Genomic DNA, 142,660 nt, shown 5'->3' with positions numbered 1-142,660 from the left:
TCCCCTGATCAAATTGAGAGCATGGGAAGAAGGGGGGAGGGAGTTACAAGAATGAGAAGGGAAGAAGAGGAAGGATGCAGAGGTCATGAGGGAGCAGAAAGGCTGAGTCAGGGGAAGAATAGAAGAAAGGATATGTGATAGGTAGGGTTTTAGTTGGGGGGGTGGTAGGGGAGGACAGGAGGGAGAAGGGAACTGGGATTGTCATGTAAATCAATCTTTTTTCTAATTCAAATAAAAAATGATTAAAAAAAAAAAAGAGTTGCTATGGTCATGGTGTCTCTTCACAGCAATAGAAACCCTAACTATGATACATGGGCTGGAGTCCTGGGCTGAATAAAAAGAGCAAGTTCTTGGCAATGGGTGCAATGTGACCAGCTGCCTCAACTTTCTTCCATCATGATTTCTCTGCCATGATGGAATATACCCTCAAAATATGAGCCAAAATAAAACCTTCCTTCTTAAATAACTTTTATCAGGCATTTGGTCATAACAACAAGAAAAGTAAATAATATAACCCTCAAGGCTCATCCCGAAGATTCCAGGATCTCCCCAAACACACCGCCAGCGGGGGACCAAAAGTTCTAACACATAAGTATACAGGGACATTTCACATTCAAGCCATAGATAGCACTTCCCTTTGTCCTTAATGGTTTAACCAGTGACTTTGCAATTCAAATGATATGGAAATGACAGGGAAACCAAGCAAATAGGGTATCCGGTCATCTCATGAATGGTACTGATCCTAGCCAGTTCCAGATGGTCCAAGCTGTAATACAGTTTTGCAGATACATGACATAACAGTGCGTAGAGAGAGGTCAGAGAGAGGATAACTTGAGATGTCTATCCTCACCTTACTCATGGTTTGATTCATTGCCTCTCTCATTTTTTTTTCTGCTACATTCTTCAGGCTGGCCCCGTGAGCTTCAGAAGCCTCCTATTTCTGCCTCCCATCTCACATTAGGAGTGCCTGGATTCTAGGAGTGTGTTTCTGTGCCAGATTTGCATAGGTTTTAGAATCTAAACTCAGGTCTTCATGCTTGTGTGCAAGTGCCTTATCCACAGAGCCACCTCCACAGCCATTTCAAACTAAGTCTCTCAATGGCCTGGAACTCGTCAATTAGACTAGACTGGCCAGCCAGCAAACTTTGGGGTCTTCCCATCTCTGTCTTCCCAGTGCTGGGATTACCAATGTACACCATCATGTTTAGTTGTTTGTTTTTAATGTGTATGAGTGTTTATCTGGGTGATGTATATAAACTATGAGAATCCAGTATCCATGGGAGTCAGAAGAAGATCCCTTGGAACTGTAATTATAGACAGTTATGAGCTGCCATGTGGGTACTGGGAACTGACACCAGTTCACCTGGAAGAATGCTCTCCAACCCCAATACTCAGCTTTGTACATGGAACCTGGGGATTGAACTCAAGTCTTCATGTTTACATGGAAAACACTTATGGAACCAAACATATTAAACAGCACAGATGAAGGACTCAGAACTCAACTAACTTCCAAGTAAAGTGGCCAACCATCACACCATGGGAATCAGAACATTCTATCCTGGAAAGAGGTGGGAGGCTCTTAAGACTCGGGAAGTTCAGGATGCTGACCATGAGCATAAAACTCGGAAGGCTCCCTAACTCCTGGGCTCACAACTCTACCCAAGATTATATATGATCTCAGTAACTGCTGAGGAGGAGAGATGCCTCAGTGGAGCTGCCCGCAGCTTGTGCTCTGGGAAGCAGGCTTTAGACTAAGTCGGTTCACCAAGCTAGTCTTGGGTGGAAATGGATTCTCTGATCTGCCCTTGATGCCTTATCTACAATGGACAAATGTTTTTTGTTCATGTCTCCTCAGAAAAAGTCACAACAGGGCAGGCGGACAGCCCCCACAGAAGTGGGTGGATCTGGCTGTAATTCATGCAGTGTGGATGTCAGAAACCCTTGGAAAGATTACTGATAACATAGATTGAAGAGTGACTGTCTTCATCAGTTGATTGTGGGGGAAAGATGTCCACAATTAACTGTGTCCTATGACTCTGGCTCCATGGGAGAGGACATTAGGGACAGGATGGGGAGTAAGGATCCCAGTCCTGGAGTTCCTCCAGCCACCCCCTAGAACAACCTGCTTTTGACGTTGAGGGCCTCAGAGAATGCTTGCTTCTGCAGGATACCACAGTGTTGAGCCCGCCTCTGTCAAGGCTCCCTCCTCCCATCCTGCACCCATCATTGTCCCCTCGCCTTCTCTGGGCAGTGTTCCTAAATAGAGGGAGGAGGAGCCCCTGTTCAGAAATCAGAAATCATGGTCCTGCCTGCAGAAACCAAGCCGGGGGCCTCCAGCGCCACCTGCCGGCTGAGGTGAGTGAGCCCCTCAAAGAGCCCGCAAAGGAGGGAAGGAGTCGAAGCCCAAGCTGGGCAGCAGGATGTGTGTTTTCCAGCTCTTGAGGCTCCCAGCCACCTACCCTCACCTTTTCGATTTTTCTGTTTCTGTCTCCCTGTCTCTGTGTCTATCTTCGACATTAGGTCTCTCAGTTCACCTCCGGCCTCCTTTTAAAAATGCCTTCTATTGATCTGTCTCTCTTTTCCCTGCCCTGGCCTCACTCCCACAGCAAAGACAGCCCCGTTCCTGCTCTTCACTGGCACCCTGGCTCCACTTGTTTAGTCCTGAGGCTCCATTTTCAGGATCTAGAAGTTGTCCACGAGGCCAGAGCGTCTCCAGAGCTTAGAGTCTCCCAGTGACTGCTGGCTGTGTGGCCTACAGGGTAGCATCAGACTGCAATGGACAGCCTTCAGAATGGTGGCTGTTTGCAGCTTCTCATGCACAGACAGTAACTGTCCTTTTTTTCAGTCTCTGGGAATTAATGCACAGAGACAGAATAGCTCCTCAGAGGACAAAGCTGACCACCTGGACCCTGGACCCTGCTCCTATCAACACCAGCCCTTCAAACCACAACTCTATTCCTAGGGTACCATCAAGTGTCCACAAGGATCTGGTATCTCAGGACCTGGGGGACAAGGCCAGAACAGAGAGGAGAGCCAGGCCATGTGGGAGTGAACAATAGAGTGTTCACACTCTATTGTTTGTTGCGTGTGTGAGATACTTGAGGTGTCCTCCACATGCCTGTGTGCAGCTGTGGTACATGGTTAGTCCTCATGTATTGTGTAGGTATTGCACACAAAGGGGCCATGTATGCATGCATGTGTGCATTTCATGTACATGTATGAGTATGTATATAGGCACAAGAGTATGAGGTGTAGATATAGACAAGTTTGGTGGGATGTGGATGTTCAGTTGTACATATGCATGTGGGGTGTGTATGTGGCTATGTAACACATGTAATGTCTGTTTTATGTGTGCATACATGAATATGTACTGGGCATATGTGGGCATATAGGTATGCAGTTATCAGAGTGTATGGGCATGTGTGCATTGTGTAGGTAGGTGTAAGGGCACATGAGTGCATGAGGAGCTTTCTGATTCAGTGTATGGGACCCTTCTTGTTTCTGAGGGGACCTTGGCTAATGACAGCCACCTTTCAAGAGACAGATAGACACTGCACCCACGTGCTAAGACGACTCAAAAGTCAATAATACACCAACTGTGTATGTGTGTGTTGGCACCACACCATGACTGTCTAAAGCGCTGTGTGAGTGATTATTCCTCGGGAATGGCTGGCCCACCTGGATAGACCACAGGAGGTCACTTCTGATGCTGATAGAAATACATTTTTGATGCACAAAGATGTGAAGTGTAGGTACAAGAAAATAGATATAGGACATAAAACTTACAACCCTGAAAAGTGGAACAAAGAAAGTTCAGTTGATACAGTGAGGGCTAATGTCTTAGTTATTTTTCTGTTGTTATGATAAAACACCATGACCAAGGCAACTTACAAAAGAAAGTATTTAATTTGGCCTACAGTTTCAGATGGTTAGAGTCCATTATGGTGGAGTGAAGAAGTAGCTGGGAGCTCACATCTTGATCCACAACCATGAGGCAGAGAGGACCGAGTCTTTTGAAAACTCAAAGCCTGCTCTGAGAGACACATCGCCAATACAGCCACACTTCCTAATTCTTCCCAAACTGTTCCACCAACTGGGAATTAAGTATCTAAATATATGAGTCTGTAGGGGCCATTCTAATTCAAATCACCACAGCTGGAGAAAGAAAAAGACCAGCTCAGGGGACAGGAAGTTGTAGGGGGTAAAAGCAGATGCCAAGTCCTTGGGAATGACAGAAAAGGGCCCAGGCCTCAATTTTTACTGAAAGTCTTCCAGATTTGAGAGTGTTGGGAAAGGGGACCAGGGCCAATATGCCATTTACAATAGACACAGTAGAAAATGAACAGCATAACAGGAAGGAGAAAACAGAGGTTAGGCAACCAGCCACGAAGCAAAACAGAAAACAACTGTGTGTGTGGGCTCAGTGGTTCAGAGCACTGGTGGCTCTTCCAGAGGACCTGGGTTCAGTTTCCAGCACCCACACCATCTGTAGCTCCAGTTCCAGGAGATCTGATGTCCTCTTGTAACCTCTGTGGGCAACAGACACAGTCACATACATTCAGAAAAAAATATCCAAACACATCAAATAAAACATATATATTTTTTATAATGTCAGGTGTGGGCTAGCTCACAGCTACAGGTTGCTTATGAGGTAAAGAAGCTTGCTGCCAAGCCTGGCAACCTGAGTTTGATCCCTGGACCCACATGGTAGAATGAGAGAATTGATTCTTGCAGATTGTCCTTTGGATGCATGCATGCATGCATGTTCTCCTCTCTCTCTCTCTCTCTCTCTCTCTCTCTCACTCACTCTCTCTCTCTCTCTCTCTCTCTCACACACACACACACAATGTAATAACAAATGTATTTAATACATTTTTCTAAAATATTAAGACAGAAGTGGTAGTGCATATCAGTAACCCTGGTTGAAGGGGCAGAATTGTGAATTCAAGACCAGCCTGGACTTTATCATGAGCTCTGTCTCAACAAAACTAAACAAACAGGGACCCACATCCACACACAAAAATCATAAGCAAACCAGGGAAAGGGTGAACATTATATACATTTTACTGCTTATGACTATAAATTTGCAGCTCTTGAAACAGATAATTTGTAAGGCTATTTGGTCAGAACAGGTTCATTCACTAAATCTATTACCATATATTCTGTGGGACCATCTGAGGAGCCAGGCTAACTAGAGCTGGGACAGATAGTAGATAAACACGGACCCCTGTCCTTTAGGCTCCAACTTTCTAATAGGATCCAGAAGGCAGAAAACCAGGATGAACACAACCAGGAGAGGGGTAGGTAATGACTTTGCCTGACACTGACACTGTGGGTACCTGACAATAGGCTCAGAGAATATCCAAGTAGTATTGTTTGTCTAAATGTAAACAGAGTGTCCCTAAAACTGCGGACAGCTTCCTGGGTCCTGGCTCCTGCACAGAGAAGTACAGACAGACATACACATAGACAAATACACAGACAGTTCACATGTCATACACCCATACACAAACAGACATACACATAGATACACAGACAGCCCACATGCCACACACACAGATAGACCTAGACAACATTCACACAGCTCAGTCTCACACAGAGACCCAGAGAAACACACACGGACACATATACATAGACATGCATACAGACAATCCACATGTCACACATCTATACACATGTGCTCAAGCGCACGCATGTGTACACACACACACACACACACACACACACACACACACACACACACACACACACGAAAGAAATATACCAGAAGAGAAAAACACAGAAAATACCTCAGAGGAGGTGGACACAAAAACTCCAAGGAGGTCCACTCTGCAGTTTATGTTAGTCCATGTGCCACAAACGCAGAAGATGCCCCCCCCCCCACGACTGTCTCCTATGGCCTGTCCCCACCCCTCTCAAGATAAATGGTTTTCTGGGCTTGGAACTGTGGGTTCTTCACACTTGTGGAAGTGCACAGAGCTGCCTTTGTGCTTCCTAAATAAGACAGTAGGAACGGGACCCAGCGGAGGATGAAAATAGCAGCTAGTCGTGGTGGGAAGCAGGTTATCTCAGCGCGAGGGCGGCAACGTTAGGAAGTCTATTATTGCACCCAGGCCCGCGCACAGAGCTGAGAAGTTTGTCAGGAATAGAAATCTCAGCCTTAGCAGCCCAGAATGTGGCTCAGAGACCCCCCACCCAGCCACCCACCCAGCCATGGCCCCTGACTTCTGCGTCAGATGGACAGAACCATTCCTTCTGTCTGAAATGAAGCACAAAGGAGAATTTACGGATATTCAACATGCTCAGCTCCAAGTTTTGGACCCATAACAGAGATGTTTTTCCTCTGTTTTTAGTTATGAATTGAATTCTCTCAGCCTGTCATCATTTTTGTACAGTTCTCACATGTCTCTTGCTGGATTTACTCACAGGTGTTTGATATTTGGAGGGTATCATGAACATTGTCTCCACTTACCAGGGGTTTGATGCCACCATGAGAGAAACTGGGTTTTGTTTTGTTCTAGCTTGGTTTGAGTTTAGTTTTTGTTGTCGTTGTCGTGGTGGTGGTTTGTTTGTTTGTTTTGGACATAGTCTAACGCAATTGGAGATACCCTTTAATTCCTGATCTTCCTGCCTCTAGTGCTCAAGTGTTGAGGGTATCTGCATGCATCACCCTACCTGGCTCACAACTGATTTCTTGCACTATTTTTCCTTTTTCTTTAATAGTTTCATGTATATGTGTATATCTGAATGTGTGCTGGTGTTTGTGTGTTCGAGTGTGTGTCCATGAGTGTATGAGTGCATGTGAAGGCCCAAAATTGGTGTCAGGAGTCTTCCTCAAGCGCTCTGCCTTTTATTTGTGCTCTTGGATTTGGATTGTCTCCTCACTAGCTGGCTTGCTCCAGGAATCCCTGTCTCTGCCTTTCAAGGCTGTAATTATAGGTGGGCCACTGCACCCCCTTGGCACTTACTAGGTTCTGGGGACCCAAACTCCAGTCCTCTCATTTGCATGGAAAGCGCTTTATCTGCTGAGCCCTCTTCTCAATGTTACATTAAATTTTTAGTGGAGCAAAATACAAATGTTCCATCTAAACCATTGTAAGTGCACAGCTCAGCAGCAATAGGCACCTTCACAGTGTTGCGTGGCCATCCATTTCCAGATTTTCTACTCCCCAAACTAAAACTTCTCCCTCTATATTGATTTTGCAGCTTGCTTCAGCCAATGTCCCAAGGAGCCATGGGTCCAGGGCTTGAACACAAATTCATTTTCTCATAGTCTTAAAGACTGGAAATCAGAGATTAGAGTGTCAAAGGGCTGACTCCCCCAAGGCCTCTCTCTTTGGTTTGAGACAGTTTCTTCTGTTTTCGCATGGTCCTTCTCTTGCTGTCTGTGCCCTGAAATGCTCTTGTGTGTGTGTGTGTGTGTGTGTGTGTGTGTGTGTGTGTGTTGGTGCAGTCATGTATGTGGAGATCAGAGGACAACCTTGACTTTTGTTCCTTACCGCAGATGGTAGGCTGGCTGGCTGGCTGACTGGCCAGCCTGCAGTCTTCCATGGTATTCTGTGTCACTTCCTCCCATCTGGCCATGGAGCATTGGGATTGCAGATGCGTGCTCCCACACCAGCTTTATGTAGCTTCTGGGGATTCAAACTCAGGTCCTTACGTCTGTGTGTCAAGTGCTTTACCCACAGAGTCATCTCCCTAGCCTCTTCTTTTTAAATGTGTTTTATTAGCATAGAGTAATTATTCATGAGATTGATTTCATTATGGCATTTCATGCATGTATATAATTTAGTTTGATCATATCCATCCCCTCATTATTGTCTGTTGTCCCCTCCTACTCCCTACTGACTTCCTTCCTTTTCACAACTAATACCTCTTCCACTTTCATGCCTTTATGCTTTTTTCTGGTGACCCAATGAGTTTCATTAGGGTGGCTTTATAGGAGCATGAGCGCCCTAAAATCCTTTTCTTCTAAGGACTCCAGTTGTACGGGTCAGGGCCAACCCTGGTAACCTCCTTATGACTTCATTACCTCTGACCTGGGCCCATCATAGGACCACAGTGTACAATACTAGGGTTAGAGGCTGGATTTTCCATTGTCACATGTGAGAGCAACGCTGTTTTTTCTGTGTGTTCTCTAGAGCTCAGGATTGAAGGTAGGTTCGTCACAAGCCTCAGCTCCATTCATAACGTCAGGGATGGCTTATGTGACTCACCAGGGTGCTTGAAGAAGTTTCCTCTATTACTAGTTTTTTTTTTTAATTATGAATGAATGTTAGCTTTTATTGAAAGCATTACCATCATCTATTGAGAAGAACCAACAATTCCTCCCTTCCCTCTGTTCACACACGGGCTTTGCTGAAGTCTCCAAGGGTCCTTTGTCCCTGGCATCCTGTGTACTGTAAATTCCAGGCACACATCCCTTTGTTCTCGGAAGCTAATCTGCCCTACACAATCATCACTTCAGTTCAGCTGAAGTGATGGGCATCAAGGTCCCCTTTAGGACACAGGCAAGGTTGGGATCTCTCCCATGGGTACAGGGATGTGTAGAGAAAGCATGGGGGCTAGGGATGGGTCTCCAGGAAGTTCTTAAGTGACAGGGTTAGAACAGCAACATGGGTTCCTGTCACTTAAAATCTCTCTGGGATGACAGTGGCAGCTGTCATGAGCCATGCTGGTGCTCCAAGACCTTTAGATGCCTGATAGATATACAAATCACCTGAATGAATGAAGAAGTATCCCCTTCTTGTGTACAGAAGGACTAAGTCCCATGTTGATGTCAGCTCTTTTCATATTAATTTACAAATTCTGTACAATTTCTGGTGATGATTCAGGACCCAAGTAGTGGAATCAGACACATTGACCCTAAGGTTCTGGCAAAGAACCCAAAACACTCGTATCTGAACAGCCAGGGTAGAAAACTTGTGAGGGAGTTTGGACAAAATGCCTCAGCAGGTAAAGGCACCTTTTGCCAAGGCTAATGACCTGTGTTCAACCCCTGGGACCATGTGGTAGAAGGAAGAACAGATTTCCATAAGTTATTCTTTGACTTCCACATCCATGCCATGCCATGCACGAATACATGTACTTACAAATAAAATAAAATGCAACAATTAAGAGAAAGGAAACTTGTAAGGGAATCAGATGGCCCAGACTTAGAAACTCTCTGCAAACTTCTTGGAAAGATGCAGACCAGGTATAATAAAGGGATAATACTAGTCATGAACAGAGATATGTTGAAATAATACACAGCATTTGCAAGAGAGTGCAGACCTGATCCAAGATATGCTGGGCTGTGTGGGACAGGCAGGGCCCTCAGGAGCAGATGCTCTGCACACTGTGACATTGAAAGGTTCTGGAAAGAGAAGGGACACCTTGAATCTGAGCCAGACTCTTCCAAGAACAGGACAAGGCAGGGAAAGCACTATTTTTAAGTGGATACTTGAGCGGGTCAGGCACCCCTGGTTCTACCAACCTCTCTCATGTTGTCCTGTTGAACCAGCTGTTACAAATATCTGTTTATTTGTTTATTTATTCACATTATGTATCTATATGAGTTTATGTGGACCACTTGCATGTAGGTACCCATGGAGGCCATAGAGAGTGTCAGATCCCCTGGAACTAGAATTATATGAGGTTATAAACCACCCTTGGGTGCTGGAAACTGAACTCAGATCGCCTGCAAGACCAGTAAGTGTTCTTAACTGCTGAGCCATCTCTCCATCCTCTAAATAAATCTTTTCTATTGAGAAAAATGAGTTTCCAGAGGAGACTGAGCCCAAGACCAGTGAAGATAACAACTCTGCCCTATGGATAAAATAACTTAATGCTCACATAGAACCTATGTAATTCTCTTGTGTACCTAAGCTCTGCTCTCAAGACACCTAAAACTGAAAACCCACACAAATAGCTGTGGACTGTTTGTTTGTTTGTTTGTTTTCGAGACAGGGTTTCTCTGTGTAGCTTTGTAGACCAGGCTAGCCTTGAACTCACAGAAATCTACCTGCCTCTCTAGTGCTGAGAGTAAAGGCCACCACTGCCTGGCTTATTGTGGGTTGTTTTTTTTTTTTTGACAGTACTCCTCTCTCTCTCTCTCTCTCTCTCTCTCTCTCTCTCTCTCTCTCTCTGTCTTACACACACACACACACACACACACACACACACGCGCACGCACACACATATGAGATCATACAAATGTACCAAATTACATATTGGTCTCCAATGTGTAATCCCCCTGTCTCAGCTTCTTCGTATTGGGACCACAGACATAGGCTATCATACCAGGCTTTAATAGTTGGATACTGTGTGGTGGTGGTGGGGTGAATCACCCATGCTTAGCACAGACAAAATTGCTTTCCTGTGCTTTGTTGAATTCTGAATTCATGGTATGGCTACAGAGGTAGATCACAGTCAAGTGTGCCTTCTTGACTCTGGTGTTCTAGATGTTTCCATTTATTTAAAATGTCAGGTATAGTTCTTAGGTCATGAAATTATGCTCCAGGCTAACTAAAAATAATCATTACTGGGCAAGCAAGATAAGTCCGGTACTTGTCACCAAGCCTGATGGCCTGAGAGAGACCTCCAGAACTCACATGGTGAAAAGAGAGAACCAGCTCCTACACACGCTTGTGGAAGTCCTCTGACTTCCACAAGTGCACCACAGCAAGCGCGCGCACACACACAAACACCCAAGCATGCACACTATAAATAAATAAATGTAACTTTTAAACTCTAAAAAGATAATTTTTTAATGTACTCAAGGTGTGGAGGTGCACACCTTTAATTCTAGCACTTGGCAGAAGTAGGTGGAGCTCTATACAAAGTTTGAGGCCAGCCTGATTTACATAGCGAGATCCAGGGTCACAGTAAAGAAACCCTGTCTCAAACAAACACACACTGCTGCCAGGGGCAGGACAGGCGTGTAACTGTCCTGAAAACATTAGCTGTTATAGCTGTTGCCAGTTTTATGACAGTTACCAAAAAGTGCCATTAACCACCATCCCACCCCACCCCATCCGGTGCATTCTCTGTCTCTGATTTCTAACAGGGCTCAGCACACACTCTGGAGCCTTGCAGTGGACCCTGTACCTTTCTTAGCAGAAATACAGCTAGGAACTGTAGTCAGTGGGTCTTACTTCACTCTCAACAGCTTTGCTGGGGGCCCAGCATGGGGCTTGACCCAGATTCTGCCTTTCTGCCTGGTGGTGAATTAATGTCCCTTTGGAATAAGATTGCAGACATTTCCACAGTCTTTGGAGATCTCTCCTGCAAACCCCACCCCCTTCACATCACTCTCCACAGCATCTCAAACTCATCCTGCTTCTCCTGCTTCAGAGGTTCAAAACCTAGGCCTGGATCCTTCATGTCTGTGCACTTCATGTCTGAGTAAGGTGCAGATGAGTGGTCCTGTTGGGGTCCCAGTGAGTGTCAGGTGGTAACATCCCCAGTTGATGCATAGGCAAGGCCCGGTGTGGGATACTGCACCCATCTGGGAAGGTGCAACTATTATGCCTTATACACAAGGACAGATGATAGCAGAGAAAATTTTTTTATCTGATACAGTAGAGTACCAGAAGAACTCAGTCATCACCAAGCATGATGATGGGTTGGGCAGTGTCCAGGAAGGCCTCTCTGAAATCAGGCAGGGGCAGTTTGCAGCTCCTTCTGTGGCAGGTGGTACAATTTGAGTAGATCTCCAGGAAAGCCATGAGCACTCACCCTTCTGTTCTCTCACTGCCTAGCCCTGTGGGGCCCTGGGATCCTGGCTGGTGGATCAGCTGCTCTGTGTAGTTCCCACCCTCTTTCTCATTAGAATGCAGATGAGGGACCTTCAGGTTGATGATGGATGATGTATGTCAGGCCCCAGGCTGACAGCACAAAGCCCCAGTCCTGGTGGTGGCCTGCACCTGCTCCATCTGGTCTGACACTGGGAGATAGGCTGCCTGCTGTGGGGGTAGGCTCAGTGGCCAGCTGCTAGCCAGCCTTCTCTTTGTCTCTCATTCACCAGACTGTGGGATTCCACTTCTCAATGGAAGGGTCTGGCCAGGATGATGGGGTCTGATCAAGAACTGGGTAGCAAGGCTTTTCCAGTAGAGACACCTGCCTCTGGTCTTCATGACCTGTCTGTCCTGTAGGGGCCTCTATCCCCTTTGGGCTGAGAGTTTTGGTTTCTGCCATCTTCTGCCCTGTACTTTGTCTCCCTATTGGTCTGTGAGCTCCCAAGACATTCTGAGATCCTGGCAGGCCAGTCTGTCACTCACACCCAGGGTAAAACTGACCATCTGCTTGCCTATTGCACTGACCCATAACCTCAGGAGGGTGAGGTGCTGTCCCAAGAGGCCAATAACTTCAGGCAGTTTCAGGATGATCATATTAGGATTGTTACACTCACTTGGAGACAGGATACAGGAAGGTGGAAGAGCCAGCTCCTCATAACCCCTGGGCCTATGGGAGAAGATCTCACTCTTAGGCCTCAGTCTGCAGCCATGGAGGGCTTCAGAGCCATCTCTGCCCTGGCTGCTATGGATCCTCTTCCTTGATAGAAGGTGGGTATGGTGTCACTCAGGAAGGGTCCAACCCAAGCCTTCACCTGGAGGTAGCAGATCTAGTTGGAGCATGTGCTGCCTAGACTAGCTCTTTCATAACCAGTGACACCCAGGTTGATGCTCGTGTCACATGCTGCTGGTTTCTGGAAAGTTTCATGGCTTGGGTGCTCCTGAGCATAGGGCTTCCAGGACAATGTTTTTCTAGCCCACATTTGATATCCTGGACCTGGCCCCATCCTCCACTCCTTGGGGATGGGCCACTGTCCCACAGGTATAACAAGTTTGGGCCCCCACCCAGGGGTCTGGGTCCCTCGTGTGTATAATAAGTACCCTGTTCAACATTGTAGGGTTGTAGAGTTGTAGTGAGATATATGGAGCCCCAGAGATCCACCTATGTCCAGTCCTCAGCATCTAAGAGGGCATCTGTATGACAAAAGGACTTTCATAGATGTAACCAAGTGAAGGAGCTCAAGATGACACTGTCCTGGGTTAGGGTGGCCCTGTACAATGCGCTAATAAAAGAGCTAAAAGAAGAATGGAGAAAGGAATGGGCCATGAGAACACAAAAGCAGAGGCTGGAGTGATACAGATCAGGGAACATAAAGAGGAGGCAGGAAAGACATTGCCCAGGCTTGGCCACACATTTCATGGCTCTGGCCCCAGGCCTGGGAGCAGTTGAGCAATTGGAGCAACTTCTCAAAGTCCCTCCCTCCCCCATCTATATGTCTGTGTTGGCAAGTGTGCTTTCTGTGTGTGTGCACATGTACATACACTCATGAGTATTACTGTTCATCTGTAAGTGCACACGTGTGTGCACGTATGCTTGAAGGCCAGAAGTTAACGTTGAGTGTTTTTCCTCAGACACTGTGTGTCTTAATTTTTGAGACATGGTAGCTTACTCGGCTCAAAAGTCACCAATCAGGCCGGGTGGTCTAGCCAGTGAGCATGGGGATCTTCCTGTCTCTATATTCCCAGTGCAAGCACTTTGATTGCTCACACATTTTTTTGTGTTGGTTTTGGAGATGGTGCCCTGGTCTTCCTCATGCTTGTGTGGCAAGCATTTTACTGACTGAGCCATTCTCCAGCTGTATTAGTTAACTTTCTGTCACTGTGATAAAGCACCATGGCCAACAGTAACTTATAGAGGAGTTTATTTTGAGTTTCCAGTCTAGAGGGAAAGTGCATAATGGCAGAGGAGGCTTGGCAGCAGGAGGCTGAGAGATCCATCTTCAACCACATGCAAAAAGCTGAGAAAGTGAACTGCAAGTGGGAGTGAGGCTCTAAAGTCTCAAAGCCCACCTCCAGTGACATACTTCTTCTGGCAAGAGTCCACCTCCCAAAGGTTCCATAGCCTCCCCCAAAACAACATCACAAACCGCGAATGAGTTTTTCAAATATTGAGCCTATGGAGGACTTTTCTCACTCTAACCCCCACACCAGCTTGGGTTGCTCCTGTCTCATTTTGAGTCCCTATCCTAGAAGCATAATACAATGAAGCTCAGGAAGCATTACAGAAAGCCTGGACCACTTTCACCCTTGCACAAGGCTCTTCTCCAGCAATGACACTGGTGTTTCTGGGATTCCTCCGATGGGGTTCAGAAGGATGCTGCCTTAGGCCAGCTGGTGACCAAATGGTACAAGAGATCTAAGCAGTTGTCCAGTCCCTCCTGTGTTCTGATGAGATGGTCCAACCATATCACAGGTGAAATATGATCAGGCTTACAGAGCCAGGACACTCGACACATGTTACAGCATACATGGACTCTTGGGACAGGCACAACAAAATAAGCCAGACACAAAAGACTACGCACTGCAAGAATCCACTCATGAGATGTCTGCAAAATCATCAGCTACCCAGAGGCAGAAAGTAGGATGGGGTGCTAGAGTTTGGGGAGGGGTTGAAGGAAATGTCTCAAGGGAACAGAATTTCACTTGGAGGTTCTGGAGGTGGGTGGTAAGGGAGCTTCACCCTGCTAAATTGTGTACTTAAAAGTGACTAAGATGGGAAATTTTGTATGTATTTGACCACCATTTTATTTTTAAATTTAAATTTTATTCATTTTTATTTTATTTATGTGTATAACATGAGTGTCTGGGGCCTGTGGGACCAGAAGAGAGCATAGTATCAGATCCTGACCTGCTATGTGCATTCTGGGAACTGAACCAAGGTCCTTTGCAAAAAAAAAAAAAAAAAAACCAAAAAACAAAAAAAACCAAAGTTATCTTAACTACTGAACTCCAGCCTCTATTTTAATTAATTAATTAATTAATTAATTAATTTTATGTCTGTGTATATGTGTGAGGCGAAAGCCACAGGGAACATGTGGAAGTCAGAAGACAACTTGTGAGAGCTGGATCACTCCTTCCACCATGTGGGTCCCAGGGACTGAACTCAGGTTGTCAAGGTTGGTGGCAGGTACCTTTATCCCATGAATCATCTTACCAGCTCCTAAGGGAACTTTTGATATGATATCCAGGATATTCTTCAACTCCTCTGGGGTGAGGCATTGGCATGTGGGTGTGTGCTGCCAAAACTCACGACATCACCTTTATTGAACTGGCATTCCACTGGATGTGATGGTTCATTCTCATTTTAACAACAGCCAGGGATCGAGGTATGGTGTCACATGCCTATAATCCCAGCACTTGGGAAGCAGAGCTAGGAGGATTATGAGTTCAAGGTCATCCTCTGCTATTTAGTGAATTGGAGGCAAGCCAGGGCTATATAAAGTTTTGCCTCCTCCCAAAGAAAGAAGGAAGAGAGGGAGGGAGGGAGGGGGAAGGAGGGAAGAAGGAAGGAAGGAAGGAAAGAAAGGAAGAAAGAGAAGGAAGAGGGGGAGAAAAAGAAAAGGAAAACCAATGTACTAGATGGAAAAGGCAGGGAACCTCCGTTTGTTACTGGGGCCCTCTTCCTTCAGTAAACAATGACAGGTGATGCAAAAAGAAGCCAGCACAGTAACCCTGCTAGAGTGTGAATCCGCCACAAATGTACTTGTTCCCAGCAATTCCGCCCTCGAGGCCTCTTTTCAGGCATTAAGTGGATTGTTCACTTAATACCCAGTGCTGAGGTGCACACAGCAAGCATCAGTGGGACAGGGAGGGCTGGCATCTGGCAGTGTCATCAGTACAGTGAGTGAATGAGCACTGCAGCCCAGGAATCAGGGCATGACCAGGAAACATGACACACACACACTCTCTCCCCAGCTGTCTAGATGTGTCCTAAAGCCCTTCTCCTTTGCCCCCAAGGCTGCATCAGGCCCTGTTGTCCACCTGACCCAGCTTCCTGGAACCTCCTCCACTCTATCAGAAAGTGCCTTGAGGGGTGAGGTGGAGGATTGTGTCACTGCAGATCCACCTGCCTGAGAGATCTTTCCTTTGGCTTTCAGACAAGTTCCTAGGTCCCTTTAGGTCAGCACTCCCCTCCTCAGTAAGCGATTTGGTCCTGAACATATATTACTAGCCCCATCACTCTCTCACCTATGCCTTTGGGATAAAAGGACATCTTGCAGGACTATTTGTTGAGTGAGGCAATACAAGTAAACCTGTTTGAGGAAATTCAGGGATCTGTTTATAGCATCAGTGGTATCCCAGGTTTCCTGCTGGGGCTAGGGGAGACAAAGGGACATGCTCAAATCAATTTAACGGATGACAGATGGTGTAACTACAGAGTGTACAGAGAGGGCTCTGGAGACTTGGGTAGAGTTCACTGAGAAACTACTTTTCCACAGGGTCCTGATCCCCTGCTGGGAGCCTGTGGCTTCAGGCTCAGCCCAGGAGCCCCTGCTCAGAGGGTACAGACCCAGCCCAAGACTCCTTTTCTGGGATTGGCTGAAAGAAGGCACCTGTGAGAATCAGAACCGAGTGGGAAGGCAGTCAAATATCTAGTGGAGCCAGGTTGGGATGGGACAGGGTTTCTCAGTGTGCATCAGGACAGGAAGAAGCTGGAGGCCCTCAGAATATAAGGGCCGGGAGGTCAGCAACAAGGAGAGGGGCATGCTCAGATAGCCCTTGTAGAAGGGGTGAGAGTGCTTCATGACCAGCCTGTAGCTGGTGTTGCACACTGCACAGTCCAAGAATGGCTACAATGCTACTCCTAGTTCCAGTGTTCTCCTGAACTCTGGACTGCTCATCAGGAGGTGGTAGTTGCTACCTTTGAGAAACATGTGAGAAAATTGTAAATCCAATGACAGCCACATCTACTAGAGTCAGAGTGGGGTAGATGAAATGATTCAACGTTTGGTTAAGAGTGAATTGTTAAATATAGTTAAATCACTGTTGGTGTTGATGTTAGGCCATTGTAAACGCTCTTTTTAATATAGTTTACCTTTGAATAAGGTAAGATGTAAGGGGGCTGGGTGATTTGACTTCCCAGTTGTTAGACCCTTCCTGGAGATCCTAGTTCCTTTGAGCAGAAACTATCAACAAAATAGCTAGCTGGACTGCTCTTAGGATAGCCTGGCTGCTTTGAAACTCCATAGCAACCACAGCTGCTTGCTGCTGAAACACAACTCAGGCTCCATCAGACACTATCCCAGCCATGGACAAGACTTGCTTATTTTAGACTTTTCCCATTACAAATCTCAGTGAACTCTAGGCTCCATTTTCACCAAGGCCAAGGAGGAGCACTTCTCCTAACTCAGTAAGAAGGCCTTTGATTATTGGAAACACAATCCTTTATTTGCAGGAAGGATTGTTCTATGATTGGCACAAAGATCCTTCTGTCTATATAGAAGCAAGATGTTTGGTTCACTTCTCTAGTCTGATAGGAGACAACCTATTGCTGCCTCATATTTTTGCAACATTAGGCACTGCCGTAGTTTGCATTCTATTGCTGTGATAGAAACATGACCAAAAGTAGCCTGGGGGAGGAAAGGATTTATTTCACTTTTCTGGTTACATTCCCTCATTGAGCGAATCAGGGAAGGAACTCAAGGCAGAATTCTGGAGGCAGGAACTAAAGCAGAGGCCAAGGAGGAATGCTGCTGACTGACTTTCTCCATAGTTTGCTTGGCTTGCTTTTGTTTACAACCCAGCATCACTTGTCCAAGAGTGGCACCGTCTGCAATGGTCTGGGCCTTACCACATTGTTCATTAACCAGGAAATGTTCCCACAGACTTCCCTAATCTGGCAATCTGATGGAGGCAATTCTTCAATTGATGTTAGCTCTTCCTAAAATCTAGGACCTAGATGACCCTAGCTTATGTCAAATGGGCAAAAGCTAACTGGCACAGACATAATATAATGTGTTGTTGGAGATGACTTTTCTTGCTGACTTTTGGTCTTTATCATTGGTAGAGTTGGATATTCTGGTAACATGAGGATAAAATGGCATTGCCACTTGAAATGGTGGCAGCAGGGCAGTAGCAAAGGTGAAGGTGACAGCAGTCATCCTGGCAGTGGGAGTGATGTTGGTGACAATAGAAATGAGAAGGTAGCCTATGAGTTCCAAAAAGTGGCTGCAGAACTATTGATGGGGGGGGTAGAGACAGCAAAGATGAGGCATGGTAGAAGTGGAGGGGGGAAAGTGAGGGGAAAAGGTAGGGAGGAAGGGAGGGAGTGAACGAGGGAGGGAGGGAGAGAGAGAGAGAGAGAGAGAGAGAGAGAGAGAGAGAGAGAGAGAGAGAGCACAGTGAGCACAGAAAGCACAGAAAAACAGAGTTGGTTCAGCCAGTAAAGGTGCTTGCTTCCAAACTTAACAACCTGAGTTTGATCCTTGGGACCAACTCCTAAGAGCTGTCTTCTGACTTCCAGATGCATGCTGTGATACATACACTCTAGCATGTTCGTACACAAAAACGTAAAAATATTTAAAGGTTTATCTTCTTTCCTTCCTTCCTTCCTTCCTTCCTTCCTTCCTTCCTTCCTTCCTTCCTTTGTTTTTCTCTGTGTAACATCTCTGGCTGTCCTGGAACTCACTTTGTAGATCAGGCTGGCCTCAAACTCTCAGAAATCTGCCTGTTCTGCCTCCTGAGTACTGGGATTAAAGGCTAAATGTTTATCTTATTATTTTATGTATATATGTGCATGCTTGAGTGTATGTTTGTGCCCAGTGTTCATTCAGCAGGATCCCATGGAGGCCAGAAGAGTGCATCAGGTCCCCTAGAATGGAAGTTACAGGCAGCTATGCACTGCCCAATGTAGGTGCTGGGAACTGAACCCAGGTCCTCTGCAAAAGCAGTAAGTACTCTTAACTGCTGAGTCATCTATTTAGCTCCTAAAATTTATTTTTAAAGAAAGGTAGGTTGTGGTGGTGTATGCCTTTAATCCCAGCACTCTGGAGGCACAGACAAGCAGAGCTCTGTGAGTTTGAGGTCAGTATGGTCTACCAAGAGAGTTCTGGGACAGCAAGGCTACACAGAGAAACCCTTTCTTGGAAAACAAATGAACAAAACAAGAAGAAAGGACGGGAGAGAGGAAGGGTAAATGCTAAAGATGAGTAACTACAGCTTTGCTAGAAAAAAAAGTCCCAAGGAGCTGCTAAGCTTTTGGGACCAAGGGCTAAAAGCTGTAACTCCAGCTGCTACCAAGGGTGAAGGATTTGACATTTTAGAACTGACATCTGTAACACTAGCCACTGTAACAGCTTGGGGTTACCTGCAGGCCATTTGGGAAGGTTGACAGCAGGCCTGCTTCTGCCTTCTGCGGCCCACTGCTGCCACTCATTACTGTAGGAAGCTGGGGATTGCATAGCTGTCAAGTGCTGGGCCACTGAAGGTTAACGTGCAGAGTAATAGGGCTGTGTATAGAGAACCATAAGTCTCTGGTTTCTAAAGCTCAGAACAGTACACTCTCTGATCTCAGCGCTTTAGTTGTAAGCTTGGGTTTATTGCCAGCCCACCCTTGGTCTTGGGCACTCAGGAGCCGGGACTTTGCACTGGAAGAGCTTTTCCTTACCTGCCCACCGATTTCCATCCATAAGGATGCCAGCCAAATGATTTAAAAAGAGAGAAGAGAGAGAGAGAAAGAGAGAGGAGGAAAAAAGAAAGAAAGAAAGAAAGAAAGAAAGAAAGAAAGAAAGAAAGAAGGAAGGGAAGGAAGGAAGGAAGGAAGGAAGGAAGGAAGGAAGGAAGGAAGAAAGAAAGCTTGAAGATTCCAGACCTAGACTTTTGTCTCCCAGCTTGGACCCGCTGGACTGAATTTTCACACCCCTGAGTGTCGTAAACAGTTGTTTTGTGCCTCTGTTTGGGAGATCTGTTTCACAGGATGGCCTACTAGGTGTTGAGGACACCCACTCACAAACAGCTATTGGCCACTTCCTGTCACAATGTCCTCCACAACACCTCACTCAGGGTCCCCTGTGTGTCTAGCCAGTTAGGACCAAGGCCCTGAATCACACTTCATCCTGATCATGGGGACTGTTTTGCTGTCTGGGAAACTAGATTCTGACTTTAGGAGAAATTGTTTTTTAAGCTCAGGGATGGGGCAGGAGAGTCATTGTGTGTGTGTGTGTGTGTGTGTGTGTGTGTGTGTGTGTGTGTGTGTGTGTGTGGTTGCTTTGGGATCTTCTTGAATGAGAACAATTGACTAGCTCACATTCTACATCCTTGCCTTGGCACTACATACTCCCCAGGCTTGAGGAATCTTGTAAAGAATTAGCCTATTTTATGGAAACTGGGATACCAATAGGCATGAGGGACCAAGCCTCATAGCCAAAGGAGAACAGGAGTTAAATGGCTGCTACCTCTAGATCCAGCCTCCCCAACAGCCAACAGGCTTTTTTTTTTCTTCCTTGCCAGGAGACAGATGTGCAGGGTGAGGAGATGGGATGGCAGTAACATCTGTCTCCTGGGATTCTGCCATGAGCTCAGGAATCCTGCAGTTCCAGGAGCCCATGGCTATAGTCACCTGATGGGCAGCTCTGGTCCTCTCTTCCCATGCCTGGAGTCCTGGAGTCCTCTGACCAGTCACTGACTGCATTATATGCAGCAGTGTCTGTAGCTCAACTATGGGTGGATAGCTAGCTATTCAGAAATCTACAGTCAAGTCACAGCATCAGTCAATCAGTCACAGGTGGGGGCGGGGGGGATGCACGCCCCAAACCCTAGGCTATGCTAGCTTCACAGGAAAATGGAGCAGCCTCTGAAAGTGTCATCTCCCAGGAACTTCCGAGAGCTCTCAACCAATAGTGGGTTGATCCCTGCCTGCCTCCACACACAGCAGACGTCAGCAGAGATGCCCTGGCTTCAAGCCCAGTGCTGCGATTAGGAAAACACAATTCTTAGTATCCGATATGTTTTAATGAAAATGAAATGCTCTCAATTTTCCGTCTGGTCTGCTGTTTGTCTTGTCATGGGGAGGTCAGATGCTTTCTGCTGCTTCTAAACACGGGGGCTGAAAGACCTGTTGGGAGGGAAAATGGTCAGCGCTACCAAGGAGCACCGGGTGCTTGTGTGAACTGTGGCCTGAGGTCACCAGACTGGGGTAGAAGGGGTGGCAGGAACGCTAGTCTGTCACCAGAGACAAAGTGTGTAACAGCCAACAACAACCCCAGGCCTGGCAGTGTGCAGTGTAAGCATGTATGCATGCTGTCAAAGCAGGTGTGCAGGGCAGTTAGGCCGTGGCTAGTGTACTATGTCTCCACGGTGTAGCTTACATTCCCTCTGCTCCTGTGCCACACCTGGAGAAGCCACCTGAGGCCCCTTACAGCCACGACAGAAGCACGAAGGTCTGTCAGGTGCAAGTTTGCGGTCACTCTGTGTACACTGCACTAGCCAGGCAGGTCTGTTGGTCATGTCCAGCACTGGTGTCTGTCTCTCCAGAGGAGGTGGTACTGGTTCTATGAAAGGGCCTCAAGGAATCCAGGGAACAGCATTCCTCCTGTGGTCCTGGGCCTGGGCCCTAGCTTTGTGAGGACCTAGACACAAAGGCTCGGGAGGTGTTCAGGGTGTGTTTGGCATTCACCCTAACTAGTATATGTCAGGGGAAGGCTCAGAGAGTAGGGGGCTCAGAGTGAGATGGGGAGAGATCAAGTCATGATTATGGGATATACAGGGATAGGGAACTGTGAATACAAGGAGGCACTATGCAGGTCCAGGCTTCCCAGAGGGTCAGGGCTAAGGGTGACAAGGAGGGATGATGACCTCAACAATGAGCAAGTCCCTGGCCTCTGCTCTCAAGGTGGGGGAGGGGGACCTTCAGCTGTGTTGCTCTTGCCATCATACCTGAATGATACCACTCAGGAAGTGAGGGACAATGACTACTGAGCAGAGGGTGGACAAGGGTGGAGAGGAAACTCCAAGCCTAGAGAACTGCAGGGTTATCAATGCCCTCCCCCTGAGTATGAGCACAGTTGCCCTTTGAAAGGGGGAACCTCTAAGACCAGCAGTCGTCGTCGTTCTCTTCTTCTTCTTCTTCTTCTTCTTCTTCTTCTTCTTCTTCTTCTTCTTCTTCTTCTTCCTCCTCCTCCTCCTCCTCTTCCTCCTCCTCCTCCTCCCTCCTCTTCTTCTCCTCCTCCTCTCCTCCTCCTCCTCCTCTCCTCCTCCTCCTCCTAAGACATGGTTTCTCTGTGTAGCTTTGGAGCCTATCCTGGCACTCGCTCTGGATCCGCCTGCCTCTGCCTCCCAAGTGCTGGGATTAAAGGTGTGCGCCACCACCTCCCAGTGAACAGCACTCTTATAATCACCTAGACTACAGTCTCCCTGAAGAGGTCCTTAACTGAGAGGAAAGACTGTGGATTTCTACATGAGACCCACAACTATACCCACCCATAAAAGGCTTGATATCTGAGGTACATCTAGCTTCAGGGCAGCTGTGGGGCTACAGTTCACAGCCCAAGTTTGTTCCCACCCTGGACCCTCAGGAGGGGGATCAGGGCAGGGCTCTGGGGCTTCTGCCCAGAAGGAGTTGGAGGTCCAAGGATCACACTGCTGGGGTTAATAGGATTCACATTACTCTATGTATGAGCAAATATGGGGCAGTACAATGCATACTCAGTAGCCATAATAACCATATGCAGCTCCTTACCCTCCTGCATCACTTGCAAAACAGTCAGATCAGGACCAAAAGAGGACCATGGCATTGGAGGTTCCTGAGAAAGGCAGGAAAGCAACCTTTATTAAATGTAAATTTCATGAGAGATGTTTGCTTTGCAAAAAAAGGAAACTCGCCAGCTATGTGGGTATGGAGAAGTGACATATGGGGTTACCTGGTGTTGAAAAAAAAAAAAAACTTTCAAAGAAATTGACTCAATGTGCTGAGATGTTGACTTTAATTATCCATGTTCACTGTGACTGTGATACTCTTCCCTGACAGCTGAGGAACACTTTGGAGGCATGTGAGGCAGGAGAAAGAAGCCTTGGGTGTACATCTCTAAACTCTGAAAAGCAAACAGCAATAATAATAAAAACTAAATTGAAACCATAAATAGTCTCATTGCAAACAAGAGCAGGTGGGATGAGAATGCTAGGCAGGGCACCTCTCCTGGCTCAAAGCAGGTCTGTGGCTGGGTCCTCACCTTTGCCTCAGAAGCCATCTCATTAAATGAGTCCATACAAGGAGGTCTGAGCTAAAAATCCCCAGTGGATGAAGGTACAGCTTACCATTCTGTCTTGATTCAGCTGTTACCAGTGGGCTAGGAAGATTCCATATAGACAATGTTTGCTAAACTGCCTTGGACAGTTTCTCTTTGCATCAATTCTTTGTAGCTTGCTATGGGAGTGGATGGAAGAGAAAATAATACATGCTCCTAGCAACTGCAGTACTTGCATTTACTGCATCTGTTTAATACCACCACTGCAAACCTCCTTCCTCTTTCCTCCTTCCAGGGTGTGGGTGCATATTCCCAGCCTGCCCTCCACTCTGGTTGCCTAACTGTATGTTCAAGACAGTAAGGAGCCAGGATGAGGGCCCCCTGGTGCTGTCTCCTAGGGAATGCATTCTGGGGCCTGGGCTGTTTCCCAGGAAATGGATTAATACTCTGAACGGATCCAAGAGGCCTTGGAAACAATGTCTCCTTTCCTTGCTCCCCATAATCCTGCATCTGGCTCTGGCTTCCCCAGCCCTGGTTGGTGGGGCCCCCAGATGCCACACAACAATATCCCATGTGCCAGAAAGTAAAGGAGGAAAGGAACAAAAGCACCAATTTTAAAATGTGACTCTCCAGCCTGCTTTCAATTTTTCAAAGCGTGGGAAAATGCACACAGCCAAAAGCATCTGTGGTCCTTTTCAGATGTATCTACACGCCAGTCTCTTATCCGCATTCGGAGTGCTGTGCAACCCTTCCCAAGGCCAGTGCTGTGTTTTCTTAGCCTCATTTCCTTTTTGGACAAATGTGAATGGAATAATAGGCAGGGCGGAGGAACAAGTGAAGATAAGTGGAGGTACACCTTCCCAACCGCACCCCGCATGTGCCTGAAGCTTGGCCACCTGCCGTCCTTAAGCCCCTCCCAAATATATCAACCCCCTCCCAAGTCCAGGCCCCATAGCTGAATTACAATTACTATAAAAGCAGTTCCAAAGTAGTGACCTCTACCTTGGGACTTATATTCCTTGGTCTTGGATTATCTAGTCCCATCTCTTTCTCTAGGTTAGCACAGGCTAACTAGAAGCAGGCCTAGTCTGCAGGAATTCTGAACCTCTCCTGGCTTTTTGGTCTCCCTCGTGACTGTCCCCCCAAATGCTCTGTAGCCTCTCTCCCTGGACAGGCAGAAGCAGGCATGGCAATACCTTCCTGAAATCCCAACACTTGAGAGGCTGAGAAGGAGGATCACAGCAAACTTGAGGCCAGCCTGGAGTTCACAGAGAGAGCTGTCTCAAAACCAAACCAAAAAGAAACAGGCAGAAAAGGCAGAGGAATTTCACCAAGACCCTGTCTGACACTAGGTGAGGCAATGGGAAACATTTTTTTTTTTTTATGATTCTGTATTATGTTTTTTTTCTGGCCTCATGGCCTAATCTATTAAAATTAGTTTGAAACATTATTAATTGGGCATTCCTAGACAAAAGCCCTACAGGTTCACATGAATTCCTCTCATGTATGTCTGTAATCAATTTGCTGATACTCTGTTACTAGGTCCTTGGAAGTAGTGGGCTCTACTTCTTTTTATTGACCTGTCTTTATCTGGTGTTGGTCCTGAGTTGTGTTAAATAATTCTGGAAGTACTGGTGTAGTGGGAGGTTCTTCTGTCAGAGAGGCCTCTTGGTTTGGACAAAGGCCTCTTTTTCTAACATTGGACAGGTCAACTTGCTCAATAACACTGGATCCCTCACGGCTCCTTTCCCCACAACACAATGGAACAAGTGGGTTCCACTAGCCATGGCATCCACAGTCACAGGTGCCGCTTAGCTGACCATTACTTGGAATGTCCCTCAGTGTCAGATCTGCTAACTCTGCATGACAGCAGATTGGACAAAGAGTTTGTGTTGGTGATTTCACAAAGATGGGGGAAGGGGATGTGACATCTACTGTAAAGATGTAGAATTTGAGGATTTATGGAACAGTTTGGGTGGCCCTGTGCTCCGGGTGGTCCTGACAGTAGAGAGTGACTGGGCTTCAAGCCAGTAGGTACAGCAGGGACACAGCTTCTCCTGGTGGGCACATCCAAGGGAAGAGGCTCTACACCTGACCCTGGAGACCTGCAGATTGGTGTTGGCTAGATGCACACACAAAAATGAGCAGCTAGAGAGAGGGGAAGAGACCCAGAGACAGAGGGTAGACTGCAGTCTTGAAGATAAAAGTTGTGAGAATCAGATGAAGATAGTCACAGACCAAATGCTGCTGAGGCCACTGGAAAGGTGGGATTGTAGACAGGGAGGCCAGGTGACCAGAATGGCCCTTGTAGCTAGGGACCTGGCACCTCCTTTCCTTTATGTGATCATTGGCCCTCCTACTCTCCTCCTGTTCTACTTCTACTGATCACTTCTGGCTAAACTCTGTTGAATTCTTTACTCCAAGGTTCCAAATACTCTTTAAGTGTTGCTGAAAAACCACCACTGCCCCTAGTGGTGCCAGCATTTGGCTTGAGGCTCACCCTCTGTGATTACCTGTGTGTCCCCATTAGCAGGCCAGTAGGGCTCATTCCAGGACAACACTTAGTACCCAGGGACCCTAAATCTACCACCTCCAAAGATCAGACCAGGCCAGCTCTTTGGTGGGGAAACTGGTTCTTTCTTACATTGGCATTATGAACAAGCCACAATGTCCTCACTCTCCATTGGTCTTCCCTGGTAGTGCAAGAAAGAGTGGGGCCCTCCTTAAGTACACATGGTGAAACTTAGGGTGGGCAGGGACAAGCAGGTGGTTGAAGGCAAAGATGACATTTCATACCTAGGAACTTGTTGACCTGCACATTGTTGGCTAATGCAGCTTCCACTGAGGTGCACAGGAAGTATAACCCACGTCTGTAAAGTTCTGAGCCTCACCCCATCTCTCCTCTTGCACCACCTTCCACGGCACATCTTAAGGAAATACAAGGGTTTCATGAAAGAAAAGGAGGGTCCCTGTAGGTCTGACTGCCTCCACTGCTGGCCTAAGACCATTCACTTTTCAGAGGCTTCTCCAGATCTTAGGTACCATGAAACCCCTGGACTCACAGCTTACCTTAAATATAGAAAAGTCTGCAGCTAAGGTCTTCGAGGAACCAGGGGACCCTGTTGCGGAGTGCCAATGCTAGAGTTCATTGATCTTACTGTACTGGTGTCTACTGGCATACGACAAAAATGCCGTCCCCTTCTCATGGGAAAAGAAACAGCCGGTGGAGAACAACATCCAGGGCACTCTGGGTACTGCAGTGTACAGCTCGCTCGCTCTGCATGAAGCATTATGCCTCATATGCAGAACACTACCTGTGTTCAGAGCCCTAGCCTGCACATAGCACCCACGCTATATGCAGAACCCCAACCTAAAGGCAGCATCTCCACCCATTCTGCAGAACCCAGCCCGCATGCAGTATCCTTGCCAACGCTTAATATCCCCACCCTACAAGGAACACCTGTGCCTGGTGACCAGCACTCCAAAACCGCCCACAGAACCCTACCACGGTACAAAGGCCCAGTTTTATATACAAAACTCTCTCGAGGGGAGGAAAACTCCTTCCAAAACCCAGGGGTGCAGGGAGAAACCCCCAGATCAAGGCGGCCACATGGACGTTTCCCCGAGGCCTGCAGCCTGCACCGCCCCGGCATTCCTATTAATGGCAAGCCCCCCCCCCCCGCCCGGCAGCTAGAGCACGGTCCGGAGGCTCCTGGCCCTGGCGTGGCCTCCACTTCGCCCCCACCCCAACGACACCCCAATCTCGCCTTTCTCAACCCAGCGGCCCAGCGGGCTCTTGGAGACTGGCGGGGCGGTCCAGGCGGGCGGCGCTGATTGGGCCATACCGCTGATTGACAGCTGCAAGCACCACTTGTCATGGTAGCTGAGGCCGGCGGCGCTCGCTCGGGCTCGGCTGGGGCTCGGCGGCACTCGAAGCTGCTCGGGTGCTCGTCTGGGCTCGGCTGAGCGGCTCGGTTCGGTTGCTCGGCGGAGCTCGGCTGCACGGCCGCGGACGGGCGTGCGCTGGGGGGCGCGGGCGCGGGCCTCGGAGGTGGCGGCGGAAGCCTGGTGCCCCCGCCCGCCGGGTCCTCTCAGAGAGGCAGAGAGGCGTCGGGGTGCGGCGGGCGGCGGGGGGGCGGCGAGAGCGGCGCGGCCCGCCCGGGGGCCGCGCGGGCCGGGTCAGCGCGGACGGCGCTCGGCGGACTCGGACGCACGGCTGGCCGGCCCCTCCCTGCCCGCGCGCGCCGGGCGCCCACTCGCCGGCGCGGGGCCCGGGAGCGATGACATCGACGGGGAAGGACGGCGGCGGGGCGCAGCACGCGCAGTATGTGGGGCCCTACCGGCTGGAGAAGACGCTGGGCAAGGGGCAGACAGGTGCGTGCGCGCCGGCGGCTGGGGCGCGGGGCGGGGCCGGGTGGGGGGCGGGCGCGCGGCGCGGGGCCGGTGAGACCGTGCTGACCGCCCGGGCGGGGCCGAAGGAGGCCGCCTAGCAGGGATGCTGCAGGCCCGGCTCGGCGGCCGCGAACAATGGGCGGCGGTGCGCCGGCAGCCGTCGCACTCCTGGGTCCCGTGGTGGAGCCCCGCAGCCCACCGGTTGCGGGCGGGCGGGCGCAGCCCAAGGACACGCGGCACGGCCTGGGGCGCACGGCGACTAGGGCAGCGTGAGCCGGGCCTGGCGGCACCCGGCAATCCCGCTGCAGGTGCGCGGCCCGGGGCCCGCATTGTGCGCCCGAGCGAGCGCCCGGCCCATTGTGCCTCGGGAGGAGGGGGACGAGCGGGCGCCCATCTGCCGTCTGCCGCGCTAATAGGCATGCTGCCTGAGCAGCTGCGTCCCGGCCGCATGACCCCCACCTCCAGGCAGCGGCCACCGCCCGGCAGGTCCTGGCCTGGCTTTCCTAGCCCGGACCTCCGGCTCAGGTGGGGGTGACAGCGCAGGAACCTTAGGAAAGCTGGACAGCGCCTTCTTGTGCACCTAGTCTGAAGCCTGAGCGTCTGCGACATTGGGCTTCTTCCCTGGGGAGATAGAGGGTGACAGTTCCTGGGCTTGGGCCATACATCCCTGCCTGATGGATGGAACAGATCTGGGCCTACAGCAGAGACAAACCTTCCCAAGAGTGCTCACTGTCTTTCCTGGGAAGGTTCCATCTCTGCACAGCTTTTCTGTAGACCAGCAGAGAACCCAGCTACCTTGCATTTGGCCAGCTTTCTGGGGCAGGCTGGGTTTAGTCAGCCCCCTCATCTGGTCAGCCAGGCGCATTCACACAGTCGTCTTTGTGGGAGGCTGGGACTCAGCCATTTTCTTTCTTCTCCCAGGACTGGCCTGTCTTCCGGCTGCCCAAAGGTCCGACTGGCACTGCCCACATCTCCTTTCCGTTTGGAAAAGTTCCCCAGAGCCGGTGCAGGCTGGGGAGTGGAGGACAGCGGGAGGGTGCATTGTGGTTCAGGTGGGGGCTTGGGGACTCTCTAGAAGCATTCCAGGGCTTCAGGGAGGCAGTGGTAGAAGGTGATGTTTTGGAAGAAGGTGGGCCAAGCTGAGTTCCCTTGGAGGCCTGCAACTGTGATGTCACGGAGGCAAAGGCACATGGGTTTTTTGAGTGCCAGAAGATTCCAGATTCCACCCTGGAATCAACCCCTAAGCTAAGCAGTCAGCACCAAGGCACTGAGCAAGGGGCTCAGGACTTAGGGGAAGGCATAGGCAGCTGGTGTTCTATTGAGTTCCGGATATGCATGTTTCCTGGGATGAGCAACTGTAGTTTGTGAGGGAAGGGCCTGGAGCAGCAGAATGCAGGAGGCAGTGGAATAACCTAATTATCGTACCAATAAAATGTTGTTATAAGAAGCCCTGGGTACATGTAAGTGATGACAGCGGTGAATGATGCATGGTGCCTTGTGGACTCTGTGGGCAGGGGCTGGCCTCCCTATTTTCTCTGTGGCATTACATGGTTGTATAGTTGACACCATCATGACCAGTGATACAGAAGGACCCTAAGCAGTCTTGCTCCTGGGCCCTCTGGACACACCCTCTCTCCTGACTTCTATCAAAGTGTAAATGTGGAGCCAAGGAGACTGTTCATCATGTGTGCCTTTCCTCTCTACTATAGAAAGATCGTCCTGGTGGATATAGGTAGGTCCTGACTCTATTTGCTGGGCCTGGACACTTAGCACCACATGACAGCAGAATTGCTGTATTTCAACCTTATGTGTTATGTCTGGATCAGGCAGAGACAGACTTCTTGCCAGGAAAGCTTGATGGGGAGTGTAGGCCAGATCTTTGTCCGTGGTTGCCCTGTTTACATGCTGATCTGGGGGTTTCTCCTGGCATGACTGCATGTCATGGGAACCCACAGGCAGATGGCTCTCAGTTCCTACCCACCTGCTCATTTCAACACTAACCCTTGCCTCTTTCTGCTTGTGTCTGTCTATCCACATATAAGCTGTTTCTTAGGGCTGTGGATGGGGATAGTCTGGTGGCAGTGAGCCTTGTGGAGTAGTGTAAGCCCATACCTATAGGAAGATGGATGAAATATTGGCTCCATGGAGTTAGATTGGGGTAGAGGATATGTGGCTTCTGTATGCTCTGCCCCTTCTCTTGAACCACCCATTGGGCAGTGATTCAAGCTTGTGTGAGTAAGTGGCTTGGGCCCAGTGAGTTTCTCATCACTTTTGTTGGTGTTTGGCCTCTGCATCTGGCAGCTTTGACTGTGGTCATGCAGTCATCTCTTTTCCTGTTAAACTACCCTTGGAGTTCTTGAGTATGTCCTCTGATGATTTATCCACCCGAGTCCAGATGCTGGACATTGGAGTACTTGGAAGACTGGCCAACAGAGGCTTTCAGGAGTTGGGGGCACACCAGGGCCAAGTGTTTCTGGGCTGGGCCGGGAATCTACTGGCAAAGACTCTGCAGGACTTTCCCCTGATCTGAGATGTGTTTTTCTCAATTCCCTCCAGACTTGGAACAGTCCAGACTTGGAAAGATGGGAAACAGTCCCTACCTTTGAAGGCACCCCTAGAGACTGAATTGGGAGGAGGAATGGGAGATGTTTCAAGTCTAGGTGATATCAGGAACAGAAGGAGGGTTGCATAGGCTGTGTAGCCTCACTACTCTACCTGCTAGAGGCAGAACAGGGCACTTCTCTGCCCATGCTGGAGCTCCGCCTTCGTGGACTCAGCCCAGGAGGGCCTATAGGACCCTGTCTTTGTTAGGATTTCTATAGCTGTGCTAAAACACCATAACTAAAAGCAACTTGAACAGTAAAGGGTTCATTTCAGTGTACACAGCACAATCCATCATAGAAGGGAGTCATGGCAGGAACTTGAAGCAAGGCAGGAATCTGGAAGCAGGAACTAAATCAGAGGCCATGCAGGAATGCTGCTGCTCACTGGCTTGCTCCTCATGACTTGTTCTGCCTGCTTTCTTGTACAACCTCAGGATTACCTACCCAACCAAGAGTGGCATCACCCACAATGGAATGAGTGATGTCATATCAATCATTAATCAAGAAAATGCCCCATAGGCTTGTCTACAGGCTAATATGGTGGGGATATTTTTTTCTCAATTAATCTCTCTTTCCAAATCTAGTCTGTGTCAAGTTGATGTGAAAACTAGCCAGCACAGACCTACTATAGGAGGTGATGACAGGGCCCTCCACTCTGCAAGAAGTTGTCGGTCAGTCAGGCCAAGAGAAGGGGTTGAATGGGGGGTTTGCCTTCAAGCTTACCTGCCAGGGCTCACAGGTCAGTGGATGGTCATTTCACACTTCTGAGTGGCTGATAGAGGTTGGATGAGAGCTCTGATGACTGGCAGGCTGCAGGGGAATCTTAGGCTAGAAGAAGCTATGAGGGTGGGATGGGTGGGCCGAGGGGGAGGCAGGTAAGAAAGACAGGTGACAAGGGAGACAGGCGTAGAGAAACAGGCAAGATGGGTGTAGCAGAGCAGTAGCTGTCCCGGGACCAGGAATGTTGGTGTTCATGGGTGGAGGGCAACACAGTGAACAGAAACAGGAGTGAACGAGGCTTCAGGGACCAGGTCACTTTTTGAAAGTGAAGCAGGAGCGAGTGAGTGGCTGTTGTGTCAGGACCTGTAGATGGGCCAGACTGGTGAAGGGATAAGTGGGAAGCTGTGTGGGACCAAGTCCCAGAGCCCCTAAAGCTGGGTGTAAAAGGGCCCGGTGACTTCTACAGCAGTGAAGGTAGGTAGCAGGTCACATCTGGTGATCACCACTCCCCAGGTTCTCCTGGCCCCTGCTGTGAGTCCCTTATGGAATTACACAGCCTTCTTTCACATCTGGCTCTAGCCATCTGACCTAGTTGCATGATGAGGGTACTGTGGCTTCAGAACTAGCACTCTGTTAGAGTTCTACTTATTGGGAACAGAGAATGATTTATGTCCTGCCCAGGGCCTTGTTATGAGCCCAGATCAGGTGGCATGCAGGTCTGGGAGCTGCATGGATCATGCAGCTGTCCTGCCCCTCTTCTGCCCTGCTCAGCTCCTCTCTACTGCTAAGCCTGGGCACTGCCAGCCCTCCTCCCACAGTTCATACTTGCTTAGGAGTTCCCAGGCAGTGGGGTATGGAGGCCAGGGAAGAGGAGGTGTGCTTGAAGGGTAAGTGCTCTTGGTAGAGGTAGGGGAACCACAGGGGAACCATCCTGTCCTGGCCCACTGAGATGGTTCAGAGTGCATCTGTGTCCCTGTATATCCGGTCTCTGCCTTGTTACAGACAGCAATGAAGACCAGGAAAGCCCTTTCACATGAGCTTCCTGCCATGGAATGGGGCATGCTTGTACTGGAAAGGAAAGACACACAATGGGTGCTTACTCAAGATGTGCTATGTGCCTGCACAGATCCTCCCTTGGTGTGCTTATGGGCCTGCCTTAGATGGGCTTTGCCCAGCCCCGGTATAATAGGCCTATATAGGGTGGGCTTCTAGAGTGAGCCATGTCTAGGTCTCTGCCTTCCTGATGTCCAGGGGAGAACTGTGTGTGTCTAGAAGCAGTGGGGCCAGCTGTCCTGTGGAGCTGCACTGAAGTAGATGCAGGCCTAGCCCTTGTTGTGACTCCCGAAGCAGAATCCGCTCTTGCTGCCTCTCTCCAGGCTTTGTTTCTGATAGATCATCAGGCAGTCTCAGAGGTGAATGCCACTGTGGCCAGCTTAGCCACTACAGCAGTGGGTGGTGGGTGGGCTGGTGCTCTGGAGGCTCCAGATCCACCATATCCCTGCCTGCCTGAGGTAGTCAGAGGCCGTACTTACTCTGAGGGTAGATAGACATTGTCTGTCTCACTGGTGTGCAGACTCCCCTTAACTTGCCTTCTCTGTGACTAGTCACCTCAACAGTAAGTAGTATAAGGCTGGCAAGGCCTGTACCCCACCTGTTAGCAGCACTAGCCAGTCCTGGACACAGCCTGTCCAGTGTGTCCTGGTGACCATCTATCTGGTCTAGGTTCTTCTCTGGTATTTGTGGAGTGGGCCTGGGGAGAGCATATCACTTAAACCCCTTCCTACCTTGGTATCCTGCCTCTTCTATACCACACAATGGCCCTTCACCAGCTATCATTAAGGGTGGTTCAAGTCACTAGGAACCCCTATTGTCTGGGCTCTGGCAGAGTAGTGAGGACACCTCCACAGTTATCTAGTTGGGTATTTCTTTTAGAGAGTCCCTGAGGTAGGTTAACACCCAGTTGTATAGGCTGTCTTTTGTGGGCCAGGTCAGGGGGATCCTATGGTCACTTGGAACTTAGTGGAGGCAATTCTGTGCTGATCGTTTTGAGGACTATAGCAGAAGGGCTTTAGGCCTCAGCCCTCATTTACAAATGGGTTTGGGGATGGGGTTTCCTTGGAACTTTTCGAGACTCCAAAGCTGGATACAGTGTCTGGTAAGAGCAAGTAAGGGTGACTTACATGGCCCTTCTTGGGAATACTGTGGGAGATGAGGGTCTCTTTGGGCTTCCTTTGTTTGAAGGGGTCCCTTGTTTTGCCCTGTACTCTGTAGGAAGTTCGTGGGTCCATGGGTGGGCTTCCTTGGTTATAAGTAAGATCTGAGCTTACGTGCTTAGTTGCTAATATGTCCAGCAACTCAGGTCCCAGCCTAAAATGGTCAAACTGCCCACAGGCCTCTACAAGGCCTTGCTTAGAGATGCTGGCTGGGCCATGCTGCCCAGGGTTCTGAACAGGATGGAGGCTGGGCTTCAGTTTAGACTTCAGGGACAAAGCAAGGATTGTGTGAGAGTGGCCGCCACTCAGGGCCCATCCTGCTTAGTCCAGGCCTTGTTCTGTTGTTTCTGAAGAGCCAGTGTTCTGGATCCCAGCATCTGGGAGCCAGCCCCGCCTGCTGGACAGTATCCTGAAAGTCCATCTGTTTGATGAGAAACCTCCCCTATTTTGAGGGTGGATCTGGCATGCTGGTCACAGGCTGGGTCGAAGGTCTTGCTCCAGGCCTAGAGTTTGACAGCATCTTCTTGGCTGACTGATCAATCCACATAGAGTGAGATAGTGTCTTCACTTCCTCATTGTGTGGGAGGATGTAACTGCCTTCTTTGGGTAGCCACAGCATCCTTGTGAACCTGACCAGGGTTGAATGGATAATTTTGGGTCCTTGTGGTTCTGGGATGACTAGAATAGGGCCCAGAACTGGTCTTGGGCCATTGGGAGTCCTAAGTTCATTTGGAGGGTCTCTGGCACAGAAATTCTTTGGCCTTCTTGGGTATAGAAGTGCCTTAGACACATTCACCCTGCTGCTGCCCACTCTGGGTCCTGAAGAGCAGGACTGGCCATTCTGGCCCTTAGGCAGAGGCTTGAGGGCAGCTTGGACAGCTGCCTAAATGCTAGTGACGCAGGTGGGGGCGGCTATACGTCAGCTGAGGCTCAGAGCTGTGGGCGGTTTGCGCAGGGAGGCTGTGAATGTGGCTGTTGAGGGATGGCTGGGCCTGGAAGCCCCTGTTACCCCTGTTGGCCACAGCCCTTGCAAGGGTGAAAGTATCAGGATAAGAGCTGGGGTGGCAGTGCCTGGTGGGTCCTCAGTGCTCAAGGAATAGGGCTGCTGGGTTGAGTCACATGGCTGTGGATCCCTAAGAACCTGATCCAAGAGCCCATGACCAAGGTGAAGCCAACTTGGTAGGATTACTGCCACATGGGCTGGCTTGCTACAAGTTCTCCTGGGTTCCTGGGCTCTGGATACTGGTTTTCTCAACATGTGGCCTCTACCCTCAACTGAGCACTCTCTTGTCCTGACCACAAGTCCTCACCGAGGGAAAGACATTGTCCAGAGTGGTCACCTGGAGGAATTATTGGTGCTCGGGTAGGGGAGGTTGTCCCTGAGATGGAGTTCTTTATGCTCTGGACCTGGAGTCCATTGGACAGGTAAGGTTTTGTTCAGCTTCCTCTTGTTTAGCCAGGTTAAAGAGCGGCAAACCTCACCCTCAACCTCACTCTCATATACAGCCTCTGGCTTGTCTTAGTGTGATCAGTGGGCCCTTCAGAAGTAAACAAAGGCTTGGCATAGCCTGGGTGCTAAGGGTATATCTACTCAGTCAGTATAACCTGAATACCCAGAATGCCAACCCTTCTCATTTTAGACCATATTGAGGGGCACAGAATTTTGCTGGTTTTGGGAGCGGCAGTGTCCCTTTAGCCTAGTTGTTTCTGGATCTCATACATACCACCATCAAGTCAGGTTTCTAATCTTTGGAGTCACATTGTGCCACCTTCTTTCAGGGCCGATGGGGCTGCAGGCATGATCCTTCTGACCCCCCCCCCATGACCAAAGGCAAGTCCATCCCAGTAGGACCTGGGCAAGCCCCATACCTGCGGCAGCAAGTAGTGTTTGCAACTGTCTGGAAGCCCTGGGGTTATAACTTTGTATGCATAGTTTGTATGCCATGTCTCTGGGCAGATCTATCCTTAGGGCTTAGTTGAGAGACCAGAGACCAGGCTATAACAGGGAATTCCTTCTTCTCCGTGCCTCTGTCTGTACAGCAGTGGGTGTGTGACATTGATGCCAGGGGAACTGTCTTACATGGGACTGAGCAGTTCTGTGCCTCCTACTGTGCTCAGTGACAACCTCAGGGTCAGCCATGTGCAGGGTAAAGGACTTGAGACATGAGGAGAAACTAGATGGATGGACCCTTCTGCTTGCTTAGCCCTTCCACCGAGGGGATTTTCCTGGAGCTCTTGTTGGTGTAGCAGCAGGCAGAGAGAGGTGATGGGATTATTGCATCTCTCCCTAGCCAAGGGGATGCTGTCCAGACCCAGCCTCTTGAGGCACAGAATGGTACATACCTCTACCACCTTCACAGACTCTGGACTAGTGGGCTGATTGTCATGTGCCCATGGAGTCTCAAGCAAATCCCTGAATTCCTCCTGGATTGAGCTCATCTCACTCTGGCCCTGTCTCCAGCATGGTGGGAGTGGGAGAAGGGTGCCCTCCCAGACTTATCCCTGTGTGATTTCTGTGGATTGGGGCAGTTATGGAAACTGTGTGCCCCATGCTGGGTCTGTCCTGGATTACGGCATTTCCAGGTAGGATGTACAGGGATCTCTAAAACACAGTGTGCCCCTTCCTGACATTCCTAACTGCAGCCCCCAGCAGTGTGAATCTAGTTTTGCTTTAACCCTGTTTATTTAGAAACATATCCTACCTGGTAATGTTCCAGTGTGTGTATCAGAAAGACAGAGACTCTGAAGATCACAGAGCTGTTACCACCCCAGAAGTAACTCTGGCTTCTAAAGCAGCAGAAACTGGTCCAGCACTGGAATGAGAATAAAGAGCTTTCCTGGGCCTGAACCTCTTCCACTGGCTGCCTGCATTTGCTGATCTATTGCTCCAGAAATCCTGAGTGGGGTGGACCTCTCAAGGGAGAGTACATGAGTGGCCTTTTCTGGCCATTGGGGTTAGCTCTACCATCTGTCCTGAGCCTTTCAGCAGGTGAGGTCAGAGGTATGTGTAGAAGGGGATGGCATCCCAGCTCAGGCAAGGTCTCTCAAACTCCTGTGTAATTGAATGTCAGAGTTGCTGCTCATAGCCAGCCTTCATATGTTCCAGGCATGAGCAGCAGTGCCCCTTACCGCCCACTGGCTCCTGATACAGCTTTCATCTCCAGAGAGTGTGGTTTTGTGAACACCACTAGGGACACTACATTTCCAGCAGATGGGCAGTGGATGCAATAGGCATGGAGCTGAGTTAAGCAAACCAACCTGCCCAGGCCTATTGCTTCAGGCCTCACATCCTAGCACTTTTCTTCATGGAGCTCTTGTGCTAACACACTGACTTGTGGCCTCTATATGGCCCCAGGAGGCTGTGTCAGGAGCTGGGAGGCAGTGGGCAGTGACAAGCACGGCCATGTTGCCTAACAGCTAGCAGATGCTGGGAAACTGGCATGGGCATCCCTGGAAAATGTTTATTTTCTTTGGCATTGGAGCTGCTGTTGTAGCAGGCTAAGCTTAGAGCCTGAGAGTTGGGGTTCATGTCTAGAACAAAGGTATCTTGGGTATTTATGCAACTGTGGACTGTGACAATTTAGAAGAGTACACCTTTCTTCAAGCTGTTAGTCCATGTATATGGGAGGCGTTAGGGCTCAGGAGTCCCTGGAACTATTATCCTTTACCTGAGCAGCCCCAGACCCCTGCTTACCCTGTGCTGAGAGCCCCCCGCATCTAGTGACTCTTGCTCACCCTAATGTGCAGAGAAAAGCTTTTGGCAAGCCCAAGAGGTGCAGAGGCCTCAAGTCCCTGAATCCTTCTTGGGGGATAGCCTCAGGCCTTCTGCTCTACTGTGGAGATCCTTTTCTAAGTAGGGCCTTTGCTCCTGGCTAACTGGGAGCTGTCCAGCAAGACTGTGCAGCAGTCCACACTTCTGCCAGGTGCAGTTGGTGTAAGGTTCTTCTGATAGCCACTGGTTTTCATCCCCAGCTTCAGCTGTACCAAGCTATGTGAGGGACTCAGAGGTCTCCAGTGAATTTCCAGATTTGTCTCCCAGATGTGGCTTTGGGTTTTGTGATGGCCTTGGGCCACTGTTGGGACATGGCCCTGGCTATGGGCCAGTGGAAACTTACACATACTGGGCCTCGTGCTGCTGGTTCTGGCCTGGTCTGTGTGCTCAAGGGTGCTAGGTGCAGGCCTCCAACTGACTCTGAAGAACACTTCTTATTGGTACAGACTTTGACATTGACTTCTTGGTGAGACACCCTCCTGTGAGTCCTCTGACTGCAGGAGAATGAGGGCAGATCTCTTTGCTTGGGTATCTTGGAGTTGGGGCAGGTCTACCATTCATGTAGCCTTTCTCCTGCCCTCATTCCTGAGTATCCATTGTTTCACAGTTCTAAGGATGAAAGGCATGCAGGAAGGTGATGGCCTTGGGTAGCTGTTGGGGCATGAAGTGAGGAGAGGCTGGCTGTAGGTCAGGCTGATTCCTGCACCCTACCTCTGGGAGGGGAAGTGCATGGAGGTGAGAGGTTGCTCTCACCTCTGGCTGTTTCAGCCTGAGTCCTTCATTTCTTCAGGGCTTGATTCTAGGTCAGCCCTGCTGGTTCCTTTCACACAGTGTCCATATTTCCTATCACCCCCACCTCAGGCTACCTTGGAGATGGGGATGCCTGGAGACAGGTGACGTTTGCAATAAGGAGAGGCCTTAGGGGTCTCAGGAGGGGCTGCTGAGCCAAAAGATTCATGCAGAAAGAAGCAGGCTCATCTCAGATTGGAAGACTGTGGATACCAAATCCCAAATCCTGCAGCTAGTCATTAGTGTCACTGATACAGTAAATGCTACAGGGTGACAAGGTAGGTATAGCTGTGCCCAGTGAAAGGGCCCAAGCCCACTGTCCTGTCCTATCTTTGGAAGAACACCTTTTCAGGGCCATCCCACACTGCAAGTTGGAACACTACCCAGTAACATCAGAACCCAGTGTCTGTGGGGAAGGGGAATGCTATAGACTTGGGATAGGCACTCGGTAGTCCTATTGTCCCCCAGAGCTTGGCTTACTGTCCTAGGCACACTGACAAATGCAGGCAGGAGTGGGTTTACAGATGTACCTTTGCCCCAACCCTCTGGTGTCACACTGCTGCATACACACCTCTGGGACCTATACACTGCCTGCATGTACCCTAGCATCATCTGGAGAAGAGGGACACAGAGCCTTATTAGGTCACTTTGGGGTCAGAGGCAGTTGTTCTTAGGCCTAAAAAGACAGGATGATGGCTATACCTCTGGCTCCATTGTCTTTGGATCTTTTGTTGCAGTGCTGGGATAACAATCCCAACAGGGAGAATTCTTGTGGGTCCTGAGCTTATAGGGTCCACTTTCCATAGCACAGAACTACTGGTGGGGCATGTGCTGGTCTGATGCTCTTGAAGCTGGTCTCTTGCTGGTATATACCTGGCTAGGATGGGGTGGGGCATCTCCACAAGTAATTGCCAGCCTCCAGGTTCATTCTTGCTGCCAAGGCTGGGTGTGGCTGCCCAATGTGCTTTGACCCACTCTCTAGATGGAAGCTGCCGGAGCTAGTGCTTTCCCCACCCCTTCAGAAAGCACCTGCGTTTCCTACAGCATTTTCCTCCAGGCTTTGCTACTCTGGGAGGCTCGCCAGGGTCAGATGGTTTGTCTCCTGACCTGCAGCACCTCAGGGTTTTCAGGGCTTTGGGACCTGAGGTGCCAGGGTCAGCTCCTTCTAGCAGGCCTCACTTCTCTATTCCCACTCTTCTCCCTGCCAGCCTTGGCATCTCTGCTCCCATTCGCAATGCTGCACGCTTCCTGATCCTCCTCTGTCACAGCCTCTCCTTGGGGCTCCTCCCCCCCAGAGCTGTGAACTTCAGAGTGGGTGTATGAGGACAGAGCCAGCCAGATGACCCTGCCTAGTGCCCAGGAGGCAGACATGTTACCAGAGACCCCACTGCACAGAATCACACCTCTGACGTCAAGTTCTGGCATCCACTGGGGACTGGGATGAGGATAGGCAGAGCTCTTGGGACGGGCAGCCCCCAGCATGAGTGACAGCCTGGAGAGGAAGAGGTGGTTGAGGCAGACATAATGCTGGGTTTCTCAGTTGGGCACTAGCTCAATGATACTTGGGGACAGATGCTGCTGTTTGGAGGCACTAGTGTGTGGGCCGGCAAGTGCTGCCTCTCTCCTCTCCCTGTCCTTCCTGCCCGCTGCCCACTAAGCAGATTCTATTATTACCTTACTGCAGATTACTGGCCTCCTGCTTGAGGATGGACAGGCAGGCACTGCTGCGGGGGTGGAGCCAGTGTTTCTGTCCCTGACAGCAGGTGACTGCAGGGCTCAGTGTGACTCCCTCCCTTACTGTGGCCTCCCATTGGCATTGTAGGCTAGGCATGGGTCCATCTGTCCATCTCTCTGATTATCTGGGCAGCTTGTTCCCCTGGTCGGGGGAGAGGTCCCTGAACTGTGTTTGGTTCCTCCAGGGAGGTTGCTTCCCTGGACGTGAGAATAGTACTGGCAAGGCTGCCTACCCCTTTCTTGGCTATAAGGACACATAGGCAGCAGCTGGACTCTTCAGATTTCTCTTAGTTCATAGGTTCTGTCTTAGTTTACTTCTCTGTGGATTCTTGCAACACAGGGCTGGTACAGGGCAGGCCTGGGGTGAACATTGGCTAAGTGACATGGAGATAGTCAGAAGCAGGTGAGTCCCATCTGTATGGAGAGAATAGATTTGCCTATGTTGGTCCATAGCTGCCCATAGCTACCAATAGTTATGGGGCAGAAGTGTCCCTGAAAAGATGAGAGAAAACATGGAGCCCTTTTCTGCCCTTGAATTCCTCAAGGAGACACTAGGGTTCTGCTGGTGAAAAGGCCCAGAGTGACTTGCCAGGGCCTCATATACCTGTGGGAAATGCTGCTAAGGGACTCTTAATGGGTGATTGTGAAGAAGCTAGTGGGATAGGGACATCTCTGGGTCTTGCAAGTTGTCCTTAGTACTGGCTGTGTTTCTGGGAGAACATTTGGGTGGCCCATTCCTGGGATGTCAGAAGGCCTGAGTGAAAAGCCTACAGGATGCTCAGACAGGGAAACCTGGAGCCTTCTGCTTTGGGATGGGGTTTGAGGGTATGTGCAGATCTGTAGGCCTGTGTCAGAGTGAGTCTCTCTCTCTCTCTCTCTCTCTCTCTCTCTCTCTCTCTCTCTCTCTCTGTGTGTGTGTGTGTGTGTGTGTGTGTGTGTGTGTGTCCCTGCATGCTGTGTTTTGCAGGCTTGTGTACCTATGTACATGTAGGCCTGTATGAAGGTTTGTACAATGGTGTATGTGTGTGTGCACTTGTGTGTTTGTGTAGCGCTGGTATGTCTGTGAAGGTCTGAACTCTAATGTCTGCCTGTGTGTGGGATGACAGTCAGAGACTCCCTGGGGCTTCCCAAGGAAGGCATCCCCAACCTCATCACCATGGCAACCCCATTGCCCATCCCTTGGGTACTGGAGGGGTGGGGCCTAGCAGGTGCAAAGCAGGAGATAGCAGCTACAGGACTCAGAGCTCTGCCAACACATGGGAGCATGGGAATGGATGACTGTCTGGACTCCCACAGTCAGGCCTGCATGCTGTAGTGGCTCCTTCCAGGCCCCCACCTTCCCAGAGCATTGCAGACTGTACAGTGCAGGAACACTGTAATCCTGCCTGTCCCTCAAAAGATAGACAGCTGCTGGTCAGAACACTGCCACTAGCTGTGTGTCCTTTGCTACACCATGGTGTGCATTCAGAAGGTGGGAATCCGCCCCCACCCTCGTGGAGACCAGTGGGAGTTCCTAGTGTTGGATCCTCTAGTACGGGCATTAACCCCCCTTCACTCTGTTGGGTTCCACCTGGTCCCTGCTCGCCATTCTACCTTTACCCTAAACATGCCTTCCGGGAAAATGCTGCCCTCTCAGAACCTTCTCCTTCTGGGGTCTCTGGGCCTCTTAATTCTGAAAACAGCTCAGCCAGGAGCCTAACCACTTGCTTTCATTCCCTAAGTCCTGCACCTAGGGAGGGAGAAAGAGCAAGGCTTCCTTAACTAGGACACCAGCTTAGATGAACGGTCTGTGCAATTGAATTACTGAATAGATAAGGGATTCATCAAAAATACCTCATTGGGATAATTTTACAGTATTGAATTGCAGAGACCAGTTAATAGAAATGTAACGTGATCACCTGGCACTGCAGGGATTGGAGTGGGAGGTCCCCACCCACCTCTGGGGATGCGCCTCAGCAAGAAGGGAGTTCCCAGAACTGGCTAATGCTCCAGCATGGATGGTGGTAGTGGTGTACAGGGGGGTATCCTGCTAGATTCCTTGTGTGCCCTGAAATTTCCAGTTTCACAGCACTTGCAGCCACATATAAGGGAGCTAGGGGAAGGGTGCCCAACACGAGGGGACTGCAGAAGTTACCCATAGTGCTTCTTAGGAGGGACTGAGGCCTCTATATGGGGTCTTGGACAACCCTTCCTGCTGCTGGGCTTCTGGAGGTGTGTATGGAGGTTAACACCCTGCTATAAGTTCTTGACCCCTCTTCCTCCATGAATGGAAGATGTGGAACTGTCCCACATCCCTCACAGAGGGTATTAATGGTAGATCTTGAAGTGTTCCAGGAACCTAGACTATAGCTACAGAGTCCAGCTCTCAGAACACACTCCCAACATCCCCATAGCCTCTCAGATCCTCTCCTAGGACATACAACCTGTAGTCTGCTTATCGCTTCTTGCCAGCATGGAAGATTTGCGGTACCCTCTTCATGGCCTGGGAAGTATAGACCTAGCCTAGCTTCCCAAGAGCCTCCTCCACAGTGGGGCTTACATCTGCTATGGGGGTGCTTCCTCTGTTTAGTCCTTGCTCCCCATCATTACACATGTTTATTGTCCTACTTTTAGTGCCTTTGGGGAGGCTCACATGCCCATCCTGAATCCCAGCTTTAGGGAGTTGGAGTTCAATGGCTGGACCATATGTCACTGTTCACCCTAGGGCCCTGGAGCAGACCTTGGGGTAGAGCTATTGAAACAACTGTAAAGAACCCATGTCTTCCTCGTCCCTTAGCTTGAGTGCATCCTTCTTGCCAGCCCCCAGAGTGCTACAGTCAGTTGTCAGGCTTGGGTGTTGGGTGTCATGGGGAGACACCCACACCAATGTTGACTCTCAATCTACCTACAGACCTTAGCTATCTACAGAGTTAGGGCCAAGTCAAACTCTTTGCTTGCTTCTCATGCTGACTCCATGTTGGAAACAAGAGAGCGTTTGGGAGAGCTAGGCTGGTGACATGGCCCTTGGAGAGGTGGCTCTGCGTAGGCTACAGGTGTGGTACCTGGGTTTTCCTTATTCCTCTGTCCCTTTATGTCTTCCTTGACATAAGAATTTCCCCCTTCCCAGAAAGTCTGTCCCTTAGCTTGGGGGATAACCTGGTCTCGGAGCATTCTGAACTCTGTTTAGGCTCCTGTCCTAGATATATTGGCAGGTGAGGACAGTTTCTCCATGATGCTTCCTGGACAGGGCATGTGGAATCCCCTTAGCCCAGGTGTCCAGTCATCTATGTCTCATTGGAGAATCACCTGCCATAGTCTTAAGGGTGCGGGTGATGTGCTAGTGAACAACAGGCCTTGTGTCCCCATTCACACCAGCTTGTCACTCTGTGTTTGGATTGTAGAAACCACTTCAGGGTCCATGTGGTGTTCCAAGGGTAATGTGCCATGTGAACCAATTTGTGAGATTGCAGAAGGCAGATCATGGCAGTGATGGAAGTGGGCTATAGTTTCAAAGAACACAAGGACACTTTGGGGGGTGAAGGCTGTGTAGGCGGTCCTGATTGGCTGATGACTTACATATGAGTGCTGAATACAAGACCAAATGAGTGTTTGAAATTCTTGCAGTTGTTAAAAGTCAAGTCTATCAATAATGCTATAGAATGTAGGGGAGGTGGGAATTCTGGACATCAAGTTTCAGGGGGCACATCAACAGTTCAAAACAGAAGATAGGAACTGTGAAGACCCTAGGGATGTGTCCATATCCTTTTCCCACTTGCCACTTACTTGTCATGCAGCCTTTTTAGTTTCTGAGGCTCGGGTGTCTCATGGTAGGGATAGCCTAGTTTTCTGTGCTGTAGAGTGTGGAGAACCTCGGAGTGATGCTGGGCAGACTCCTATGTAGCCTGCTGGTGGACTGTTGGGCTGCTATGGGTCCTGGACAGTTCTGAGTCCCCAGTGTTAAGCACAGGCAAGCAGGTACTGGATGTCTCCTTGTACCCATGGAAGTTTGGTGGGTAGCAGACATAGAAAGAAGGAGACATATTCTCTGACTCAGGGGTTACCCACACAAGCATCATCCATGGACCCCAGATAGGATGTCTCTGGGCACCCCTTCTTTTGGCTGTCAGCAAGTGAGGGCACAGCAAGGGATCTGGTCAGTAGGTAGTTGAAACTCTGTTCACAGGATTTAGTGGCTAGGGAAGTGACTAGGGCATAGTGGGGGCCAGAACCTAGCCCCAACTAAAAGAGGCAGGAAGGAAAGGAGAGCCTTGGATACTCCTGCCTTATCTGCTCCTGTCACCATGGCAACAGATGGAGGTTTGGAAAAAGAGAAGGAGGACTCTATATGAGGTGCCTGGGATTTGGAGACAGGGATCCTTCAAGGATTATTCAAGAGGGAGGGCTATAACCTTGGGACCTTTTCCCAGGGACATTGACCCCCCCCAAGACTTATGAATGGAATTTGGAGTAGGGCTGATCCTCTGTTTAGGGCCTCTCAGCCTGATTCCTGGGACAGAATGGCAGATTGGGAAGGGGTTCATGCTCCCAGATAGATAGCTTCTGGGTTGCAGTGAATATCAGGGCAGAGAGCTTGACAGTGTTCGTAACTCTGTCTTTCACACCCTGAAGTCATGGAAAGGGTCTCCCTAGGACACCAACCTCACCCATCGATGGTTATGTCCCAGATGTCTCTGAGCCCTTTCTCCCCTCCTCCCCAGAGAGCTTCCTGGCCTGACCTGGCTGGTAGAACTAGGCTGTGGAGTATACCACCTGGCTACACTCTCAGGCTCAGCCTTCAGTACTCTGACCGATCCAAGGCTGGTCTAGGGATATGCATGCAGATTCAGACCAGCCCTGCATGGGACATTTATGATCTGTGAAAGTTCATACTGGTGCATGAGGAGATGAGAGAGGGAGTTTGCCTTCTCGGTAGGCCTAGGCAAATTCCTGACAAAACAGTGGGGATTTTTACCACGGGGAAGGAGAACAGCCCTAGCCAGCTGTTACATTCCCAAATACTGTGGGAGCTTGGCACTTGAGCTGAGGCCTTGGGCCTGGCACCACCCTCTGTGGGGGAGGGCATCACTGGCTATAAGCCTGGCCTTGGTACCCAGGAGCAACTTGTCAACCTGGTTTGGCTTTAGAAATCCCTACCTGACTTTCCCTCTGGAGAACAGCCTCTAGCCCCCCAGTACGTTTTCCCTGCTGCACCTTCCCTAACAAGTTAATGGACTGGGGTATGGGTTCCTTAGGTGAGGCCCAGTGGCAAGGAAGTAGGCATCTCAGGGAGAGGATAAAAAGGAAGGGGCTGGTGTCAGTGGGAAGACCTTTCCTCAACTGGAGACAGTGGTAAGGATCCTATAGTAGTTTCTGCCTCAGGTCAAACACTGCCCACCTGCCTTGTCTAGACCTTGGGACCCAGACTACACAGGGATATGATGTCTTACCATGTCTGTGGAGTCCAGGGCATTTGGCTGTCATTCTCCAGACTTGGGTATATGGCAGGATCTCCTTGGACCCCAAACAGAGCAAAGGATAGTATATAAGCTCATCTGGCAGCCACTGCATGATCCACCACTATATGCCCCTTCTTGCCTGCCACAAGCCTGGTTGGTGGTCTAGCCCAACCTCCCATGGAGGATGGTGGGGTGGGTATTTGTCTCAGCCATCCCAAATCACACTAAGGCTGGAACCAGTTGGCTGTACTGGCTATAAGCACCTCTGGTGGTCCTGTACTCCACTGTGCACAATGTTCTCTCCAATATTTAGTCTACTACCCTCAGATGACTTCACTAGAACATGGCTGAGGTAAGGACATGCTAAGCCCACAACCCTCCCTGTTAATACAGGGAATTTTACCTCCCCACTTCCTGGGTTCTGATCTGACCTCCAAGATCCCCACAGTAATGGTCCCTGTGAATGTGGTCTTCCCCATATGGGGCCTGAGGGTGCTGAGGGCAGATGGACCATTTCAAGAGGCTGTGAGTTCCTACAGGGCCATTACTGAAGGTCTTGGGTCCAGGTGGGTCCCTTTAGTTTTTGAGGGCCTCTGGCATTGGTGTTGGCAGGAAAGAGTGACCCTGTCCTCGGCTATGTTGGGAAATGAAGGGTGTCACCTGCTTCTATGAAAGGGTGCCAAGCATTTCCTCTCTGCCAGTACCCAGAGACAGGACCAAACAAAGGGGAGGGAGAGGCAGCCATGATATTAGCCCCTCTGGCAGTTCTAAGGTTGAGACCCCTCTAGCCCCAAGCCTTTGTCTCATGATTCACAGGTGCATAAAAGCACGGCCTTCCTCTCCTGGGCTGACAGTGGGATGTGGCACTGACTTGTCACAAAGGACATGTTTGGGCTGACAGGTTGGGTGCCTCATTGCTGTGGTGGGTGATCCCCTGTAAGTCCCCTGTCCACTTGCAGGGAAAACCTGCTTTCTTTGCCTGCTGTCAGGGTTGAGAGCACAGGGATGACATGGGCTGGCCTTAAAGCTCACTGAAGTCCCTGGCCTGATGTGGAGGTGAGCTGGGCTCCCTCTGCTGCCCAGTCTTGCCATTCTCTGATTGGAAAGGGATACATACATGGGGACCTGGGTCCTCTGGGCCCTGGTGTGAGAGTTCTCTGTTGGAAACATCCAACATGGGGCCCATTTGGAGAAGTGGAGTAGAGGCAAAGGGTTATCAAAAGGGGTTTCTTTGCCAGTTGGTGGAATGTTCCCATTAAATGGATCAATTTAACTTCACTGCTTTGTTATGGCTAGGAGGCAGGAGAATTGGGGCAGGTAGAGTGAGGGACAGGCATGGGCAGCCAGTGTGGAATCAGTGACCCACTGGAAGAACACTACTTGTGTGCTGAGACATGATTTTCATAGAGTTGAGAGGTCAGGGGCTGGAAGCCTGTTGAGTAAGTTTTTTGTTTTTTGTTTTGGTTTTGGTTTTTATCTGATACTATGAATGCTTTATATTCATGATATGGTCCATTTACATTTTTCCCATGTCTCTGAGTCCTTTGAGTTTCCTGGAGTTCTCATTTACCTTTATTTTATTATTTTTTCTTTTTGTGGAATTGTTTACCTATTATAAGTCTTATTTTATAAACTCCAGGTTTGTTTTCCTGCAAGCACTCCCCTGCCCCCCCCCCCGCACCATTGCCCGGGTTGGGAAGTCCTCTTAAAAGCAGTCTCCTTCCTCTAGCTTCACTATGTGGCCTCCTTATCCTTACCTAACTGTGGCCTGATAGGTAAAATGCCTCTGTGGCTATTCCTGGCCAAAACTGTCATTCTGTCCCACCTATTCAAAGCCTTTGCTAGCCTGTCCCTGGAGACCTGGGCACCCAGTATCTAAGCCCTCCAGGCTACCTTTGGGCAATGGGGATGGCTCCTTTTTGACCCCTGCCTGTGCCTCTTCCTTGGTGAGCTCCTATCCACCTTTCAGTGGGAGATGAGATGAGCAAGTGCAGAGTTGTTGGTGCTTCAAGTGTGGGGTCTTCACATTTGATGTCTACCACCAGGAAAGGATATCTGCATCAAGGCTGGAGGGACTCAGGTTCTGCCAGACCAAGTTATAGTGGAGCCAGGTTCCCAGCTCTCCTTGCCCAAACATGGGCTGGAGCAATGACTTCTCTGTCTGGGAAAGGACTTGGGATTCAGCAACAGCAAGGTCATGAGGCTGATGCTCCTCTCCCCTCCACATCCCTTCTCTTCCTGGGTCAGAGCCTCCTTTAGCGGGCACTGAACGGGGGGTACATTTTGCCTAAGAATACAAGGCCCCTGCCCCCTAGTTGGGTTATAGACAGGGGAGGGCAGGAGCACACAGAGGCAGCCAAAGGGCCTCTGGCATGTGAAATATTTCAGGGCTTAATTAATTTAATTTGAGAGATTCCTTTTCAGAGTGTGAACAGTTGTCTCCCCAGAGACGTGCGCCTTCCCTGGCGCACTGGTGGGCGTCCTCGGGAATCTGTGTGGAGGAGCTTTGCCTGCACCCTGTCTCCAGCCTAACCCCAACACTGGGGAATCCTGGCTACAGCCATGGCTTGGAAACATGGAAGCCCAAGCTGTGGGGGCGGAGGCTGAGAGGTGAGGAGTGGCTGGGGAGGCCGATTCAGCGCTCACAGCTGTGTGGCTGCTGAGAACATGAATACTTTGATGTCTATAACTTCAAAGTCTCCACAGCCTGGCTGAGAGAGAGGCAAGCACCAAGCCAGCCTTCCTTTGAAGCTGCCCACTGGGTCTGAGCACCCCCAACCCGGGAGCCAAATTCCCTCCCCTGTGTGTGCCCCAGGGATCCTGATCCCTCTGCCCACCAGCCTTGATTCCAGTCTGATGTGATCTGTCATCAGGATCAGAAGAGGGGCCGGTCAGGGCTTGGGGGTGAGGAAATTGGAGGGCCTTCCTGGGCCAGCAGGCAGGCTCTAGAACTTTCCCTCCAGAGCAATGCCACTCTCAGCAGGCAGAGGGAGGGTCAGCGTCTAGTGATCTGGAACCCTGAAGCGCCACCAAATTTGGGCTCTGGAGAGTTAGGGGCTTCTGGTGACTAGGAACACTCCTGCTCTCCCACGATGCTCAGCTTCGTACAGTAGGAGGCCCCTCTACCTGGCAGCTGCACTGTGCTGTCTGTGTTGACAGCTGGTGGCTGTCAGGGATCTTCTCATGACCCCAAGCTTCTTGGGAGCCTGATGTTCCTGCCTGGACTGTCTCCCCAGTGTGGCTGACTGTGGATAAACAACATGGCCCCTCTGTCTTCTCTCATTTTTGACTGGCCCTTTGTTCAGGCATAGTAGACACCCTGAGCTTGGACTGAGAAGTAATGCTTAGGACAGCACCCAGCTGGAAACCTTGACTACTGATGCAGTGGCAAGAGAATGAGGCCTGAAGTCCTGTGAACCTAGTTTCTGAGCATGTGACCCCAGGCCCTGAGCCCGCTTCCCCTTCTGAGAAAAAGAGCAGAGCTTCCTGATTAAAGAGGAAGGTGTGTGTGAGCCTAGTTCTGGTCACACAGTGGCATTGCTGGCACATTCTGTCCTCCGTGTCCAAGGCTAGCAGTACATCTCAGTGCCTCTGGCCAGTGCAAGTGTATTTGCTGGTGGCAGCCATATTGTAATGAGTGAAGAGGTCTTTGTGAATGAACCTTTGTGGAGACAGGACCAGGTTTGTAATGAAGAAAATACAAGCGCATGTGAGCTGGGGTGTCATGTGTCAGCTCCCTGGGCCTCCAGACAGAAGTCACTGTAAAAGGATGAGACCTCTCACACTGCAGGGTAGACAGGGCTGATTTTTGAGATTGCAGGGAACTCCTTCTAGCTTTTTTTCCAGTGTTGGGGGGTTGCTGGTAGTCTTTAGTACCCCCAAGTCCAGATACCTCACATTGGGATATTGAACTAATGTGCAAAGGCCTTTTACCAAGGCTGTCATCTATCTATCCCCCATGTGTCCCATCTGAGACTTGGCACGCAAGATGTGTGCAGGCATCAGCAATAAGTACATAACAACCCCGTCTCCAGCATGTCTATCACCTCCATACCCTCAAGGCTGCCTCCCACTCTGGGTTCCCTAGCACCAGATGAGTCTCAGTGTAGGGCAAGAGTAGGGAGGGCCAGGCAGGGAGGAGGTGCTCACAGGGAAGCTCCAGCTCACCCTCAGGACCCTGATCTCCAAGCAGGTAGCAGGGGAGCTATAGAATCATGAGAAATGTGGCAGAATGAAGAGCCCATTTACTAGAGTGGGAACCCAGCAGTGGGAACTTTGCCAGCATGTAAAAGGGAAGAGAGATGCAGAACTCCCCCACTCCAGAAATCTCCTTGATATCCAGCAAGGGCAAGAAATGGCCAAGACCCTTGCCCTCATGCTGACTGCCAGTGTCCCTCATCCTTTGCCCCTGACCCTCTGTCCTCTGTCCTTGCCTAAGAGGCTCAGGTATCGGACGAGCTGGGATTAGTGAACATTGTGTTCCCTTGCTACCAAGGGGGTACTTTAGCTATGGGACTCCCATCAGGAAGGATTCTGGGGCTGTGGTCATGGCTGGGGATGTGAAGCGGAGCTAAGCAGGCTGATGCTATTAAACCATGCCTCCTGTCATTCAAGAAGAGCTCAGCCTTGTCCTGGGCCTGGGAAGGAGAAGAGGTGAAAGTAAGTTTCATCTGGCCAGGGCACTGTTGCAGTGAATAGCTGCCCCCTATGGATGCCTGCCTGTCCTAGCATCATCTGGAGACCTTTAGGGACTGAGCCTCCATCATTGTTGTATGACTGATTACCCTGACATTGAATGGCTTAGAGTAGCAAACACCAATCATTTCCTGGTCCCTGGTGTCAGAAACTTGGGCCAGCTTAGCAGTGGCCTTGACCTAGCTGCAGTCTAAGCTTAACTGTGGTCATGACTTAGGGCTAGCCCTGCCTTAGCTGTGGTTATGGCTTAGCTGTGGCTCTGCCTTAGCTGTGGCCCTGCCTTAGCTGTGGTTATGGCTTAGCTGTGGCTCTGCCTTAGCTGTGGCCCTGCCTTAGCTATAGTCCTGGCTCACAGTCTGATGAAGTTCAGCTGGGATGTTGTTGGGAGGTAAAGGCCGCTCCCTCCATTGTTCAGGGCCAGAGAACTGCTGTATAAAGATCTCATTCCTCTGCAGGAGGCTCTCCACAGAGAGAAACATGGTGGACGTGTTTCTTGGGCCCATGGCCAGGAGAGGTGCCTGTGTGGGGTGTGGCTCCAACAGCCTGGCTCATTGGGGGCCTTGGGGAGGTCTGCTGGGACAGTGACTGAGTGGATGGAAGAGCTGAGACCAGAAAGATTGGCCCTTAGGGCAGCTGTGGCTACCTATGCCCAAGGGGCCTATCTCCTCAACCTGTCCTATCAGCATGGTGACCAGGGAGCTGGGTGGCTGCTGCCTTCTGGCCTTTCTTCCCAACTCTAGGGTCAGCTTTTTTCAGGCACAGTCAGCTCTGTGCCTGTGGTCTCCTGCCCTGGTGTGTGTGTGTGTGTTGGGAGTGTGACCTGCGGTCATAGCTGAGACCACCGTGAGGCTGCTGGTGGTGCCTGTTCTCTAGGAAGAGCCTGCAGAGTTCTTTCAGAATGTTCAAGGACAGCTGTGGGCTGGCAGGGATGGCTTCATCTGCTCTCGGCTGTCAGTGAGACTGTGCACTTCTGTTGAGGGTGAGGACTCCATTTCTCAGGTGTCTTCCCTGCATCTTACCAGGCACTCCCTCAAGGACTAACCTGCTGCTGTCATGGGCAGCCTGGCCAAGTCAAGTTGGACTCTGCATTGCGATCTATTTTCCCAGGATGGGGCCGCCCCCTGCCAAGCCCACACAGGCTGGCTGTGAGTCCCATCTGTCACCTCAGGGAAATGGGAGCCACTGCCCCTTCACACGCCCACAGTGCTGCCTACAGGGAAGTGAAGGAAAATGGGTCATCGTGTGCTGTAGTGGTTGGCCTAGGAGCTGAGCCTCCCAGAGTAGAGCCAGGGGTCTTAGGATAAGGTGCACTTGGTCCCAGAGGCAGGTTAGTCACTTATGGGGGATGTCAGGTGACTCTTGAAACATTGTTCTCATGAGCACTAGTCTCAAGCTTAAGGTTGGGGCAGGTGGCCCCTGCTGAGCTCAAGTGAAACTGGGGGTGGTGTACCCATCAATCAGCTGACTGGGGATGGCATTCAGGTGCATCCTGCCTGGTGATAAACCTCATTCCTCAAAAACCCGCAGAGGAGACTGCTGCCAGCCACTCACATACTCACCCAAGCACTTGCTAACTATGCAGGACTCTGTACCCGCGCCCCCCCCCCCCGGCCCCCAGGCTGCCACAGGCCAAGCACCATTGCCCCCAGCCTACTGCATTCAGCACCAAGGACAGCAGTCCCGCTCAGTCTTCCCTGCACAGCCAGGAGGCTACTCAAACTCAGCCTGCCCTCTCCATCTGCCCTCTTGCTGCATCTGACCACTGGCACTCTGCCCTGAGCAGAACTGACTCCTGTCCATCCTCTGAACCAACTCAGGCTAGGACAGGACTTGGCTGAAGCCAAGTGGGTTCCCAGGGTGACCTCTAGGCAGATGGGTAGTAGTGGAAGGGCAGATGCACCCAAGTAGGTGCAGAAGGTACCTAGAGCAGGGTTGTTACCTCCCATACCTGGCTGTTCCTGAAGACCTGTGGAGAGGGGAGCCCACCAATGACAAGGCTCAGGGGAGGAGACTAGGCAGAGTGATGGCCCTCTGGGAGGATTGGGAAGGGGTGAACCTTAAGAGTGACTGGCTAGAGATGGGGTAGGGGATAGGAGAGGAGGGAAAAGCACTTGACCCAGGTCTCATTGGACCTGAATCCTGGGAGCCTCTGACTAAGGTGCTGCCTTTCCTTTGTACTGGTCCCATAGTTGTGGGACAGGGCTCATGGGGATAACCTGATCTAGGCAGCTACTGCGACACTGGTGGCTTCTATATAGCCATACCCTGCACCTGAGCACCACTGTACAAAGCTTGAAGAAGTCAAGATTGTGTGGAGTGACCTGGGAGTTTGTAGGAGTCATGCCTTCCTGTCCAGCCTGTATCCTTGGACCGTGTGCTCCCAACAAAGGTGGCCCACATGCATGTGCCACACCTGGGAGTATAGATTGTGGGCCTCGTGAACTCTGGGTTCCCATCTACACATGGTAGGTAGTATGCTGTAACCTAATCAGGCCTGCACCGAGGTTGACATGCAGTGAACAGATGGGGCCTGTGTGCCTGTCATGTCATTAGCAAGAGAGGAGGTATAGCAGTATGAGTGGGAAGGCCTGAGATGACCCTGTGGGAAGGGCTGACTGTCACTGTTCCTCTCAGGCTATTGCACACAGGTCATATCTTGACTTTGTAAGGAGAGTGACTTAGGAAAACCAGCATCCTTCACAGAGGAGAGCTGAGGCTGGGAGCTTGATCCTATGTTGAGATCTGTTTAGGCTCTGTATACCAGGAGACCCTGGGCCACTGGGAGCTTGAGTACCTGAGAAACATGAGTGCAAGTGGATGCAGCTCATGTCTCCCTGGTAAGAATTCTGGGGAGGCAGGGTGTCTTAGGGTTTCTGTTGCTGTGAAGGGATGCCATGACCACAGCAACTCTTATAAAAGAAGACATTTAATTGGGTGGCTTACAGTTTTTCAGCCCATTATCATCATGGTGGCAAGCAAGCAGACATGGTGCTGGAGAGGTAGCTGAGAATTCTGTGTCTTTCACAGTCAACAGGAAGTGGTCTGTTTCACTGCGTGTAACTCAAGCAAAGGAGACCTCAAAGGACAACCCCACAGTGACACACTTCCTCCAACAAGGTCACACCTCTTAATAGTGCCACTCCCTTTGGGGGTCATTTTCTTTCAAACACCACATTCCACTCCCTGGTCTCCAAAGGCTTGTAGCTGCATCATAATGCAAAAATGTACTCAGTACAACTTCAAAAATCTCCATAGTCTATCACAGTTTTGGCAATGCTTTAAAGTTCAAAGTCTCTTCTGAGATTTATGCAATCTCTTAACTGTAATCCCCTATAAAATCAAAATCAAGCCGGGCGGTGGTGGTGCCCACCTTTAATCCCAGCACTCAGGAGGCAGAGGCAGGCGGATCTCTGTGAGTTCAAGGCCAGTCTGGTCTATGGAGTGAGTCCCAGGACAGGTTCCAAAGCTATACAGAGAAATCCTGTCTCAAAAAGCCAAATAAATAAATAAATAGATAAATAAATAAATAAATAAAATAAAAATAAAAAATCACATACTTCCAGCATATCATAGGATATACATTACCATTACAAAATGTAGGGAAGAAAGGAAAATACTGGACCAAAGCAAGACCAAAAACCAGCTGGACAAACTCCAAACTCTGCATCTCCAAGTCTGATGTCAAAATGCTCTTTGGATCTCCAACTCCTTTCAACTTCTTTCTCTTGGGCTGGTTCCACTCCCTGTTAGCAGCTTTCCTCAGCAGGTATCCCATGACTCTGGCATCTCTAAGATCCCAGAGTCTCCAAAGCAATCAGGCTTTGCCGTCATAGCTTCACACAATGGCCTCCATTCAGGACACTCCTGACACATGCCTAGCCCCAGCAGCTTTCCTTAATCGTGGAAATTCCATAATCCCTTTCTTCTATCCTTAACTCTAGAGCCAGAACCATGTGGCCAAAGCTGCCAAGCTCTGCTCCTTACCGGGGCTGGAACATGGTCCCCTTGTGCAATTGCATCTTCACCAGCTTTCTGTTTTCAATGGTTTCCTTCACTGCCTAAGTACTTCCTGGTGCTCCTTTTCTCAAATTTTACATTTTGTAATTCACCTTGATCAGCTTGCTTCTTTCCATTATAAATCTTCATTAGAGTTACCACTAGTAAACACAAAGCAGTTTATACTAGTCTGTTTTGAGATTTCCTCTGTCAGTGTAATTACTCCAAAACTCTTCACTGTAGCGCAAGCAGACTCTTCAGATATGGGCAAAAAGCAGCCACTTTCTTCACCAAAATATCACAAAACTGGTCTCTAGGTCAGATACTAACATTATCTGAAACCTCTTATCCAGAGGCCCCCACAGTTCAGATCACACTCAGCACCATTGTCTTCCATGTTCTTATTAGTATGGCCCATTCAGCTGCTCTTCTAATCCACAGTCCCACGGTCCATATTCCTTCAAACAAAACCATGGTCAGGCCTATCATAGCAATACCCCAGTCCCTGGTACCACCCTCTGCCGTAGTTAGCATTTCTATTGCTGTGAAGAGACAACATGACTGTGACAACTCTTATAAAGGAAAACATTTAATTGGGGGCTCTCTTACAGTTCAGAGGTTTCATCCATTATCATCATGGTGGTACATGGTGGTGTGCAGGCGGACATGATCCTGGAGAAGTAGCTGAAAGTTCTATATCTTGCATAAGCAACAGGAAGTGGTTTGTTTCATTGCCTGTAGCTTGAGCAAAGGAGAACTCAAAGCCCAACCCCACAGTGACACACTTCCTCCAACAAGGTCACACCGAATAGTGCCATTCCCTTTGGGGGCCATTTTCTTTCACACTACCACAGGGGCGGGTTACAGTCTTGAAGGTAGCACTGGGCCTTGGGGAACAAGCGGAACGTTGCAACCATATGCTTTTTCTAGGTGTCCTGGCCCGGTGTGGAAAGACTGAGGGAAGAAATTGGCAATAGGTTGTAAGTGGACCATGATTTCCCAGTTGACTTAATCCCCCTGCGGAAATACTGTGCTTGGGATCTAGTGGGGTGTATGGTGCGGCCTTCAGCTCTGCCTGCTAGTCACCTTGAGGTGGATATTGGTTGTGAGACATGCAGGCACATGCTGAATCCATGATTGGTACTGATGGACATTCTGTCTGTCTCAGGATAGGACATCTCTGGGCTGACACTTCGACCCCTCCAACCCCATGGCAATTGCCTGACGTGCTAGGAGTTACAGAAGGTTCCTCCCCAATGCTGACATTGTCACCTACCTAGGGTATACTGCCCAAACCATAGTGCAGCAGACCATCCTGGTGGTTGTCACTGGAGAGTGGGAAGTGTTCTCTGACCTTTGCACTCATGGTCCCCAGGGCTCAGAGAACCCCACTTGAGGTTTTTAGAAGGATTATGATCTCTAAGAGTCCAGAAATGGCAGGGCAGGCGGGGAGAGGCAGTGGACAATAGTCTGTGTCCAGTGCCCCCAGGCACTTGGCCATCATCCAAGGACTCCTACAAATTCATAGGGAGCCAGATATGCCTCCCAAATGGTGGTCTCATCCTTTTCCATCTCCACTGCCCAAAGTTATCCCTGGGCTATCCTTGAAGATTACCTGGCTTGATCCACAATTAGACTCATTCCATCCTCTCCCCAACTGAGGCAGTGATTCTGTGGGGTCATTGGAGTCCAGAGGGCAGAACAGTGTGCCAAGCTGCTACTCCATACCCCGTAGAAAACGCCCAGCCCACATGGTAGTGTCATGCCCCAGTTCTGTTTAGCTGGGTGGAAGACAGGTATATTTGGAAGGTCATCCTGTTGCCCTCACTCTGGCACAGTCCTTAGTCTCTGCCTCTAGTGAGGGTCAGAAGTGCTCAGAACCCAGTCACCCTATACTTCCTGAGCAGCTGGGGCCCAATCAGGGCCTGCCTAATGCCTGACTTGACCAGTTACAGTTGCATACCTGCCTACCTCCCCTGATTCTCTTAGTCAAGCTCAGAAGCTCCAGGTGCCTGTGGGTGGGGGTAGCCCTAGAAGGGCCTGGGACCCTTACACTCATGCCGAAGTCACCTCTGGAAGCCTGGTGGGTCCTCCTTAGAGACATGGAAGCCCCAGTCCCTTTGAACCTGCTGCTGCCCCATACAGAAGTCGTGCACAGTTGGAGCTGGTGGCTCCTCATGATACCAGCTCAGCTCCACCCTGGCAAGGCCCCGTGTAATTATCTGTGACATGGTATACTTTCCCTTTCTATGTGAGACTGCATCTGTGTGAAGACAATAATTAGAGATAAATTCACAATTGGAAAATAAGCCCCAGTGAGTTAGAGGGCTGGGTAATGAGGGGTGATCATGGGCTTCCCGCCAGAAAGCCTCCTGTCCCTGAGGCTGCAGGCCAGACGGCAGAACTCCTGAAGGCATACTCCATACTCACTGCAACAGGGAAGGGGCAGAACTGCTAATAACCCAGACATCTAACCCCCAAAGACCCCCATGTGCCCCTATTCCTGAGGCAGGAATTTCCATTTCTCCCCACATGGAGACAGGGAAGAAGTGGCCTAAAGTATCAGGAGGTCTTTACCAAAGAGAAGCATTACGCTGCTGGGCTGTGCAAGGTATGTAGGAATATTCAAGGTGCAGTTGTGGGAAATGGGCTTCCTGTGCATACTGGAAGCAGGTGAAGGGAGGGGTCCAGGACAGCTCCCCTGCACCTTGACCATACTGCATCTAGAGCTGCTCACTGTGTCACTCATTCCTGAGCAGGGGTCATGATTCCTTATTCCCAGAAAGTCCTAGAGAAGGCTTGGGATCAGGGGCACCTTGTTCTGGTGGCCCTCTGTCCTCTTGGCTTTTGAAAAGTCAGCTAGGTAGATGCCACAACCCCAGTTCCCCTCCATCCACCTCTACGGTGGGTCCTGACACACAGCTGTGCTCGGCAGACTTTGGAAATTACACTGGATGGAGAAGACAGCATTGCCGTCGTCCCTGCACCTCTCTCTCCAAGACAGGGCTTCTCTGTGTAGCTGTGTAGACCAGGCTGGCCTCGAACTCACAGAGATCCGCCTGCCTCTGCCTCCTGAGTGCTGGGATTAAAGGTGTGCGCCACCACTGCCTGGCTAGCATTGTCTTCTTAATATGTGATGCCCACTCCAGTTTAGTACCATGTGCCCCCAGCTCCTGAGGCAGAACAATATTTTTCTACATGCCTCTCATGGTGCCTGCCATCTGGCTGGAGAGTGTGTGTGTGAGTGTATGCATGAGGGATTGAGTGTGGGGTAGGCGTGCACGTTCGTATGATGGTGAGTACAAGGGGCATGCAAATGGGTAAAATGTGAGTGTTCTGGTGTATGGACATATACATGGGAGGTTGAATGTATATGTCACCTGTTTGTGAGGGTGACTGGTGGGCGTGTACATAGTATGTGAGTGGATATACACAAGTGCACTGTGGTGGGGGTGGGTGTATACACAGCCATATAAGGGTGAGTTTGCCTGTAGTGTGAACATAAGAATGAGGAGATGAGGCATGTGCCATCTGGGCCCAGTGTGTCCCATGAGGTCAGTCGGTGAGCATCTCATGGTATAGCTGCACTGTTGCTTAAATGGCTGCTAGGTATGCGTGCCAGCTGCATTGTGATGGCACATGGAACTCATCCTGTTGAGACTCCAATGTTCCCTGTTCCTCACGTGCTGAGACAGCTGAAAGGCTGGACCTACCTGCCTAGAACACATTTGAGGAAGCCTGCCCTTATTCCATCCTTGTGCAGAACATGGCTTTTAGTCCTCTGATATCTCCTGAGGGGACACATTGTTTCTGGGTCACTGCCATCTCCTGCTTTGCCCTTGTGGCCTTGTCCTTCCACAAGTGGGTCTTGTAGGTTTGCAAGAGCCCTTCCTCCTGGGGCAGGAGGCGTTTGTCATTTGTCATACTGACCATCCCTGTTTCTCTTGTACCTATAGTCTTGTTTTGGGAAACGGATAGTTTTACCAAGTCTAAGTACCTTCTGACCAAGTACAAATGGCCTCATGTCTTGATGCCTTGGCCAGGGCCACAGCCCAAGTGGTGACTGAATTATAGATAGCAGGTTATCAGTACCTTTGTCCTCCTAGCTAGTGTTCTTTCTCCCCAATCTGAGCCAGAATCACAGGCATTCACATCAATCAAAGACAGCCAGCAGGAAGTACCAGAGCCATGTCAACCCTCAGAGATGGCTAATGACCACCCCCTAGTCTGGGCTCTTACATGGCAGCCTGGGCTATCACCCATCATGAAAACTCAGCTCTGCACTTAGATACACAGGACCCCAGCTCCAACTGGGTTCTAAAATCATATCTCTGTTGTTACCTTACTGAAAACATGAACTATCTTCCTACACATGTATCTGCTTTGTGATCATTTTTGCCCATTTATATAATACTATCATGTGTATGTACATAGATGTGCACATACACGCACATGTCTGTCTGTGTGCATGGTGTATGTGTTTTCTTATCAGTTTGCAAGAGCCCTTTGATTTGGTTGGGAAATTAATCTTTTGTGGAGAAGGGAGATAACTAACTGCCCATGTCAGAAATGCTTCCTCTAGCCCTACTCTGCCTTTTCACTGATTTTGCCCTGCATTGTTCTCATGTCTCCTGCTGTGGCTCATTCTGTTGGGACAGTATCTGGACACACCCTGAGTTGGAAAGAGAAGTCTGCCTCATGGCTGCTGATCTTGGTCTAGCTTTGCTTTCCACTGACCATCATGGGTCCCAGAGAGGACCTCTCCTTTCTCCTCCAGCCTGCCTAGCATCCATATGTCTCATGAGTCTCTTCCAGCTCTACACACCAGCCTCAAGATAGGTAGACTCCTCCATGGGGAACACGTCTAGGGACTGGGCCTGACAGGGCTCTGGGGCACAGGTACAGGACACCATCCCTGCAGAAGTTTGCCGGTGAAGGGTCTTGAGTAAGATTGTGTTAGAGGGCAGAGTAGCTCTGGACTCAGAGCATGTTGCCTCTTCCACTGGGACATGCTTGGCCTGGAGGCAGGGCTCTGGTGGCTTCGGAGAGGGACAAATAGCACATGAAGACCCCAGGTTTCAGGAGGAATCTGGTTTGGGTGTGGCAAGCCACTTTTCCATGGAGCCCTTCTGATCAGCGAGCAAGGTAGTCAGTGGCCAAGATCTAGCAGGCTTGGGAATTGCAAGTCAGGATGCAGAGCTCCCAAGTTAGGATGTGATTCCTCTATCTAAGGTTGGGATGATGTAGTGCTGGGGCTAGAGTCTGGCCTCTCTCCTACAGGCCTAGTGAAGCTGGGAATCCACTGTGTCACCTGCCAGAAGGTCGCCATCAAAATTGTCAACCGTGAGAAGCTCAGTGAGTCGGTGCTGATGAAGGTGAGGCAGTGGGCTGAGGTAGAAGGGTCACCACCTGGAGGGATGGACCTAGGTATCTGGGACTAACATGGGTGGCCTCTGTTCTACTCCTAACCCTAGTTGAACAGCAGGTTAGTTCCTGGGCCTTGACTACTTTAGCCTGGAGAACAGCCCCAAAGTGGACAATGGTGGTACTGAGCCGACATGCTGGAGAAGCAGACTGGGCCTCAGTTCTCTGATTAGAATGAGGAAGTGCCCTTTGCCTCTGAGACCCCTCTTGCCAGGACCAGGCTATTTTGAAGAGGGCCGCATAGGCTCTAGCTCCTAATGTGGAAAAGCTGAGAGAGCTGAGTGGGTGGCAGCTGTCAGAGAAGACAACAGCTTAGGGGGAGTGGAGGACTTTTGGCATTGGTGGGCTGAGCAATTTTGAACTGGAGACACATTGAATGAATATATTCCATGGTGCAGGGGCCCCAAGATACAGGGCAGGGTTTTGGTACTATGGACATTGTGCACATGACCATATGGCGGTTAAAGGCTATGGGGACAGAGAGACTTATGAGAGGTGAGAGCTTAGTAGCTTCTCACTGCCATTGCCTGTGGGTATCTGTGGTCAGAGCTATGCTCATCAGAGTTCTAGACTTAAGCTCAGAAACAGACCTGAGGGAGGCACTACAGCAGGCTCCACCTTCGCTTTCAAAATTGGTGACAGCCTGGAGCCTGTAGAAGAGAGCTTGTGTTCTTACACAGGGCCTGCCACACAGTTCCACACCCTACACATGCATGCCTATGCAGTCCTCTGTACACACAAGCAGTCCCCTACATGTACACAATGTAGCAAGCACACTCACCTGCAGCTCTGTCCTGGTCCTCACAGCCAACTTATGTAGAACCTCTGCCCAAGGCATTTGTCCTGGCAATCTGCTCTTCCTTGGCCTCCTGGGATAGCAAGGTCCAAGCTGCAGAGATCCCTTCTCTCCAGCTCAGCCCCAAATGCAATGTCATAACCCTAGGAGACGATACATGTAGGCTACTGGAGGATCTGTTCAAGTGGGCTGTGGCTGGCTACAGGGCAGTGACATGGTTTCTTTGCAGGTGGAGCGAGAGATTGCCATCTTGAAGCTCATCGAGCATCCACATGTCCTGAAGCTGCATGACGTCTATGAAAACAAAAAATATTTGTAGGTATTGCTGGGCCTGGAGAGCTGGGGAGGCTGGGGTGGGTGGCTGCAGAGGCCCAGGCTGCTCTTGTGCTTGGAGAGCTGGCTGTGCCAGTGTTGCCATCCAGCTGAGGAGGGGCTCGCAGCCCTAGCCTCAGTAGCCACAGTTTCATTACCAGACCTGTGGCTGGTGCTCCTGGGGATCTCCAGGCTGCTAACTTGAGGCCAGCAATGAGAAGGGCTTCCCTGGAGGAAGATTTGGGTCTAGGACCAGTAGAGCTTGTTCCTGCCTAATACTGTCCCCTAGTGAATAACTCCTCTGCGGGGATATGTCAGTCTTCCAACTTCTACTGCCCCACAAGGCCCAGGCTCTCAGTGAGACAGCCTGGGAAGAGAGCGGAGCTGTAGCTCGCCAGGGCCATTAGGAGGCCAGCAAGCAGGGCCATGAGTGAAGCAGATGGGGCACTGCATGGAGGGTGTATTAGTTATTGTGACTAAATACCTGACAGGAAGCAGCTTGAGAGAAAAAGACCTTACTTTGGCCCTTTTGAGAGCTGAGGATGTGTGGTGGGAGTGGGAAGCAGTGAACAGTGCACCAGCCTCCACGAGCCTAGGGCTGGGCACTCGATAGTCCTGGACCTCCATTACGGTCAAGGAGAGAACTGGGGAGGGGTTCTGCTGAGCCTCTACTACTGTGTCCCCAAATGCTTGCCCCAGTGTGGCTCCTCTGTAGGATCTGCCTTGGCTCCCCAACTCCTACTAGAGCCCACAGGGCTTGGGACCCCAGGTCAGCTGACTACTGTCAGCAGGCCCCCACCCTAGCCTGGATTCCTGTCCAGTACCACTGATCCCTGTCACCAAGTAAGATGGCTCCCATCTACATCACTAGTTGTCCTTTGTTCCCTCCCTCAGAGGTCTTTGCCTTCCCCAAGGGTTTGTTCGGTCTGAGTCCTATTATACAGCTAAGATTCTAGGGGACTGAGACATAATCTTCCAGTTACCTGCACCACCACCCCCAGAAACCAGTCCCCTCTGGTTCTGCAGTATAGTAATAACCCTGAGGGACTGATACAAACTGGGCAAAGAGAAGATGGCAGGCCCTGCTGGGTCAGCCTCACTGCATTCTGTGGTTTCCACACCTGATCCTCTGCCCAGCTACAAGGGGGCTGTAAGATCTTTCTGGGACCCAGCTGCCTGGTGTGAGAGCCACCAGGAGCCATAGCAGGTATCCTACATGGGCCCTCCTTGGGGCCTTGCTCTGGGCCCTGCACCAGGCTTCTCTGACTAGGCAGCAGGAAGGCAGGCAGGGGCTATGTACCAGGCCACAATGCTGGCACTGATGTTCCCCCGGACCATTCCACAGATACCTGGTGCTAGAACACGTGTCTGGGGGGGAGCTGTTTGACTACCTGGTGAAGAAGGGACGGCTGACCCCCAAGGAGGCCCGCAAGTTCTTCCGGCAGATCATCTCTGCACTGGACTTCTGCCACAGCCACTCCATATGGTGCGAGCCAGGCCAGGCTGGGTCAGGCCTACATCTCAAGAGGGCAGTCGGGTTCCTATGGGCTTCATCTAGGAGGCATTGAAAGGCTGCCAGGAGCCCACCCAGGTTTCATCCCCTTGGAGGGCAGGAGGACACCTCATCCCTGTCACCCAGGCCAGGAAGACCACTTAGAGTTAGCTGCCAGTACATTATCGACCTAGGTTGTCACTGGCCTGTCCCACTAACAGGAGTTTGGAAAGGGGAGCAGTCCTTATCAAGGAGTTGCCGTGGGGAAGTGGGTGCAGGGCCACATTTAGGCTCACCTGGGTCTTACTCCCCAGCCATAGAGACTTGAAGCCAGAGAACCTGTTGCTGGATGAGAGGAACAACATTCGTATTGCAGACTTTGGCATGGCATCCCTGCAGGTGGGAGACAGCCTGCTGGAGACGAGCTGCGGGTGAGTGACTGGTGATCCCACAGGCCCAGGATATAGCCTTGGGGGCAGACATCACAGCTATTGCTGCCCAGCATGGACATGCTTTAAAACTGGCCTATGGCTGCAGAGCTATAGGACATTTTGGTGGGAAGCCCAAGGCCGTTTTCTCCCAGCACTAGAGCTGGGCTGAGGGCAGCAGGCAGGACTCCTGTTCTTGTAGTAGGCATGTGGGGCCCCTTTGTCTGTCACCAGCATCTTCTTTTGGTGGTGGGATCTGGGAGCACATTCCATTGGGCCTTCTCTCCTGGGTCTGGATAGATAGGCAGGCAGACCTGAGCACAGTAGTCCCCAAGCTCCAGACCTCCAGCTCCTACTAGAGCATACAGGGTATTTAGGTTGGGGAGAATTGGTCTCAAAGCTATTCATCCTCCTGGGGCCAGCCCAGTTGTGGCCTGTGGACCTCACATGCAGGCTTCCTAGGCAAGACTCATGTGAAGAAAGTGGCAGGGAGGGTGTAAAGATCTGGGCTGTGCACCCTGGCTCCCGCCCCCTGACCTGCTGTTTCGCCCTCAGATCCCCACACTATGCCTGTCCGGAAGTGATTCGGGTAAGCAGCCACCGGGGTCCCTGTGGTGGAAGCGCCCCATATCCTGTTACTGCTGGGTTAGTCACAGCTCAGCTGCCTTCCCTCAGACCCACTTCCCTACTAGATACCCCCACCCTGCATACTGCCAACGCCTGGCATCGCCCTCCTCCCACAGGGCGAGAAGTATGATGGCCGCAAGGCAGACGTGTGGAGCTGTGGTGTGATCCTGTTCGCCTTGCTGGTGGTGAGCCCCACCCACCTCACCTTCTTGTTCCATTCCCTCCTGCTCCCCACACCCTCTCTCCCTTCCCTCCTCTTATACTACCTACCCATGATGAGTGCTGTCCTGCTTACCCACAGGGGGCTCTGCCTTTTGATGATGACAACCTGCGGCAGTTGCTGGAGAAGGTCAAGCGTGGTGTGTTCCACATGCCACACTTTATCCCGCCAGACTGCCAGAGTCTCCTGCGTGGCATGATTGAGGTGGATGCAGCTCGGCGCCTCACGGTGCGTCCTGCCTACCCCTCTGCCCTAGCCAGAACTTGGGTGCCCATGGGGAGTCAGACCCTTCTGCATTCCCGTTGTCCCTTTTTCACACCATCTCCTGGACCTGTCCCTTCATCAGAAAGCCCTATACTGTTGGGGCCAAGCTTCCATCTCTATCTAGCACTTGCTCCTGGGCACCTTAGGGAGAAAATGTCTCTGAGAGTGGGGCTTTCCACCTGTGCCTGTTTGTGCTGCAGCACACCACATGCACAGGGATGTGAGTCTGTGTCATGCCAGGTGGATCAAGTGTGGATCTGTGTTTGCTAGCATGTATGCCCAGGTATGTGTGGGGAGAGTGTATACCCAGCTGTGTGTGAGACTGCACACAGCTACATGTAGGGTAAGTGCCCATGTGTCACACATATATTTGTGTGGATCTAGGTGTGTATGTGGGGGTGGGGGTGGCTGTAACCAGCTATTGTGGTGGAAACTGTATGCCCAGCTGTGTGCCGTGAGTCCTCAGGTATGTATCTCCTATACACAGTATGTGGGTGCAGATAAGCACAGGTGTGTGTATGTGGCTGTGCCCAGTGCATGTAAGGTGAGTGACTGTGTGTATTATTTGTACATAGCTGTGTGTGTGCCCACGTGGTGGTCGGGGGGAGTATGCCCAAATCTTAGGGGCTCATATGTGGTAGATGGCAGGCCTGAATCTGTGAGTGGTTGGCTCAGGTGAGCCCTGGAGTCTGCTCCCCTTCACTGCCATCCTGACCCTCTGCCATCCTTGTGGAATGCCTCCTGACAATGTGAGCCTCACAGCTCCATCAGCTATGGGTGGGCAAAGGCGTGAGGGAAGCCCCAGCATTTGGATTTGAGCCACAAAGTATCTGCCCATGTAAAGGAAGCAAGATGTCCAATGGGCTAGCATTTTCTAGAAGAAATATCATCTGCCCCCTCCCATAAAACAAGTTATCCCTATCTCTGAGTCAGGATGGAGAGAAAGGTGTAGTGGGCTACCTTAGCCTCCTGCCCGCACCTGCACCCAGCCCCTCCCAGCCGCCTGGCTTTGCCTCCTGGACTGGTTTCTCACTCATGCCCTCTGATCTGGGAGGGCCCAACCAGGCAGGACAGGTGTCCCAGGGTGCTGCTTGCTTCCTTGCCTCTCTTCTCCATGGACCCCTGTCCCCCAGCCTCTCCTTCCCTGGCTTCATTTCCTCTGCATCTGGGGTGGGGCAGGGATATGGGTGCTGGCCTGGGCCTCTGGGAATGCAGCCCCTGCCCTGCCTTCTCCTATTTTCCCGCTCTGGCCCCCTACCTCCTAACGTGGGCTCCCCCTGGTACTAACCCCCTGTTTCTCTTTCCTTGTAGCTAGAGCACATTCAGAAACACATATGGTATATGTAAGTAGCTTCTATGCCCACTAACGCCTGCTTTGCCTGTTGCTGTGGCCTGCAGGGCCTGCTAGGAAGGGGGGAGGGTGCCAGCCAGCTCGGGGCTGCCCTAGCCTCACTCTCCACCTCCCTGAGCGGCTGTTGCAGGATACAGGAGGTCTGCAGGGCTGGGTGCAGGGACAGCAGCAGGACTTGGGCTCACTTGAGGGTGGACCTCCCACCTTCCTGGCCACCTCAGGGTGGGTGGAATGGTTTCAGGATGGGCCAGCAATGAGTGACTGCTGCTGGATGCCCTGTCGTCCACAGAGGTGGCAAGAATGAGCCAGAGCCGGAACAGCCCATCCCACGCAAGGTTCAGATCCGCTCACTGCCCAGCCTGGAAGACATTGACCCTGATGTGCTGGACAGCATGCATTCCCTGGGCTGCTTCCGAGACCGCAACAAGCTGCTGCAGGACCTGCTGTCTGAGGAGTATGTTGCAATGAGGGTGGGGCTGGTTTAGTCACTTGGCTCCAATCCCCAAGGTCTAGCTGCTCTAGGGAGCATCCTTGTTGTCCCCTGTGGCCCCTCCAAGGCAGGTGGCCACAGCTAGCATCCCTGTAGGGACACTGTCAGGTACTCTATGTCACTATATGCCCACCCTCTTGGCATCTCTTACCTGCTGCAGGGAGAATCAGGAAAAGATGATCTATTTCCTCCTCCTGGACCGGAAAGAACGGTATCCCAGCCATGAGGATGAGGACCTGCCTCCCAGGAATGAGATAGGTACAAAGCTTCCAACTCATCCTATACCCCCTATTCCTGGCTTTTGGCCCATCCTGACCCCAATCTGCATACAGACCCTCCCCGGAAGCGTGTGGACTCTCCAATGCTGAACCGGCATGGCAAGCGACGACCTGAGCGCAAGTCCATGGAGGTGCTCAGTGTGACAGATGGCGGCTCCCCGGTGCCTGCACGGAGAGCCATTGAGATGGCCCAGCACGGCCAGAGGTATGTGCCTGCCCTGGGGGCCCAAGCCTCCCTCCTGTTGCCCTGGCCAGGGCAGCATCAGGTTCTTAGCCTACTACCCTTAGTCTGTCTGGCCTTGCTTGTCTCTGCCCACTATCCCTGGGATCTGGACTGAGGCCACTAGACTGGGCTGGAGTTCACTGCTAAGCATGCGAGCTGGCTGCATGGGCTGAGCTGGGTTGCACTGGACTAAGCTGACAAAGCTGGGCTGGACTGGACCCGTATTGGACTAGGTTAGGCTGAGCTGGACTGTACTCAACTGACCTGGGTTGGGCTGGACTGTTTTGAAATGGACTGGGGTGAGCTGGGGTGGACTAGACTGAACTGTGCTGGCCTGGACTATGCTAGGCTGAGATAGATTGAACTAGTCTGGTCTGGTCTGAGCTGGGCTGACCTAGACTAAACTGGACTGGCTGAGCTGATCTGGGCTGAGCTGTGCTAGACTGGACTGGACTGAGTCGGCCTGGACTGAGCTAGTCTGGCCTGTACTAAGCTGGGCATTCCTGGGCTGGGTTGAGTTGAGCATGACTGAACTAGACTGGACTAGACTAAATTGAACTAGGCTGAGCTAAGCTGGGATGGACTGGATGGGCTGTACCTGGCTGATCTGTTCTTGCTTGAGCTGGGCTGTGATGTGGTGCAGCTATGTTCAGAGCCCCTTGCTCAGCAGGCTTGTCCCTCCCTGGCGCTTGGCTGTCTCTCATCTGTATTGAGCTGGGCTGTGGTGTGGTAGAGCTTTGTTCAGAGCCCCTTGCCTAGCAGGTTGTCCTTCCCTAGTGGCCAGGAACAGTGTTGTAGGCAAGATGTACAGTTCAGGAAAGTGATGAGTAGAAGGGCACTTAGAGTCTGCAAAGCCTGCCCTGGCTGAGTGGAACTCCCTAACAACCAAGGGTTTTGGTCATCTGTGAACAGACCTGGAGCTGGGAGATTCCACAGGCCCTGCCAGCAGAGGTCAGCATTGTACTCTGTACACATGCTCGCTCTTCCTGCTGGGAGCTGGAGTGCTGAAGTGGGCCAGGTCTGCCTCTGAATTTGTCAAGTACTGGGAGCCCTGAGGTGGCTAGGTAGTCATCAAGACCACTTCCTCTGCCTTGATTCTAGCGTGCTGGTATTCCTGCCCCACTAGGTCCTCCTCATGGATCTGGGATGACTTATGTTCCAGCCTCAAAGTTTCAGTCCTTGAGGAGCTTCTTCTAGCTTTCCAGCCAGCCATGGCCAACAGTCCCTCGGCTTCTGGCAACAAGGCGGGACAGCAAGGGTCCTTCTTGGCCATGTTCTTACATAGCCCTTCTCTGGGATTCTGCCTCTTGTGGACATGTTTCACCTCATCAGGACTCTCCCAGTAGCTCTAGTGCATACCATCTACTCAACCCTCCGTTGAACCCCAAAGGGTAGCTGGGGGCCAGTGCTCTGCCCTTCCAGCATCTAAAGCCTAAGTGAGCTTCCCTGGCTTCTAATAGACCTTCTAGGCCTAGGTGCTACAGGGTAGGCCCATCAGTGGGATGGTGGCTGTCTCCAAGGGAATCTGGAAGGCCCTTTGCCCTGGCACATCTAGCCTGCTTCTGCTCTGGTTTTGCCACTTGCCACTGGGCTCTGATGGGACCTCTGGTTGGAACAAGAGGTCCTGTGACTGGTGGTGAGTCTAGACATCTCTAAGCTTGGCTGCCTCCCTACCCAGAGGTCACCCAGGGCAGGCTGTGCTGTGGCTCCTGTCCCCTTCCTCTCTCTTCATCTTTGTACAGTGGCCTGGGGTTGGCGGGCCATGCTTGGAGGGCTTGCTCGGTGTGGCCAGGCAGCTAGCTGACCTGCGTGCGTGTGGCCGGGGCAGTAACTCTGTTTTCTCGCTTTGTTCCTGCTATAGTAAAGCAGTGTTCAGTAAAAGCCTGGATATCGCTGAAGCCCATCCCCAATTCAGCAAAGAAGACAGGTATACACCCTGCCCATCCATCCCGTCCTCCCAGCCCCAGATGCAGGACTCCTGCCTGAGCCAGGCAGACAGAGGCGGGCCTGGAGGCAGAGCTTACTGACAGACACTCCTGCCTCTCCTTTCTGGGAATGGAACCATCCAGCAGGTCAGGGGAAGAGTCTGGCCAGCTATGAGGAGGCAAGGAGGGGTGGGGTTGCTGGGGCAAGGCCCATGGCCAGCCCATGGCAGAGGGCCACATAATTCAGGTTTGCATAGGGCCAGGACAGGGGCTAGACCCTGCACCCTAAACAGACCTGCCTTATGGTCATAGGCCTACCACACCTGCCACTCTTTTGTCCAGGTGACCTTGGGTACTATTTCTCCAAGGGCTAGCCCGTTTAGATTAAGTGGCTAACTGTCCCATGCCCTGGCAGGTGACAGCAGGCCAGTAACGTCTGCTGCCCACTGGTGCTGCTGTTTATCTGGGCCACATCCTGTTGAGCAGCAGTACACTGCCCCTGTATCCTACTTGCCTCTTGCCCACTTGGCTGTCCTCAGGGCTGGAGTCATCTTTCCTACTTTGGACAAACTGCAGCTCAACTCCAGCATGGCTAGACTGAAGAGAGGTTGATATGGCTCCCATGTTTATGTCTCAGCTTCCCTTCTTCTTCCCTTGTGCCCAGCAATGTGCTCCTATCTGGCATGGTGGGTTCAAAGACGTAGGCCTTACTGCTCGTGGCTGCATCCCCTCTCCCATCTCCTGGTATGACCATCTCCATCTTCTCAGGGCCTGGCTCCTACTATATACCTGGACCTTTTGTCCCAGTGGGAATCCCTGGTACCACTTTGACCCAGGCATGCTGCCCTGACCATGGGTCTTCATTGTTTCTTGGGCTCCTTTAGCAGTGGGTGGAAAGACTTGGAGGTCATGGACACAGGGTTCTGGTCACAGGTGCTCTAGGAGCTGGCAAGTAACCAATAGAGATTGGAGTTGCCCAGGTAGGAACTAGAGACCCTCTGTATATAGTCTGGCTCGTGCTGGGCAGGCCAGGGCAGTGCAAGCTGGTCTAGTGCTCTTCTGTCCTCTTTTCTTCTGTGTCTGCACCCCATCCTACTTTTCCCTCCAAAGATGGCAGGTCCTACTGCCAAGGGCGAACCCGTGCTTTTGTGTCCTTTCATGGTGAGCTGGGTGGAAGGCCTGGTCTCTGGCCTGCAGGGCAGCTGTTCTCCCATGTTGCAATGAATACACATGGCTAGCACCTGCCCCTAGCTATTTTCAGGCTAGGTCTTCAGTCCAGTGGGATAATAGGGGGTTAAGATGAAGGCTGTGGGATGGCCCTGGGCTTCTCTTATGGGTAGCAACTGCCCAGGTAGTGAACCACATACTGGACGTTGTACAGTATAGCCTTGCAGAGTCTGGACTTGGGTGCAAAGGTCATGGAATGTACAAGGCTATATCTAGTTCACAGGAATCCTCCATTGCATGTCCTTGCGCCTCCGTCCACACAGTGTCTGTGGACTTTTGTTGAGAGCCCTTTAGTACCTTTTCTTGTGCCTGGTCTGGGCTCTCTGGTGGGTGGCTCATCTGAGTGGAGAGGAGCCCCAGGAACCTTGGCTGCATACTGATGGTGACTGCCAAGGTCAGCAGGATGATCCTGACACAGCTGTGCCTCCAGAGACCCTCTTGGGCATAGTAGGAGCCTTGGAGCTCTGGGCCAGGACCCCAGGCCTTCTGAAAATGCCACCTAGGGGACAGGAGCTTGGAGCCCTCTCCTGCTGAATCAACGCTCTTATTTTGAACCCCCAGGTCTCGATCCATCAGTGGCGCCTCCTCAGGCCTTTCTACAAGTCCACTCAGCAGTCCTCGGGTGAGTGACTACCCAACCTAAGCCTTAGGTTACAGGGAAATAAAAAGGAACCCAACCAAAGTGCCCGGGGTGGGAAACAGGGCCTCCACAGACTGAGAAGAAGCCCCCCTCCCTGCCTTGCACACAGGCCTCCTTTGTGGGCACCCTCCTGGCTGCTGCTCTGATGCTGGGCTCTGGCTAACTGCATGTTCTTTTGTTTTGTGTTGTCCGTTTTCTCGTGTGTCACTTGTTTTCTTTTGTGGCAAACCCTCCCCTCGCCTGCCCTCTCCCTCTGGTCCTGCTTGGGGTCCTGCTTGAATGGTTTTGCTGATCTGGCTGCTGTGTGTGCATGTGGGTGGGATGGGCATGGGCTCCACTTTGCGGTCACCCCTCCTGCCCCTACTCTGCGCCACTGTAGCCTGTTAGGAAGTTTGTCCTGCCGCCTCTGCCCTCTGAGCTTCCCTATGTGGCCTGCCCCCCGGCCACCTCCTCGGAGCCCGAAGCTTGTCGGAGCGCCTCTCGGCCTGGACACATCCTCTCTCCACAGGCCGCACTGCGGCCCAACCCCAAGACTCAGACCTTGCCGTGCAAGGCCAAGCTGACTGACAAGCCGCTGCAGGGCACCAAGTCCAATCCACTCCCGGCCTGCACCCAGACCCGGCCTCCTGGAGCCAGCCTTGGCCCTCCACTGGCCCTATCCCCTGGGCCCCTCACCCTGCCGGCCCCTGCTCAGCTCCTGCCAACTGGGACTGAATCAAACACCAAATCTGTCCCCACCATACAGGTGACCCCTCACCCCTCACCAAGGGGTAGTCCCCTTCCTACCCCCAAAGGGACGCCTGTCCACACGCCAAAGGAGAGCCCAGCTGGCACACCCAATCCCACACCACCATCCAGTCCTAGTGTTGGAGGGGTGCCCTGGCGGACACGGCTCAACTCCATCAAGAACAGCTTCCTGGGCTCACCTCGCTTCCACCGCCGGAAACTGCAAGGTTAGCATGGACATGAGGCTGGGTAGGTGGTGGAATCTGATTGGGGGTAGTCAGGGGAGGTCCTGCACTGCTGAGATAGAACGAGCCTATAGCTGGCACGTCTGTGGGCCTCTCTACAACTCTCTGCCCTGTATCCTCTTTTGTCCCAGGCCCCATTCTATCATCTTCTAAGCAGCAGCTATATTCAGTGAGGCCTGTTGGGTGGTCAGGAAGTCTACAGGTCCTGGCCTGTGCGGAGGCCAGGTCTCTGTTCAGCTGGGGCCTGACGAGGCACAATGGGGTTTCAGCACCAGAGCATGGACAGCGCACCAGGCAAGGGGACAGAATGGGCACCACCTGCAGCACTAACGAACCTTGCCCTTGTCCTTTCCTGTACACAGTTCCCACGCCAGAGGAGATGTCCAACCTGACCCCAGAGTCCTCTCCAGAGTAAGTGGCTTTGCTTGAGGCTTGGCAGGGGTAACCACGTGAGGGCTTTTTGGTCCCTGGCCGGAAACCCTTGGGCCTGACTTAGCTGATGAGGTTTTATGAACTTTCGGTCCTGTCCATATGAGGAATGCCAGTGGTGGGACATGCCCTAACTCTACTCGGAGGAATCTGAAGTTGGCTAGGAGCAAGTGACTGTGCCCTGGGCTTCCCAGAAGTCTAAGGGATCACAGGGAAGGTTTGGACACAAGGAAAAATGGGATTGTGCTGAGGAGAAAGGACAGATATAAGATATGGGGCCCAGGTAGGGCACCAGTAGCCTGGTAGGCCTGTGATGCTTGGGGGGAGGGAAATTGGCAAAGGCCTGGGACAGAGTACCTCTGGCTTTGAGCTGGGGGAAAGGAACATAGGTGGGCCTAGTGTTGCCACCCTACAAATGCTGAATGTCTGCATAGTGTGGCTTCTTTGTGTCTTTCACAGTGGCCTCTCAGTAGTTACTTCCTTGGTAGCTACTGGTGTGAAAGTGTTAAAATGTCATATGACCGAGTTGGGAGGAAGCATGGCACAGATCGTATAAGCTATGCAACCCCACATAATGGCCAGAGTTACCAGCACTCAGTGATAGACCCGTGGGAGGGCGCTTGTTCTGTGCTAACCCACTGGGAGCAGTGTCTGTGGAGGTGCTTGCTGCACAGCCTTTTTGTCCAAGTGGATGTCAGAGACTGAAGCTCACTGTAACTGTTTTGAGGCTCTGGAAGCACAGGACCATTTTTGCCTAGGTTAGGCCTTTATGTTGGTCTAATCAAAGGTTTTGGAGATCCACTTTGAAACACTTTTTTTGTAAGGTAGAAAAATTGACAGTAGCTTAAGGTCAATAAGAAAGCCAAGGCTTTATCCCACTACCTCCTTGATCAAGACCCTTTGGAAGCTCCCTCACCCCTGGCCCCGCACAGTAGCCCAGAAGGGCTTGGCACCCTCATCTTCTGTCACCAGCCAGCCCCTCACTTGCCATAGCCTTCACAGAAGTATAACCAGGAGAGGAGAGGTATCTCAGTAACTGGTTCTCTTGGTTGCCCATGATGTCAGACTGTCTGGCTGGAAGCCATGGAGCTACAGCAGTCTATAGAACTCACTCCTCCAGAGTCTCTCTAGTGCCTTCAGCTTCTTGGCTGGAGCCCAACAAGCTGAACGGTTTTTGCTCACTATTCTAGGCCCTTCTGTCATGGCCTTTCATGGACCACACCCAGAATTCTAGCACCAGGGCCCAGCAATATGGATACCAGGGCTCTATTATGGACTGTCACCCTGTTCCATGCAATTCCCTCTGATCCTTTGGCTTATTTCAGACATGGCCATGTCTAACATGCCATACCACACAAATATTACTGCTTGCATCTGTGATTTTCAGCCAGAAACTCTACTTGTGTTTTCTAGAACCAGTTGGCTTCTCTGAAATATCCTGAGCATTGATGGTCTCTAGGCCCAGGCATGGGTTTTGGGTATACAGGTGGGACAAGGGCCTACATGAGGGGCATATACTCACAGGACTGAACAGAGCTGACAGCAGAAGCACAGAGGGGCTGTGGGGCTGTGTCTGCCACAGAGAGAAAGTAACCATCCCAAGAAATGAACAAGAAGGGGGAAGTCACACAGCCAGGAAAACCTACACTTAGCCTAGGCTAACAGAGGCTTGGTGCTGTCTAGCACAGATATTCTTGTTCATGCTGGCTACATGCTAACCCTATCCCTGAATGCCAGTGTGCTTCTACAGCCACTTCTGCAGTTTCTAGCCCCTCTGAGTCACTGGTACAGGGATACATCTGACTGGGGGCGCTGACTGTGCCCCCACTGCAGCTATACCAGGCAGCAGGAAGTCTGCCTGGCCATGTTGACTGGGAGTTGCCATGAGACAGCCTGCAGGCTCAGCTCCCCCCACGCCCACCCCCAGACCTATGGAGTAGACATCTAGCAATGACTTGACTGGACATTCTGCTTTCTGGTCTCAAGGCTGCCAGCCAAGTATCAATGGGCTGTGGTTGTCTCCATGGCTAGGAAAGAATCTCTTCCAGTTGCCCATGGGTTGGAGTCTCTGCAGCTGTTGCCAGTCAGCAAGGTGGCAAGAGCTTCAGCTGTGCATGATTAGTTGGTGGGACCCTGCAAGTGAGGCTGGGAAGCTTGATATCTGCCTTCCATCCCCTGGTCTGGCATTTCCAGTCCCTGGAGCTAAAAGATACTACTTAAGAGTAATGTATTCACAACTTAGGAGGTGGTGTATGCAGTGAGGAGTGCCACAGTGTGGCTGGGATTGTACTGATCTATTCTGGCCAGACAGCTGAGGCCATCTGGGCAGTAGTGGAGTGGTAGCCAAGCACTATGTCAAGCTATCATGGGAAGAAAACAAGTCCTGTAGTCTTGTGGGCAATGTATGCCAGGCCTGGATGAGGCTGTGGCTGTGGGATATAGGCAGGCCCATCCCTAACTGATCCTGAGGGTCTGCCAGGGATCTTACTCCACAATTTGAGGTATGGAGTCATATATATTATCTTTATCTGGCCCCAGAGAGCTCTACCAGACTCTAGTATGCAGCAGCTTGCAGTGGACTGGGAGCATATCTGCTAGGGAGTTGGAGTGCAGGCTTCTCCAGAATTTAGGGACCAAAATAGAGGGTGAGACATAGACACTCTCCTGTCCCCCTTCTCTGCCTAGTGTAATGTCTAGCAAGGGCCACTCAGACATCTCTGTAGAAATCAAGGACTTGTAAGTTGGGGTGAAATTTGTAGTTAAGGACACAGGATTAGGGTTAGGGTTGTAGGGTGAAAGTTGGGACAAGGGGTCCATGTTAAAAGCATAGGGTCTGGGTTAGTGAAATAGGGTTCAGGCTGGGGATGTAAGTCTAGGTTTATGGATGTTGGGGTAAGGTTAGGGGTTATGGTTAGGGAAGTTTGGTTATGATTAAGGGTTTTGGTTAATTGCTATGGTAAAAGGTATTTGGTTAGGTTTTGTCTTGTTTGTGGGTAAGTTTAGAGTTGGGGGTTGCCCTTAGTGTTGGATTGTGGAGTTAGGGGGAGTAGGTATGGTCAAGTTAGCATTAGGGTCACAGGGCTGGTATTGGTTGTTGGGAGTACCTGCACTGCTCTGTAGGGAAGGCTTTACTGCCCCAGCCCCTATAGAGATTACAGGAGTGGACCAGGCATCACACTCCCATCATCACAGCCTCTGCTCTGCCTAGGCTGGCCAAGAAATCGTGGTTTGGGAACTTCATCAACCTGGAGAAGGAGGAACAGATCTTTGTGGTGATCAAGGACAAGCCCCTGAGCTCCATCAAGGCTGACATCGTTCATGCCTTCCTGTCGGTGAGGTTACGGCAGAGCAAGGTGGATACCCTCACCCATGGGCCCAGCATCCTGGCAGACCAAAGGACCTCTCATTCCCACTAACTCTGGACACCCACCTGTCCTTATGTTCTTCTGCCTGGACCACCACTATCTACTTAGGCCTTCAATGTGCTGGGAGCTGCACACACCTCTGGGAGTGGGGAGCAGTGTATGGCTGGGGTGTGCTGGTCTTCAGGTGAAACCTCCCTGAGATTGAGGGTGAAGCACAGGTGGCCACATGAAAGGAAAGAGGCTGTGACCCTGAGGGATCTGTGTGGGTTCTGATGACACCTAGTTAACATTGTGAGGCCCAGAGTCTGTTGCCATACTACTTATTTATTTGAAGTCTGTGACCTCCTGTGGCCACCAATCTTCCTGAAGTTCTCAGAGAACATGGGGCATCTCTAGATTCTGAGAAGCAAAAAGGCACATAAAGACTGGAAATGAGACTTTCCAGCCAGGATATGAACTCCCAGAGTACCCTCAGAATTGACTCTGTCCCTCCTCTGTAGGGCTGCCTTATTCTGGGCTAGGCCTCTCTGGGACTTTCCTGAGCTTGTACCTCCCACCGCAGGACTCTGATACGCTAACTTTTGGCCCAGGGAAGTCATCTTTCCTATAGTTATCCATCAGAAGGCACCTGTCTTGTTCCAAGGTCCATGGTGCCTTTGCCTCATTGGACGTTGCTACCATATCTGTGGCTACAGTTGAAGGATTTCCTTGGTTCAGCTGGGGACAGCTGAGAATATCTGCCAGAGGCCTCAAGACAGGGAAGGCCATTCCCAATAGAGGGGTCACACTTGAGGTCGGCTAGACACCTGGCCTGCTGAGTCTGTTTGGCACTCCTACCATTTAACCTGAGCCTGTTTCTTCCACACCTCCACCCATTACATCCCTTCACAAGGCCCCTGGGTCACCAGGCCAACCTGGGGCCCCCAACCACTTCCCCATGGTGGCTTGTCCTGTATACTGGGCTGACCCTGTTAGCTTTCTAGCTTTGTTCTCGCTGCTGTCGAGTCCATGTGACCAGCCCTTGGTACTATGGATTCACACACAGCCTCCCCATATCCAAGGAAGTCTCATAGCTTTCCTGGTCACTACTGCAATGCTCCTCTATTACTGCCCCTGACTCAGGATTGTAAGGCCATCTAGCCCCTTCCAGTTTAGGGTTCTCTTTGGGAAACCCAGGGTAGTGGCTAGTGTGCACTCTGGCTGGCTGAGCAAGGGGCGGGGGAGGGGGATGTCTGAAGTAAGCTTCTCTCTCTGTTAGTCTTCTGTGTTATACTTGGTTCTCAAAACTGGAGATGGATGGAGGGCTAGGTTTGTGTCTGGTGCCCACTCTGAGGTCATCTCCCCAGAGATCCAAGAGTGGGCTAGTGAGGCCTTCAGGTAGGCGGTGCTCATGTCCAACCTGTGCACACTACAGATACCCAGCCTCAGCCACAGCGTTATCTCCCAGACAAGCTTCCGGGCTGAATACAAGGCAACAGGGGGCCCGGCAGTGTTCCAGAAGCCAGTCAAATTCCAGGTGGATATCACCTACACTGAGGGCGGAGAGGCCCAGAAGGAGAACGGTATCTACTCAGTCACATTCACTTTGCTCTCAGGTAAGCCAGCTGACTTGGTGGTTGTGTTTCATCCTCACTGGTCCCGCCAGTCTTTCCTGACTGCCAGTCTTTTCCCCAGGCCCCAGTCGCCGCTTCAAGAGGGTTGTGGAGACCATCCAGGCCCAGCTGCTGAGCACCCATGACCAGCCATCAGCCCAGCACCTGTCAGGTGAGATGGGGGCTTGGCATAGCATCTGTGGCTAGTGCTGCTTGGATGGGAGGTACGAGGACTGACATGGCCTCCTACTCTGACGGATGCCCACCTCCCTGCCCTGAGCAGTGCTGCACCCCTCAGGGAGCAGGGCCCCTCCCCGGGCATGGTGGGCTGCATCACACTGAAAGGCGCCTCTTGTCCACCGTAGAACCACCCCCGCCAGCGCCAGGACTAAGCTGGGGTGCTGGGCTTAAGGGCCAGAAGGTGGCCACCAGCTACGAGAGTAGCCTCTGACGCTGGCAGGTAAGGTGTCCGGCCTGCTGCCGGGGAGGGGAGGGGCTGCGGGCAGGGCCTCCTGCAAAAGCCAGGTTTGCCCTAAGAGGGGTGTCCCGTGGCCACTCACCTGGCCTGGCTCTGGACAGGCCTGAAGGCTCAGCACCCAGGCAGCTGGACATGAGGGCAGCCTGAGCAGGCTCTGAGAGTAGGGCCCAAGGCCTTGATCCTTGGGGCTCTCCCTGTAGCACCCCACAATGGCTGGTACTTGCCACCCCCATGCCACTGACCACCAGAGCTCTGCCTTAAGCAGGATGGGGTCTGAGGTTCTGGTCCCAGCAGGGTGCGGGAGGAGGTAGTACTTGTGTGTCTGTCTGGCCCTATGCATAGGCATACACATGGGACCTATGTGTCAGAGTAATAGCTAGGATATAGTCTGGTCTATCTTTAAGCAAAGGGGGCAGACTGATGGTGTATGGCATGGGGCTACTTAGACATTCTTGAGACGTCTAAATGGAAGTGATGGGATATGGCTTAGGGCCAGCTTCTCTGAGCCCTATTCCCAGCTCACTGTCTCCACAGCTGCGGCGCGCGTGTGTGTGTGTGTGTGTGTGTGTGTGTGTGTGTGCGTGTGTACGTGTGTGCGTGTGTGCGTGTGTGCGTGTGTGTAGGTCCTTTCCACCTGTTTCTCACCTCATTCCATCCTCATTCCATCGCCTGTAGATGTGCTCACAACATGGGCCTTATCTCCTGGCAGGTGGGGCTGGAGCCCCCAGCAGCCCTGGGCTCATTCAGCTGCTCACTTTTCTCGAGCAGGCAGGGCCAGATGCTCCTGTAGCCACTTGTACTTCAGTCAATCTTGTCTTCCTGGGGTTTAAGATCTCCATCTTAGAAAGAGGAAAATAGGCTGGGGAACAGCAACAGTAGTGGGAAACTGAGAGCAAGGAATGACAGGCAGTAGCTGAGGCTGAGGCAGGCCAGGACTGTTCAAGGCAAGTAAAGCCAGGGTCTAGCATGCTGCTGGGGTTCTGCTCATGGTGACCACTCAGACACTACAGCCCTCCTATACTCTTGAGTATTGGACAGCTCTCCACATACTAGCCTATGAGATGTTCTGTCATACCCCCACCCAGTGTCATATGCAGCTTTTGCAGGGAATGTGGTGGGTGTGGCCTATACATAGGGCCTACCTACCAGTTTTACTCAGTCAACCCTGTCAGTGCTGGAGCCTACTGTAGAGACTGTTGGGCACCCACCAACTCTTGGATCTCAGTTTGTCCCCCTGATACCTGTGTACCTGTGTCCTGGACTCTCATCCAGTGAGCTTGGCCCCAAAGACCCTGCTGGGGTGGGCAGAAATACAGACCTCAAGAATACCTCGGGACCATCCAGAAAGGAACCCCACTCAGGGAGAGGAGGCCCGGAACCTCTAATGAGTAGGCCCAATGGACACACTCCACCCAGGTCTCCTTATGCCAGCAGGCCTAGCATAGTAGGAGAGGCAGGGGTAAATGGGAGCCAGCGGGTGGTGAGGTGCAGGCCCTGCATAGGTGACCTAGTTAAACAGTGTCAGAGCGAAGGGTTTATCTAGTCCAGGGGTGACAGGCCCACACCCAGTCTTTTGGCTTTGGCTATTGGAGGGTAACCTTTCCACTTTCTGCCTGGTTCCCACCCAGTTGTAGTCATAGGCCTACTCTGACCTAGATCCTAGATCTCAGCTCTGCCCCTTCAAAACTCTACACTTCCTGGACCTGCCTTTTCCATCACCCAGTCTCTGCAGGTTCAGCTCCTCTCTTCCTGCCAGCCAATATTCTTGGGCATGGCCTACTCATAGCCCTGCTCCTCTATGAGCCCCAAACCCTCTGGACTCTGTCCACTTCTGGCTCCAGCCCTCTCAGGACCCCGCCCTCCTCCCACCCTGGCTGGCTGCAGGTTGCCAGCCAGCCCCAGGTAGCAGGTGGGCAGCCTGTTTACTCTCTCCCTCCCTCTTTCCATTCTGTGCTCCAGACACCACTAACTGTATGGAAGTGATGACGGGGCGGCTTTCCAAATGTGGTAAGAACCCCTCATGCTCACTCGGCCCCCAGCCTGCCACCTCCACTGCGTGCCCCCACAGCCTACCCTGATTAGTGCTATCCCACTGTCCCTGGGCTGTCCTGGGTCCCCTGTGTACACACAGGCATTGGACCACCCACCACCCCTGGGCCCCTTCTACCAAGAGTGGTCTTAACCACTCACTTCCTGCCCCCCATGTCTACAATCAGGCCAGGCTGAGGAGGAACTTCAGTGCTCAGAGCAGGAAGAGGTCCTTGTGCTTGACACCAACAAGGGTCCTATATGTAAAAGCACTGCCTGTATGTAGCACTGCCCTGGAGGGCAAGGTGGACACCTGTCCACAGACCATGCCAGTCAGAAGAGGAGGGGTATGTAGCACTGGGCTCAGATTGAGGTCAGGTGAGGGAATGGAACTGAGGTATCCAATTGACACAGCTGGTAGTGAGCACAGGCCCAAGAGGAGGGTGGAGGGTCACCCATTACTTCTGCCCTCCAGGACCAGAAACCCAGCTGTGGCTGCCTGTTCCCAGCTCCCTGCCTGCCCGCCGACCATTCATCCTGTCTGTCTGCTGCTAAACTGTCTGTGCTAGCCAGGGCCAGGCTCTCCCTGTATGCTTCTGGTCACTGGCTCTGGCCACCCTTTCTGAGAGCAATCATTACCCACAAAGCAGCAGCCAACCCCAGGGTCTGACTCAGCCCTGGTCTCTCCATTGCTATTTCTACACCTGGGGTTGGCCAGCTCACGTGGTTCTGACACTTGGGAAGGGAGGCCCAGGACCTTCAGGGCTACACTGGCAGGGAGGAGTCTCACTGCCAGTCCTGGGCCTCAGTTCTCAGAAGCAGCCCCCAGGTCCCATGCTACTTTGAAGGTATGGAGGGTCCAAGGGTCTATCCCACTGCATTGCTCCTGGCACTAGGGACCCCACTGGCCGCCTGCCCACCCTGCTTGCTACCCACCTATCCTTGCTCTGCCATTCCATCTGACTTCATCTCGTTGGGTTTTTCTTTCTCTTGTCAAGGCCCCTTCGTTCATTTGTTTGTTCTTTCTCTCCTTCCCTCCCTCTCTCCCCTTCCCCCTTTTTTCTTTTCTTTTCTCTCTTTTTGTCTTCTGTTCTGTGTACCCAGGCACCCCATTGAGTAACTTCTTTGACGTAATTAAACAACTTTTTTCAGACGAGAAGAACGGGCAGGCGGCCCAGGCCCCCAGCACACCCGCCAAGCGGAGTGCCCACGGCCCCCTGGGTGACTCCGCGGCCGCTGGCCCTGGAGGGGACACCGAGTACCCGATGGGCAAGGACATGGCCAAGATGGGGCCGCCCGCCGCCCACCGTGAGCAGCCTTAGACACTAGTCCCTCCCCAGCACAGCACAGCACAGCACAGAACAGCACAGCACTGACTGTGGCCTTCTGCCGCCCTGTGTGGACCAGGCCCCACCTGCCTGCCCAGAACTTGTCTCAAGCCTGGGAGGAAAGGAGAGTGGCCAGGGCGCGGCCCGCAGGCTGGGCTGCTGGGCTTGCTCTCTTTTCTCTCTTGCGGTCTGTCTCTGCCTGACTCTGACAGCATCGCTTGTTTCCGCTCTGATACCAGGAATTATCCCGAAAAGTTAACATGTCACCTCCACGAGGCCATCCTCTGTGCTGCGTGTGGACACTGGCTGACCGAAGGCAGCTGCTGCGGACCCACCTCCCTCCTCCTCCTACTGTTGCTGCTGGGCAGAGAGGCTAGCCCACTGTCCACCACCTCTGCCCGTTCCCTGGCAGCTCTGCATGGCCCAAAGGAGGAGGGCCTGACTCCCAGGGAACTCTTCTTCTAGCCCAGCCACCCTGGACTCCCAGCGACCAGACCCTTGACAGGGACAACCTGTCCACCATCTTCCAGGGTAGGGGACCATGGTGGGTGAAGCAGTGGGAATGGATTGTCCTCCACGTCACACTTGGAGGCCTTCTGGGCCACTCACCTCGCCTTTTCCACACTTTGGCCTCACCAGGGCCACCTCTTCTCATCTGCATCCATTGCTCCACCTTGTCAGGCTGCAGAGCTCCGGCTGTGATGGTTCTCTTGGGCTGAAGTGGAATAAGAGACCCGGGTGCCCCAGAGCTGCCTGGGCTGGCCAAGCTGTGGGGGCTGGGCTGAGACCAGTATTATTTATTTGCTGTTTTAATTTATTGAGTTTCTTTATGTCTCTGTTCTCTGTTCAGGGAAGGGGGAGCAGCAGCAGCACCCTCCTGCCGTCTGTCTGTCTGTTCTGTCTGTCTGACTTGGGCAGGGTGGGTCCAGAGCCCAGGTTCCCTCTAAGGACAGAGCCGTTGCGGGGCTGGGAATGGTGGGGAGCCGGCCAGTGGATGCAGCACTGGGAAGCTACTGTAAACTTTAAAAGAATTCCTGCAAGATATTTTTATAAACTTTCTTTTCTTGGTTGTTTTTGGAAAATGGTGTGGGGTGGGGCCGCTGGGGCAGAGCTAGAGTTTGTGTTTCGGCTCCTCGCTCTTGGCTATTTCTATACACATATACATATATATATATATATATATATTTAAAGAACGATGTGTTAGCTCTGTCCCGGGTTGTTTTATTACTACTTAGCAGCAGCTCCAGTTCCACACGAGGGCTCAGGATACAGGGCGTCAGCTTGCACTGTCCAGCTGTGCCTGCTTCCCAGAGGTTCGGCCCAGTATTTCTCTGCTGCAGCCGGCTGAGAGTGATCTTGGTTTGGTGTCTGAGCAAGAAGGGGTAGAAGGCCCTGAGCTGGCACCCTACTCACACACAGGATGGCAGGGGTACCTCGGGGCTTTTTAAAAACTATAATAAAAAGTTAAACAAAAAATCAAAGCCAGAAATGGAGTTAGCAGTGTGCTCTGCAGCGGGTTCCTCCTGGAGGTGGCGAGGGCAAGGGGCCCACACCACTGCCTGCTGCCCACCGAAGCCCATCTCACTTCCCTCATCCCCAGCTTCTGTCTGTGTTCCGTTCTGTCTGGCTGAGCCAGTCCCTCCCACTGGCCCAAGGTGCCCGGCGTAGCAGCAGGAGGGGCCGGGGGGCAGGTTTCATGCATGCCTTTGCTCTTCCCCTCATGTACAGATTTTAATGCTTCTATTACATTCAACCACCATAGGCTGGGATTCCCATACATAGGGCAAAATCAAACACCTGTAACAACAGCAAAGCCACGAAGTACAAGTGGGAAGGGGCTTATCCACGGAGTCAGGATACTGAAAGCAATACCTCTTGTTAGCCTTCCTCTTTTGTACTTTGGACACATGCGGACTCGCAGACATCACAGAAATGGACAAGCCCCATCTGGTGTAACCCCTGTCAAATAACTGTGAGCAATTTCAGTTCTGGAACAATAAATTCCTTCCTTAAAACACATGACGCAAGGTCTCCATCCGGGACGGGTGGGCATGGGAAAGGGCACAGGATGTCTGGAAGTGGCTCTTGTCCCAACTTGTATCTGTCTGGGCTGCCATCAGGGAAGAGGTAGGTCCACCCCTGGAAGGGGGTCTGTTAAACAGACTGGGGTGTTTCCCTAGGCTCTTCCACCAGGGATGGGCTTCCAGTGAGAACCAGAGCTACAGAAAGAGCAGTCTAGAGACATGGACTGGCAAGGAGCTCTGCTAGGAAGACAGCAGAAGTGACAGGAATGCTGTCTTCCTCATAGCAGTCCCAACATCACTCCTGATATACCTAAGTTCACCTAGCACTTGGGCTTTCTCCAGGAAGAGTCCCTACCATACTCCCTGCTACTAGCCAGGCTGCCCCAACCTTGTCACTACCTCTCTCTGCTGCTACTATATGGAGAACAGGTCTAGTACCATGTCTTGAATGCTCAAGAGCCTGTGGCTGGACAACCCTCAGGAGTCTGAGCAAAGTGCCCAGTCCATGAAGCCGTGCATTTGGCACGGGTCCCACATTGCCTGGTGACAGAACTCTACTATATAGCACATTGGCAGTGGAGGGCTGATGGTTCTGCCTTGTACTGTAGTTCACAGCATCCCTGGCCTCTGCCTAGTAAATGCCGGCTTTCTTCTACCCTTTTGGGGTTCCCTAACACTGTATGTGTCTCCTGGGGGTAGTGCAGCCCCAAATGTGGGCCTGTCCTGGAGCTGAGGCCTGGTTAACACACAATTTTACCAGAGAAGCCTAAGAGCCAATTTTTCCTAGCTTCATTGTGACCTAAGGGAGGGATCTCTACAGAATCCAGCTCAAAATCCAGGACAAGAAAGCAACAAAGCCAAGGTCACCCTTTGCTGAATTCTGGATGTCGCTGTGCCCTCTAAGGAGGGGGGTACCCAGAAAGCACTTGGCAAGGACAAGGGACCAAGCTCCTATTTGAGCTCTTCAGTTAACTTTAGCTTGAAATGTGGGTTTGGGTAAGGATTCTATCCAAAAATGCCTGGTTATCTGGTCTGGGTGCTAAAATGTCTTCCTGTGGTCCTGCATCTGATTTGCTAAGAGCAGCAACCCACCCATCCCCACCCAGTCTTCCTCCAGCTGGCCCACTGGACATGTAGCCTACAGTCAGCCTTGGTGAGCACTAAGGAGGCCAGCTTATTTCACAGACCCAGCAGCTTCCCATTTGCACACTGTTGCAATCCCAGAGCTCATAAAAGAACCTTCCACAATCCCACCCCTGACTGTATATAAGGCAAAGCAAGCTCAGCCCATTATTCATGTGAAAAATAAATAGGAAGACTGTGCACCAGACACAGCCTTATGCAGTTCACACTATTAAGCCCACTGGTCTGCACATTATTCTGAAGAAATTAAAATGAGGACTACCAGAAGGTAAATAAAAGGCCTTTAGAGGCCAGCCCCTGTCTCAGGACACAACTTGATTGGCCCAGCAGTTAAGTGTGTAGGCAGGAACAGTGGGATACTCTGACGGGTACTTCCCACTCCAGGGGTGAAGCATAAACTGGCACCCTCAGGAAAAGATGTTCAAAAACCCAACCTCTACTTTGGTGAGCCATCGCAGGCTTCATGCTGCCTTCGACTGAGCATCCTGAGAGCAAATGGCACAATTCCTTAGTGAGGGTAGGACCTCAAAGTCCTACAGGCCAGTTGTAGGACAGGCTGTTATACAGCCCTGTCAACACCTCAGTGCCAGCTCACTATAGATGGCCTGCCTAGCTGATGGCTCCTTGTCAAGTATCCCATTCTCCTGTGACCCAATGTCCACCCTTCCACTGACACTGCCACACCCACTAGCTCCGACTCCTGGAAAGAACAAACAGCAGCAGAGTGCCAGGAGATGGCAGTGATCACCAAGGGTGTGATGCCTGAGAAAAACAGACTGACAGGTGAGGGAAGAGTGCTCCTACCTGGGGAGGCCACCCTGGAGCTCTGGGGTTCCTGAGGCCTTGTATCCCTTAGTTCACAGCCTCACCACTGCCTCCAAACAGACACTCCAGGCTGAGTCTATTCTACTGGCTGTTGTCCCTCCTACTGTTACGGACATTGTTTCAGTCAGGGTGTAGGTCACCGCCATGACTGTATTATATGATTACAAACTTCATTCTATTTATAGCTTTATGTGTTCTCAGTGCTAACATTCACAGGTTCCAGAGGGAGGGCCTGGGCATGTTTCATGTGCTAGGCATTGTTTTATCTCAGTCTGCTCATAGGCTACACTTAAACTTCCATCCCATAGGCAAAATACTCATCATACCCCACAGTCCTAACACATCACAGTATCAAGCCAGGCCTCAGACCTCATAAGCCTCAAACTACATTCACTAAGTCAAAGCAGGATGTTGTGTGTGATCTATCCTGGGAATAATCTTTCTACACCTGCAGGCCAACAAGACAAAGCCATGCACTCCCAGCCATAAGGACAAATAGGAAGCCATGGAGGGCATCCTCTATGGCTCAGGGGTCTAGCCCTGTGCCCTGCCCAGTTTGTAGGAAAAGCAATATCCACTACTTACTGCACTAGTTAGCTTCCCATCTGAGAACTTCCTGACTCAACAGCCTTTTGTTTCATCCCATCTCAGGGCTTCTGATGAGAGGCACTGTTCTCAAGAACTTCATTGGACTTCTGGGTCTATCATAGGGCTCACTCCCCAAGACAAACTTTGTCCACAAGTCCTTCACAAATAATCTTTGCTCTACTTTCAGCTTTTGGCCAGGAGGCTGACCAAAGGTGTTACTAACTGCGAGCCGGCCAGGCTAGCCTTTCTGCCTTGCAGAGGTCCAAACAGGACTGCCCAGGTTCATCTGGGCTCTATCTCTGGAGCATATTTTCCTGACAGTGAAACTTTAGTTCATTTGTCATTTGCATAGCTTCTGTGCTTCCCAGTTTTTGTTAGCTCCCTGCTGGGCTATAGGTCTTCTGTCTTCTTTCCCTCAGTATATACATTGGCAAAACCAGGCTTTGCCTTTCATGCTGTTTGGAAACCTCTGCCTGATGCTCAAGTTGCCTGCTTCCAAATCCTGTTTCCCACACAGCTGTCCAATAGCCCAGCTACCTTTCTGCCACATCTTATCTTTCATCTCCAGTGGCATGTCTTTATCCCGAGCCCTCACTAGCAGTGCTGCTCACATTTATATTTCTATTTGCGAACTAGTCACAGCAATTTGGAGCATTCTCAGGGATGGGCGTGGGTTTCCTTGGCTGCACCCTTTCCTTCACTTCCCAATCCTCACTAGGTAGGTAGCACCACTGATAGCCATACTTCTGCTACCGTTTAGGGACCTGTGGGCATTCCAAATGTTCCTTTCTATCAGCAGTCAGCCTTTTGTCCCTTGCCCCAGGTTGGTTCAGTTTGAACTGAGCTCAATTTCACCAAAGGTTGAATCCAAGGACTGCCCCTGTAAGGGGAGAAATACCACAGCAGGGACAAGGAGGCAGCAAGGAGCCATCCACATGGTGGAGAGCACACAGAACTGCTCTGTGCCTAAAAGCATGGGAGCTGAGCCCTAGCATACAGCCCAGCAGGTGGCTGCCCTCACTTCATGGATAGCCTTCCAAAGGCTGTGACATCATCGTTTGCTGGGAGGTCCAGCCACTCCTCCCAGCACACCACCACCACAAGGGAGAGGTGGAGGCAAACCACTCTTAGACTCTATCTCAGGCTCCACACAGTAGCCTCAGCTAGAAACCCATCTTCCTAGCAGCCAGCCATGGATTCTGTCTGCACTGGACACCCTCCCCTCCACTGGGTGGCCAGGGCTAAGGTAGCTTTGTTTCTCTGGGGAGCTCTAGTCCAGCTTCCTGACCAGGGAGCTGAGGAGAGGGAAGTCTCATGGAGCCAAGCTCCACTGTGTTCCTGCTGTCCCTTGCCCCCAGGAACCCCCACTGGCCCTTTCAGCCAGCTGAGGTCCAACCATAGGCTTCTTTAAGTCCTAGACAAACAGTTGAATGAGCACCCTGTGGTTTCCACTCCAGGGGTCTGTGCTGAGACAGATGTAGTGGGCAATACCCAGGGGGCAGAGGCTCAGATAGTCTGGTGGGACCAGACTAAGACAAAAGGCTTGGTCCAGGGAGGACTTTATGTTTTTTTGCTTGTTTGTTTTAAATAGGAGCTCCCTGTGTAGCCCTAGGCTGGCCTCAAACTTACAATCTTTCTGCCTCAGGCCTAGAAGACATCTAAGGAGAGGGAGTAGGACCAGGCTGAAGACTCCATGTAGCCTGGAACTTTCTGGTAATCAGCAGATGGGGCAGATGGCTGCTGAGAGTGTCAGGAGAGGGCAGGTAGGGTTGGTCTAGGTGTTAACAGGAGCTAAGTCCCCATAGTTAACACAAGAGCTTCCAGCCTCAAGTTCAGCCTCCCAGGGGCCACTGATGGTACAGTAAGTGAAGAGCCAGAACATCAAAACCCAGGGAGGACCCACAATTTAAAGGAAACCTGTACGGGCAGAGCATCCAAGGAGTCGTCAGCAGGCACGGCAAGGAGGCTGCCAGGATCCAAAGGCCTGAGTTTGTTGTCTGTGAGGACCAAACCATAACCATGCCTGTCTCATGGCCCCCTATCCCTTTTAGCCCACTTGGGCCCAGGGCCAGCTCTAGGCTTGAGCTTAGGCCCCACCCCCACGGAGGCAGCAGGTTGCCTCCTCCTAGACCCCCAGTGCTGAGCCTGAGCCAACTCTAAACAGATCTGAAGGCCTCCATCCCCACTCAAGGAGGTACAAGCTGAGAATAAGGTCAAGGTGCTTGCATTCTTCCCTTCCCAGGAGCCTTGGGGAGACTCAGAAGAACAACATGGAACAGCAGGCCAAGAGGACACAGGCGCTGACCTGAGAGAGTTCGTTTATTATGACTCAACAGATGAACTAAAGCAGGTTCTGCCTTTCACTGATAGCCCAGTTTCCACCCAGGGCCTCAGCCAGGTCCTGGTGCTGCCCTGGCCCCTATGCACAAATGGGACCTCCATGGGCACTGAGGAGGCAGCAAGAAGGGGTGACAGGAGCAAGCAGCAGGTGTGGGCCCCCATGGGTCACCCCAGGCCTCTCTATCCCAGGGACTCCGAGCCAAGGTCCAGGCAAGGGCTAGGGAGGGAAGCTGCGGGGGGCAGGCCTCTATAAAAGCCCATCCCCCAAAGCACAGCAGAACTCCAGGTCTGCAGAGCAAGCCCCATAAGGGGAAACACCTCTCACAAGGTGCTCCTTTCAAAGCCATAGAGGCCCCCTGACGGGGGGTGGGGGTGGGGGGTGGGGGCAAAGAGCCACATGGAAGACCCAAGAAAGGAAAACCCCACAGAAGAAAAATCAAAACATCAGTCCAATAAATGTTTGTTGAATGAATGAATGACTCCAAAGGCTCTTCACTACAAATAGCACTCATCCATCCAACAGGGAAGTCAGGAAACACGCCTTGACTCCAGCGGCATCCATGGAGCCCACACTCTGCGCAGCCCAGGGCCCTCAGACCTTGCCACCAGCACGCTCGGGGCATGTGTGCGCACACACAGACACACAGTTGTCTCTTTGCACATGTGCACCCATCTGGCCCTGGAGGCTCATCTCTCCTTCACATGGTTCTGTGCTCCAGAAGCTCCACTGCTGGCCCCATCCCCAGTGGCACCACTGCTACCCGGGCTGCTGCACAGCACCTCAGTGAGGTCGTCCATGACTGCAGTTTCTTTGGGGTCGAGCAGGTTGAACTCTCTGGCGAAGAGGATGAAGTGCACGTACAGTGTGTTCAAGTGTCCGTGCAGCTCAAGGGCCAACGTCTCCTTGAAGTGGGCCCAGTAGATGTGGCCCAACACATGAAACAGATACTTGCAGATCTTCTTCACCAAGGACTCGAACGAGCTGGGGAATTCTCTGCCTAGGGGGAGGCCACATGTCACAGACCTGTAAGGAGGTCAAGCTCCTACAACTAGGCTTTCTTGGATGGACCTGAAGTGCTCACACCTGTTACCACTCCTCCACAGAGTTCCCAGCAATCTGTCCCTCAGAGTGGCATGTGCCCAGAGTGATAGGCACTGGCTGAGCCATGCTGGTCACCTGCGCAGCAAATGGGCCTACAGGTTCCATGCTTCCTCCAGCAGACACCCCAGGGCTATCTGTAGACCAGGTAGTGGAGGAGTAACAAGTACACAGGAATCCCTGTAGGTCACTGCTGGCCTTTTGCTGCTCAGGATGAGTTCTGAGCCCCCATCAGGACCTTGACAGGTCTGGAAATACTAACCACAGCAAGATGGACTGTGATAGCCTCATTGTGCAGAGCTGGTAGCAGGGACCGAGTGGGGCCATGTAGTGGGTCCCAGAGTGTAGGTGGGTATTTGACTCTAGCTGGGCTGAATCCTGTATGGGAACTTCCCTCCCTCATTAGCCCAGGTCCCCCTTGCTGAGCAGGAGCCAGAGTTCCAAAGTTGTAGGCCTTCTAGACCTCACTTGCAATCATACCCCAGAGACTCTCTAGCCCAGCGCTGAAGAACTTACTGGCTTTACATAAGGATTTAGGTACAAGCTGCAAGAGACATACCGTATTTTGTGGGGAACACATCTTCATCAGTTACCAGCTTCTGCACAGAGCTCATGACAAAGTCAACATACTGGGGGGCAGTGCACTTGACCTTCTTCCCCCGCTCGTCATACCAGTAGTATTGTCTGTAGGGACAGAGACTTTGGTCAGGGTGCCAACCCTGCCAAACACCCGCCCCAGTTCAGGCTCCCACTCATACAACACAAACGCAAAGGCAATAGAATAAGGCAAGCAAGCTAAATACAACTATTCCAATAGGACACACAGAGTGCTCAGAATAGCATCTGAGGAGAGCAAGGGCTTCATGTACAGAAGCGAGAATACAGGGAGCCCAATGTGACACTTTCATTTTGCCTAGCTCTGCAGATTTCATTTCTTCTAAATAAATCTGTATTTATTGTAAATAAATTCCTTAAAATTAATTGGGCACAGGTATCTGTCTAGGAGGTGGCCTGAGACTGGTCAGAGAGCCTAGACCGTTGGTGGTGCCCTTTCCCAGAATTAGAAATCACTTTCCCCATGGGGAATAGATACTTGCAGTAAAGTGACCTGACCCCTGGAGACCCACCCCAAACTCTTTAGCCTGTGCATGGGGTAGCCAATGCTCGTAAGATTGCTAGTTCTGAGAAGACCAGCATCAGGGATGAGGAGACACTGAGTATATTGAGTTGCTGGGTCTTAACCTTGTGCAGAATGACAGTTACTCTGTGTTCTGCCAAGAGGAGCTGGTGCTACCCTTGGTGCACTGACTGCTGCCCCCTTAGGCATCTCCTTGGGAAAGCTTGGATGAAGGACTCACATGGGCCTCTCACAAGCCTCTGGTATCTGGCCATGCTGTGGGAATGTCACACCACCTAGGTGCTCTGGATTCAAGGGCACAGCATGCTCTTCTAAGCTCCTGCTGAGGGCTTGTGTTTCCTTCCAATTGGAGACAATTATAGACCACACTGTTACATATGTTCCCATGGTAGGGGTGGGGAGGGGCGTTCTGTGTAAACACAAGTTTTCATGTCTCTAAAGCAAAAGCCAACAACAGGATTATGGCCACAGCAGGTCTGCATCATTTCATGAGAATGTGTCAATGTTATCCTATGTGCTATGCCACCTGCACCCCACCAGTATGGCATGTGTTCCCCAGCACCTAGTGTTCTGCAATACCCCATGTAGGTTTCATTTGTGTTTCTTTAACTCCCCAGTGCTGAATATCTTCTTAGTGGCTCACTGCCATACTGTCACTGTGCAACCAGTCCTTCCCCATTCTTGTCAATCAAACTGCTACTTGCATGCTGCTGCACTGAGAGTTCTCTGCATGTCCTGGATACTAGTTCTTGTGCAACAGGTGCCTCCCAGATGTTTCCACATAGTCTGTATTTGTTGCTTCTCCTCATAGTTGTCTTTCTTAGAATAAAAGTTCTGAATCATCATAATAAAGTGATGGGCTGAGTCCTCTTCATCAGTGGGCCACTCCTTTGCTATAATGTCCGATAGCCTAATGCTAGGTCAGATAAAAGCCTGTGTCTTCCCATTTCTGCATCAGGTGTGAGGCTTAAAGTTGAGGTACTTTCCCTTTCCTCTGTGTAAAGTTGCATTTCACAGCAGCAGTTATTGAGAAACAAAACAAAATTTCAAAGTAAAAACATAGTGTTTCATGTTCCAGATTTCTCTACTCAGTTCCAATGGCCAAGTCATCAGAAATCAAAGACTGTGCTTGAGTTTCCTTCTGGATTCTGCTCTGCCCCACTAACTTTTGCCTCACCTTTGGGCAACACTATACTGCCCTGTCACAACAGTGTATCTTCAAACTGTGGGCCCTTCCAGCTGCACTGTTGTGAGTAACTCTAGCTACCCACTTCTGTGTAAATTCCAGAACACACGAGTCTAGTAGCTAATAGCTCTGAGGAGTTTTAATTGGGGATACACTAAACCACAAATTTGTTCAGCGTAGATCTGTACGTTCAGCTTGTTGTCTTCCAATCCACCAACACGGTGGGGCTGTTCATGTGCTGTCCTTCTGTGGTTTCCAGAAACAGAGCCCTCTGAATGCTAAGTTTATACCTAAGCATTCTGTTGCTTCTGGAACTATTGTAAATGGTTCTGATTAGTTAGGGTTTCAATCATACACAGCTAGCATGCGGACCTGTGACTGTTTCTGTGTGCTGATCTTCCAGTATTTATTTCATTGCTGGACTCCTTCAGGGGCTCACCTCCAGAAGCCTAGTTCTTAATACCATGACCTTGGGAGTGAGGATTCATTAATAAGTATTGAAGAACTTATATATGCCAAAGTGTACATTTGGATTGAGTGAGTGTTCATTTGGTGAGTGACTAATTTATGCTGAAGTTCAGCATTATGCATGCTAGCAATTGCTCTGCTACTGAGCCATATCCTCAGCCCTGTTTAAAGTTTTATAAGAGACAGAATTCTGCTATGCTGTCCAAGCTGGGGGTGATCAAGCCAGAGTGGCAGAGCTCCCATGGCCAGTACTCATGCCTTTCAAAAAGAGCTGTTTGTTGTTCATGAACCAAGAAGCTCTTCTTAGAACCACAAGATATACCAGTGCTGTTCAGTAACCTCCATTGCCGGCATTTGGTTATGGCAGTTCAGACTGATGATGGTGAGTGTTTCTCACAGGGAGGCTCAGACTTAGTTCTACAAGAATATGTTCATAAAAATCTCTTTGAAACTCTTATACTCACATAGTAGCAGCCATTCATCTGCTGGATTTACATTACCATTGCTGGTTTTCTGCTTGTTCTGTTTTTATCTTTATAATCCATGGTCATGCTGTATGTGGGGCTGTATCTCCCCACGCCCACTTTTTTAACTATTCCATTTCAATTTACCCATTATGGTTCTGACTGTGTGTTTTCATATCACTTAAAGAATTTCAAAGTACATACATAGCTTTTCATGTTCAGGGTTTCACAGCTGGGGAAAGGTGGTTACTAACAGGGAATAGGCACCTCTCCCCTCTCACTGCCATTGCTCACATGTCCCATCTCTGAACCTGAGAATGTGTCAAACCATACTTCATTTCACCCTCAAATAACTTCTGAGAGCTCCAGAGAAGAGTCTCTATTTCTCCTAATGCTGACTCTTTTGTGCTGTCACACAGCTGAAGAACTGGTTGGAATTCTTCTACAGTAGATCAGATACCATGCAGTGGTCCATTCAATTGTGCTTCTGAAGGGCATGGCTGCTGGATGTGAAATAATGTGGAGTAATGCCTCTTCTCTGTGCCATGTGAAACATGGAGTGCTTCTCCAAGTCCCACAGCACTCACTACCTTTGATGCCACAGGGCCTTTACTGTGCTTGGTGTCTGGGTTATTTCACAGGAGTCCTTAAGGGTTCACTCAGCTCTGTCAATTTAAAGGAGTGTCTCTGAGGGACATGTTTGACCATGTTTCTGAATGTGTCTTAGCTCCCTAGATCCCAATGCTGGCCTTTTGGGGTTATCCTGCAAGTGCTGCAAGAATAGAAATGAGACCTAGCCTAATGCAGATCCTCTCTAACCTAGGCAAACCTCCAGGGCTGGTACACAGCAAGGAGTTCTGTGGATATCTGACTAACCCACTTTTCCTTTTAAACTAATTTTGAGTTTCCAAAATCCCTTGGTCTCACATGATTCCTTCAAAGGGATTATAGTAGGAATTATTAAGTGATTCTGCAAAGTGAGCCAACGGCAAGCTTAGCTGCCCAGGCTCTCCAGCATGCACTGAATGCGGGTCTGCAACAACACTAGCTTCTATGCTCTCAAGAAAGCTTTTCCCTCGGGACCAGGCACTGGTGGCGCACGCCTTTAATCCCAGCACTCAGGAGGCAGAAGTAGGCGGATCTCTGTGAGTCTACAGAGTTCCAGGACAGGCTCCAAAACAATACAGAGAAACCCTGTCTCAACCTCCCCCCCCCAAAGAAAGCTTTTCCCAAACAAATTCAGCTCTAAGAGGCACATGGGAGAAGCTAGGAAGGGTACCATGCTGTTTGGTATTATCTAGGCTATGCACATGCTCTCATGTGCTACCTCAGAATCTGACATGGGTTTGTCCTTCAGAGGCCACACCTCTGTTAAACACACACACCGAGCTTGTCTATAGCAAGGCTTCTCACCTTCCCTGGCAATGATTAGCTGACACAGTCTCTTCCTGGGGAAGAGAACTGGCTCTGTTCTCCCTACATTGCCAGAAACTGAGCTATAGCCACTAGAGCTATGTGAGCAGGCCTGAGACATGGGGGACTCCTGTCACTTGCTGTACCAAGACTTACAGCAGACTCTTGAAAGCAGAGCTGTTGTCTGGGGAAATCTGTACCTACAAGGAGGACTGTTTGAGTGTACAACACACACACACACACACACACACACACACACGCGCGCGCGCGCGCGCGCGCTCATGTGCATACACATGTACATTTCCATGTGTTCACAGCATCTTGAGGAGTCATCATGGAAGATCTTCCACCTCCTTGGCCACATCCACCCTAGGCTGAGCCCTGCCAAACTCAGCCTTCTGCCTGCATTAGCACAGCCACTCCTACCATCAACCCAGAACTGCTGGCTTTCCTACGCACAAAGCAAGGTGAGTTATCTTGGAAACCCTAAAGTCACCTGCATTCTACAGCACTGAATGTACACATATATCCAGAAGATAGCTGTCAGCACTAGACTTGTTCAGAAGTTGTCAACAGACACCTCTACCAGTAGAATGAGCCTGCTCACTTAGCCTTGCAGCTCCTAGGACACTGAGCACTCTGCAGGCTCAGGGACCATCTAAGCATGGCCTGCCTTTGGCCTCTGATGGCTCTTAGTATCTTTTATGCCAGCAGAGACACTAATGCTGGGCACCTGCCTAGCCTGAGATTGTGCAGGGATTGTGGTTAAGAATGGAATCTAAGTCGGGCGTTGGTGGCACATGCCTTTAATCCCAGCACTCAGGAGGCAGAGACAGGCTGATCTCTGTGATTTCGAGGCCAGCCTGGTCTCCAGAGCGAGTGCCAGGATAGGCTCCAAAGCTACACAGAGAAACCCTGTCTCGAACCGCTCCCCCCCCCCAAAAAAAAAAGAATGGACTCTAAGAAGCTAGTAGCCAGAACAGAAGGTCAACCACAACCAATCCCACACTCCCAACTGGTGCTATGGCCAAGCTGCTACTCACGTGTTGCACACGGCCATTGTCTGACACGTCTCTCCTGTGCAAAATTCTGAGATTGTGCTATACTGCAGGTTGATGTGGTGAAAAAATGTTGTTGCTGGAAGAGAAGCAAAGGTCCAGGTGAGTAAACACCCCTGTTCCAGCTGGCGTGACAGGGAGTAGGTTCAGCTGAGTTCGGCCTGTCCATGGACCACTGCTCTAGGGGTACTTGGAGATGGGGGGAGGCTCCCTGCCCTGCAGCTGCTGCACCCGCCTCCCCACCCGCACGCACTGTTGCTGGCCAGCCACTCGTTGAGGTCGATCTCCCGGGGCAGCACTACCAGCTCCTTGAACTCAAAGTCGGTGATCCTGGACTTGGTGTGCTCTGGCTCCAGGTATACTTTCTTCTCCTCTGAAGCAGTTTTCTTGCCGTTTGGCTTGGCTTTAGACTTCCTGCCAAGAAAGAAAGGATGTCATGGATGACATGTCACATGTCCCATTTGAGCTGGAACCATGGGGGTCTGAGAAGGACCTGCAAATTGGGCTAATTACGTCAGATGCAGGCAAGGAGAGAGACCACCAAAGGCCAGACTGTTCAGGGCTATTGGGTAGCCAATCCAAATGGTCATGACTTTATAGACATCCTGGGAGAAAGTATTGTAGACCTGGGCTCTAAGATGTGTGTGACAGCAGGGGGCAGCACCTGATGCCTGAACCATAAACCTCTTTCAAAAGGCTGCTTTTCCAAGGTTCTTAAGAAAGTTCTGAATGTATAAGGAAGTGATTTAAGGTAATGAAAAACTGTTTCATATTTCTTTGCCCCTCTATGCTATTGTTATATTAATATTTCAAAGGTTCAAGAAACCTATACCAATGGGTCAACCAGACTACTGGAGACTACTCACCAGCAGGTTGCCAAAAGGAGATATTTATCCCTAGAACACCTAAATCAATTTCTAAAACATCTGTCCCCTGTGCTTGAGATTATTAGAGATTACTGTTGATAATGGCCAGAGACAGCCTTTATTGGTCCTTTATAGGAGACATGATGCATATTCAAAATGGGGAATCTTTTATATCTTAATTAAGAACACATGGCACCCTAGATGGGGGTCACTGGTAAACTTTACTATAGTATTTATCACAGCCGTCCATCAGGCACCATCAAAATACAGAGGGTACACACCCCAGTCTCAACCCCTAGGTAGACATAGTAGAAGAAATGGTCCAGTGTTCCTCAAAGGTCCTTACATCCCTAATATCACCCCTCTTAGACGATAGTGATCCTACCTCCCTGTCACACCATCTCTCGTTTCAGAATCTACATTATCAGCTACTGAATAACACTGTCTGACTGCTTTGGAGAATGTTAGCTGTGTGTCCCTTCTTGGTCAAATCACAACCACCATTTGTGGCCTTGCCCATTGTCTTATTAGACACTCTCACTTTGCCACTCATTAACTGCTCTCAGCCAAAATTACTATCATCCCTTATCTCTACGACATCTCTCTCTGACATCAGATTGCATTAACTCCTCAGGGCCCTGGGCTGTGAAGAGTGTGGGCTCCATGGATGCCGCTGAAGTCAAGGCGTGTAGGCTTTGTAGGCATATTGGATTCCTCAGAGTGCAATAATATCTTAACCCTTCACCTGATGGTGAAGATCAAGCCTGCCCAAGGACTTGGATGTTCCCATTCAACAGGAAGTAGTCTAATGATAAAGTCCCTATGACCAAAAATGTCTTGTCTGTGTCAAGTTTCCTGCTGCCTGTCAACTGGGTGGTCTGGTAATTGAGCCTTTGTGTTCTTTTTTCCAAAACTAGGGGTAGTCGTACCCAACGAAGAACCCTTGCCAGTTCACATCACAGGGTTTACAGCAACATGGCATGACAAATGAATGGTTCAGGACCTATGCTTTCTCAAGTCCTGTGTATACCACTGGCATTACCACTGAGGGTGTTGGGGGTGACTACTTTCCTAGCTATTTACCATCATTTTCCCCCTAAGTTCATCCATGATCTCCAATGGGTGGCTCACACCATCCTTACCCTACAGGACCAAACAGACTCACTGGCTACTGTAATGCTACAAAATCAGTAAGGGTTAGATATAATAACTTCAGAGAGAGGTGTCTTTGTCCCTTCCCCAGGAAGGAATGTTGCTTCTATGTCAACCAGTTGGGTATAGTAAAAAATAAGATCTGACAACTCCAGACAGATCTCCAAAACTTTAAGAAACAGCTCGATGCCTCTGGAATCAGATAGTACCCTTCTTAACCCCCTTTCTCCTCCTTTTCTTAACCCAACTAGTCAAATCCTGCATTATAAACTTCGTGTCTAGATTCCAACAGATCCAAAAGATTTCTAACCAGACTTTGAGTTAGTTGCTATTACAAGATTACCGGCCCCTAGCTACACAGCCAGAGGCCTACAACTCCTGGTTATAACCTGATGGTGAAGATCAAGCCTGCCCAAGGACTTGGATGTTCCCATTCAACAGGAAGTAGTCTAATGATAAAGTTTCTCCCCTTCCTGACCCCTGTTATCAACTGTAAACAAAAAAAAAGAGGATATCTAAGCCCCTTGAGGTACATGAGTAGCAGGTCCTGTCCTTGAGGATCTCCAACCACTGAGTCCTACCCCAAAGAAAGAGGGCTGAGCCCAGCCCCTGAGGACCTCGGAAAGACCGGTTCCTCCCACAGAACACTCTAATTGCCATGATGGCTTGACCTAAACCCTAAAGATATAGGTGGCCAAGTTCTTCCCTAGAGTAAAAAACCCAAATTCAGGGCTTGAAAACCCACCAATCCTTGAGCTTGCCCCAAGCTCAGAATTTGAAATCCCACCAATCTCCACCCTAGAAAGTTCTGCCCCACAACCCCACAAGAAACACAATATCAGTAGTTACCAACCTTCCTAATGCTGGGACCCTTTAATACAGTTCCTCATGTTGCGGTGACTCCAACCATAAAATTATTTTGTTGCTACTTCATAACTGTAATTTTGCTACTGCTATGAATCGTAATGTAAATATCTGATATGCAGGATATCTGATATGTAACCCCTGTAGAGATTGCGACCTATAGGTTGAGAACCACTGCCCGATAAAGCCTGCCTCCCATGCAGTTCTTTGCTGTTTCTCAGCTAAGCTACCCTTTTGTATCTTCCTCAATAAGTCTCTTGTGTGAGGTTTGTTGTGTGGTGTTACTCTGTGGTATTCCTTGGCTCCCAACTGCCAGGAAACCTTTGCCTTCAGAGCTGTAACATTGCACTTGCAGTGGGGAAACCTTTCCCCTCAGAGCTGTAACATTATACAAGGGCCTTTTTGAGCAGAGGCCCTCACAGGCCACACCAAGGCTCTACCTTCCAGGCAGGCCAGTTACAGGAGGGTGCACAGCTACCATCGAAGCTTCAAAGACCACTCATGAGAAGTGCCAGGTTGCCAAACCACAGAAGGGCACCCCAAGACAGAATACTCTCCCCAGCAGAGGGCTAGCTCCTCCTTTAGGTCTTGCTGATGTGCTCTACCGCTAAGCAGTATCCTCTTGCTGGGGTGTAGCTACACCCAGCCAGGGTATAGTACTCCTACCTTGCCACCCTTCATGAAGTGAATGCAAAAGAAAACAACCCCCAGGGTTAAGGCTCTGCTTCAGCACCAAGACTCCTTCCACTGAAGGGACCAGCTTCCCTTTTGGCAGCCATAATGGCCGAACACGTGCTTCTGAAAGACCCCTGCCCATTAGCTCCCTCTCTCGCTCTCGTATACTCGGTGACACGCCCGCGAGCGCGCGCACCCACACGCCCGGCCGCCGGCGCCCTCCCAAGCTGGTCCACCCCGGCAGGGCCCGCGCCCCCGGCCCGCCCACCTGGCACCGCGCCCGGGGCGGGCGAGCAAGGAGCCCGCGAGGCGGCGGCCCGGGGCCCCCGCCCCCGCCCGATGGGGAACGCTCTGTCCCAAGGTCAGCCATCTGGACGCGGAGGGAGGAACTGCCGGGTCTGTTGTACCCAAGATAAGATAGAGACAAGGCCGCTTCGCCTGATTACCAGACCTTGAGAACATGCTGACTTGAAATAACTCTGTACCTCATTTAAATTGTCCAATAGAATCCCTGTAACTATGCTTTTCGCTTCTGTACTGTGCTTTTTGCTATATAAGGACCCCTCTCCCTTAGCTCGGCGCGCTTGGCCTCACAGGAGCTAAGTCGCCCCGGGTACCCGTGTATCCAATAAAGCCTCTTGCTTTTGCATCCAAGTTCGTGGTCTCGCTGATTCCTGGGTACGGGTCTCCTTCTGCGAAAGTACCTCTTTCTTTCACTTCTTTGACCTTGTCCTAGAAACTAGAAAGTCAGATGCCTGCCTCGTGACAAGGAACCAGTCTGAAGTTAGCTGGTGGCGCTATGCTTTACGACCCTGGGTGTGCTTTACAGACAAGCGCACAGCAATGACGTAGAGAGCATAGCAACCACCCTGGGAGGGCCTATGAGCTATAACAACCAGTTGACCAATCAACACAGGGCAAGCCCTCCAAGGCTGGAGGCACACCAATCGTGAGCCTGTCCATACCCCTAGACACTCCCCTTACGCTGCCCTATAAGATCTTTAGGGAGCCCCTAGGAGCCATCTTTTCTGGCCATCCGCCATGGCAGATGGATGAAAGACCCGAGCTAACATGGGGTTAGCTCGTTAAATTACAATAAAGCCTCGTGCAGTTTGCAGCAAGCTCTCGAATCCGCCTGGTGATTGGGGTGACCGAGAACGTGGCCTGGGACCCCAGATACTTGAGTTTTTGGGGGTCTAACACCACTAGTTCCCATGTAAAAGCAGAGGCAGTAAGAGAATCCAACTTCCTCCCAAGCCATAGCACAGGACTCTCTGTTAAGCTTCTACCTTGTTTTGGAAAATGTTTAATAAAATTGTTTTGTTCTATTAACAGAGGGCTTATTATGTCTATTTTAAAACAATAAATGTATTTTTAAATGTCTCATTTTCACTTGAATAGAAATCTAAAGCCATGGAGTGGCACACCCCAATTGCATATATGCTCAGTTCCTCCAGGCCAGCTACTCCCCAAACACTGGTGGCAGCAATGAGTCTGTGTGCCTTTGGCTCTTAGTGAGCAAGCTTCTAGGTAGGCACTGAGATAGGGTGTGCCCCACTGGCAGTGACTACCTGGCCTGAGTTCTTTATGGGGTGCTAGCCCACCAGAAGACAGATGATTCTGCTGAAATCTCTCATGTAGCTAAGTCCGTGCCTGGTCAGAAAGGCCTTTTGACTGGGTCTCCCTGGTGAGCTCCTCAAGGCAGTCAAGTGAATCTGGAGCTCTTCCTGGCTGGCCATGTCAGACCAGCACTGGATAACAGGTTCTTCCAAGCACTGACCACACAATGCTAGAAACAAAGGAGCTCTAAGATCCCTGAACTGCCAGCTGGCACCCACACGTCTGACATGTTGAGGCTCAGGAAGAGAGTACTGGGTGAGAAGTCTGAGAAGCACATGAATGTTCCCACAGCAAATAGTTCAGATAATCAAACGAATTCTTCAGTAGTGAACACTTTGACTTTTAAAATGTAAGCAGTAAATTGATACTGGCATGAACCCTTATGATCAGAAAAGAGTGCTTTTGATCAGAAACTTTCAATATGAGATTCAGTGGGGGGACCAAGGACAAGAGCACAGCCTTCTTTAGTAAGACAACCAAGTGCAGGGAGCACTGGGTTATACAGGGCCTACAATAGACCAGGTTGTGGGGGACCAAATAATTCCATTATGAAATATTTTGAGGCCCAAACTCCAGCTTCAGTAAACAAGAGCACCGGAAAGCCCACTATTGTATTGTTAATGCCAGTAAGGCTACTATTGTTTACCATGGCCTCAGGGTAATATGCCTCCTAATTTGCATCTCTATGCGCCTAAGCATCTGAAAAGGCCTGCACCTGGGGCTAGGTGTGTGAGTGACTAGGGAGGACAGGAGTTAGGAGCACAGCACCAGAGAAGAGAGGGGAAAGTTAGAAATGGTTCCCCCGTGGTAACGAAAGGATGGTTAAGAAACAGCAGAAAAGATTGCAAATAAGAAATGACTCTAGTTTTACAACGTGGAACTGAGAGCTCTCTATAGACGACAAGATGCCTGTGTTTGGTCTTTATTGCCGCTGGGTTGCTAGGAGTTTCCAGGTACACACACCTCCACTCAGGCCGAACCTCATGGGTTAAGGCTGAGACATGCCGGGTCTCGACACCAGGTGATTAAGAAGAGGAGCAGATCCAGCAGAGGGGTCCTCTGTCCCAGAAGCAGTCTCCTTAGGAGTGCCCATCCTGCTCCACAGGGGGAGAAGCAATCAGAACACCCAGTAGGGAAGAACAGTGTGTTAACGGCATTAACTCTAGGTCCATGGCCTCCATGCAAACAGGAAGACTGGTGGGGTGTGTGAGGAGGGGGCCTTTGGTTTATATTCTACCATGCCCACTCCTGGTTAGCCCACCTGTCCAGATGAAGTACAATGTAGGCCTCAGGCCAGGATACCTTTCTTTCTGACTTGAGAACATAGGCAATTAGGCCAGCTACCATGCATGGCATCAGGAGGCAGCCTGGCTTGGCTCTGAATCCTGTCTTCCACAGCCCTGGGAGGCTAGATGGGGGTAGGGTGAAAGGTCTTTCTAACTGACTGTGACCTATTTTTTCCTTTCTTTGCTTTGAAAGGTTGCTGGTGGTTTATTTAAGAGAAAGAGGAAAGAAAAATGTTCCCTGAATGCCAGGGAAATGTTTTCCTTTCAGCTTCTCATGGCAGAGCTTAGCCTTAAAAGGCGATGTGTGCTTGGCCTCCGGGGCAGGGCCAAGAGCAGCCAGAACCAGGCAGTGGACAGGGCAGGGAACAGCCCAGCCTTGAGGCTCCTGGCACAGACCAAGCTCTAAGGGAAACAGCACGGAAGTCTGTTAGGGCTGAAACACAGTTGTGGATGTACCATACAGAAAGGGGGCACTCGAAGCCCTTCTAGCATGGGCTTCTGAGCTTTGCAGCCCAGCAGTGGCAGCTCGGCCTCTCTAGAAGTTTTGAACAAACCCCAGTAGGGGCTCTGCCAGTGTCTTTGGGACACCTCCACTCCCAGTCTTTGACCTTTCTCTGAACCCTCATCTTCCTTACTGTTGTATGCTGAGTTCACCTTCTATTCAGTCAGAAAGAAGAGTTCTACTTCTCTAATGCTGAATGTGGCCTGTAGTGTCCTCAAAGGATAGGTTTTCCTCAAGACTAATGAGCTACCTTCCGTCTTCTGTGTCCTGTCCTGGAAGCCAAGACTACAAAGAGAGGGGCTGGTGAGGGTGCCAAGCTGTCAAGCCATTTCCATACTTTGTGTCTTGAAATAATCACCTGCAAGCTAAAGGGAATGAAAACAGGACAACTAGGAAGAGGTGCTGGTAGGAAACAGACATCACCATGGCTCCTGAGCACAGTTCAGGACCCATTCAGGGAGGGTGTTTATGAACAGCATCCTGCTCTCACTCCCACTCATAGTCACAAGGAAGCAGATAGTTCTTTCAGGTAGAAGCTATTCCCCAACCCTGATAGGGAAAAAAATGTCCCTGAAAGGCCTGCTTCACTCTGTAATGGGCCATAGGGTCTTACAGTGAAGTCAAAAGGCAGCATATAGACAACAAATGTGTGCACCAGGCCCTATGCCTTCTCTATTTCAGTCATGCCCCCATTTGCTGCTATCCCCATCACAAAGGGCCAACCGGCCCCCCGGAGCATAGTGCACTCTGGGACACGCTCCTACCAACCTAAGTTTCTCAGTCCTAGTCACAGAGCCCTCACTCTGGCAAGAGGAACAAGAGGCAGCCCAGGGTCCAGGTTGTGCTTGAGGAAGAATGTAGTAAATGCTAATGGAAGGGCTTCTGCAGGACATCAAACTCCAAACTCCAACTTCTCTTCTTTCCCTAAATAAGTGAGACTTAGCCAAGGCGCTAGACCCATCTAGATGACCAGTTCTAGCTCCTCTGCCAGTGTTTCTGTTTTCACCTGGTAGGATGAAACAAACATCCCCTGGGCTCTAAGGCAAGCTAAAGACACCATGGTATCAGTGGCTGGCCATGCCTGCATACTAGCTGGAGGCTCTTCCTGTTTCCCTTATACCACTCACCACTGTTACTCATGTGTAGGGAGAACTATGCAGAAAAGGCCTTGAGTGAGGGCAGCACAGAAACTATTATAGGGACTAGGGAGTCCAGGTATCATCATATCCACAGAGCTTCTATGAGCTCCTGGGAAGACACCCCCAAAACCCCCCAATAGTTAGGCTTAGGCTGGTCCCCAATGGGGGGGGAGTGCTACTCATAAAGTAAAATGCCTACTTTAGAGGTATCCAGGCTCTACCATAATCATGCACCTGGTGCTGGTTGATAGTCTGACCTCTGAGGAGCAATAGAAATTTGCAGATTGAAAAAAGAGAGAGAAAATCAACCTCTGTGATACCTGTGGTGCCAAGCATGAGGCTGGGGTGGCTGTGGGTATTATAGTGAGAGCCAGGCTAGCAGCATCTTTCTGGGACCTGGATGGTAAGATGCTATGCTGGCATGTGCTCTTGCCCTTAAGTGAGGTTTAGCCTGCATCTTCTCCTCAAGGCCCCATTTGGCAAGCCACCCAGGTTTCCCCAGCCTCTGTCTCAACATAGATGCACACAAAGCAAAGTGCTTCAGAAGAAGGATGCTCAGACTTGGGGGAGGTATACATAGCAAGTCAAGAGGATGAAGGGCTTAAGAACACTAAGGTCTGAGGATGGTAGGGAAAGGATATATGAGTTTTATGGCAAAGTACATCACTCCAAGGAAGTAAGAAAGTGTGGATATCTCAGACCTCTAGAGAAATGAAGAATGTTTTTTGCTTCCCACCCTACCACCTGACCAGTCCCAGCTGGGTTAACATTGAGGGGCTGGATAGAGTGGGGATTTAACAATGAGGGACCAGAAGTTAAGATCTAGAGGCCTGTAGTCAACATTAAGGAAGGAGATGCTAACACTAAGGGGCTAGGCAATAACAGCAGAGGAGGGGATGGCAAGGGGGAAAGGGCATGAGGAGCTTGAAGATACAAGCCCTCCCAGGCCAGGACTGAGAACCACTACTATTCAGGCAGAGTGCAGCTAGATGCTAAGAAGAGAATAGTATGACTGGAGACTCCCATACTCCTAGTCATGGCAAATGTCCATGCTAAAGCCTACTCAAAACACCAACTCCAAGCTTATAATGATATCTTTTCTCACCGCTGTAGGGTCCCTGTGACAACAGGGTACAAGCTACCATGGTCCTCACAGCCTAGCCAAATATTCCTAGGCTCTCCCCAGCCCCTCAATAGCTGGTCCCTTACCACTGAACTATGAGTATAGGGAGGATACTTACCTCTGGCTGCCATCTTTTCTGCAGCATCTATCTGGGTCTAGGTCACTATGGGGCCGAAGATTTCATTTCTAATACTGGGAAGCCCGTATCTGGACCAAGTCCTCACAAACTCCACTGCACAATTCTTGGCTTCAGAGACCAAGACAGGAAGACCCTCCCAGCCCTATCTTATCCCTCAGCACCATCTCACTACACATATTGGACTAGGGTCAGAAGCAGTGGAGAATGTCACTGGGAGTTCTTTCTTAAAGAGTATCTGTGCCCCCTATCTACAAAGGTTAATAGTCCTAGACAAGGCACAATTTCACCAGTGTCCTTGACCAGTAAAAGATCCATTCACTTGGAGAAGAAGGCAGAAGAGAAACAGACACATCAGGGATAATGTATGCCTGGATAGTATCCACTTATCCTACTGAATTCAGTGTGACCCTCAGGAAGGCCAGGCTAAGATGTCTCCTATTGGGACCTACCCTAGTGTAGGCAGCCAGGAGTCACTGGCAGGTGAGTGCCATTCTTTAGTCTCCCCTGGAGCTAATGGTGGTATCTGCTATGCACACACATGCAGAGACACACACATTAACATGTACATGGTTCTCCATGTACTATCATAGTAATAACATTCTAAATCAGGGCAGATGATGCCACCACTTTGCTGACATTCCTGTTAAGGTACTCAGGTAATGATGTGGTAGCAATGGCCCAGGGGGGCAGGTAGGGTCAGAGATGACCAGGGACAGGCAGGTGCACAGACACACACATCCCAAAACTCATCAGCCATTTGCAAGGAGCCACCATAGGCTGGATTCATGTCAAAAGCCTCACCAAGAGTTCTGCTTTGGGAGTTCACAGTTTAAGTAGGCACTGGAGAAGCAAATGCTATTTACTTTCATTTTAAATAATATAACAGCCCTACTGGGCATGGCAGCACACATCTTTAATCCCAGCACTCAGCAGGCAAGGACAGACAGATCTCTGTGAGTTCAAAGCCAGCCAGTCTTCATAGTGAGTTCCAGGACAGCCAAGGCTATATATTAAGACCTTGTCTCAAAGAAAGGACGGAAGGATGCAAAGGAGGGAGGGGGAAGGAAGGAAAGAAGGAAGGAAGGAAGGAAGGAAGGAAGGAAGGAAGGAAGGAAGGAAGGAGGAAAGAGAGGGGAGTGATCCACTGACTTAGGCAAACACAAGATTTCTGCACTAAAGGAAAACCGACTGGACTCTAAAAGGCAATGCCTCTTCCCTCATGGCAGAGGAACACAGCCTCAAATTGCCTTGAAACTGCCACCCTACCAACAACTCACACACACACACCCTCTCACCCATCCACATGCATTCCACACACACCCCAGGCTTGGAGAAAGAGCACCACTGCAAGCCAGAAGTCTGAAAAGCTTTCCTGGCACCACCAGTAGTCGCTAACATACAACAGGCACCTAGGGTATATACTGTGCCACTTCTCTTGACACTCAAGGACAGGCTCCAGGAAATCCTTGCTTGGGTAGCCAAGGCCCATGCTCAAGAGACAGGCACTGGCCAAAAAACACAAGCTCAGCCAGACACACTTGTTGGTGATAAAGACCACTTACTGTCCAGCACTCTCCAGAGGAAGCAAGGTAGGACTCCTGTCTAACATCAAGGAGGGCCACACATAGCAAAGGTCTAATGCAAACAGCTGCTACTGGACAGCATCCAGTAAGTTCAGTTGCTAGGCTGGCCAGGCTACATCAACTAAGCACAGCACCAGGCCCAGGAACAGCACACCCACCCCATTGCAGGCTCAGTACAGCAGGCTGCTTTGCTGAGAATCAGGGCCACAGCCAACTGCCTCCCAGGCAAATTGCTTTTGGGTGGCTGTTACCTGAGCACTTTGCTGACAGCCTGAAGCACCATTTTGCAGCGGAGTCCAGTTTTGGGGGGGTGGCTGAGCAGAGTTTGCTCTGAAGGGAGACTGCAGTGCTCTCCAAACATGATGTGGGAGTGCAGAGTTGGTGAGGGAAAGTGAAGGCCAGGCAATGCCGCTGTGGGCTCCCTCCCTCGGAAGTGCCCTCCGCCCTCGCTCTAGGCCAATGAGGACCACAGTAGAGACAAACAGCTGCTCCCTTTACACAGCAAGGGCCGCCCAGGCTGGCTGGTGAAATAGGGGAGTGCCTGAAGTGCTTTTTCAAAGTGATGAAGAGCTGGCTGGATAGGGTGGGATCAGCAAAGCCAGAAGGGAGGAGACAGGGCAGCATCAAGAAGGGCCTTTCAGAGAGGCCCAAGTCATACCTGGAGGACCTCCCTTGCTACCTAGGCCCTTGAACACAGCCCTGAAGAGTGAAGCCTGGAAACCAGCAGGCAGGCAAGGCTTCTTTAGCAAGTATACTCAGGACAGGGATTAACAGGCCATTAGGCTCCCTCCAGAGTAGTCACAACTGCTGCTACTCTGCTGGTGAGTTCCAGACAAGTTTTTTGAAAAGGGTCAACAGACTTCCGGAGAGAAAATCTGGAGGGCACAAAGCTGGTTCTGGACAGGGTTGCTCATTAGGCCAGGACCACTGACTATGGCATCAGAAATATCTAGAACACTTCATGGGTACCCAAATTGTGTAGCCAAGGCCTTCTTTATGGCTGTTCTATACATAGGAGACTGCCATGCCCATCTCATCCTGGACGCCAGTACAGTGTCAGAGTAGTCAATATGGACTGATAGGAAGGTTCTGCTCCACAAGCTCCACTATAGTTTGGGTGTGGGCCAAGCTCCCATGCTCCTGCCAATCAAGAGATGGGCACTATAGAACTTTTCCACATAGGTGGAACCAGACTTGGGTGTTTTATGTTTTCCCCAGTGTTAGACAGAGGCTGTGTGATGAGAAAGGAATATGGCCCTCTCTTAACCTCCCACCAAGGGTCCCCACATGACTTGTCTCTGAGCCAGGAGCCCTGGCTGTCCTGGCTGGGCTGCCTGCAAGGTCTCTACTGCACAGAGTCTCTCTCAGGAAGGAAGAGGCTTTGTTCATCCATAGGTGAGTAGGTGATTGCTGAGAAGCTTGTTCCTCATTTCTGGAGGGTGGTCTGGTTATAAGAAGCTGAGCTGTTGAATAATATACTTCCTGGGAGTAGTATAAAAAAGTGCTGGATGTGTAAAGAAGCAGAAAAACAAACCATGACCAGGAAAGAAAGTCAGTGCAAATTCAGAGGTGCCAAGGATAGTGAGTAACTGAACCCCATAAGCAGGTTATGGGTCGATTTTTAGAATTTAAAAACAATATCCAAGTGAACAAGAACACACAACATGTGAGTCAAACTGTAACACTGTGAAATGAGACCCTAGTGACACTGAAAAGGCAGGGCAAGGCAACCAACTAGCTAAAGAACAGACAGAAGGCCAGAACCCAAAAGGGGTATCAGTGGTGTGTAATGTGGTGGACATACAGAAAGAGGCTAGACAAATGATCCAAGGCCTAAAGTCCTGGGAGGGGATTGGGACAGAAAAGCATCAAAAGATTTGCTCAGGGCAGTGGCATCATTCAATTTATGTTCCTCACAGGTTTCTCTGGTTCTCTGGTGGTGTGTACTAATGAGAATAGAACAAGAAATCTGGGTAGCAGCTTCTGCAAACATTGAGGAACGTGGGGTGGGTAGAAGCACTTGCCCAACATGCTCTGGAGATAGCACCAGGGCCTGACAGTAAGCTTGGTGCAGATGATGGAAGAGATGACATCCAGTATGGCTTCTAGCAACATGTATCACTTTATTCTGTCTTACTATTAAAAATAACCTGAAGCTGGGTAATTTTAATTTTCTTTTTTATTTATTCTTTGTATCTTTCATATCACAACATCCTGATCCCATCCATTTCCTATCCCCTCACATATGCTTTCTACCCCTACAACCTCCCCCTCCCAATAAAAAATAAAATTTAAGATAAAAAAAAGGGGGGGAAAGGAAGGAAGGAAGCTGTAGTATGACACAGTGAACCACACAGTAAATCCCTTTATCCATACATCTTTACATGCAGGCATTCATCACAAACAATCATTGGTTTGGTCCGAGGCCTCTGGTCTCTGCTACATTATTGACACTGGACCCTAACTGGGATTCTTCCTGGACATCCTGTTACTGCCCCATATCATGAAGATCCTGTTGCCCTGGGTCTGAAGGACCCTCCACCCCCTACATACACCTGTGCTCCAGAAGTTCAGCAGATCACAGATAGGATGGAAATTGGGGTAGGCCAACACTTAACTCTAGTTCCAAGCCTGGGTCATTGCAGGGTTGGACAGCCTGGAAACTAGATAATCTTAAAAAAGAAGACTTGTTTAGTTTTTAGTGCTGAAGTTTAAGAGCCCCCATTTCGCAATTTTCTCAAAACAAACAAAAACTAAAATATTGATTTTATTTTTATTACTTTTTTTGTAAGGGTGTTTGTCTATATGTATGTCTGTACCATTGTTTAGCTGGTACTCATGGACGCCAGAAGAAGGCATATGATTCCCTGGAACCGAAGTTACAGATGGTTGTGAGCTGCCATGTAGGTTCTGGGAGAGTAGCCAGTGCTAGTAACCACTGAGCCATTTCTCCAGTTTCACATCAACAACCTTTTTACTGGCTGAAGTCCAAGGTGTCATAGGGTATCACATGGCAAGACATGGGGAAAGTATGTCTGTGTGGTTTCTATTCTTATTTGGTCAGTAGAAATGTATCCTAGGGTTCTAATCTGAGAGATTTCTCTAACCCTAATCACCCACTGAAGCTCCTGCCTCTGAACACCATGGTAAGAATCAATCTCCACTGATGAATGTCTCACAATGAAGATTGAAGTCAACATAGAGGCTCTGGCAGGCACTCCCCCAGAACCCAGGAGCCCGAGTAAAGGCAAGCTGTATCTGTGAGTAAAGGCAAGCTGTATCTCTCCTACTGGGGCAGGAGGGCTCCCTAAGAACACCCTGAGCCTCCTCTTTGCCTTCAATCTCACCTGCATGCAAGTACCTCATCTGCCCTATGTGACTATAGTAAGAGATTCGGGATAGCAGGAGACCATCCCACTTAGGGGCTTGGTTTGTGAGCTCTCTTTAGAGGGAATGGGTAGCCTGCATAAAAATGGAAGGGTGAAGGTAGCCAAAATGACTACAGCAGTTTCTGGAGACCCCCATGGAACTTCAGGACATAGGGCTTCACACCTGTTCTGCTAGATGGTATCCTTCACATAGTGGCTCCTGGGCCAGACCCAAACCCTGCTGCCAACTAGTTGTCAATCCCAGAGTAACTTCAGACTGGACTGTGTAGGAAAGGAATACTCTCTGGAGGGTCAGGAAAGGACACTAAGCAGTTGCTTTCTACAATTTAATACAAACTACAGGCTGAAATTCTAGGAAAGGGGAAGAAAGCCACCCTTGGGACCCCTTCATGTGCCTGGCAGCACAAGAATTGGCACAAGGATGAAGAGCAGTTAAAAGCAATTGTTGTTCTTAAAGAGGACCTGAGTTCAATTCCCAGGACCCACATGGGAGCCCACAGCTGCCTGTAACTCTAGTTCCAGTGAAATCCAAGGCCCTCTTCTGACCTCTTTGGGCAACAGACATACACATGGTGCACAGATATACATATGAAGGAAAAATGATTATATATAGAATAAAGTAAATTTAAAAAATAAATAATTTTAAAAATCAGCTAAATCTCATCTTTAAAAAGAAAGGAAGAAAGAAAGGAAGGAAAGAAAGAAGAAAGAGGGAGGGAAGGAGGGAGGAGGGAAGGAGGGAGGGAAGGAAGGAAGGAAGGAAGGAACGAAGGAAGGAAGGAACGAACGAAGGAACGAAGGAAGAGGCACAAACACATTAGTTGCCATCAAAGCCCCCAGGCTACTGGAGAGAAGAGGGCTCACGCAGGACCTCTGGAACAAACTGCTTTCCTCTCAGCCTGCCCTTGACAGGAAAAAAAAAAAAATTTTTTTTTTAAGTCACCAAAAAGTAACTAGTGGGGAAAGCTGTCCCCCTTTCAGAGCTAACATGCACTGTCTATGAACTGGGGTCCCAGAACCCCTAGATGGCTCCTGGAGCAGACACCTGGGTGGGGGGCTCAGCAAGACTGCCCAGGAAGGAGCTACACACACCAAATGAGAAGACTCTACCTAGTACCTGGCCCAAAGAGGAAGTGTGAGGGCTCTGATATGGTTGGTGGTCTTTAAACACTGACTCCTAAGGTCCAGGAAGGAAAACTGGAAGATAAGGACAAAGATCTTTTTCTTTTTCTTACACCAATAGCAACTGGCATAGAGCTAGCACTGAGGAGGAACATGTGCCCGTCAGAAATGTATGCACAGCATCCTTGCAACTCTGTGCATCTTCCTAACCCTGTAAGAACATCAGAGCAGGTATTTCCATACCCAATGTGGGTGTTTAAAAAAAAAAAAAGATCCACAGCTGGGCGTTGGATGGTGCTACATGCCTTTAATGCTAGTACTCAGAAGGCAGAGGCAGATGGATCTCTGAATTTGAGGTCAGCCTGGTCTAAATAGTGAGTTCTAAAACAACCAGAGATACATAGAGAAACCATGTCTCAGAAAAACATAACAAAAAGACCCACACAGACCTCTTGTCCTAATTTCCTTTCCCGTTGCTTTGTCAAAATACTGGACAAAAGTAACTTTACAGGATGTGGTGGTTTGGAAAAAAAAAACAAATGGCCCCCAAAGAGTGTGGCACTGAGCCAGGCGGTGGTGGCACACGCCTTTAATCCCAGCAGAGGCAGAGGCAGGAGGATCTTTGTGAGTTCCAGACCAGCCTGGTCTACAAGAGCTACTTCCAGGACAGCCTCTAAAGCCACAGGGAAACCCTGTCTCGAAAAAAAAACAAAGGAAAAAAAAGTGTGGCACTATTGGGAGGTGTGGCTTTATCCCAATATGTATGTCCTTGTTGGAGGAAGTGTGTCATTGTGGGGGCAGGCTTTGAGGTCTCATATATGCTCAAGCCATGCCCAGTGTTCCAGACCACTCCCTGTTGTCTACAGGTCAAGATGTAGGACTCTCAGCTCCTTCTCCAGCACCATGTCTGCATACACACCACCATGTCTCACCATGGTGATACTGAACTGTACGGAATGGAAGCAAGCCCAATTAAATGTATTCCTTTATAAGAGTTGCTGTGGTCATGGTGTCTCTTCAGAGCAATAGAAACCCTAACTAAGACACAGGAGAAAGGGTTTATTTGGCTTGACTGGTTATAAGGAAGTCAAGTCACAGTCACCTAGTCATATCCAGTGAGAGAATGAATATATGCACTATTAACTGATTATTTCACTTAACTACTCTTATAAAGTCCAGGATCTAAATCCAAGGAATGGTCTGCCCACCATGCATAACAGGGAAAGGAATGCCGTCCTCAATTAAGATAATCAAAATAATCCCTTATAGACCTGCTCACGTGCTACCCTGATCTAGAGAATTCCTCTTTGACTCTCTCCCCAAGTAAGTCAAGATTGTGTCAAGTAGACAGTTACAGCTATCACACACCCAAATTTTCAAATTCCCAATCACACAGAACAGGGCAGTTGACACATGTCCATGGCAGACTATCTGGAGCAACAGTGTTTTAACTGTAATCAACCAGTTCTATTATAATCTTTTTCTCAAAAGCATGGCCTAACAGAACAGGATATAGTTCACCTTTCTTCCATGTAGTATTCAGTGAGGGATGTACATGGCAAACTATACTTATGCCCATGTGTGCATCTATATGTGTCCTTCCCTCTCAGGTTGTCTCTATGCCACAAAGCCACAGAGCCAGGCCAACACCCCAAGTCATTTTGCCCTGAAGGCTTTGTGAAGCCTCCTTCAGAACTGAGGTTGGCTCCAAACCATTTTCTCTCAAGTGTTTTCCTCACTTCATCTTAAAGCCCCTCACTCTCCTCACTACAGTCACACACTCAGGAGCTGCACACTATCTGCCCTGCCCCATCACCCCACCAGTAAATCCCAAGAGGAAGTATATCACCTACTTCCTCCTGATCACAAACATCCACAGTAACAGTAGGAATGAGGTGGTGCCATGAGTGTGCAAACTAACTTCACTGTACTGCTGGCAAATTTCCTCATTCAGCTTTTTATACAGTGGCACTTTGTATACACTCTTACTTCTGACCCGTGTGCATGACTGTCTGGGCTTCTGTCGACTTTTCAGCTAAAGAGGACTCACCACTGACAGTGTCAATGGCCAAATTTTGTTGGCCTATTTTTTTCATTTGTACACAACTGACACAAGAAGCACAAGGCTCCAGATCACTGGATGTGGCCAATTTGCCCATGCAGAGAGAGCACCTCAACATGCCTCCCGGTAGGGTTACAGCAACTACAGGCATAAAGAGCAAAATAAGCACCTACTGTACAGCCCAAGCTGAGGCATCAAGACCAAGGCAACCTAGGAGCTCCTTTCTATGACATTTCAATACAAACAAATGAAGGACTGAAGGCGGACAGGCAGTGGCTGAGGAAGAAGCTAGGAATGGCTTCAGAAGCTCTTACTACTCTACATTGTCTCCTGGGGTGTGGTTCATGGCTACATGGTTTTGTCAGTGTGTGTGCTCAAGCATATGACTTAAATTGATGAGTTGTTCTAAACATATATTGCACATCAGGAGAAAGGGCACTCAGCAGAGCTTCCACTAGGGGACAGCCTAGATAGAGATAGTGGCGAGTGAAAGGACAGTACAGAGAGTCCACTCAAGAGTCTAGGATAGGCAAGGCAACCCCACCCACAAAACCGGATTTGGAGATCTGGCTCCTCTGAGGGCTGAGAAAGGTCACTGAGAGATTGGGGAGGGAAATCTGGGAACTGCTGTGTTCTGCACAAACTAACACTCACAATGATAGTGCTAGAGCCATGGGGTGGTGGCTTTTCTGCAGTGCTAAGATGGAGCCCAGGGCCTTGTACAAACTACCATCTATTTCTGAGCTCCATCTGTAGTTATATGCCCCATTCTTCTCTAAGAGATTTTTCAGATAAAAAAATTCACAGTAACAAAGATAAAAGAAAGGGAAAGAAGGTATTGAGGATAACAGTACTCCTTCTAAGTTATACCCTTTGGGGTGGTTTGAAAGAAAATGGCCCCAGGAGGGACTGACACTATTAGGAGGTGTGCCTTTGTTGCAGTGGGCCTTATTGGAGGAAGTGTGGGGGCAGGCTTTGAGGTTTCCTATATGCAAGATATCAACCAGTGTCTCAGACTACTTCCTGTTGTCTGTGACTCAAGATGTAAGAACTCTCAGCTATTGCTTCAGCACCCTATATGCCTGCATACCACCATGTGGCACCATGATGATAATGGACTAAACCTCTGAAAATATAAGCCACCCCAATTAAATGTCTTTCCTTTGTAAGGTTGCCTGGTCATGGTATCTCTTCACAGAAATAGAAACCTAACTAAGACACCCTCCAAAGTAAACATGCCCCAGGGGATGGATGGGACATCCTATATCCAAAACACTAATACTCAAAACAATTGGGCTAGCCCCTGAGTGAGAAGTCACTGTCCCATGGATGGATATAATCCAGAAGCAACCTAAGAAACGCCTCAACTGCTTACCAACATCCTAGAAGTCACAAGAAAAGGAGCTGTCATATAGGCTGGAGGGAGATACAGGGAGAGCTTTTACAACTAGCTTACTTACCAGCATCTTACAACAGAGGAGCGGAAACTGTCTGAGGCAGAGGTGGGTAGCTAAGGCAGGCCCTCCCTTACACTGAGGTCTGGCCCAGCCTTACACCCCAAGGTTATTCCACATGGTTTCCTATGCTGCCAGCCCAGAACTGGAGTCTTTATCCTTGGCCACCTCCAAAGGGATAAGTGCACAGGGAAAGGAGGCATTCATATTTACATCAATGTGGCCAGAGCGATGTTCCTGTGCCAGGACTCCATTGCCCTTCACCAGGAATCTTGTACTTGGCTCAGGAGACAAGTCCACTACTATTTAAGATGAGGTATCCTGTTCCTTCTCCAGGCTACAGAGGAGAAGAAAGATGCTATGAGCTCTACCCTTAAACACACCACTGTTCCCACAAGCCACTCAGTGATACTGGAACTCAGCACCTGTGACAAGGACATCCTTTCTCAAGTCAGGAGGAGCCTCCCTTCCAGTTGTCAACCTGGGACCTGGAGAGTCCAGGCCAATGTAAAATATAGAAAGGAGTAGGCAGCAAGCCAGGGTACCTCAGCTCCAAGAGGGGCCAAGTGGAATCCCTTATATGCCTTGCAAACTGACACAACTCAGCCACAAGAAATCAGGAAGAGCCTCACCTTCAAGGCAGCAAGTAGAGAACTCACAGGGGCCAGAGTATAGGCCAAACAGCCTCCTAAAGGTGAGGCACTGATTATGAGGAAGCAGCAACAAGGTAAGGCTGGAAAGAAAGTACTGCCTGGCACAATCAAGAGGGAAGAGGAGAAAAACCAGAATTCTAGGGTAAATTTAGAAGGCAGAAAAAAAAAAAAGCATCACCATGCTACCCAAATCCTTCTGTTTCAAGCTCATGCCCCACCAAAAGCTAGAAAATTAAAGAAGCTGTTGGAGGCTACAGTCATCCTGTCTGGCCTAGCTGATGTACCAACAAGAGGGCAGGAGTGTTAGTTAAGGGGCCTTCACATCTCTTCCTTCTGATGCCCTACACTCACAGACTACCTATCACACATGGCGAGAGAGGAAAGGAGGTCTAGGGAGAAAGGAAGATTTGTGTTTGTGGCTGAAACATGCCCTATACTGGAGAGGCACAGAACCAGTTTTAGGCTCACCTGCAATCACAGGAGGGCCCTACACCCACCAAGCTGACTGCTCACTATTCCCAGGAGCTTGTAGGTTCCAAAGCCAAGTCCATTCACAGCAGGAAGACTGTAACATCCTGCCTATCACACACCCTTGGCATGTCACCAAACTGCACAGACCCTGAGCACAGGCAGCCAGGAAAGGGTGATGGCCAACCCTGCCAAGCTGCCCCTCCCTCCTGGTGGTATAAAAACCTCAGCTGCAAAATTTAGCCTGGCTCAGTACACAGGAAGGAGGTAGGGAGCCCTACACAAGAGGGAGGCAGCAGCTCTGACACAACTGGCCAGATGGATAGAGTCGTTCAGAGCCTACCAGGTGCCTGCTCTCCGAGTACTGGGCTATGAGGCCCCTCCAGTCCTGTCCTTCCATTATATGCCAGGCAAGGAAGCCCTCACAGAGGCTTTACTGTGGTACTCGAACCAAAAAACTGGAAAGGAATAGGGTTTTGGTGGTTTTTATTTTTTTTAAAAGAAAGGTCTGAAATACAGAAATACAGAGAAGTAGGGCTTTCAGAGAGAAATACAGAGAAACTGCCTATCAGAAGAAAATAAAAGTGAACCTCCATGGAAGGGTAAGAGGTATCTCCAGAAGGGAGTGCAGAGGATTCCAATGCAGAGAGCCCCACTGAGGACTGGTTACTGTTTTATTCCATCAGGAACTTAACCTGATGCAGGTGGGAAATCCCAAGCCCACTGTTGCAGAAGCGCAGCTTCAATCACACAGCATGATATATACCCCTTCAAGGACTGTGCCTGCCCTATGGCTCTAAGGAGTCGTCACAAACCACCAAGTGTATTCTAAGATCTGAGAGGTTAGTTCAGTACCTGGCATTATCCTTGTTTGTTGTGTCACAAATAACCAGGTGAGAGGTGCCGAGGACAACCAGCAGGCCTTGAAAAGGCTTTACTCAGTCTTAGTCATTTTGTACAGGGAAAGAGTTGGTAGGCAGAACAGCAGGAGGCTGGCACTCCAAAGACATGGGACACTGGTCCTTCACTGGCCACCTGTTCCACAAGCTGCAGGTCACCAGGCACGCAGGCTGTCCCCTCAAAGGCACATTCCTCTCTAATTAGAAATGTTTTTGTTTTTAAAGACGAAGGGAAGGCAGTAAATGTGGGAGTTGCCTGTGTTCTGAAAGTAAGAGGAACAGCAAAGCAGATGCCAGGGACTATTCTTCACATTCTTCAGGAAGGCAGCAACTGAGAAGCTGTGGCTTCCGGGGGAGACTGTTGGCATACAGCACCTGTGGAAAGACCTGATAACACCGCCAGCCACCTCACCAACCAGTCATGATAGGGCAGTTTACCAGTCACCACCTCACTGACCCTGGCACAGCAACGTTGGCCCTTGGCCAAAGAAAGCCTTCTCAAAGTCAAGCTTGCTCAAGTCCCTCTTGAATCCAAGTCTCCAAAGCCCATCTTGATCCTTTTCATACTGATGCAACACACTAATACCTGGATGGGAAACTATAATAGGCTCACTCAACTACCCATTCCTGAGTCCAAGAAGCTGGCATCTGGTGAGGATCTTCATGCTATGCATCAATAGCAAAAAGTAGAAGGGCAAAAACGGCAGAAAGCAAGCAAAAGTATTGCCCATGCATAGTTCTAGCATTAGCATACCTAAACCAGAGCAGTGCCTGTCTTGCTCTGACTACTCCGACTCCCAAGGGTCTCTAAGACCTACCATGACATACATGTGCTAGCATACACGGACCTTCTTCAAACCCTATCATTTGCCATGCCCTCTGCTCAGAAGGCTCCCACTTCCCTCTATTATGAATCTTCCCTAGGTTACCCAGGAATACTGTCCTCTTTATCTTGCTTGGTCTGTAGGTTGTCATCTGCATCCTAGAGAAGGGCCCAAGCAGCAGGGGGACAATTACATAAGTTCAAGTGTTTGCAAATCAACATCAAAGAGATGTCTACTCCACCCAAAAACAGTAATGGAAAGCAAGAAAGAAAATATATTCAAGTAGGGTGAGGATAGCAAAAGGCCAACAAACAAAAGAAAAGAAACAACTAAAAACAAAGGCTAACACTATCTTTACAGCAGGCCAGACAGTCCCTGCCTAGTGACCATCTCACAGAATGCTTCAGCATGCAAAACATGAAGACTCATGGACCATAAAGTCTGATTTTTATCAATTTATCACCAACATTCAAACTCAGAATAACTTACAAATAATAAGGCTAAATGAAGTGCTAATTACACAATGACACACCAGAAAGAGCAAGATAGCCCTTCCCCTCATGAAGGCTACAAGTCTGCTTTTTTTCATGTATAGAAGCTAGTGAGGAGGTTATGCCATGCGGTAGGTGGGCTATCAGGGACATTCATCCCCGCTCAGGTAGACTCTTAGGGCATCCAGAGAAAGACCATTATGCAGACTCCCATGACAGATGGATTGGCTCCACACCTGCCCCACTTCCCAGTCAGCAAACAGACCTAAGGCAGAGGCTTTGCTTCAGGCCTAGCCCATAAGTGCCACTATTATGACCCTGGAGATCAGGGACCCCACCTTGTCCAAATTCATGGACCACATCAAGAGTCCTGGCTTAAAGTTTCAGAACTATGTTCTTGGGCTCAGTAGTAGGGTACTTTCCTAGCTTGCACAAGACTGTGGGTTCCACCCCATACCCCAGCGCCCAAAGGAAAAAAAAAAAGAAGAAAAAAACTAAGAAAACAAAACAATCTTTTTCACCCACTGAATTGTCAAAGATCAAAGTACTAGTGTCACCCTAAGCTGGCAGAGGTGAGCACTCAGACTTTTCCACCACTGCTGGAACAAGGCACAGGTCTCGGGGCCTGGCTCCTGGGTCACATGTGCACATGTGTATAGACACACCTAAGGGTGTAGGCTGCTAGGCTCTAACCCCAATGCCAGCTCCACATTCGGTATTGGCTATGTTCTCACTATGCTGAACTTCCTCTAGCCTTCTCTCATTAACCCCACAAGCAACTCAGGAGAGGCCACCAACCATACAGAAAAGTCACATTTCAGTAGTTAAGCCATAGAGTAACTGTTCTTTCTTTGTACTGTGAACAAGATCACTGTGGGGCCCTAGGTGGTCAAGAGTGCCCTCTAGTGGAAACAAGGCCCAGCCTAGCCTAAGTGCAACTACATCCTGGTGTGGGGATGGGAAACACACATAGGGATGGGACATGCTGACACTTATATAAATAGTCCTTCTTAATCAGCTTTGGTAGATTCTACACGGGCCACACTAGTCTGGGCCAGCAGGTTCCAGACCTACAATCCTTTGAGGACTTCAGAGTACTGGAGATCATAGATTATATAGGCACTACTATACAGTGGTTGCAGGGTCCTGAGGAAAAAATAAGGTTGGGTTAGCCATTTCTTAGACACTGCGTGAATGTTCCTCAGAAGCCCTCAACACAGGCCAGGGGGGCTCTGAAAAACCAGACTTCCTGGGCTCATCACTGTAATTCACCTTCCTACTTGTGAAATGAGAACAATGGCTTAGGTGTGTTCAAGTGAGCAGAGTACATCAACTTCTAGAAATCTGGCAACAGCCCTGGACACCCTTGGTGGGACCTGGACCTGGAAATGGAAAGGCCATCAGTACTTGAAGGTTTCTGGACAGATTGAGGTAGTGTTTCAAATCCAACAGAACCCTAGCAGAGAGGACTTGTCTGGGCAGCTACCCCTGGAATCACATGAAGAGAAATCTTCCAGCTGCCAGATGATACCGAGCACTAGCTACACTGACAGGGCCATCCCTGTCCTATCTCCAAGGCAAGCCTAACCCAACAAGCCACCTCTGTACCAGTAGCCAGTTCTTCTGCTTGCAGAGACACAACCTATGAAACACTATGATCACCTGCCAGCTCTCATCTTCTGTCCCTGCACCCTTCTCCTGACCATGCAGGCCTTCTTGTGTCCCACTTCTCTGTGCTCCTTCTCTACCTCACCCCTGCTCATCTTACTCTTGCCTTAGAGCCTGATTAGACCTATCCTATGCTCACTGCCCAACTGACATCTCCCTGCCTAGGTATCATGCCACAGTGAACAATGAAAGGCTGCCTCCACAGTTGATATGTGGAATGTGATCACAGCCCCAACAAGCCACACGTATGAGGTAGAACTTTCCCTGAAGCATCAGAGTGGTCTTGAGAAAACATAATATATCTGGTCATGCTGAACCCATGAAAGCTGTTCTTTTAGTGCCTGCCAAGGTGTCTGAAACCCTTTGCTTGTGGCCTTCAATTGTCTTGGAAAACTGTGTCTAGCTTTTTTTTCTTCCCTGTACCTCCCAAGTTTCCCTATTTCAGGCTTCCATTTTCAGGGAGAGTTAATAAGCCTTGATGATGTCTATCTAAATGATGTCTATCTGTCTACATGCATTACCTGTACCCTGCAGCACTGAAGCAAGGCTGCTGGGACCACTTTGTAGACTGCAGACAGCAGCAGGGAGCCTGGGCAAAGCCAAGGGACACATACATGAGGGCTCCAGTAGGCAATGGAGCTGAGCAGGAGACAAGCCTGGCTCAAGACGGAACAAGGTGTTCATAAGTATAGTGAGAGCCACAACAGGTGACAGACCTTCAACCCAAGAATGCTTACAGATATATAGACCAGGCTGGTCTCAAACTCACAGAGATCCGCCTGCCTCTGCCTCCCGAATGCTGGGATTAAAGGTGTGCGCCACCAATGCCCGGCCAGATATATGAATCTTAAACTGGCACTTCTGAAAGGCAACTAGGTCAGCACCTTCATTCTGAGAGCTGGAAAACAGAGAAAAGACAACATGTACCATGACATTCTTGGAAGGGGGCAGGCAGTCACAAGAAACACTTCTTCATAGATATCTACCTAGTGAGAAAAGCAGACAAGGGAAATATCCTGTGGCATCCAGGAGCATCCAAAGACTTTCATGGATCCTGCCAATGACCAGTGGCTGACAGCATCACCATAACTGAGGAAGCACCTACACTGGTGAAGTAGTCTGGGCCTTTGTCAAGATGCCTATGGACAGTTAGCCCAAGCAAAGAGATATTATAAAAGAAACAATACGGAGCTGGAGAGATGGTTCAGCAGTTAAGAGCACTGACTGTTCTTCCAGAGGTCCTGAGTTCAATTCCCAGCAACCACATGGAGGCTCACAACCACCTTGAATGAAATCTGGTGTCCTCTGCTGGCATGCAGAAGACTGTAAACATAATAAATAAATAAATAAATAAATAAATAAATAAATAAATAAAAAAGACACAGTACAGGTGGCAGTCATACAGCAAAACCAGTTTCCTCAAAAGAAAAGTGCAAAGAAGGTACCTGGCAATACCAACAGAGTCTCAGATAGAAGGGAGGCAAAAAGAATGAACCTGGGAGGGAGGGGTGAGTAAAGGGAAAGAAAAAGGTGTGAAAAGCTGGAAGCGGGAAGGAAAAGGGACAGATATGTGGGGCTCTTAGGAGATGTGAGCATTGAGAGAAGACTTCTTGTAACTAGAGTGGTGGCACACATCCACAATTCCAGCACTTAGTAGGCAGAGGCAGGATTTAAAAGCCAAGCTGGGTGACAAATTGAGACACTACTTTAAAACAAAAAACAAAACCACTCTTCATCTTTCAGAGGTGTACACTGAAATACTTACAAGAGAATATTAAGACTTCGATGTTTGGGACACTGTATAGTTCAGTGGTAAAGTATGTGCCCACCTTATAAGGCCCTGAGTTTGCTTCCCAGCACCACATTCAGAAATAAAGCTCATCAAATGCTTGGACAGGAAGGAAGAGCTACAGGCAGGAGAGTAGGAACAGGGCCACAAGCTGATGCCATCAACGCCATCCTCTGATTCTGTGGCCTGGGCAACATATTCCACATCAAGGGCTGTGCCCTTCTTTTTGGGCTCCATTAAAATCCCATACAGCTACGGTCTGGACATGATTAGAAAGGGCAGCACTGCATTAAGGGAGAAGAGAAGAAAAGGAGCCCAGGCCCAGAACTCTTCTCAGGCTCATCCTTCCACTGTATCATACACCTTGGCATACAGCTCTCCTGAACCCAGAACACCCATGTAGTGACTCTTGTTTCAGAACAATAGCTCATTACAGACTTGAAGGCTCTGACTGATTTGCCCTTAGAACTAGCCTTGTAATGAGGCCACAGCCACTTCCTTCCTCACAAGCAGCTTCCACAAGAGAAAAGACCCTTCTGAGCTCCCCACCCCCACCAACCTCAGGATACAACTTAATGTAGCCAGCCACATGCACCACACTTCCTGAACAACAGCTGTGGGAACACTTACCATGGGTGAATGCAGAAGATGACAAACCTGCAAGCAGCACTTTCTTGCATTAATGTGTTCCCACACCCAAACACACACAGTTGAAGTCACTAGAGCTCCCACTAGAAAAAGGTGGCAAACAGAAGCAGTCCCATGGTACGTGTGCAAGGGCCTGGGGTAAAATATGACTTGGACTCCTGGAGGCTCTCCATCCTGTGCAGGCAACTGGCCTAAGACGGACAGGCTCTTATTTCTGAAGAGTTCCTAAATAATTCCCTGGATCTTCTAATGCCATCCAGGGGGAGGAGCTTCCTGCAGGGGATCTAATACACTTTAACAGGTCCACATTTGCCTAGTACTCATGGAACAAGCTCCCTTTAGCTTTGTAACAGGTTCGGGTCTGTGAACATACCGGCCCCGAGATGGAGTCCTAATGGCTCAGGGCAGAGGGTGAGTGAAGGCAGGAGTCAGTGTCTAGAGCTAGGAGGTATGACAGGACAGTTCAGGTGTGTAACCCCTACCCAGGGAAGGAGAAAGAACTAGAGTAGAATCAGGATCAGCCTCACGTTCCTCCTGAGCTGACCCATAAGTACACAGATCAGACCACAAAACCTATGGCCAAGCCACAGGATCTAGGCAGAAAGGCAAAGGTGGAGAAGGTAAAAGATGTACCTGCTTGCTCTCTGAACACAGAACAGACCAGACACAAAGTGAATGAGAACCTGAGTTTAGCTCTGACCTGGGAAGTAAATTAGCTATATTCCCAGTGGAACTGTCTTTCAGCCCCAGCTACTGCAAAAACGTGCCATAGCTTGTCATATGGACAGAGATCTTCAGAATGATGGAAGAGGAGGTGGCCAAAGTAGTGACCTGTCTGTCTGCTCTGCTCCAAGGCTAAGAGTATGCACACCAGGTAGTGAGCAATGAGCTACAGTAGTGGATAGTGCTAGCAAGGAAGGACCAGAGAGCCCTAAGCTATCTATGGACTACAGATGGGACAAAGTCTTTGTATACCATACTCACCACAGGTGGCAGAATCTCTTATAACTTGGTAGTTTTGATGCTCTGGAGCCCATTTATATTCAACCTCCGCAGTGGGTTGGTGTGTATCCAAACCATTCAAGAAAGCCTCTAACTCATTCACAAGGATTTATGAAGAAGGTAGCCATGAATTACATGTTCAGAGTCTAGTTACCAGAGGCTGGCATGGATCTCCTGAATACCTGAGGATCCCTCTAAGACAGATGGCCAGAACTCCGAACAAGCTACATGCATGGAAGGGCCCTTTTGCCTCTCTAGAGTGCCAGCCAGAAGATGGGCAATGGTAAAAGAGGGATCATTGATGCAGTGTCTTCCCCAGGCCAGTGCCATAAGACCATGGTACAAAGAACCCAAGAATTAAGTTTCATCCAGTTTCCAGGGGGAAGCTGACATGTGAAACCCACAGGAAGAGATATTACAAGTACAGGCTCCAGTGCTGAGGAGAGAATCAGAGCACACAGTGGATAGAAGCAAGCAAAGGAATGGTAGAGCTACATCATTTCTGGACAGTCTCTGGCCATACCAACAGAATAATATTAAATACAGATTATGGCATTAGCCCATGGCACATGACACAGGACACAGGTCAGAGGGTAAGCTGCTACCAAACACAAGTGAGTATTCTGGAAACTGGAAAGTTATTCTGGGCTGTTGCCAGGCTGAGAGACACCAACAAGGTTAGTATGGGCTCCAGGAGTACAAGTATGCCACAGCATATTTTATAAGTTACATAATTGGGCATGATGCACACTCCTGTAATACCAGCAAGGAGGAAGGAGAAGCACAATTAGGTAATTCTATCTCAAAATAACAAATAAATGTATGCTATATTAGGCCAAATGAGGTGGCTTATACATATAATCTCAGCACTAAGGAAGTAAAGGTAGGACCAGAAGACTACCTTGTGTCAAAAAAACAAACAAAAAGTTATACTAGGCCATATGTGGTGGCTTATGCCTATAGTCATAGCACTCAAGAGGTGGAGATAGGAGAATCAGAGGCTCAAGGCCAGCCTCAAATGCATACCAAGTTTGAGGCCAGTTTGGGCTACATTAGATGTTGTTAGAACAACATATTAGATGTTGTTCCAAAGAAAAACAAACAAGAAAGGTCTCACTGAAATCAAACTTCAGACCAGGCCCACAATGGCACACATACCTTTAATCACAGGCAGAGGCAGGGAAATCTCTGTCAATTTAAAGCCAGCATACACAGAGTTCCAGGACAGCCAGAGCTACATAGGGAAATCCTGTCTCAGATAGATGACAGACAAACAGACAGAACAAACCAGAACATCAGGATAAAATTGTGGTGGAAGAGGAATCTCAACTAGGACAGTGTCTAGAAATGGATTTCAGAACCATCGGCCTCACAGTTAACCATCAACGATGCAGGAGAGCCATGATTCACAGGAGCGGCAAAGGTGGCCTAGGGTCAGTGTCCAAGCACTTGCACATCCTGTCTTTTTTCTCCCTTCTGTTCCTTCTCTTTTCCTGTCACCAGAGAAGGGATTGGTCTCCAAAGTCTCAGATATTCGTGTATGAACATACCTCAACAATAGTGCAGCTTTCAGGGAGCAGCTGTGCTTTGCCCTTAGCTACTACAATGGGTGTGCCCTGAGGCAGTGGTCCATACAACTGAGAGCAGAGGTCCCTCTGACTCCTTCCATCCCCAAGGGTCCCTGCACTACCTCTCCTCCCTCCTCTCGTTCTTCAACTGCAAGTACAGACACACTGAGGTTATCACCCTACCCTAACACCATACCTACCCTCAATTGTGAGCCTTCATTTTCCTCTACTGTTCATAAAAAAGTGACTTCAGATCAAATTCAAAGCCATGGGGGTGGGGGGGGGTGGTGAGCAAGGAAACAGAATCTGATCCCTAGGTTATGTTCCTCAGTGTCAGGGCCCTCAAACATTTACACACCAGAACACAATCAATTCCATGTTGGACAAATAAGCAAGTCATTCTCAAGCATATGGAAGAAAGGGGTGTTTATGTGTACACACATGTATGTATGTACATATGCACGCACACCAGTTTCCTTGATTGCTAACTCCTCAACATTAACACTAAAGCCAGAGGACAACAGACTGACACCTAGAACAAGCTGAAAGAGTATCACGCATGCACTGCAGCTTTCAAGACTGAAGGACTGAGGGAGGCCTACCAGCAGAAGGTCATCAGAAAGGCATGGAAGGCCTGCTGAAAGCAGACAGACTCTGGAGACATAACAGAAAGTCCAGAAACAGAGATTGTGCATAATGCCAGAGAAACTAAACAATATTAACATGGGGACTGCAAATAGTTGTTTTATTATTGTTAATTCATTAATAATTTTCTTTTGTTTTTAAGATTATAATATAATTAAATAATTTCCCCTTCCCCCTTCTCCCTTCAAGCTCGCCCATATAATCCTTGCTCTCTTTCAAGTAATGGCCTCTTTCTTCATTATTACATGCATATACATACATTTTTTTCCTAAATATAATCTGAATCTCTCTATGTAGCTCTGGCTGTCACCAAACTTACTATGTAGACCAGGTTGGCCTCAAACTCACAAAGATCTCTCTGCCTCTGCCTTCCAAGTGCTATAATTAAAGATGTGTGCCACTATACCCAGCTCATCCACAGGTTTTTAAAATGTCAGGAGACAATAATGCCTGAGTGTGCTCTCCTATCCCAGAAGCTACAGGAAGATAGACATGCTATTTACTAAAATGGCTTTTATAGGTTCAGGGTGCATGGCCAAATGGCTACAAAAAGACAAGGTAGACAACTTCAAAAGTAACAGAGTCTAAGAAGGGTAATTTAATAAGAGAATCAACTCAGCAGCTGAAGAGAAGGTTCAGTGGTTAAAAGCACCAGCTGCTCCTCCAGAGGTCTGTCTCAATTCCCAGCACCCACATGGTGGCTCATAACCATCTTTAACTCCAGTCTCAGAGGAAGTAATGTCCTCTTTCTGGTCTCCCTGGGCACCAAGCATGCATGTGGTACACAGACATATAGGCTAATAAAACACCACACACATTGAATTAATTAGTTTTTTAAAGAGAGAATTAAGTCAAAAGGATTGAAAAGCAGTATAAAGATGGAGTAGGCAGAAGCATGGAAAGATGGGAGGACTCTCTTGAACTACCAGCAGTGCCACCAGACATGAAGGGCTGTAATAGGAGAGGGCATCCTCACCTTCTCAGGCTGCTGCTGCTGCTGAGTCAGAACCCCAACTTTCCTCTTGCACATGGATGCCTCCAAGCCACCTTCTGGTCTATCTGCACTCTGCAAGTCTGGGCATGTACTGTGCATGTTATCTTCTGGCTAAAGACATTTCCGACTTCCCATCACTGATCCTTTGCCACTTGAGTTACTAGGAAGTGAACTTGATTTCTTATGTAAATAGTTTCCTCTGTCAAGTTTTAGGTTAATGCTATTTTGGTTGGAACCAACTCTGTATGATCTAGGGTCCCTGAGGCTTGCTGAGGTCTGGCCCATTTGGGTCCATGCTCCTGAGTGCATGAAAAAGTGTGGCCAACAAGTTGTCAATTCATTACCAACTTTGAAGAAGATCTGCTGAGCTGCCAGACAAGGCCTCTCCTCGGCAGTGATGTCCACCCTTAATCACTAAGCAGTTGGAGTGCTTGGCTCTCCAACATCTTTCAACAGCCCAACATCAGGGCAACTCAAGGTGCAGGATGCAGAAGAGAGTAAGGACAAAGTCGGGCCAAACTTCAACTCAGGTGCCCCCTCTTGTCTTGGTCCTGTGATTCCTGGCACAGAAGAACTAGAGGTAAAGCAAATGGGAGCCAGAAAAGCCCACACAAGGTCTTTACTCATAAGGCAAAAAGGCTAAGAATACACATGAGCACAGACCAGGTGTCCTGACAGCTAGGCTGTAGTATACTTGAAGCATACAGGATGGGGGTGGAGAAGGCAAAGGGATTTACCAAAAGTCTTTTGAGTAGGAAGGAGGTGTGTTTAGTTTCCTCTTGTGGCTTCCTGAATCAAAGACCAGGACATAGGTCCTCTCTACTCCAGGTGTCTGATAGCCTGGAGTCATGGAGAGGGTCATCTCAGGAAACAGAGGGCCTTATAGTTTTCTAGACTTGGTCTGCGGCTTGGACCCCGCACAGGGCAGGCAGGGCGCTATATAAACCCAGGGACCTTCCCACATCTAGAGTTCCAGTCTTAAAGGATTTGGCCCAGAACTGTTTAAATGACAGCTCACAATCACCTGTAACTATTTCCTGAGGATCTGATGTCCTCTTCTGGCCTCCCCAAGTACCAGGCATACACATGGTACACAGACAAACATGCAGGTAACATACCCAAACACATAAAATAAGTAAGTTAATTCATTAATAAGAAAAAAAAATTAAGGACAAGGTAAGACAAGACCATAACCATATTAATGTCCTTGTCAGCCACATTTGGAAGAGACAGCAGCTTCACAAGTGTAGGACCAGGGGGTTTCTACCTTCCCCTGCTTGGCTAATAACTTAGATGATACAGAGCCAGTAGAGACCTAGGACAGTTGTAGGTGCCACCTAATCTCACCTTTGGACTACTAGCTAAAATGCAGCAGTTGGTCTGTGGGCAAGGCACGCTGACTTAGGAATCACCAAGCTAAGGTGTACAGAAAGGTCCAAGAGACATTCATCTTTCTGAGGCAGAGCAGGGCAACAGCAACACTGCAGTGACACAACACCCCACATCACTGTATCTGTGGGCACAACACTTCCACCATCACTTCCAGAGCTGACAAGGTGTGCAGCCCCAATGCTGCCCTTCTTTCTCAGCCACTGTGGAAACAACAGTTACTGAGGCCTTCATTGTCACACCTGCCTCTACAACCAGGATCCTACTGAATGACAGCAGAGATAACCACAATTTAGCAGATAAGGACCTACATAGCAGTAGGGTAAAAGAGACCCAGACCCATCCCAACAGCCCAACATCAGTCTCTGAGTCACAAGCAATTGCAGCCTCTGCATGGGACAGACAAGGCAGAATCTTTGTGTTCCTAGACTGGGCCAGCCACTCCTCAATGTGTATTACTTGTGTAAAAAGAGGCGGATACAGGTGGGATGCACCAGTAGCTGCCCTACCCTACTCTGCTGCTGCTCTGCTTGTGCATCACTCCAATACATGTCCCAGGCAAGGGCTGAACCACAGTCTGCCTGGAACACTGTGCACCGGTGCACACAGCTGAACCACTCAACCCAGCAGATGCCAGGTGTGCCATGGCCTATCCCTGTTATCCCTTATCCCTATAGCTATCACTGCCTGGCCCCAAGCACCTCTGCCTTCTGGTCTAGATCCTCAGCTTTACTGCAGCTCTGAGTGGCAGAGATGTTTTGTACCTATTCTACCCCATGGTTCCTGCCTTGTCTCTAGGAATCTACTCGTGGCTAACTCCTCATACTCAGGACCTTGTCCATACAGAGAACTCAATGCCCATTAAATAAAGACAGAACCAATCAAGGTAAAGTAGGCAAAGCAGACGATCACAAAAGAAAACCATATGGTCCTAGTGCTATGGAATGACACTGTTTTGCCTATTGCTAGCAGGGAAGGTGGGAGAGGCATGGAAGAATTGCTGTGGGGTATGCCAGCAGCTACTCAAGAACCCATGGAAGCATCAGGTACAGCAGTGTGGACCTCAAAAGGCACTACCTGGTCTGGAAACATGCTAAATGCCCAGCATAGGAAACAGGACAGAGTGTAGCAGCTTGAACTACCTAGGTGGTGGGATCATTGGCTTTTGCTCTCTGGTTTTTTGATGTGCTTCATCATACTAAAACAGACACATAATACCAAGTTTCACAAGAGTAGAGATCCTGCTCCCTCTCCCATGACACCCATACAAGGTTTCAAAGCACACCCATCAGAATTCCACAAACTCTGGGCAGACAGGACTGTGAATCCAACTGAGGGTTCTAAATATGACTGTAACCAGTTCCTAGGAGTGACATGACCACCAGCCAGTCCTCACTCTTCAGCGTTGGACAAAGAAACCAATACTGCCCCCATAGTGAACACCCACCAGGCTCAGCCCTGCCAAAACCCCATGACAGCATCACAGACCACCAGAGAACAGTTCATCAGGACAGAGAAACTCACATTTCCAAGGAAATGTGTGCCTCAATCCCACCCTTCCAAATGGCCAGATCTGACCCGATTCGAACCCAGGACTGGCAATGCCCCCAGGCTCCTGGCTCAGATTCTTCTCCCTCTGTGTCAACACATAAGCAGGACCCAGTGCCCTTCCCATACCCTTTGTTCTTTGTCTTAAACAGAAATAATGCAACATGGCAAAATGGCAACCTAACTTCCCCTGCTGGCTTCCCAGGTGCTAGAAACTGTGTGGGGTGCCACTGAAAGGACTGACTTGTCTCTATCCTCAGTAAGGCAAGGATAATGATTCACTCTCATTTTACAAGAGAAATGCAGGTCAGAGAGAGACCACATGTTAGAAATAAGAGCCAAGACTATGGTTTGACCCCTCCCATCTCAGCCCACCCACTCAGGTGACACCAGAGCACAGGGAGTGACTGGCTGCCTGCCATCTATGGTGTCCTCTACCCTGTTATAACAGGTCCCCCTCAATGATACAGTCTCTTATGAACCCCACCCTACCCTCCCTGTGAGGCCACTGAATCCTCATACACAGATCTAGTCATTGGTAAGCTCCTATGAGGTCTGCTATTGTAGAGTGCAGCAAGCCAGCAAAGCCTGTCATGTGCTTTGATAGCCAGGGTGAGAAGCTCCCAAAGAAACCTGGCTAGATACAGTCACTAAGTGGAGGCATACAAGTTCTTCCCTCCTTCAGCAGCAACACTCTGCCAATTACTAGGTGCCAGGCAGCACAGACAGCAGGTGAATCCAGGCTATATAGGAGGCACTAAGTATCCAGACCAAAGACAGGGGCTCAGGAACTCTTCTTAAATGGGCAATCCCAGCACCTATCTGTAGGGGCAATCCCTGGTCTTGTTAAAGCCCTGGGGAGATGATACTTGAGAGGAGCCATATGAAAGTCAGAGGATCTCTGCTTCAAGTCACAAATCTGCCAGGCCAAGCCCCAGGCAGAGGAAATACTAAATCAGACCAGAAATAGACCTCATACCACCTGTACAGCACTCAGGCTGGATGGTGGCTTCAGACTACATGTCCATCTCATCCACAGACAGGCACTGGTTGGCAGTACCCTTGCTTTGTGCTACAGCAGTAGGGCTGTGATCACTTCTCATTCTAGAGCAGTGGTTCTCAATCTTCCTAATGCTGCTTCTTCATAGCTATAATTCTGCTGTGATGAGTCACAATGTAAATATCTATGTTTTCTGGTGGTCTTAGATGACCCCTGTGAGAACCACTGTTCTAGAGTAAGAATAAGGGGCAAGGTTTAGAGCTTCAGTCAGGCCCATGACTTCATTGCCCTCACAGCAGTGGTCAAGGGATAAAGGCAGGGTGAAACAAGATGGTAACTATCCTTCTTCACTCTCTCCAGATACTGGGAAACAAGCTCACAGTGAAGGGCAACTATTTCCCCAAGGCAGGCTCATGAAAAATGCACAAGGGAAGGAGTCTCTGAAGTGGGCTCAATCCTAAGCAGGCCTCTGTGGTTCCAGTGGCACCTCCATCTGGCATGTGTTCCCATCATAATATGAGGTATCTCCTTTTAGAAGAGAGTGACTAGGAGAGCAATGGGCACAGCAGCTGCTCATGGCCTCATTGCCTTGAGCAATGAGGAACCTGAAGGGAAAGAAGAGAGAGAAAGAAACAGGGAGAATATAAGGGGCAAGAAAGGCAAGTAGCCACATCCTGCCCAGACAGGGACAAGAAAGGAGACTAGGGCCTTAGAGAGGCCAGCCAGATACCTGGATGAAGCCATGCTGAGTGGACCAAGCAAGCCAAAATAAAAGGAGTCTATCTGCATCAGGCTGAGAGGCCAAGTTGAGGGAAGTAGTAGAAGATCCCAAAGGAAGACACCAGGAGGCAATGATCCTAGCAGGAGAACAGAATGAAGGGTAGATTCCATATAGGAAGTCTTCCCACCAAAAGACCACAGCAGATCAGCATGCAGAGGCTGCCAAGTCCCAGAGGTAGGGGGGCATTGGCAAGAGACTGCTATACATATCAAGGATGACCTTTTTTAAAGCAGTCCACTAGAAACTGAAGAGATGGCTCAGTGACAAAGAGACTGGCTACTTTTCCAGAGGACCTAGGCTTGATTCTTAGCACCCTGGTGGCTCACAACTGTCTATAACTCCAGTTCCAGGAGCTCTGATGCCCTCTTCTGGCCTCCATAGCACCAGGCATGCATATGGTACACAGACATACAGCCAGGGAAAATACCCATACACATAAATTAAGAAATAATTTAAGCCAGGCAATGGTAGCGCACGCCTTTAATCCTAGCACTCAGGAGACAGAAGCAGCTGGATTTCTGTGAGTTCAAGACCATCCTGGTCTACAAAAGAAGAGCCTCCAAAGCCACAGAGAAACCCTATCTCGAAAAACCAAAAAGAAAGAAAGAAAGAAAGAAAGAAAGAAAGAAAGAAAGAAAGAAAGAAAGAAAGAAAATAAGGAAGGAAGGAAGGAAGGAAGGAAGGAAGGAAGGAAGAAAGAAAGAAAGAAAGAAAGAAAGAAAGAAAGAGAAAATAATTTAAAAATTGTTAAGACTTCCACTAAGAAACAATCATTTTGATAAAAGGCAAAGCCCGGGGACAGACAGGCTAGAGATGGAGCAGACTCCTATTCTCTGGTCAATATGACTGCTTCTATGATTCCCCTTGCTAGTTAACGAGAACACTGGGCCTTGAATACTAGGGTCCATCACATCCTGTGGTGGCATACAAGGACAGTTCACAATGTCACAGCAAAAAGATACAGTAGGGAGAGTGGACCAAGGAAAGAACCCAGCCATACTGCTGAGGACAAACTAGTATGAGAGTTTGTCCCTTCTATCCCCAGCAGTAAGAAGCTCAGGTGTTAGGCCTCAGAGGCTCCCCATTGTTTACAGCAGAAGTGACCCTACAGACTACAACTGCAGGCACAGACCAGAAAAACTAGTCACTTAGCGATGGGATTAGGTATCAGGGTATCTAGGAAGTCTATCTCACTCTGCCTGGAGGTCAACTTGAAGCTACCCTGCCACAGAACTCCACCCACCTGCCAAGGAAAGAGGTGTCACCTTGGTGATCCTTAGTACCTTTTGACCTATCTCTCGTTAGAGATAAGAACCAAGACCAACAATAACCTCACTTCACCCAAAGACCAGCTTCTCCTTCCAGTCCTCCCCACCCATATCTGGGCAGATGTAACTCTGATCAATAGAAGCTGACAGGAACACTGTTCTCCCCTTCCAGGCATTTCTCCCTGTGGTGGGAAGCTTCCTCCAGGAAGGACAGCTCTAGAACTACAGAACCCAGAAGGGTCTAGACCCAGAAGTTAACCAAAAATCCCTCTTTGTCCCATAAATATGACTTGCCTCTTATACCTTCAGCCCATTAGTGTTCAAAACAGCTCTGCATAGGCTTAGTAAAGGCCAAATCCCAGCAGAACCAACACAAAAGGCACCCTGGGACCCAGCCCTAGGGGTGGCAAAAAGCAAGGCTATTCTTGCCAGCTTTCCACTTTAGAAAACAGTTCTTTTTCAATTTAAACATATTATTTATGTTTAGTCTTTATTCTTTTTAAATGGTTAAGGATATTTCTGTTTAATGGCTAAAAATGGTAAATGATGAAAGCTACAAGTAACCCAAATCCAGTGAAGACTTAGAGTCTAAAGGAGTCCTAGGAGCAAAGAGTTTGAGAATGCTGTTCTAGGCCAAGGAGGAAATTTCATGTAAGAAAGGCTACATTGGGGAAACATGCTCTGTAGACAGTCAGCACCAAGACACTCAAGAAAGCAAGGCCCTCTTGGGATTCCTAGGCCAGCCACTAATGAAGGCAGCACAGGTGACCTGGAAGAACTAGGGCAGGTGAGGTGAAAACACCTTGTCTGAAGCACAAAGGTTCAGGATCAACAAGCAGCAGCAGCAGCAGCAGCAGCAGCAGATGAACAGTCCCCCAATTTTTGCCCCATCTGCAATTGCTGAGCCATAATCACAGTCAGAGATGCAGAGTCAGCCAGGCACTTGTCCCAGGAGCTGCCATAAGACATACACTTATCCTTGCTGACTGTCCCTGTCATAACAGAAACAGTGAGTACAATGAGTAGACAGTTGTGGTCTCTGCTGAGAACAGACACTATTCAAAGAAATGTGGCCAAGAGCATCATGGAAAGAAGAAAGGAGGGCTCTGGAGAGGACTTTCTTTGGTGATGGTTTTGGCAAAGCACAGGGAAAGCCAAGGCCAGCCTATAATGCTCCTCGTGTATAAGCAAAGTATAAATCATAGCCATGAAACAATACAGGGATCTGAAGGACCCATGATTCACCCAAATAAGGGTTAAAAATAAAGCAACCATTAAAAAAAAAAATCTATCTGGAAGGGACTAGAAAAATGGCTCAGCGGTCAAGAACACAAACTGCTCTTGCTGAGTTTGATCCCAGCACCCACATCCAATGCCTCACAATCTTCTATAATTCTAGCTTTGGGGAGATTTAATTCCTCTAACCTTGTGGGCACTTGCACTCATGTACACATAGCTACACACACACACACACACACACACACACACACACACACACACACACACACCTTTAAAAATAATAAAAATAGGGGGCTGGAGAGATGGCTCAGAGGTTAAGAGCACCAACTGCTCTTCCAGAGGTCCTGAGTTCAATTCCCAGCAACCACATGGTGGTTCACAACCATCCGTTATGAGATCTGGTGCCCTCTTCTGGAGAGATGGCTCAGAGGTTAAGAGCACCAACTGCTCTTCCAGAGGTCCTGAGTTCAATTCCCAGCAACCACATGGTGGTTCACAGCCATCCGTTATGAGATCTGGTGCCCTCTTCTGGTGTGCAGATATACATGGAAGCAGAATATTGTATACATAATAAATAAATAAAATCCTTTAAAAAAATAATAATAAAAATAAATCTTTTAAAAATGTATATGGTGTTGGGGATGTGGCTTGGTTGGTACAGCACTTACCTAGCATGCATGAAGCTCTGGGTTCATCCCTCAGGGCATAAACCATGTGTGGTGGTACATGCCTATAATCTTAGCACTATGGAGGTGGTAGCACATTGTAGTCCAACTCAGGCTACATAAGACCTTGTTTCAAATCAACCAACCAAAAACCAGCGATAGTGACTGCACTGAGCAGGTGACAGACTTTGTCATTATTCCCTAAATAATACAAACTTGAAACTATTTACACAGCAATTGGACCTGTCATATGCTAGAAGAAAATCTAGAGATGATCTACAGTACATATGAGGGTGGCCATGTTCCATATAAATATACTACTTACATAAGAGACTTGAGCATTTGAGTAGCTTGGTACTGGGGTCGCCCAAGGACCACTAGCCTCAGGATACTGAGAAATACCTGTACAAAACTGTAAGTTCAGAGTGTCTCTGATAAAACATAGGGTTTTTATTAGTTTACTACATTTCATAGTTTTTTTTTTTTCCTCATCAAAAAACTTGGTAATAAAGTCAGGCATGCTCTCAGACATTTACAATTCCACTACTCATATACTGAGGCTGACTGAAGAAAGACCTTGACTCTCAAAACTAAAAAAAGGAGGGGGGGGGGGATAAAAAGCTAACTTGTTTCCTGATGACACTGATACATGTACTTGTTTCAATCCACATTATTCAAAAGACAGTTGCCAAATGATGAGACAAAATAGCTTTCCCATTATCCACTAGAGCAATGGTTCTCAACCTTCCTAATGCAGTGATCCTTTAATACAGTTCCTCTCATGCTGTGGTAACCCCCAACCATAAAATTACTTTTGTTGCTACTTCACAACTGTAATTTTGCTACTGTTATGAATTGTAATATAAATATCTGATATGCAATCCCTGTGAAAGGGCTGTTCTACCTCCAAAGGGGTCATGACCACTGAGTTGAGAACTGTTGCCCAAGAGTGTCGTTCAGAGCCCCCATCCTCCAGCCACTTCTCCCAATCCCCTTTCCTATTCAAGGGATAAAAGAGCTAATTCAAAAGTACTCCCATTAGCTAAATTTGGGGCAATCCACTCATTAAAATAAAAAAGTAATAAAAGTAATAAATGATAAAAACTACTTGATTGTAGTCTACTGAACAAGTCTACGGTGACCTAGGAAAGGCAGCACGGGCAGCCCTTCTGTGCAGATGTCCACCTTGTCAGCCCTTCTTGAGTCCAGTCACCTTGAGTCCAGGCATCTTCTCAAACCCCAGGCTCTCTATTAAAATTACTCTCCTGCCCTACATCCACCATACCCCAGTTTCCTTCCTGTCCCCCTTAAGTAGCAGGCCACTTTCCTCTATTCTTAAAGCACTTAACTTTGGCAGCTCCTTGATTCTACTATAGTCTCTGGCTCATACTCTGTATCTCACAATACCACAGCTCACACAAACTGCCTTGTCACATATGGCATCAAAACAACTGGCTGAAGAGCAGAAAGGCAAGTATGCTAGGTGGTTCAGTGGTTCCCACTGGCCTACAGAAAACCCTGAGACAGGCCTGGGGACCTAGCCAGGACTTCACAAGCTAAGCTGTGTGTCACACCATGCCTAGACTAATTTTACATTCCTGGGCTTGCTCCCAAGGCCAGCCTCAGGCTCAGACATCACTTCCTTGGGGCCTCTTGGCAGTGTCAGGCCTTTTCAAAGACTGGGGACATAGCCCGACAAGGTGAAGATTGGAACCTTCAGTAGGGACACTGCAGTCCAAACCTGTTGAGGGCTGATGAGACTGTGTCCCCTCTGCTAACTCAAGGAGGGAAGAAAAGGAGTGCCACTGAAAAGGCAATTGAGAGAAAGTATCTGCCTGAGAAGCCCACAGACAAAAGCCAGAGGCCAGGCCTCCCCTCCTTTTTCTACCTGCCCACCATCCATGACCTATAAGGAGCAAGCTCATACACAGAAGTGAGTACTCATGCTAACCTGACACACCAAAACAACAAAATACTTCAACCAAAATCACTGGGTCCAAGGTAGAACACAACATAAGCACATGGAGTTAACGACTGATGGCCCATGACCCTGCCAGGGATGTGCCTACAAAAGAATTGTGGGAGCAACTGGATGAAAACTGCAACCCAGATAGTCATGCATTATAGCAAAGGGAACCTTCAAAGAGAAGAAAACCAGTAGGTGTGGTCATGGTCCATGGCACAGACACTGGCAATGCCAAGTGGAGGAGCCACAGGCCACATGTGGCCTGAATGCCCTATTGAACAACCTCTTCCTCCTCTCTTTAACCTCCTGTTTTTATTTCAATTGTTTCTACTTCCGTGTTCCCAGCACCATCCCATGAAGCTACAGTGAACACCAGCGGGTGTGCCCCAGCTGAGAAATCCTGTGCAGAAAGAAAAACAAACAGGAGGTAGGCACAGAATGGGAGGAACTTCTGGCAAGACTGGGAGGAGCAGCTTACACCTTCTTCTGCCAGACTGGCCCACAACAGACAGGGTACACAGATTCCCCAGCAGGAAATGCCCAATGACCTCATCCCAGCACTCGTTTGGTTATCCAGTAGAGCAGTGGAGGGCAAATGGTGCCCACTAGGATCTGAGTTTGTCCATCCTGCCAACATGCTTCCCTCAGGGCTGTACAGCATGTCTACACAAACACAGGAAGTGGGGTTTGAGTGTTTCTGTTTCCATGGCCACTGCAAAGAAGACACAGGAAATGCTGGGCTACCAGGACCACTGATATGGGCGTTCCTCACTGAGTTGGCCTTCAATACAAGCTATACCAGATGACCATGGCAGACCACAGATCCTCCCGAGAGGAAGTCTTGCAAGTAAGTATACTCTCAACTGTCATCTCACAGGCAACAATGATAGCAAGGTCTGGAGGCAGCCTGGGAAGATGCCTTGCTGGGAAGGTACACAGTATGGCAGCACCAAACAACAGCTGGATTGAGGACCCACTAAGGAGAGTAAGCACTGACTCAGATACGCCTTTATAGGGAAGCACAACCGTGCCATCCAACTGCCCCCAGTCAACAGAGAGCGGCCTCACCCTGCTCACTGCTGGCCAGCTGGAGGATGCTTGTGCCATTAGCTCCTAGGGGACACTTATGCAAACAAGAGAGAAATGAAGTGATCAGAGTGTCCTGAAATACACAGCACTCATGATCACTTTTTTTCTTTTGGAGGGGGGGAACACAAGAGACCCAAGCAAATACCTTTGCAAACCCAATCCAGATGACTACCTGGGAAGTCCCTCAGGGAAAGAGGCTATTCCTGAGGGTGTTCCTAGAATCATAACTTTCAGTGGGGCCATCCACTGGGGAGCCTGGCTGCAAGAGATGGCATCTCCATCATGCCTCTAAGCCTCTTGTAGGCATCTCCACTTGCTGTGCCACAATCCTTTAGAAAGCTCTCTATACTCTACTTCACATCCCACACTCACTCATTCAGATACTTGATACTTCCATTGTACTTGTCCTGTCCTCTGCCTGCCTTGGCATTCAAAACACTGACCTTGGAGCCATTGGAAGCCTTACCCTCAACATAGGTGGGCTCGGAATACTTGGCTGGGGAAGGGAATACAGTTCACTGTCCTAAAAGACTAGGTTACAGCATCATCAGTCATGACTGCAAACTTTCCACAACCACCTCTACCCACAGGTAAAGGGAGAAACAGAACATGCAAGTCTCCTCACAATGCCTGATAGAGCATTGTGAACACAGATAGAGCATAAATGAACACAGTTGCTGACACCCATCACTGAATCCATCACAGAACAGATCTCATGACTGCATTTACACACTACACTGGAACAAAGTAGACTAATGCTGCTTCTTGTGGAGGTGGAGACCTGCAGCAACTACATGGCTATTCAAAGAATAATGGCAATGTTCCATATTGGGCTGAGGGTGGCATGGCAGGGGGTTTGCCCAAGATGCTTAAGGCTGTGGGTTCCACCCCTAGCAACACACACACACATTTTAAACTAAATTAAATCATGGTCTTAGTAACAAAAGTCTATCATTTTACTAAAAATTACCTAATCATATACTTAAGCAAACTTGATGGTATGTAAACCATACCACATGAGGCTGTTCAAACAAAACCTACAGACTCTGGCAAGCCCCGTCAGATGTCAGTCGCCAAAAACACTCTCCCAGGAGATAAAGCCTTTTACACTCATGCCAACCTTGCAGACACCTACACACAACCGCTCAGAGTAGAAGGCAGCTGAAGGCTGCTCCAGAGAGGCTGGAAAGCCCTGAGGCCATTTAGTTTTTACTTATTAGCTGAGCAAGAGCAGACCTTCGAATGTACATTGTATGAATGGCCAACACCAGGTTTCATTTCTTTCTGCCTGCACTAGAGAGATCTAAAGGCCTCAAGGCCTGAACAGTAACAGTAGAGCATGGCTGGGAAGAAACACCTGGAAAAGGAGCCACAGTGGCAGGCTGGAGAGGGACTACTGGGAAGGGCAGAGGTTCAGCAAGGGTTGCTAGGCAGGAGGGTCAATTCACTATCATCAGTGGGAAGAGGAGAAAGTATGTTCTTCTGAATCCTAGGAGCTCAGCAGCTTCTGGACTACTTTCTGCTATGTAAAATCCAAAGTGCACTTCAACCTTCTGCTTAAATGCCTTCCCCTGACAGGCAAGATTCAAGAGTTTCCTAAAGTATCATATAGCATGTTGAGGTTCCCTCCTCCAAACCCTGAGTACTATACAAAAGCTGTAACTCTTTCTAGTAAGGACTGAAGGCAATCTAACTATATACACTGCTTAACAAGAAACTCAAAGCTTCTCCACGCAGAGGAAACCTACTGCACAAGGGGCGGCTAAGAGCCACACCTACAACATTCTCCAGAAAAGTCCCAGCAGGTCCATAACCAAGTCCCAACGTGCCAAACTCTTGCTCTGGCTATCCCAAGCATGTTTCCCTGCAGGGCCTCCCTTCCTCCTGAGCAGCTGAATGCAAAAGATAAGGCTGTGAGATGCTTGCAGTTCCAGCTTGATCCTCACCCAGCTAAGAGGAAGATGTGGTTTTCCACTTGCATTTTTGTAGACAACTCTCCAGTTCTAACAATTGCTGGAAGAGAACACTGCTCTCACATTCATACTTGATCCACCCAACATGAATCAATTCAACAAAACCTTTACTTTAAAGCAAGCAACCAAACAATCCTTAAAACACAAGCACTGTATTCTAAACTGTTCACAGACAATGAATGGTCTGAATTAAGAAAATGACCAAGACATAGTCAAAGATGATAGGCTTCTCCAATTCTTCCAGATGAAACGTTAGTTAAAGGGTTAGCTGCAGATAAAGCTCCAGCCCTGAACAAACAATGGGTATTCGGAAGGAAAAAAAAAAAGGCCTTACTCCCTACTGACCACCTTGCCACCTCTCACATGGGGATCAGAAGACAAAGTGGATGAGACCTGTGTGTGTGTGTGTGTGTGTGTGTGTGTGTGTGTGTGTGTGTGTGTGTGTGTAGTGGGGAGGGGATCTCTGAGGCTCACTTTGAAACTTCCATGTCTTCCTACTTTTACAGCAATACTATGGAAGAGGGATGAGGAATACTGGGGCTTCTTGCCTTTATCTTCCAAAGACACTAAGGAGGAACTGTACCTGATCACTGGGAAAAAAAGATTTCAGACAGAAATTGTTAAAGAACTTATGACTGCCAATATCCATTATGTAATCTGTGACACTTAAGAACATGAACACAAAATAATTACCCTGCAGCCAGATCCCTCTTTAAAAATCTCCACTGCCCTTTGCAACCACATCTCTATTCCTGACAGTGAGGCTGAGATTTCTTCTTTTCCTAAAGGCCCCAAAAGCAGAAGCAACTCCCAGCTATACTCTAGAGCCTGGACTGACCCCATCCTAGGGTAAGAGATAAGGGTTCAGCTGTCCTTTCCCACAGAGCTCCTTGTTACCAAGGAGTCACAAGAACCAGTGCCTCCAAAAGCTGATGATGGTTAATCTTTGCCTATTTGCAATGATGATTCAGTCCACAAAACACAGTCCTCTGTCAGTTTAAAGACTGGCTTCTGGTTAGTCTGCAGGAAAAAAAGCACCTGCCACTCATGGGCACTGGCCTGTAAAAACAACACATACAGCAGTGGGCAGCTTCCTCAGTGACCCAGCTGACAGATCCAGTTCTCTTGCAGTGAAACCATATTTGCAGGTAGGCCAAATTATCTCCAGTGTTGGCCCTCTCCACAAATGCACAAAGGGAGAGTGATTTGGAATAGGTTGGACACAGCTGTTTGTCCTGCACTTAAAATGCCTGAGCTTTAGAGACTTTGAAAATGACCAGGATATATCCCCTGCCAATGCTTACTGTATGCCAAACATGTGCTAGCCCTTATCTCAGTTTGTCCTTCCATATACCTGTACTGCACATTCCACAGCTTCCATCTAACAGGCAATGCCTCAAAACATGTCTAAAGAGGAGCACACAGCTAGCAAGAAGAGGGGAGCCAGTGACAGTGCTGCCTCTTGGAGAAACCAGATGGGCCTACGACTGGTCCCCTGTGTCACCCACACTATTACCCTAAGTGGCACAATGTGGCTCCCTGCCTCCCTTGGCCTCCTGATTATCCATAGGGAAGCTTGTCCTCTTGGTCCGCCCTCTCCCTAGGTTGCACGCACTGGGAGGTCAGAACCCGTCTCAGTCGCCTCAGTCATCCTGAAAGTACCACCACTTATGCTGCCCTCCGCAATCTCCCAGTTTCTAACTTCAGGGTCCCGCGCAGCCCTCGCACTGCCGAATCCAAAGGCGGCATCTCCGTGGCCCAGCATGGTTACGTTGAACCCGCAGTAGGGCCGCGGGCACTGCCACAGGGTCGAGGACCAAGAAGCTGGGAGAGCGCGCGCGGCCAGGAGCGCTCGCCTCTCACTCTCCTCAAAAGTAAATCGGAAGAAAGTCATTTGGGCGGAAGAACTTTCGCAGGCCCCGCGAAGACCGACGGCCGACGGTGCCCGGCGCCCAACTCGAGGCCCGTCACCCCGCGGCGAGGGGCCGCGGCCTCTCGGGACAGCGCCTTGGGGACCGGGCCTCGCTCCCGCCGGCCGCCCTCCCACCCGCCCGGCCTCCCGGCGCCCCGCAGCGACTGGCCGTACTCCGGAGCCCCCGCCCCTCCTGAAGCCAGCCGCCAGCCGCCCCGCGTTCGCTACGTTCGCCACCGCCCCGCGCAGCGCCGCGCTGCGCCGGCAGCCGCCACTCACCCCATGAGCCAGTCCATGGCTGCGCGGGGCCCGCGCCTCGCTCGGCCTCAGCCCCGCTGGAGGCCGGAAGTAAACACTCGATGGCTCCCGCCCGCTGCCGGAAGTGACGCGCGCACGGCTTGCTGGGACGCGTAGTCCCAGTGGCCCCTGCGGCCCCACCCAGGAGTACCTGTTCTGGAGTTCCAGGACCCCACAGCAGCACCGTGAAACTTGGGACCCCGGAGCACTCAGGACCGGATGACTGCCAGGAATCTGGGGAGCAGCGGGATCCCCAGAGTGCGTGTAACTTCAGAGCTCCCCGGAAACCTAGACTGCCCGGAATTCTGGAGTGCCCCAAACCCGCAAAATGCCTGGAGCACACCCGACCCGGGTGTTGCACATCCTGGAGTACCAGGACTTCAGAGTGCCTGGACCCCAGGAGTGACCCTTTCCCCCACAGTGCCAGAATCCGCGGAACCTGAGTATCCCTGACATCACTATCCCAGATCTGGTAGTGCCCAGACTCAGAAGTGCCTGGAACCCCAGAGTGGCCCCAACCCTGTGTCCCAGACCTGGGAATACTCTGATCCCCCAGGATGGATCACCAGAGTGCCCCGAGCAAGTATGTGCCCCTATACTCTGCAGAGCCTCATCCCTGGCTGTTTATATCCCTCATGCTGTCCACTTTAACCCTATTGTCATCTTTTGCCCCACTCAGTGCCTCTGCCAGAACTGTTCTGACCACACTGCTGCTTCTGTGTCCTCTCACTTTGCTGTCTGTTCCTTTTCACCCCAGCTGACCACCCATGTGGACATGCTTGTACCCTGGAGTTCCCAGTTGTCCCCTTGCTCCATGAGCTGTACCTTCTGGCTCTTGGGTGGCCCTTTATGATACAGGATACCCATAAGTCTTCTCATGGTCCTGGGTACTGTCCTATTGGCTGCCCTTTCCATTGCCTGACCAGTACCAGGAACTCAGTGAGTACTGTGAAAGACTGACTCTCCATTCTCCTCTTCACTGAGGAGGTGCTTCCAGGAGCATACACTTAAGCAGAGGGATTGCAACAACCCAACTCACTAGTGTCTTCAGTGAGTGTCATGAATAGTGGGCACCTGACAGATAGTATCTTCAGGCCAGCTGCCCATTGTAATACAGATATCATATATCTGAAATGGTACTCACTCCTCCCAAAAACCATTCTAGGGTGCTGGAAGAATTCCAGTCTATTCCTCCTTTATAGCACAAACTGTCAGTCACCTGGAGAGGGGGGGTGGTGGTAGCAACTATTATCACCAACAAATACCTGAGATGAAAGAGTGAGGAAGAAAATGTCTGGAGAGGGAAAAGTCACCTAATCAAGACTATATCAGCCGGGCGTTGGTGGCTCACGCCTTTAATCCCAGCACTCGGGAGGCAGAGGCAGACGGATCTCTATGGTCTCCAGAGCCAGTGCCAGGATAGGCTCCAAAGCTACACAGAGAAACCCTGTCTCGAAAAACAAAAACAAAACAAGACAAAAAGACTATATCAGGAGGAAATCAGGCCCGTGCTCTCCTCCATTTCCAATCCCACAGGTGCCCATGGTCATACTGAATGACTCTGCCACCCCCATAACCACCTTGCTTTTAGCCAGCCACCAGCTGGTTGCCTTACAATGTTCCCTTGTCTTCGGTTTCTGAGCAGCATCAGTCCTTGGTTAACCAGCCTATTTTTTTACTGCCACCATCTGTGTGTGTGTGTGTGTGTGTGTGTGTGTGTGTGTGTGTGTGTGGTGTGTTTGGTACCTGCAGAAGCTGGAAGAGATCATCAGATGCTCTGGAGCTGGAGTTACAAGTATTTGTGAGCTACCCAATGTGGATGCTGAGAACTGAACTTCAGTCTTCTGGAAGAGCAGCAAGCACTATTAACCACTGGGCATGTCTCCAGCCCTCCATTTCCTTTTCATTGTAATGGGAATAATTCAGTCTTGTGTTGCTTCATAATGGAGATTTATTGTGAGAAATCTCCTTGTTAGGTCTTTTCATCACAACGTATGTCCTAAAAGGCACAAACCTAGATGGTGTGGCCTTTTATACATAGGCTGCACAGTGTAGGGTGTTACTCCTGAGTAAAAAAATCTATACAGTGTGTTAGCATAAAGGTGGAGGGGGGACCTTGGATGTGTGACCATGGCAGATTCCATGGCAGGTGAGGGTGACCAAGGTGGAGGGACAAACACCAGCCAGGCAGACAGAGCTTAAATGAAAAGTTTTATTAGAAAGAGGAGTGAGGAGGGAAGGAAAGAGAAAAGAGGTAAAGAGACACAGACGACAGAAGAGAAGAGGGAGACAGGAAAAGTTCTGTCTGCCCCCAGGGGGAACAGTGGGAAGGAGAGAGCGGGGAGAGCAGGAAGAGAGCAGAAAGAGAAGAGAGTGGAGAGAGAGAAGAGCCTGAAAGAGAGCATAAGTGTGCGGAGATCTTCCTTTTAAAGGAGTCCTTTGCACCTTCATGCAGACTTGTACTCATGAAACCCTGGGCTGATCAGGGTACTGCCTGAGTGCATTCTTCCAGGTGACAGGGATAGGCCAGCATAATGCCTGAATAGCAACACAGTGTGTTACTGAACTGTAGGTAACTAGAACACAGTAGAATATGTGTATCTAAACATCATTTGAACCAGCATGACCACAAACACAAGTGATGGATTTTGTAAGATGTTGTAACATCGCTAGACAGTAGGAGTTCTCAGTTTCATTAAACTCTTATGGGACCACCATCATATATGCATTTCACCTGTGTCCACAACATTATAGATCACATAAACATCTTACAAGTGTCTACCAAACATGGCATAAGTAATCCTTTATGAGGTCATTGTGTAGGAGGGAAACAGGGGAGAATAAGGAGTGACTGAGCATACTGACTGGTACAGCATTCCCAGGTTCAAGTTTGGTCCTCTTTTCCCTGAATGATACTGCACTATAGGGCACAGCCAATGCCTAGTTCAAAGGGGGGGAGGGGGTTCAGATCACACACTGTGTGCCAGGACCTTACAGACCATCTGATTGGGAGCCCTATGTCCCAGTGGTAAGATGTTCAACCTACATGTAGCACTCTTTCGTTTGCAGTACTAGGAACTGAACCCAGGGTCATCTTCATGCTACGCAAGCACTGTACTCCTGGGATATATTGCTAGACTTCTTTATTTTCAGACACAGTCTCATTGAGTTGGCCAGACTTGTCTTTTCTCTTCTTGCTTCAGCCTCCTGAGTAGCTGAAATTAAAAGCCTGATCTGTAAAGATGGCTAATGCTTCTCTTTGGAGATAATGTTTTTGTTTGTTTGCTTGCTTGCTTGCTTTTTATGTATGTGCATGCATGTGTGGCTTTTGTTTAAAACTGATGTTTTATTTTTTGACAATTTCACACACCTAAAATTCATCTTCATATTCAACTAAACATTCCCTCCCCATCCCTTAGAGTCCCCTAATGTTTCCCCCTCTCACCTTCATGTCTTCTTTAAAAATAAATAAACTGAGTGCTGGTTGCAGGCAAGTGTGTGCCTATGTGTTGGAACATGGGCAACCTACCAACAAATCATACTCCCAAAGAAAAATGATTCTTCCTTCCCTAGCAATCGATTGCCAATAGCTCCTCAGCTAGGGGTACAGCCTCATGAGCCCTTGTCCTGTCGATGCTGGAATGTTGACTGGCTTGATCTTGTGCTGAACGTTCATAAGTGTAATGGCTCTGTCACTTCCAGAAGGCATTGTCTGTGTGTTTGAGACAGGGTCTCACTCTGTAGCTAGGCTGACCTGGAATTCATTGCATATCCCAAGCTGGCCCAAAATTTGCAGCAACCCATCTGCCTTAGCCTCCTGAATGCTAGGGTTTATAGTCACAAGCACCACACCTGACTAATGTCTTGGGATTCCCAGACCATGGGAGCCCCCAAATGTCATCCATGTCTGA

General features: G+C 49.8%; 2 protein-coding genes across 12 annotated transcripts; one reads left to right on the top strand and one right to left on the bottom strand.

Moving 5' to 3' along the window:
- Positions 1-27,294: 27,294 nt before the first annotated feature.
- Positions 27,295-79,805, top strand: Brsk2 (BR serine/threonine kinase 2). 7 transcript variants are annotated; one of them, XM_035441274.1, is made up of 20 exons: positions 27,295-27,388; positions 58,644-58,738; positions 59,813-59,898; positions 61,241-61,381; positions 61,702-61,818; positions 62,371-62,404; positions 62,559-62,627; positions 62,744-62,890; positions 64,238-64,269; positions 64,567-64,731; positions 64,928-65,025; positions 65,100-65,250; positions 68,982-69,042; positions 69,806-70,013; positions 70,394-70,442; positions 73,669-73,792; positions 75,240-75,420; positions 75,500-75,589; positions 77,855-77,902; positions 79,491-79,805. In XM_035441274.1, exons 1-20 carry the CDS (start codon positions 27,295-27,297, stop codon positions 79,508-79,510), a joined length of 2,010 nt encoding a protein of 669 aa, XP_035297165.1. In that variant the 3' UTR covers positions 79,511-79,805. The 7 variants fall into 7 exon arrangements, with proteins under 7 accessions (XP_035297165.1, XP_027264713.1, XP_027264710.1 ...); XM_027408912.2 differs by lacking the exon at positions 77,855-77,902 and adding an exon at positions 67,130-67,195; XM_027408909.2 differs by lacking the exon at positions 79,491-79,805 and adding an exon at positions 79,076-79,326.
- Positions 79,806-86,132: 6,327 nt separating this feature from the next.
- Mob2 (MOB kinase activator 2) lies at positions 86,133-138,828 on the bottom strand. 5 transcript variants are annotated; one of them, XM_027408902.2, is made up of 6 exons: positions 138,732-138,818; positions 117,746-117,874; positions 93,251-93,411; positions 92,983-93,076; positions 87,830-87,954; positions 86,133-87,169 (listed from the first exon to the last, which is right to left on the bottom strand). In XM_027408902.2, the coding sequence occupies exons 1-6, from the start codon at positions 138,746-138,748 to the stop codon at positions 86,859-86,861; spliced, it is 837 nt and encodes a 278-aa protein (XP_027264703.1). In that variant the 5' UTR covers positions 138,749-138,818; the 3' UTR covers positions 86,133-86,858. The 5 variants fall into 5 exon arrangements, with proteins under 5 accessions (XP_027264703.1, XP_027264706.1, XP_035297987.1 ...); XM_027408906.2 differs by having other exon boundaries at positions 86,998-87,165; XM_027408905.2 differs by lacking the exon at positions 117,746-117,874 and having other exon boundaries at positions 138,732-138,828.
- Between the last annotated feature and the right edge of the window lie 3,832 nt (positions 138,829-142,660).

The sequence above is a fragment of the Cricetulus griseus genome, chromosome 3 (genome assembly GCF_003668045.3).
Source record: "Cricetulus griseus strain 17A/GY chromosome 3, alternate assembly CriGri-PICRH-1.0, whole genome shotgun sequence".
NCBI lineage: Eukaryota > Metazoa > Chordata > Mammalia > Rodentia > Cricetidae > Cricetulus > Cricetulus griseus.
The sequence above is the reverse complement of the archived record's forward strand: the minus strand, read 5'-3'. Positions and strand labels throughout refer to the sequence as shown.

What these genes read in the sequence shown, in the direction of transcription:
- Brsk2 (XM_035441271.1), top strand. Translation starts at nt 27,295, where the DNA reads ATGACATCGACGGGGAAGGACGGCGGCGGGGCGCAGCACGCGCAGTAT. An exon ending in TATGAAAACAAAAAATATTT is followed by an intron (nt 59,899 to 61,240) that starts GTAGGTATTGCT and finishes ACCATTCCACAG; the next exon opens with ATACCTGGTGCTAGAACACG. An exon ending in TCCTGTTCGCCTTGCTGGTG is followed by an intron (nt 62,628 to 62,743) that starts GTGAGCCCCACC and finishes GCTTACCCACAG; the next exon opens with GGGGCTCTGCCTTTTGATGA.
- Mob2 (XM_027408902.2), bottom strand. An exon ending in ACAATGGCCGTGTGCAACAC is followed by an intron (nt 87,955 to 92,982) that starts GTGAGTAGCAGC and finishes CTGTCCCTACAG; the next exon opens with ACAATACTACTGGTATGACG. An exon ending in TGTGTTCCCCACAAAATACG is followed by an intron (nt 87,170 to 87,829) that starts GTATGTCTCTTG and finishes GCCTCCCCCTAG; the next exon opens with GCAGAGAATTCCCCAGCTCG.